Source organism: Ochotona curzoniae, unplaced genomic scaffold, assembly GCF_017591425.1.
Source record: "Ochotona curzoniae isolate NIBS_2020 unplaced genomic scaffold, NIBS_Ocur_1.0 contig_3520, whole genome shotgun sequence".
In the NCBI taxonomy this organism is placed as follows: Eukaryota; Metazoa; Chordata; class Mammalia; order Lagomorpha; family Ochotonidae; genus Ochotona; species Ochotona curzoniae.
Window position 1 is genome coordinate 18,118,803 of NW_024465894.1, and position 121,896 is coordinate 18,240,698.

Here is a 121,896-nt window from a genome sequence, read left to right on the forward strand (position 1 = left end):
AGCCTCAAGTTCGCATGCTCAGCTCCTGCCTTGGTGTACCACTTCTTGTCTCAGAAGCCTTCTTGGCTTATGTGTGTCCCTAGGACCAGCGAGTGGCCTAGAAGATAAGACGCCTCTCGGGGTGCCTGTAGACCGTATTGTAGCACCTGGATTTGAGTGGATTCTGGTTTCCGATTAATGAAGACCTTGGGAGGCACTTAGTGTGGCTCTGCGCATGTGCATGCACACACGTGTACACACACACACACACACCCCAGAGCTCCTGCTGTCTCACAACAATTTATGGGGCCTGTGTTTGAGGTGCCCCATCCCATGTTGGAGTGCTCAGGTCCATGTCCCAGCTCTGGCTTGCTTCCACTTTCTTGCTCATGTGCACCCTGGGAGAGACCTGGATGGGGATCCTCCCAGCTCCCAGCTGTGGCCCAACCTCAGCTCTTGTGGTCATCAGAGGATGAACCAGCAAAGGGTTCATAGTCTCTCTCTCTTTGCCTTTCAGAGACACAGAAATGTTAGAACAATACAAACCTCTTTCCTGTTTTCCTCGGAATCTAGCACAGCTGGCTGGTCCTGCCTGCTGCACTGTCTGGTCCTGTGGCTTTGGCCTTGGCCAGGTCCTGAGCACCCTGAGAGGGGGACAGAGACCCCCTAGTGTGGCACCCAGCACCCTAGTTGATCTGCACACTCGCATGCGGAGCTGGGGAACCCTGGGCAGGAGGGGGCTCTCCTCCCAGTTCATCCTCCACTCCCACTAGGGTCGCTGCAGGCAGATGCCCCTGACTGCTGCCCGCTTCTTCACTCTTCCCTGCAGACATGAAGCAGCCCTCCGGGTGCCTTCCTTGCTTTCCTTGGACCTCTTGAAGCTGCTGGGCAGCTGGCCCTCGATTCACTTGGGGTTTACTAGCCTTAGGGGCTCCTGCTGGCCTGCGATCCCAACCCCTCACCGCTGCAGCTGTGCCACCCCCTTGCTGTTCCTGCGGATAGGGAAGGGGTTGCCCACCCCCAAACCTTCGCAATTGCTCTGTGAGGACTTATCCTGGGTGGATGTGAATTGTGACAGCTCTGTGCCCACTGAACCCACTCCCTGATGGTCTAAGTGGATCGCAACAGCAACACTTGTCTGTCTCCATTTTTTTTTTTCTTCTAATTAAAAAATTGGGGTCTGGCACGGTGGCTCAGTGGCTAATCCTCTCCCTGTAAGTTCTGGGATACCATTTGGGCACTGGTTCCTGTCCTGGATGTTCTGCTTCCCATCCAGCTCTCTGCTTAAGACTTGGAAAAGCAGCAGAAGATGGCTCAAGTTTTTGGACCCTGTAAGGCTGTACATGCTCCCAGGAGACATGTGGCCAGGAGACTCAGCCTTCCTCCCCCACTCTCCTTTAGCCCCTCTGGCGTTGTTGGACCTGTTGACCCCAACAGAGCAGTAGGCCTTTGCTCAGTTGCCCGATCCCCACTGAGATCAGATCTAGGCCCCAGTAACGGCAGGTGGAAGGGTGAGGCTTCTGTGAGTGACAGAGTCAGCCTCAAGGGACCTGCTCCCCTTGGGGACACCACCCTGTGGCCCTCTCTTAGTCTGTACTGACAACTGGGCAAGGTTCCCAGGGCTCTGCCTGGCCAGCAGATTGCTGGGCAAGATCTGGGTTCCAGCAGACAGACGTGGCCTGCAAGTCTAGGAACAAATGCCTCTGTCCTGGCCCCAGAGTGCCCCGCCTGCCCTGTCCCTCAAGCCCCATCACAAATCCTATTATTTGTCACCCTGCTTGCAGTGGCATGCCCTTGCCCCCTGCTCCCTGCCCCATCTGTAGCTCCCGGGCCTTACCACCCAGGTACCTGGGTGTGTGGAGGCCTCTCTCCAGACCACTCAACCCCGAGGGTACAGAGAGGCAGTGGCGGGGAAGGTACCAGGGCCTAGCTAGTTCTCCAGCCCCTTTTGAGTGTCTGATCATGTCTAGTTGTAAGACAAAGAAATTGAAAAGTCTTTTTAGGTAGCAAATTCCATACATTTTTGGTCTCCCTTATCAAATCATCTTTTCCTTTCCTGTTGTCCTTATTTCTGTATTATTTGTGCCTTCATCCAGGCGTGAAATTTCAGAGATGTAAAGTTTCTTAAGAATGTGACAGCAGGTGAGAGGGAGGGTAGAGTGGGAAGTGTCACTAAGCTCCTAGATCTGTGTATGTGAAATACATGAAATTTGTTCACTTCATATACATTTAAAAATTGAATATAAAATTTAAAGTGACACCAGGAGAGGACAAAAACTTAAATGTCTATTAATGCAGAAAGGCAGTGGTAAAACAGGCTAAACTGACACATGTTCACACTTATTCTTGTTTTTTTTTTTTTTTTAAAGATTTATTTATTTTTGGGTCAGTCGCGGTGGCCTAATGGCTAAAGTCCTCGCCTTGAACGTGCTGGGATCTCATATGGGCGCTGGTTCTAATCCCAGCAGCTCCACTTCCCATCCAGCTCCCTGCTTGTGGCCTGGGAAGGCAGTTGAGGACGGCCCTAGCCTTGGGACTGTGCTCCCGTGTGGGAGACTTGAAGGAAGCTCCTGGCTCCTGGCTTTGGATCGGCATAGCACCGGCCATTGTGGTCACTTGGAGAGTGAATCATGGGACGGAAGATATTTGTTTCTCCTCCTCTCTGTATATCTGATTTTGCAATAAAGATAAATAAATTTTAGAGACAATGAGAGGGAGAAAAATGTTCTGTCCACTGGTTCACTTTCCAAGTGGCCACAATGGCCACAGCTGAGCCCATCCGAAGCCAGGAGGCAGGAGCTTCTTCCAGGTCTCCCACGCAGGTGCAGGGTCCCAAGTCTACTTTCTCAGCTTACAGTCAGGGAGCTGGATGGGAAGTGAAGTAGCTGGGACACAAACCAGTGCCCACGTGGAATTCCAGTGCATGCAAGGTGAGGACTTTAGCCACTAGGCTACCACGCTGGGCCCAGTATTTTTTTTAATTGCATCTGCTACTTCGACACCAAATTTATGGACGTGAAGGCAACTTTTCCCACTTTATTATTTGAGCTGCTCAACTCAGCCATGGGAGGCCTGAGAACACAGCAGTAATCTACATAAGTGCATTTATTTTGCTTCTAATATTTGAGGCTGAAAAAAAAGAGTCCTTGGAGTTGTTTCAGAGCATTGGTTTTTTTCCACTTTGGCTTTTTCCACTTTTACTTCAAGGTCATCCCCCTGGTTCCTGTCTAGTTAGTCATGCTGTCTTGTCAATTGTTCTTCAGAACCAGTGCTCCACCTGGCCGCCTCTCCCCTCCCCCACGGTGGTGGGGAGGGACTGGCCTTTATTTGGTTGAAGATCCGAACTTCACACTCCCACGAAAACTGAGGGCGTCTTCCCCGGGGTGCACCAGCTGGATGAGGACAACCTTTTCAATCAGTACTGGAAAGTAGCTAGACCTTTTGATTTTTTCCCTGAAGATGTATTTATTTGAAAGGTAGTTAGGTAGAGGGAGAGACAGATGTCTTGCACTGGCTGGTTCACGTCCCTGCTGGGCCAGGTAGAAGCCTAGCGCCTGGAGATTCATACGGATCTCTCCCAAGTGTGGCAAGTGTTAGACTGGGCACTTGGGCCATCCTCTGTGCTCTTCCTAGACCATCAGCAGGAAGCTGGGTGAGAAGTGGAGCAGCTGGGACACAAACTGGCACTTACTTGGGATGCCAGCATTGCTAGCTTTACCACCATTTCACAATGCTGGCCCCAGTGGCGAGAATGCTCTAAATGTAAGCTTTCTCGTCTCCTGGTTAAAAATCAGCACCACAGCTGGCATGGTGTAGCTAGTTAAGCCACTGCTTAAGACATGGGCATTCCCTTTGAGTCCTGGTTCAAATCCCTGCTGCTCCATTTCTGATCAAGTTTCCTGAAGATGCTTGGTCTTCCATCACGCAGTTGAGACCAGAATGAGGTTCCAGGCTCCTGGTTTCTGTCAGGCCCAGGTCATTGCAGCCATTTAGGGAGTAAACTAGAGAATGTATCTCTTTCTGTAACTCTACCTTTCAAATAAATGAATCTCCTGTCTCTAGACCAGACCAGCAGGAAGCAACACAAAATTCTGAACATCCAGGCACTCGGAGAGGGTCCTCAGGGGCTGTGTGAGCCTGCTCAGAGGGGCATGGGCCTGGAAGCCCGTGGTCAGGCCAAGCACCCCATTCTTCCTGACCACAGGGATTTGGGCAGAGATGGTAATGCAACCAGGAAGAGGTTGGGTCTTGCTTTGGGGATGTTGGCGTCACAGTGGTGGCAGAGAGCAAGCTTACCACCAGGACAGTGGGTAGCCCTAAAGGGCGGCTAGAGAGCCCTCTGGTGGGCTGCACGTGGGCCCCTGAGCTGCTTTGTGGGGACTGTCCCCTCTACTCCCACAGCAATGACTATGCCGTCATTCCTGGTGCTAACCTCAAGAGCCTCTACAGGAAACCTGCTCTGACTCACTTTTCATGTCTGTTCATTCCCAAGCAAAGGGGTCCCAGCTCCTGCTGTCAGCGGCACTCAGGTCTCTGTAGTCCTGTCCTTGCGGTGGGCTTCAGGGTTGAGAGCCCCACTGAGGCCCCCAGAAAAGTTCATCCAACTGGCCCCTCACCCCAGGAGGCACAGCAGCCAGCTCCAGCCAATTCCAGACCCTGGACGTCAGGTTAGATAGGCAGGAGGCTGGGGGGTGGGGACCGGGGAGACAGAGGAGGGAGATGGAGCCCCCACCTGCATTCCCCAGGGTATCAGGTCCCTCTCAGGCAGTTTTGTATTTGCTTTGTGAAACACTAAGTGATCTCCAGAACTTCCAAAGCCAAGATTCCAGCTCCAGGCCAGTCAGCAGAGACTGTACACCCCTCCCCAGGACACTTCCCCTCTGCCTCCTGGTGTCACAGGAAGTAAGGTCATTTTGTGTCCCCTGCAGGGAGGATCAGATCCTCCTCTGCTTTGCTGGGGGAATATGAGCTACCCCGTGCCTGGGTGGAAAGGCCTGGCCAAGGGCAGTTAGGCCCGCACCACCTGCGGTAGAACAGTAAGACAGGGGTGTGGTGTGGTGTGGTATGTGTGTGAAGGCAGGGGCGCCATTTGTCTGCCATCTGATCAGCTTAGAACTGACCATGCCAAGGCTGGGCACTGGGTGTGTTGGCGTGAAGGCTCTTAGAGTACTTGACAGGACTGAGGGCAGCGGCTATGCCACCCGCGCCAGCCTGGAACCCCTGTGCCCACAGCTGGCTTCCTCGTGCCTGAGGCCCCTGGAGTGACCAGTACAGACAGTTACCAGAGCCTTGCTGATTCAGTGATTGTTTATTGGTCCTTAGCATGACATCTCAATTACCAAGGTCAATTTCACATACACAACCGCTGGTAAAAACATGTAAAATAATATAAAAATAAATTGAAGGCTACTTTTATATATTTACTGAATTAAGTAGTGTAATAAATACTATAATAAGCAAAAAAGCTTCATTCACACAATTCAGTTTCACTGAAGTTACAGTAGTGTTTGTAAATATGAGTTTTAAAATTTAAGTTACAAATATTAAAGCACTGAGAAACTAATATAAAAGTGAATTTTGGCACGTAAGTGAGCTCTTCTGTCATTAGTATTTGACAAGTCAGGACCTTGCAGAAACCCGACTATCCAACTAGGCCGGCAGTATGGCCAAACACTGACTTGTTTACAATCTTTGAGTTCAACTTTTCCCTTTTGAGAAGCACAAAGAGCAACCCAGAGCTTATTACTGTGCAAAAATTCCCCAACACCCTAGCAGAATTTTGGAGGTTCCTTTCCCTTGCAACCCAACGGGCCAGTGTCCAGGTGTGAGGGCAGGCGGCCCCTCGGGCTCAGTGGGATCCTGTTTTTCTACAATTTCTGCCTCTTCCTGCCAATCAAAACCAGAAAAATCCTGCATCAAAATAGACACAGTTCGTAACTTCAGCGACTTGGACCTTATCTCATACACTCCGGTGATAGGATACACTGAAGCTGCTAACAGGGAAGCTGGCAGAGGCATGCAAGCCCCTGGAGGATGGCCACCTGTCCCGAGCCCGGCCCCGCGCCCTGGCTGGCTCTCTGGCATCTACTCCACTGTGCCATAGCTCTCCTCTTGCTCCCCTGCTGGGGGAAGGGGGAATCAAGAGGATACCAAAGTCACAGTCAGAACCAAGAGGCCTGGCAGGTTTGTAAAGAGGCAGTGCAAGGAGACACTCCTGCCCCCTCCATCCTCCAAGAGTTCACATGCATAGCTGCTGCACCTCCTCACCAGGGGTGCAGTGGGCACCCCAGGAATGCCCTCTCTCCAATGTGCCCCTTCACGTGCCCAAGAAGGCCAAGGAGCCTTTTTTTTTTTTTTTTGCTTTTGATACTTCATGTTTTGATTTTTTTTTTTTTGAATCACAGTTTCATTTGCAAGTTGAGGTAATCACATCACAGTTTCCCCCTGAGGGGAGAGGGGCAGGATGGTGGGCAAGTGGTGAGAGAGCATTTCCAGGGTTAAAAGGGAGAGACCAGAGCCCCAGGCAGCACGGTATGTGCCGTGGGAGGCCCTGCTCATGGGCAGCTCCAACGGATCCCCCTTTAAAAACTCTTGTGTAGCAGCCCCACTGGCAGGGAAATGGCTCAAGCTCCCAGAGAGCATTTTTACCCTTGAAGGAAATGGCCTGTGCTTCCCACCCCCACCCTCCCCTTCCCATCTCCCTTTTCTAAGGCTGCTCAAGTTTGAGTTTTTAAAAAGAGCTCAGTAGAGCTGAAGGAAGCTACAGTAACACATTGCTTAGTCATCAATTGCACTTGAGACTGCCAGCAGGAGGCAGCCCTCGGGACACGAGGCCTCTGGCCAGCCAGAAGCTGGTTCCGAGGGCTTCTGGAGCTGGGTCTGGAGCACATGGGTTTCACAGAAGCCTTCTGAGATGCAAGGTTTCTTACTTAACAGTGAGTTTTGTTCTTTTGGCTTCAAATACAAATTGTTTTTTCAAATATAACTGTTTTCTCCAATGCAATAGTACCTTACTGACAAACCCTTGCACACAGGCCTGACTCCATGTGCTCTATCCCAGCACTCCTCTGGGTCAGGGGCCTTTCTCAGACCCCCTCTACATTACTGGACATTTTGCTGGTTTCACCTATGTGCTTCTTCCTAAGGCATGCAAAATACTACGTGAAATTGCAAACACGTTTGCAGTGTGGGCGGCTGGTGCTGCAGCCCTTGCACACATCACCTAAGGAGCACTGCCTGTGGCCCCCGGCCCCATGGCCCCACAATCACTGCGAAGGTCAGGCAGCGGCCACAGCTCAGGTCCCCTCTGCTTTACAGCTGAGCTGGAGACAAAGCCACTGGAAGGAATTTTAACTTAGAAGCTAAAATTCTCTGAAGTCCCTGTCCTGAGGAGCCGAATGAGGCCAGGGCTGCCAATGATGCTTTGAGGGCAGGGTGCGAGGTTCCCGGAGTTTGGAGCTGAGAGGCAGGCCCTCTCTGACAAGGTTGGAGCTGGAGACCAACAGTCCACAGGTGACCAGGCCCCAGAACCAAGCCTTGGCAGCTGCAGTGCAGGCCCCCCAACACAAGGCAAGGTGTGTGTGTGTGGGAGGGATGAGGGGGCGGGGACCAGGGCATCAGGCTTGTTCATGTCCCTGAAGTAGGAAATCTGGGTGGTCGTACAGGCGCTTCCAGAGCTGTCAAAAGGGATGCTTATGTCAGCTGGAGAGACATGTGCTTCTGGGAAGCCACATGCTTCTCCCTCAGTTTTGGCTGTTGAGAAATCCCTCATTTGAGAACAAGCTGGTGGTCTGGGCCCAGGCAGCCCGTACTGGGCCAGGCCAGCTGGCTCCTTGAATAGGAGGAGCCTAAGTAGGGAGGATAGCTCTCCCCCTAGTGCTGTGGGCTCTCCAAGGGCAGCACCGGGAGCCTGAGGCCTGGCCCGGCCCCCCAGCTGGAAGGCAGAGGAGGGATCCTTCTAATTTCCAGCAGCTCCTGGGGCAGGCCGGTGCTCCCACAGGGCCTCAGCAGTCAGCAGAAGGTGCCTTCAGCAGGGGGCCAGAGTCTGGCGCTGCCAGCTGCCAGCCATGGAGTGGCCAGGCCCAGTTGCTCTTCTGGAAGAGGCCCCCCTCCCCACTACCAGGGGTGCAGGTGATGCTCTTCAGCGCTGTAGAGAGAAGAAAGCGGACACACACTCAAGGCAGCACACAGAGGCCAAGGAGAACGAGTCCAGCCGCCTGGGGACCTGTTGGGTCCTCTCAGGGCAGACACTGCCGGAGCACTGCCCGGCCTCCCTCTAGGGCTTCTGCTCGAACAGGTCATGGTACTCCTGCTGCTCCAGCTCACGGTTATACTTCTCGATCTCCCGGTTGGCTTCTTCCACATAGTCGTTCATGAACTGGTCCATGACTAGTAGCTCATTAAGAAAGATAGCATTGAGTCTGGATGAGGAAGAAGGGGAGGAGAGGGGGCAGAGAGGTGGGAGCTGCCTCTGGCCCCGAGAGGGCTGTGGATGGGTGAGTCTGGGACCTACCCCCAGGTAGGTGCCTGACAGGTTCCTTTTGCATCCTGGCAACTTTCCAGATGAGAAGAGTGCCAGGGTGCTGACGTGGGGCCCTAAAAGGTGTAGTGGAATATATATACCGTGCAGCTTTCAGCAGCACATGGTGAAGTCCCCGGTCATACATCCCACTCTATCCCTCTGTTCACAGATAAACCTCAGGATCTCAGCATAGAAATCAGGGTGCCATGGCAGCTACAGACAAACCATAGTCCAAAGAATAACATAAGAGAGAAAGTGGTCTTCAACAACCTCTCTCTCTCTCTAATGGACTTCAACAACTTTTCTCTTCTCTTTTCTTCTCTCTTGATTTGCCTTACACCAGACTGAGCACTTGGTTCAAATACTGGCTACTTTGTTTCAGATCCAGCTTCCTTCTAATGCAGACCCTGGGGAGGCAGCAGATGATGGCCCAAGCACTTGGGTACCTGCCACCTGTGTGGGAATGAGGGCTGAGCTTCAGGCCTTTGGCTTCAGTTGTGGTTCCTGTGCGCATTTGGGAAGTGAACAAGTGGATTTAAGTTCTTTCTATCTCTATATGTCAAAATCAAAAGCCCACCTTAATGATTGGTCCTGTGCTCCCAGCCCAGTCTGGTCCACAGCTTATGGCAGCCCAGCAGACACCCAGGGCACACACAGGACTCCATCCCCACACATTCCAGAGGAACCAAGCTTGGCAAGGATACGTGGGTGAAAATCAGTCTTGTCACCAAAGAAGTTAACGAACTGGGTGCCATTATAGAAGTAGCCTGCAGGCAATGGGTCCAGGTGGCGTTTTACCTGTAGGGAGAGTCTTGTCAGAATTATCCAACCACTTTCAATCATTCCCTTAGTCACTGGAAAACAATCAGGCCCAAGAGCCTACTCTGCAAGGTGGATGAGCCAGGGAATCAACAGTTCCCAGCAACCCTCAGGGCATGATTGCTGGGCCAGGAGTAAGGAATTCTGGGAATTCCCAGTAAAGTTTGGATTGCTCCTGACACTCCTTTATTGGCTCTCTCCCCTCGCCTTCCCTCCTTCCTCCTCAGTGTCTCCTAGAATCACTTTTAAAAATAAACTATGCAATAACAAAAAAACAAAGCCAAAAAACAAAAAAAAAAAAAAAAAAAAAACAACCCAAAAACCAACAACTACACAAACCCAAGTCTTCTGTGAAGGTCTGCTTTGAGGGGAACACAAAACAAGGACTGATTCCACACCCCCCTCAATAAAAAGGACTGATTCCCGAGGCCATACCTTGTTCCCAGGGCACCCATGCTGTCCAGGCTGGCTGTGAGGGTGTCCCTGGAGTCTCCTCCTGCTCCCCACCTCCTCATCACTGAGACTTAGGAGTCCTGGGCCGGGACTCTGTTTCTTTTGGCCTTTTGCTCTCAATTCCCCAGGAAAAGGCTCCAGTTGGGTTGGGAAGGCTCACCAAGACCCTCACACCCTGACCTTCAGATTCCACAACCTGCCGCTCCACAACTGCTTCCTTGATGCTGCCTTCCTTCAAGATGTAGCAGGTGAGCATGCCACAGTACTCCTGCTGCCCACTGCAGATTTGTGATGTGCTTCTGGGGTTTGGGGCTTCCCTGGACCTCGGGCAGTTTATCTTGGACCGAGGTCTTCTGTGTGCTGTTTGGACAGGGAGGCCATGCAGGCCTCAGTATCTGTTCCTCCCACAGATGCTGGTCCTCTAGCTTAGGTGCAGGCCACCAGGAGGACTTCTGCTCTCTTCTCCCAGAAGCGTGGGGCTGTGTCTATCCAGATTCCTTCTGTAACCAGCCAGAGGGAATCAAGACTTCCAGCATGCCCTACAGTCATTCCTGGGGTCAGAATCATTTATGCAAGCCTGGAAGGATGGCCTGAAGCTACTGAGGACAGGCCAGGGCTGGACTCACGTGGATGTTCTTGATCTCCTGCTGGGTCAGCATTCCTCTGGTCTTCAAGGCTTTCCTCTGAGGCTTCTGTGTAGAGATGCAGGGAGGGGTTGCGCTGCAGCACAGCCAATAACACTGGGGTGGGCCAGGGCTCAGGGACCCCGCGGAAGGGAAGGTGGATGAGATGTCCTGGTTTAGACAAGATAACCTGCCCCCTTGTCTCTTGAGGAGACAATTTTCTTTTTAAAGTTTTTATTAGAAAGTCAAATATACAGAGAGGAGGACAGACAGACAGGAAGATCTTCTGTCCATTGATTCATTCTCCAAGCGGCCACAACAGCTAAAGCTGAGCTGATCCAAAGCCAGAAGCCTGGAGCCTCTTCTGGTCTTCCACTCGGGTACAGGATCCCAAGGCTTTGGTCTGTCCTGGACTGCTTTCCCAGACCACAAGCAGGGAGCTGGATGGGAAGCAGGGCTGCTGGGATTGGAACTGGTGTCCTTAAGGGATCCCAGCATGTACAAGGCGAGGACTTTAGCTGCGAGGCTTCCACGCAGGGCCCAGACAACTTTCTTGCCCCAGAGCCCTGTGAGACAGCAGGCTGTAAGCAGAAAGGAGTCCCAGTGCTTTTGCAAATGAGCATGGTCGCTTATGACAGGGCCAAGAGAGCCTGTGGTCCCACAGTTAGGTATCCAGGAGCTTCTTCAGTGAGGCAGCCAACATCTCAGCATAAGCAAAGGTCCCCGCTGAGCATCCATGGAAGATCCAGTCCTAGCCAACTCTATTCCCAGAATTTGGGGACAGCCAGTCCCCTGTGCTGAGATTTATGCTAAGCAGCTTAGCTCCCCTAGCAAAAAGAGAACCATGTTGGCCCAGCAGCGGCTCCAAGTGCTTTCCTCTCACATTCAAAGTTCCCTTGGGGAATTGGAAGGGTCCAAGAGGGTGAATTCAGGGGAAAGCATCATGAGGTAGCAGATGGGACTCTCAGAGCCAGTGGGATCCCAGAAGTGTAGTCCTAGCTATGCTAGCTTTGCTTGGGCAACAAAATGCGCCCGCTGGGTCCAACGTGGTAGCCTAGTGGTTAAAGTCCTTGCCTGGGATCCCATATGGGTGCTGGTTCATATTCTGGCTGCTCCACTTCTTATCCAGCTCCCTGCTTGTGGCCTGGGAAAGCAGCAGAGGATGGCTCAAACCCTTGGGACACAGCACCCTCATGGGAGACCTGGAAGAAGCTCCTGGCTTTGGATCGGATCAGCTCTGGCTGTGGCAGCCACTTAGGGAGTGAACCAGTGGATGAAAGATCTTCGTCTCTCTTTTCCACAAATCTTTCCAATAAAAATAAACAAATCTCAAAAACAAAACCCACCTGCTTAGCTGACTGCCGCAACCAGTCCTTGACAGTGTCTTCCTTCAGGGAGCAGCCGATGAACACGAGGTAGCATTCCTGCTGCCCGCTGCCATCTTGGGGTGTGCTTCTGGGGTCGGGCGGTGGTGTGGGGCCCTCCAAAACTGGAACGATGCTCAAGGAATTCGCCAGGGTGTTGTGACAGACCTCCATGACCCTCTCAGAGTCTGCAAGGAGACCACACTCATGGGATCCTGTCCCAGACAGACAAGGCTATGGTGACTGTGACAATGCAGGAGACTGGGCAGGACTCACAAGAAAACTCAGTCACAGGAGCTGGCATGATGGTGGCAAGTAAGAAAGAATGAAAAGAGGAAAGAGCAGTGAAAGCTTCTAGCTTAGCTGTTTGGAGAACTGATTGTGTACTAGTAACCTGAGTGGGGCTGGTGCTGCATAACAGGTTAAGTCTCCATGTGCGATGTCGGCAGCTCCCCACTACTGTGCCGGGGAAAGCAGTGAAGCATAGCCTGAGTACCCAGGCCCTTTGCCTGACATGGGAGACTTGGAGGAAGTTCCTGCTCCTGACTTCAGACCAGCCTGACTATTGCAGCCATTTGGGGAGTGAGCCAGTCAATAGAAAATCTCTCTAACGTTTCCAAATAATTTTTTAAAAGGGAGAATACAAGAGCAAGAAATGATTTATCGGCTGGAGGAGGCATCTCATTTTTGCATCTATCACATCTGAAAGACTATAACACCTAGGAAGGAAGACATCTGTGGAGTAGGGAGTTGAAGCAAAGAAATGTCCCCTTGGGGTGCGTGTGGTGGGGAGGGGCTCTCCAGGGAGAGCAGAGAAGCTAAGGACAGGGTCAGCAGTATCACAGCGCAGTAGGATGGTCACACAGAAGGCCACGAGAAAAGCACCCTAGGTGACTGGAGATACAAAGGGCAAGATGCCCCCAAAAGAGGAGAAAGGCCGAGGACAAAGAGAGGTTAACCCAGAATAAGGAAGAAGTCAACAGCAGCTCTGAAAAGGAAGTGGCCTTGTTTGTGGCCTTGTTGGAACAGAGCTAGCAGCGTGAACTGGGATGGAGTCTTCTGTCCTGACAGCTGATGTTCCACATACCTCTCCCAGCCTCCAGCCTCCAGCCTCCAGACATAGGAGCCCCTCCGGGTTTCCTAAAATGTGCCTTTTGCCTCTTGGCCACTGCAAAAATTGCTGCTTGTCCTGGAATCCTCTTGCCTTCTTCAATGCTGAACTGATGAATTATCCTTGAGTTGGGACCATCCCTGACTCCCAGCCCTGGACAGTCTAACAGGTTATGAAGCTCCAGAGGTCTCTGGCTATTCCCCAGGCCTACCGCCTTGCAGGGAGAAGGTGGAAGGCTTGATGACTTCATTCAAAAATGGACCTGCAGCTGGACACTGGGGTGGCTCCTGGTGACAGGGCCAGGAAAAGGCCATGCATGCTTAAGATGGGTGGGGTGTAAGTCTCTGGTATAAGGATCCCAGGGGACAGGCCACCAGGCAAAGAGGGCAGGCTCTCCCTAAGCAGCAGGACAGGGAGAGGTGTAGGAGCAGCCTGATGTGCCAGGCCCATAGGGCAAGGTTCTGAGTTTGCAAGGTGAGCACTCCAGGATATGCAACTCCCAAATCCAACCTCCTGCTTACCTGAGAACTTCACTTTGCCCAGGATGTGGTAGATGTTTCCAGAAAAGGGACTTGGCTTGATGGAGGACTGAATTGCTGGTGGAGGAAGAGGACAGGGCTGTCACCCAGCTGATGCAAGGCCAAGTTCAGGGCAGCAGAGTGGGAAGCTAGGAGGTTTAGTGACTAGGGAGACCTTGCTCAGGGTCTGGGGTTTACAGGTAGGACCCACCTCCCCACACTTTGCTCCCCAGCAGTCCTGCTGCTGTTGTCAGGGGTGGGGAAATTCTCACAATAGAGTGGTGGAGATCAACTCTGTGGCCACACATCATGGAGGACAGGGGAATCCTTAGCCCTTCAATCAATCTTCTGCCTGTGCAGGGTGCCAGTGGTCAGGAACACTGAGGTGGGGCTGGGGGCTCCTAGGCCAGGGGCTGGGCGCCCTTCTGCCAGGGAGAGGAGGCTCCTCTGCCAGAGGCTGGGGGCTCCTCTGCAGGGGCAGGGGCACACGCTCACTAGGGCTCACCTTTACACTTGGCTATAAAGCGAGTCTTCTCTAGGGGCCGGCCGAACCACACGCAGATCTGAACCATCAGAGGGAAGACTGATCCAGCATCAAATCTACCTTCATACCTTTAAAGTTACAGTGTTATGAGTACACAGGACTGGGGTGTGGGGATTATGATACACTACACTTTGGGATGAAGTATATACCAACTACTCAATAGTATTCCAATCCCCCCTTAACAACTTAGATGGCACTTAAAACATTTGCTTCACTGTGTCTACATCTCCTTCACCTTGAGATGGATGGTCCCTCAGGTCAAAGGCCCCTCTACCTCTTAAGTCCCAAGTTGGCTGTGTCTGTCTTGCCACAGTGTGGGCTCCTGCACAAGACTCTCCTGCTCCAAGCCGCATCCCTCTCCTCCTGCTCACTGTGGGCAGCCGGCAGTCTGGACATCTGGTTCAGACTTCCTCTCCAGAGTGGGCAGGTGGGTGGGCACCTCTGCTCTGGTCTCTTGCTTTGTTTTTAAAATTATTTTTTATTGTTTTCCATGATGCATTTTGGTAGGTATTCCCCTGATCCCCTCCCCATTTCTCCTCCCTGTTATCACAGTAATTTAGTCCTTTAATGACATTTTGAAGATCAACATTTTGTTATTAAGTTCATCGTGGCATGGTAGGTACAGGACTGTTCTGTTTTCTGTGTCCAGTGCCGCTGACTCCATAAGCACACGGTCATATTCAAGCCTCAAACAATAGCAACCTTCTGCCATGGAGAATTTCAAGCACTTGCCGAGGGAGTATAATGAACCCATCCAATGGCTCCCACAGTCATGGGATTATCATTCCCTCTATTGAATGATTTCCTTGAGCTGAATCTCCATACTTGGAACTGCTCTGTGAAAGCGCATAACCATTTTACATGTGGTATTTTACATCATCCCAACTGCAGATGAATATGCCAGTTTCACAATTTCTCTGGCTATGAATATCAGATATTTTTGGCTGAATGTAACACATGTCAATCCAAACAAGAAAGAGGTACCGGGCCTGGTGGTGTGGCCTAGGGGCTAAAGTCCTCGCCTTCTACGTGCTGGGATCCCATATGGGTGCCGGTTATAATCCCGGCAGCTCCACTCCCATCCAGGTCCTGAGGTAGGCTCAGGATGGCTCAGGAAAGACTGCAGGACAGGGCTTGGCTTGTTTGGAGTACCAGGCAGTGATTCGAGGAGCTGCAGGACAGGCACCAGGTTCAGGGTCAAGGTCAGCAGTAGCAGCCACTGTTGAACAGCAGTCTTTCTGGCAGTTACACATATTTTGCTTTAGTTCAGATACAAGTGTCTGGTTCAAGCACAATGATCCACTCACCCATGTCCAAGCAGGTGGACATGAATCAAATTAGTGATTCCTTCTGAGAAAACCCCTACAAACCTTCAATTTCACATACTGAATGTGCTGAACTTTTAATTTTGTTACAGCATAGAACAATTAATGTGCTGTTAATCCAAACAATTGACAGTGTAAATGGCGGTGTGGGGGATGCATGGCTAAGGATAACAAAGATAGTCCTGATAAACATGTGAAGTTAACTCTGGCCGGCTCGAATGAATGTATTCCCTTGAAGTTTCAACAGAATGGAAAACAACTGTCCACTCTATGCAGGCACAAGAAGCGGTTAAGAGAACAGACCCCAGAGCCAGACAGGCTGGGCCTGAAATGCAGCTCTGTCACTTGCTGATTAGGAGCTGCTAGCCAATCCACTCCTCGCTGCCTCAGTTCCCTCATCCATGAGGTGAGGACAATAAGGGGACCTGCTTCACTGCTTGGTGCAGGGATTGAATAGCAGTCTAAACAACTTCCTGTAATAATGGAACTGTTCTAAAAGGGCACTGTCCAATAGAGTAGCTGCTAGCCACAGGCAGCTATGGAGCACTAGAAATATGGCTGTGTGACTGACATTTCAATTTTGATTTTAGTTTTACTCATTTGTATTACATTACATGCAACAGCCACTTGGCTAGGTTTACAGAGCCAATCTGAGGACAATGCTTAGCACATAGAGAGTGTTATAATGGTGCGCATCTAAGTAAAGGGACTTCGCACATTCTCCTTTCTCTGTCACCCTCAGCCCAGAAAAAGAAGAGTATTCATTCCTCAGGACATATCAGGAGGAAACTCACGTTGGATGGGAACCTGAAAGGACTGCCTGACCATGTTCCCAGGAATGACTTCCTCTTGAAGGCTAGGCTCCCTGCTCCACCCAGCCATGTCACCTCACTAGAGGCCAGAAAACAGAGGATCCCAATGTGTTTGGCACATAAGGGCAGCCCCCTCATCCCATATCCATGAAGGCTCTCAATCGTGGGTCCCAGAGTTACAGTTTTGGCTACACCAACAGTCAGGTATTTTACTTTTTTTCTCTCTCTTTCTCCTTCTCCCTGCTCCTTAAATAAAGAAGGTTTATAAGGAATTTTTAGCTACTTTTCAGAGAAGATACTTACCAGCCAGGGTACGTTAAGTATCGAGCACGTAGCATCTGAGGACTTGAAAAACTATTTTCTGAGAGAATCAGCTCAATGTCCTCATTCCTTTGAAAACATACAGAAGAGACCCAGTTTGTTAAAACTGGCAAATATGCACATTCTGTTTCCCCCACATGTTCCCATAGACATACGCAAACACATATGCATACACTTTTCTTCAAGCCACTTGACAGCTCAATCTGTCAAGTTTTACCCCTAAATGCATATCTTTTTGTTTGTTTGTTTTTAAATATTTATTTATTTTTTTATTGGAAAGGCGGATATACAGAGAAGAGAGACAGACAGAGAGGAAGATCTTCCGTCTGATGATTCACTCCCCAAGTGAGCGCAACGGCCGATGCTATGCCTATCTGAAGCCAGGAGCCTCTTCCTGGTCTCCCACACGGGTGCAGGGTCCCAAAGCTTTGGGCCGTCCTTGACTGCTTTCCCGGGCTACAGGCAGGGAGCTGGATGGGAAGTGGGGCTGCCAGGATAGAACCGGCGCCCATATGGGATCCCGGGCGTGCAAGGTGAGGACCTTAACCACTGCGCCACTGTGCCACCGCGCCGAGCCCTAAATGCATATATTTTTTTTAAATAAAAAATTATTTTTTTTTGGAAAGGCAGATATATATAGAGAAGAGACATAAAGATCTGTCTGCTGGTTCACTCTCCAAGTGGCTGCAGCAGTTGGCATTAAGCCAATCCAAAGCCAGCAGCCAGGAGCTGGGAGCTTCTTCCTGGACTCCCACATGGGTGCAGGGTCCCAAGTCTTTGAGCCATTCTCTGCTGCTTTCCTAGGCCACTAGCAGGAAACTGGATGGGAAGTGAAGCATCCAGGATATGAACCGGAGCCCATATAGGATCCTGACACACACAAAGAGAGGATTTAGCCACCAGGCTATTGTGCATGGCTTCTAAATGTGTATCTTACAGAACTACAATTACTAGTATCATATCCAAAGAAATTAGCAGTAACACTGATACCATCTTGGAACTTGTTAGAAACACAGAATTTTGGGATTGGCAATGTAGTTCAGTGACTTAAACTGCCATTTGCAAAGCTGATATCCCATACTGGAGCATCAGTTAGAGTCCTGGGGCTTCTGTTTCTGACCCAGCTCTCTGCTAATGCACCTGGGAGCAACAGAGGATATGCTCAAGTACTGGACCCCTGCTACTACTGTGGGACAGCCAGATGGCATGCCAGGCTCTTGGTTTTGGCCTGACCTTGGCCATTTGAGGAGGGAACCAGCAGATGGACCATCTCTTATCCTTTCCCTCTCTCTGTCACTAGGCTTTTTGAACAATCTCTTTTTTCCCTCCAAAGATTCATTTCTTTTCTTTGGAAAGGCAAATTTACAGAGAGAAGGAGAGACAGAAAACTTTCCCATCTGCTGTTTTGCTTTAAAAAAAAAAAATGGCTTCAATGGCCAGAGCTGAGCTGATCTGAAGCCAGGAGCCAGGAACTTTTTCCAGGTATCCTACATGGGTGCAGGGTTTCAATCTTTGGGCCATCCTTTACTGATTTTCCAGGCCACAACCAGGGAGCTAGATGGAAACTGGAGCAACAGGGACACCAGTTGGGTCCTGGTACTTGGAGGTCGAAGATTAGCCAACTGAGCCATTGCACCAGGCCCTAAAGCTGGTTCTCTTTAAAAAGAGAGAAAAAAGTCTTTGGCTCCACTTCACTTCCACTAAATTAGAAACTGATCTTCAGAAGATCCAAGAGATGTATGTGCACAGTTAAGGGGTGGGCCGGAGTTTACTCAGCATTTCAGATGCCCACATGCCCTATCAGAGTGCACTGCCAATTCCAGCTTCCTGCTGGTGTGTGCTCCAGCAGAACTCAGGATGCTGACTTGTGGGTTCTTCTCGGTGACTTTTACAGCATAGTCAAAGCATTTCAACAGCTGATTTCCAGAACCACGCACTCAGGCCCTGGAGCTGAAAACACCCTGGGGACCACAGCTTGACCAGTGGTCCCACGTGGTGGAGTGTGCATCAGTTTACCTGGTGACAATCCCATTTTCAGCGAGAATGAAGGCTGCCGTAGGGTTGGCAGCCCGGATGAGGCTCTGCAGCTGGACAAAGAGAGGGTGCCTCTGCTCCATGGTGAGACTCGTGAACACCACGTTGTTCACCAGGCCTGGGGAAGGAAGCCAAAGACAGCTCAGCCCTCAGAGGTCTGCCTGGCTCTGCAGAGCCCCACAAGTATGGGCTCCTTCCCACTGTCCCATTCAGCAGCCTCCTGCCCACCACCAGCACACATGGTCACCCTTCCTGTCCCTGTTACTGCTCCCACTGCCACTTGGAGTGAATGGCTCCAGCTCTGCACACCTCCTTTCCTAACCTCTTTTGTGTTCCTAAGTCCTCTTTCTGGCTGATACATGGAGTTCCCAATGCAAGGGCCTTTTTGTAGCCTCTGTGTTTAACCATATCAGAACTGGTGCCATTTATCTTCACCAGTTTAGATCACATACATTAACCTGCACTAACTGCATGGTTAGTTAGGCACCAACCACTACAGCTCCAAAGAATGCACAGTTAGCCAAGGATTAACACAATCCAAGGACAATTGCTAACACAGATATTCAAATGGTACAGGGATAGGGAACCTTTTTTTCTGCCCAAGGCCATTTGATTATTTACAATATCTTATAAGGGTCATGAGAAACTATCGACTTACATTCACCATATATGCATATGCCATACAACTGCTATTGATATTCTGAATTTTGAGTACTACTTGCAGGTGCTGTGGCAGGGATAGATAAGATGATTTCACAGGCCAGTTCTCCACACCTGACAGTGATGTGGTAAGAAAGCATAGCCCATGCAAAGAAAAGTTGTCGAGTGTGCTGTGACTACTCCAAATCATTTGGTGAAAACAACGACGTAATATTCACAAGACTGTACAGTATCTGGAAATGAGGAGACGTACTGTGTCTCATCACCCTGGGATAACGCCTTTTTCATTCTTATACCAGTTTTTATGTTACAACATACACACATAAACACAATATTTTTGCTGGAAGATCATTTGCAGTTTTGGTAGTCATTACTGTTATTCTTAATACTGTGGATATTTTCAAATACACATAGTAATATAAAAACAGAATATTCTGGCTTCAAATCTTATTCATGGGCCTGGCTTGGTAGCCTAGTGGTTAAAGTCCTCTTCTTGCACATGCTGGGATCCCATATGGGTGCCAGTTCGTGTCCCGGCAGCCCCACTTCCCCTCCAGCTCCTCGTGGCCTGGGAGGACAGACGAGGATGGCCCAAAGTCTTCAGAGCCTGCACCTGCATGGGAGACTGGGAAGAGGCTCCAGGCTCCTGGCTTTGGATCGGCTCAGTTCTGGCCATTGTGGCCACTTGGGAAGTGAACCATTGGAAGAAAGAGCTCTGTCTTTCCTCCTCTCTGTACATCTTGCCTTATCAACTAAAAAAAAAAATTACTTAGTTTTATTGGAAAGGCAGATGTACAGAGAGAAGAAGAGAAAGAGACAGCTCTTCCATTCATTGGTTCACTCCCCAATGGCCACAATACCTGGAGTCAGGCTGATCCAAAGCCAGGAGCCAGGAACTTCTTCCTGGTCTTGCACATGGGTGCAAGGTCCCAAGGCTTTGAACCATCCTCTACTGCCATACCAGGGCACAAACAGGGAGCTGGATGAGAAGTAAAGCAGCCAGGACATGAACTGGTACCCACATGGGATTCCAGTGCTTGCAGGTGGAGGATTAGTTAATTGGGTCAGTGTGCTGGGATCACCTTATTTATTTTTTTAAAAGATTTATTATTTATTTTTATTGGAAAGGCAGATATACAGAGAGGAAGAGAGACAGAGAGGAAGATCCTCCATCCGATGGTTCACTCCCTGAATACTGCAACGGCTGGAGCTGCACTGATCCAAAGCCAGGAGCCAGGAGTTTTTCTGGGTCTCCCACGCGGGTGCAGGGCTCCAAAGATCTGGGCCATTCTTGACTGATTTCCCAGGTCACAAGCAGGGAGCTGGATGGGAAGCAGGGCCGCCAGGATTAAAACCAGTGACCATATGGGATCCTGGCATGTACAAGGTGAGGACTTTAACCACTATGCTATTGCGCCGGGCCCAGGGTCTCTGACTTCTGTGCCAAAGCGGTGAGAAAGGCTGACAAGTGTCCCTGTGCCTGGCTGAGGGGTGTGTCCTAGGGTCCTACCACAGGACTGGCCTGCTCAGGAGAAGGCTGTGATTGGGGTCTGAGAAACACACTGTGTCCAAAGTCCTGCCTCCTGCATAAGCACCACATAAGCAGATCCTAGATTCTAGGTCAGGAGCTGAGTGCAGGAAGGGGGCTTTGCTTCATAAGGAAATGAGCAAGAGGATTAGCCCGGCATTCCTTAGGCCAGCTATGTAAACTGGCACCTGCCAAGAGGAAATGCCATCTGAGACAGGTACGGCAGTCATGTTGAGCCCTGGGTGAACAGGCCACTCTGGGCGGTTTCACCTGGTTGGGTCAGGAGTAGCTTTCTGTCCCGGAGCACGGAGTGGGCACTCAGCTTCGGCTGAGTTCTCACTGATAGGGGCTGTGAGAGAGCAGGGAGCCTGGCCTGGTCTACCACCCTGAGTGAGAAGCATCTGGCGTGGGCTCACACATTTTACAAGTCCAGGAGAAAATGAGGTTTATTTATTAATTTTAAACAGTAGATACTTCCTGAAGCATGGCACAGTGGCGCATCATCCCTACCATACTTTCAGACCCTATGATAATAAACCTTGCTTGAGCCCTGAGACGGATTCCTAGTTCCTGTATCTCTCTAAGACCCATCATCTGGGAGCTATAACACAGCCTTTCTCATTGGAAAAAAGGAGTGGCTAGGCAAGCCACTCCTGTGGCCATAAAGAGTGTGTCAGCTTGTGGCAGTGCCCTCCTCTGGGCAAGCCACTGGATCTCTGAGTACAAGAACTGCCTCTTCTCTTCTCCCTCTCTGGAAAGCCAGGCACTGGCAAGAAAGGTGGAGCCAGCCCTTTGAGATGTGGGCTCATCTGGGAGCAAAGGGAAGCTACCTGCCAAAGGACGGTCATCCCATGAGTCCTTGCACAGGTGCAGAGATAATACCCCTGGCCTCATGGTCATCTGAGCACACTTGAGCCTGTTCCTAGTTTAATCTGGGATTCGCTAACCTGTCCAACCTCAAGCCTTGTCTTAGCACAGAAGTGGCCACAACAGCCTGTCTTTGAACAATGGACTGGCAGGCAGTGTTCAAAAAAGTGCCCACTGTGAACCAAAGAAAACTGTGTGGGTTGGCCTTCAGGCTAGCAAGGGGTTTTCCTCTTAGTGCAGGCCAATATTCACCCAGGTTCATGGACAGTAAACACAAGGTGTTTTTCCAAGGCTTTTTGCAAGAGATGCCTACTGCTACTCTAGGGTGGCAATGATCATGTGATACATAAGGTGCTGTGAAGGGAAAAGAAGGCACCAACATTTACGTGACTAAGACAGGGCTTGGGGCTGAACAAGACAGCAAATCCCGCACAACTATTTGTCATTACAGTCAAATACCTTCTCAACCTGCCCCCTGAGGCCACCCCCAGCTCTCAAGGAGATGCTAGTTTTGAGTCATTAAGGCTCTTGAGATAAGCCCCCAGGAATCACCTCTATCAGGCCCAGGATCTCCCTCTAGCCCACAGACTTTCTCTTCAGCAAATAATGCAAATAACGATCATTTGGAAACAATTCTCTAAGGTATTCCCCTCAGGGATAGCGCTGTGGCTTAGTCAATAAAACCACCACCCTCAGTGCTGGCATCCCATTTCTCTCTGTAATCCTAGCTTTTCAAGTAAATAAATAAATCTTTCAAAAAGAAAGTTTACCCCCTCCAGGTATGTCATTCCCATTTGCTAGTTCCCAGTCCTCTTGGACTTGGTTTTAGTCCTCTGTACTCAGCTGCTTCTCCTGAAGGCACTTGCAGCCCTCATACTGGCAAAGCCAACAGGCTGTTCTCTTCCTTTCTTTTTAAGATGCTTATTTATCTATTTGAAAGGTAGAGTTTCAGAGAAGAAAGAGAGAGAGAATCTTCCATTTGATGTTCAGTCCCCACATGGCCTCAGTAGCTGAAGCTGGGACTGTCTGCAGCCAGGAGCTAGGAGCTCCTTCTAGGTCTCCCACATGGGTACAATAGCCCATGCACTTGAGACATCCTCTACTGATTTCCCAGGCTCATCATCAGGGAGCTGGATGGGAAGTGGAGCAGCTGAAACTCAAATTGGCAACCATATGGGATGCTGATGCAGCAGGCAGGGGCTTTACCTGCTGTGCTCCTGTACCTGCCCCTCTGTTCTTCCTCTAAGCTTCCTGCAACAGTAAGTATCTCTGATCTTATTCTCCTTTCCCTGGTGTCTGAGGAAAAGCTCTGGCCTTCTGACCTTTCCAACTCTACATCTGGATGATTACAGTCCATGTCCTTGGCTTTGACCATGACTTCCAAGCACATACCTGAGAATCACAGTCCTCTTTTGTTACTTCTGTAAGTTTTCTCTTATGCAGTTTACTTCAAGAATAGGTACCACTAATTATGCCAATCTTCTTTTTCTTTTTTTTTTTTAATGTCAAGGCTGCAAGCCTAGGCATCATCCTTTGTCCAACTCACAGCTCCACATCCAGTCTGTCACCAAGTCCTTGTGACTCAATCCCTATCTCCCTTGTCAACCTGGACACTGCAGACGGACTCGGGCAACTTCCATCCTATTCTGCTGCTGGGGGTACAGTGTCTGGAAAGCAACCGGTGTTTCTAAAGGCTGAACCCAAGGCTCCCTCCAGGGACCAGCTTCCTGCCCAGGGCAGCACCCAGCTCAGCTGTTTCTCCAGACAGCAGCTTTAAGCACCCTCTGCTGCTTCCACTCTCTATGGACCCGCATTGGACACCAAGAGGTTCTTTTCAGTTTGATTTCAGCTTGCTGGGTGGGCTCAGGAAACCCAAGCCCCTAGGCGTTTCTCCCAACAACAATGAACATTTCACCACTGCTGGAGGGAACTAAGAATGCATTCTCGACCGCTGGGCCTTGCAGATAGTGTGATGGAAAGTGCAGCTTTCAGGGATGCCAGGTGGGAGCACAATGCAACCTATAGGCTGGCTGGATTCTTCTAAGCATTTGCAAGGAGGGATGGAAAATTCCACTGTGTGTAAGTGGTTATTGAGGAAAACAGTTCTTGCTGGGCCAACCTCTGAGCTCTTGAAACAGGAGAAATGCACCAAGGTTTCCCTGCTCAGAGGCTGGGGACAGCTCCTCAGTCCACAGACCTAGCTGTGCAAGGCCAGAGTATGACTTAAGCTCAGGAGAGGTATTGCCATGGCAACTACTGCCAATGGCAGAAATCTGCCTATCAAACAAGATAAAAGATGGCAAAATTTTCCCTGGATTAATTTTGCTAGCTTTAGATTTTGGAATGGTAGGTAGGAAGATGACAAAGTTGGCGGTGCTTAGAACTGGAAAGACATGCAAGCCGGAAGTAAGGCATATTGCTTACCTTGTGAACACTGGTCAAGACATTTAGGGAAGAGAAATCTAGGGGAAACAAGAAAGAAACATTTTAAAACCATTCATCTCAATGTTGTTACAGATTAGTTCCCCAAAAAACACGATGATCACCGATATCACAGCAATAAAACACTACAGATTGTCTTGGTCATGCCAACCACCAAAGCTTCCAAACCATGCTGACCCCTGGATGCTGGCAGAAGGCCTAGCTCTTTAGACTGCAGAGGGAGAGGCAGAGATGGCAAGGGAGAGTTGGTCTTCTTTGGAAAGATATACTGTTTTGAGTAAAGGGGAAACTTCAAGGGAAAAATAAGGATTTCACTTACCTAACTCTACCAGAGAGCTTCAGGATCAAAACTGCTGTGTTCCCCTTCATGTGAAAACTAGAATCCCAGTTCCTCTTTGATACCATTTTTAATTCCAAAGGCAAGTGAAAAGCAGGAATTGAATGAGCCGGCTCACAAGTGAAGCAGGAGGTGGGGTGACTTAGCTGAAGTGTGAGTTAGCTAACTCCCTCAGTTCTACAGTTAAGCTCCAGAGAAAAACTCAGATTCTCACAGCGCTCCTTTCAGGCTAGAAAGCTAACAGTAATAAGGAGAGCTGCCTCTTCCCCGGTTCCCACCATGGGCTCGACACACTGGGAGCAGTCCACATTCCCAATCTTGCTCTGTCATCTTGGGAATGTCCCAGAGGAATAGAACAGGACTAGGAGGAATAAGCAGGTACCTTGCTCCAGGTCCCCTGTGGAGCTGGGGAGTACTGGGACTTAGTACCCAGGTCTGACTCCACAGAACTCACATACTTCCTTCCCTGGCATGTGGGACACCTGTGGAAGGCACGCTTCCAAATTGCTGTTGGTCTAGTTGGTAGGTATTAATGCTGTTCAAAACACTAGTGAATCTCTTGGAATTTTCTTTGCAGTGGCAAGTCTTGACTCTCATTTACTTGATTTCCAACAATAGCCAGACACACCCCATTTGGAATCAAGTTCAGTGGATTAGTGAGCTGAGTGGGAACACCACTTGGGTGGTAGATCCAGTTCTCTTTCCTGATTCCCTCACAGTTTCTGAAGAATTCCAAAGAAGAACCTTCACATGCTGTAAGCAAGGTCAAGAGGCCTGGGACAAAGGAAGAGGTTTCTCCACCATAGCCCACCAAGAACAGGACTCACTGTCACTGCACTCACAGGTCACTGACTATGTAGCCACACAGGACGGGCGTTTGCGGCAGCAATTAGACCACTGCCTACATTCCATATCAGAGTGCTTGGTTAGCTTCCTCCTAATATGTACCTGGGAGGCATAACTGATGGCATAAATACTTAGGTCTACTTGGGTCTCTGCCACCCACATAGGAGATCTGATTTCTGACTCAGCACTGATCTAACCTTGGCTGTTGTAGGCATTTGGTGAATGAACTGGCAGATGGAAAGTTTCCTGTTTCTCTTTCTCTTTCCTTTTCAAGTAAAATACTGGGCCTGGCACAAGGGCTCACTGCATAAATCCTCACCTTGTACACGTTAGGATCCCATATGGACACTGACTCATGCTCCAGCTGATCCATTCCCATCCAGCTCTCTGCTTGTAGCCTAGGAAAGCAACAGAGGATGGCCCAAAGTCTTGGGATCCTGAACCCATGCTAGAGACCTGGAAGAAGCTCCTGGCTCCTGATCGGCTCAGCTCTAGCTGCTGTGGCTACTTGAGGAGTGAACCAGTGAATGGTTCTTCTTAGGACAGCCCATGGCTCCAGTATCAGAGCTGAATACAGGTGTCTCTTAAGGTATCATATCCAATCATAGAATGGAAACTCATATTGGGGTTTGGGTCATTAAGCTGTTGACTTAAAGCAGCTGAAGATAAATTTAGAACACATGGACTTCTATACATATTGATGAAACTGGAATGTAATGTCTATTTTGGTGTCCTTGGCCTTCAAACTGATACGCTGGCTCATTCTTCCTAATCAAACTAGAAACTATTGTTGCTTCCTTAGGATTCTTAAAAAATTGCATTCACCTTTTTATTATGGAACTATTGTTTCTGTAGAGTTATTTTTATTTGAAAAGTAGGCTTTACAGAGGCAGGAGAAACAAAGGGAGAAGGTCTTTCATCTGCTGGCTCACTCCCCAAATGGCTATGACAGAGACAGCTGAGCTGATCTGAAGCTGAGAGCTGGGAGTTTCTTCCAGGTCTCCTGCGTGGGTGCAGGACCCCAAGTCTTTGGGCCATCCTCCACTGCTTTCCCAGGCCGATATATGGCACTAACTTATACCATGATGGTGTACATGTCATCAGTGTAATACCTGGAAAATTATTAAACTTTTTGGAGTCCCAGCTCCCTCATGGTAATGTCACAGTAATGATAACTTTTAAGGATCAGAAGGAGCAAGGCATCAACATAATGCCTGACAAGTAGCACAAAATAAGATGATGTTCACTTTTGTCCTGCTTACTAATCCTTTCTACTAAACTGTATTGATGGGTGCCTGGGATATATAAGTTAAATTCTACACTAATAAATGCTGAAATGTTGCCATAATAGTCAGGTCAGGATCAAGCTGAATCTAGAAGTCATTCCATCCAGGTCTCATTTGGGTGGCAGGGCTCCGAGTACCTGAGTCATCTTCTGATGTGATATCTTACCAGGCACATTGGTAGAAAGCTGGATCAGAGGTGCAGCAGCTAGGATTTGCAGTTATCAACAGAAATGGCTCCTGCCGTTATAGAAGCTATCCCTCCTTCTCTTTGACTATCAAACTAAGAGAGTCTTTTTAAGACCTGGCATTAATCCAAGACTATCTCAGCATTTACAACACACATGGTAGGCTTCCAGAAGTAAAGCACACATGAAGTGTGTCTCCTGCTAAAGCATGGGAACCAATCACTTTCATCACATTTAAGTCATCCTGTGGGCTGGAACTTGTTCTCAGGACCTACCTGTGCTCCATGTAGCAGCTCTGGGGCTCCACACACACTGTGACTGCACCGATGGTGAAGGAGGCCCTGACGTTTGCATCTGGGTGGGTCTGCAGTGCCTGGACAACATCAATGACATCCGTGTAGCTATGGGGAAGGGAAAAGACTGCTTAGTTTAATGACTGGGGCTGCTGAGCTGGGTAAATGGGGAGGCCTAAATGAGTAAGGGTACAAGAAAAACCAAGAGGAGGAGCCTGTGACTAGATTTCTTGGTGTCATTCCACTTGGTGATCCACAGAAACCAAAGTATTTGGAATCCAAAGTATTTCTGCACTCTTGAGTTCTCTTCAAATGGAAGGGCCATTCTGTTGGGCTGTAAGGGGAAACCTGTGGGCAGCCCTGGGGCAGGGTGGTTTGGAACTGGTAGAATTATTTTAATAGGCCTGTTTGCTAATCACAAACTAGCAGCATTTGTCCTGGTCTCTACTTACTAACAGCTCTTTCCTATCCTTCCTATCTCAAAGAAGTGGCTATGACAAACAGGGGATCCCATCAGACTTGTCCATTTCACGACAACATGTTAAGCACTGCTTGCAATTTTTATATCACCTATGTGGAAATGTCTCCTAACTTCAGACTTTGAGAGTCAGTTTGTTATTGTCACTGAGAGCCCTATGTGACTGCACTTGTCCTGTCCCCTCCTGGTCTTGTTGACTCCAGGGGAGGGGGCTCCTCTTTCAGGTGCTGGGACTGAAACATTTCTTTGGTGTTGTCTGAATATATTCTTCTTTGGTCTTTAAACAGAAATACAAGATTCCCAACCCTGCCGCTAAGTTCACAACCATTTCTTGCCCATATGCCCCAACAGCCTCCCAGATGGGCCCCTTCTTCCATCCTTGCTCTACACCAATCAGCTGATGTTCTCTTCTGTTCAAACCCTCTAGAGGCTTCCATCTCACTCAGCATGAAAGCCCTCTGTGATCTGAAGAATTTCATTTCCTACCATTCCATCCCTTTCCCTAATCCAGCCACTTTGGCCCCCTGGCTCTTCTCTGAACATGCCAAACATACTTTAACTTTGCTCACTCTGTCCCCTCTGCCCAGAATGCTCTTTTCCCCAGATACACCTGCATGGCTCCCTCCCTTCCTCTTTCCCTTCAGGTCTCTGCTCAAGTGGTATCTCCTGGGGGAGGGGATCTCCTCTGACCTCACACATTTAATATGTTATGGCACCCTCCTGCAAGGTACTCCATGGCCCTTCTCAAATTTTTTAGCAAAGTGCTGACTAAATCAGCCAACCAGGTCCTTTCTCATTTACCTGCTTATTGTCAGTCTCCACAATAACAATATAAAGCAAGGGCTGTAATCTCTGGGGCCTAACAAGTCAAGTCACAAGTGGACCTGCCCTTTGCCCGGCTGTGGAGAACACTTTTCCCTTTTGGCCCAGGGTATCGTAAGACCGTTTCTTACAGAGGGAGGTCAAACCTGATGGGCTGTCTTGTAGATCAGATGGGCCGAGATTTGCCTGGGATCTTGGAGGCCAGTGCCAGGGCCAGGGAACAGATACAGCCTCCATGGGCCATTTCCTGAGTTCCTACAAACAACTCATCTGTAAAAAGGCCCTTGGCTTGTTTCCAGGCTACAATATCCCTTCCTTCCCCTAAGTCTGGCCCCTGTCCTGACCAATCAATGGAAATGGAGTGGGGAAGAGGGTTTGCCAGGTTTGATCCCTACAAAAGCCTGGGAGCTGGAGTGCCTTCAGCACAAGCCCTTGGCTTGCTGGAGTCCCTTCTTCAAGGCTTCTCCCCATATGTGCCATGTGGGTACATGGCCATGTTGGGTTCTTCGCATTGCAGTGCCTGGGTGGGCCTAGATGCCACAGGCACTGGCGGGCTTTCAGAGCAGCCTGTCTGGTCAGTGAGGCTGTCACTTGCACACTGCCCGTGTATGATGGCTCTCACCCTCCTGGCTCAGTGTCCCAAGGTTGGCTCCAAGGCATTAGCTTCCCTTCTTCTAAAAACAAGGGTGTGGAAGACTTTTATATTCCAAGTTCAGTCTAAACCAGAAACTTAACTCCTAGCATAGAAAAGAAGACTGATGGATCTACATACAGGCTAATCTTAAACACTTCAGCCCCTTTATTTTGGTGAGACTTTCTTGGGGGAGGGGGCGGGGGCAGGGAGGTTCCAAGTTTTAGAGTGGTTCATTAGTCTCTGCTGATCTCAAGGGGAAAAAATTCAAGCCAAACAACAGACCCAGGCGTCCTCATTGTGAGGCCTGTGCATCAGGGCACTGCCTAAGGCTCTTGGCCCTTCCTGCTTGAACCTCCTCCCCACCCAGCCCCTGGCCTGTCCCGGCCCTGGTGCACCTTCACTAGAGCAGGCAGCGTGCCCTGCAGACACAGAGAAGGAAGCCCCTTGCGCCAGTTACCACAGCATGGGCCAGACCACTGTGGCTAAACTGACTCCCTGTGCAATAAGGAAGAGACAGACTGGCTCTTCTTGGTGGCTTCTTTCTTGCCAGTATTTGCTGCATCAGAAATAAAAACAAATCTAGACAACAACCCAGTGGGATCTTCCTTTCCTTCCTCTGAAACAACAGATGCTCTATTCAGGTCCTCTAGACTGTTACATGGTTGCAATCTAAGCCTATTATTACACTGGGCACATGATTTGTATTAATTCCATTTGGTCTTGGGAGATACATTATTTTTAAGGTATATAACTTCAAATAACGACTTTCTAACATTCCAGAGTATAAACACAGCTCCTCAATTCCTTAAAAGTAACTTTCTGTACAACCTTCTGCTGGTTCCTTTATTTACCACTGGAGTCAGGATGCTGACCAGGTTCAACACCACACAATCCCTGGTGTTGATTATAATCACATTCCCTTAGGGCTCTAACTTCTGGGAACTGCCAGTCTCCCTCATTTATGACACCTATTATTTTAAGAGTAATTCCATTTTTGAAATGAGTACCTGCAGTACTCCCTATTGTTACACAAAGTCAAACAGAATCAAGTGACTCCCATAGCTAAATGAAACTGCTTAATATCACAGGTTTGTTAGAAATGCAAATAAAAGGGCCCGGCGCTGTGGCGCAAGTGGTTAAGGTCCTCGCCTTGCACGCCCGGGATCCCATATGGGCGCCGGTTCTAATCCCGGTAGCCCTGCTTCCCTTCCAGCTCCCTGCCTGTGGCCTGGGAAAGCAGTCGGGGACGGCCCAAAGCTTTGGGACCCTGCACCCGCGCGGGAGACCCAGAAGAGGCTCCTGGCTTTGGATTGGCATAGCATCGGCAGTTGCGCTCACTTGGGGAGTGAATCATCGGATGGAAGATCTTCCTCTCTGTCTCTCCTCTCTGTATATCCGCCTTTCCAATAAAAAAATAATAAAAATAAATCTTTTAAAAAAAAAAAAAAAGAAATGCAAATAAAAGCCATATTCAAGGGGGAAAAAATCACAATTTGAGAAGCCTCTGGGCACTCCCTTTACCAGCATCCTTGACAGAGGACAGGAAGGTCTAGCCCCAGGGAGCTGGCTGTGCTACAAAGAGCTTCCTACAGAATCTCAGGCCATGGGCCTGTTCTGAAAGAACAGGGCCCTAGTGTAGAGTCACGACATCTAGTTGGCACTCTGAACTGGAGGACACCTGACTCCTGCGGCTGTGACTGGGCAAAGGCTGGGTCTGCACGGCTTCAGGGGGCTGGCTACACATGGTCTCTGCAGTACAGAAGCAGCCAGGCCAGCTGACGCTGCTGTAGGCTTGTCATATCTGAGATAAGGAGCCAGGGATGTTCTCCCAGGCACTGGAGGGCAGACATGCGCCCTCAGCTGCATGCTGTCAGGCTGCCAAATTCACCTTATAGGGCCATACCATCAGACTCTTGTGGGGGTGGAGGGTGACAGCTGGGCCAGTCTTTTCCTTTGACCAGTAAAATTGATGGGAACCCAGATCAAAAAGTGGTTGGGCCTGGTGCGGTGCCCTAGTGGCTAAGTCCTCACCTTGCAGACATCAGGATCCCATATGGGTATAGATTCGTGTTCTGGCTACTCTGCTTCCCATCCAGCTCCCTGCTTGTGGCCTGGGAGGGCAGCCAAGGATGGTCCAAGGCCTGCACCCTCATGGGAGACCTGGAAGAAGCTCTTGGCTCCTGGCTTCAGATTAGCTCAGCTGCAGCCATTGCAGTCATTTGGGGAGTGAACTAGTAGATGGAAGATTTTCCTCTCTGTATATTTGCCTTTCCAAGCAATCAATCAGTCAATCAAACAATATCTTCAAAACAAGTGGTTTCAAGTGTAGACTCTTCTTCTGTAGTTTGCATGACTCGACCGCACAAGAGGACAAAATGGCTGACTGAAGGGAAGCTGGAGGCAGGTGTGGGCACCAGCTTGCTGTTGCATCATGGCTTGCAGTGGGCAGAGCCTATTCCCTCCCTCTTCAGGATCCCAATCCTAGTCTTCCTACAGCATCCAGCTCATAGCCAGGGGCCCAGAAGAGCTAAAGAACAAAAAATATTACATGGTACCAATGTACTTGGTGAAAACCACCAGAAATTTCTTGATTTCCACCAGCTATGGCTACACAAGCAAAAAGCACAGCCCATGTTTTCCTGACCAAGTGCATTCCCCTCTGGACCCAGGTGGCAATGGGCCAGGGACACCTCTGTGAAAGGCTTTAGAACAGATGAGGGAAGCTCCTTTCAGTCATGGACCCCTGGAACAGATGAACATGCTCTGTCAGTCCTGCCATTCTGTGAGCACCACCATGATAACCCTGCTTACCCAACGACACCCCAAGGCAGTCAGCTTGCAATCACTGTCCTGCTCACAGCCACCAAGAGGGTGCTCTTTGTCCAACAGACTGCTCACATTCCTGAGCCAGCCCAGGACCATGGGAGGGCTGAAGGGTACAGATGTGGGGCCATCCTCAGGTTCCACAGGAGATGGAACTGAAACTAATGCAGCTCATCTGGATGGTAAAGGAGGAGGTAGAGCCCACTACTGTTAGAGGAATTATCAAAGAACCTGCTCCAGTTTCCCTACTCCACCCCTTCTTGGACACATGAAAATGTTGAAGCCAAACTGAAAGCCTGTGTGCAAGCTACTTCATCTGTCACCATAGACTGTGCAATACCAAGATGGTCCTTGCTAGGGTAGCATGGACACTGTTTATATACATGTGGAGTGTGTTCCAAATTTGCTGCACAGGAACTAAGGTAAGGGTGGGATAAGCAGCTCGACTTGACACCCCAGTGCCCAGGCTCACCCTTGTAACACCACCAGCAGCCTGGTCTTCTTGCAGATGTAAGCTGCCTGGCGGGCAGAGCGGTTCTGCTGGGCATCCAGGGCACTGGACAAGTATCTCTGGAAGTGGGCAGCATGGAAGCACTCGGAGCTGTCCATGACCTGGCGGTACACCATCCACCTGCAGCAGGCAAAGGCACTCTCAGCACAACAGCATCCTGTAGGCCTGGTCCCACAGACTCACCATGGATTCTAATGGGACCAGGCCCTTCTGCTCAGTCTGTGCAGTAATTCAGAAGCAAAAGAGAAGGCAGAGAGTAGTGAAAGGGTGCCTGGTACCCTGGAAGTGCCACCTTGGGAGCTTCTGACAGGAAAGCCTTCAGTACAGTGAGAAAAGCACCTTTGTCCAGGCTGCCGCCCCGCCCCGCCCCTCTCCACCCCGGCCCTGAAATAAAATGGCTTCAATCTGTGGTCACCACAGTTCTTGTAAGGAGTAAGCAAGGATGACTATGACAGCAAATATCTGGGTGAACAGAGACTCCAAGGTTGATTATGTCAACCAATGGACATTGGAAGGGGTTCCTTGCCCTTGGACTGGTGAGACTGATAACATTTCAGAACTATTGAAACCACCTGGGCAGAACCCTTGGAGCATGCGCCACACTGGGGATCCTGGTTGATATGGGGTGGCTATTCTCCATCCCTGCATACTGGGGTGGTTGGGAGCTCAGTATGGTTTCTCCCCTTATCTCTTTCCCCTTCCCTGAGATACAGAAAGAAGAAACAAAAAATTTGGAAACAATGATCACACCCACTTTTTCCCTAATCCTTGATCCTTTCTGCCCTAATCAGCTACATAAACATCAGAGAAGATAAAAAAAGAGGAAAGGATCAGCTTTCACCTAAAAAAAAAAAAAAAAGCAAGGATAAAGAATTCACAATCTTTACAGAACAAAAGCACTGGACTTGAAGAACTGGTCTCATATTTTGCTAGTGTCAATCTACATTTTGCTCAATGTCCCCTACAAGCTCCCATGTAGACTCCTAGCCCTCTCAAACCTCTAGGCCACTTCTGTCTTCTTAGATTCCTGGTGGGCTTCTGCAGAATGCCTTCCCCTGTGGCACACCGAGGAACTTGCAGTTAAATGCCTGGTTCCATCAGGAAAAGCTGTCCCAGTCAGGTGGAAGTGATGGACAGCTGGTCTTCCCAATATCACCTGAGCCAAAAAGGTCCCAGCTATTCCTAATCTCACACAGTCCCCTTGCAGTCATGCAAGGACTTCTCTATTGTCCAAGCGCTGAGCTCTTACAGCCTCATGGCCCTAACGTGTCCTGCTGACCAGGCATGCTCTTGGGTGTCTATACTTGTTGGCTCTACTGCTACAATGCTCTCCCCCAGGTATTCATGGGGCTCACTCCTGCTCAAATGTCACCTTTTCAGTGAGGTATCCCCTAACCATCCAAGTCAAAATGAAAACCCCACTCCTATGTATGTACTTTATGTATCCTCTTCTGCTTTATTTTCTCCATTGCATTTTTCACTAATACACTGTTTTCTGTTAGTTTGCCTTCCCTAATTAGAACTGAACTCTGTAACAGATGCTCCTGTCTATTCTACTCCTCAGACTCAGTGCAGTGCTTTGCAGACAAGAAGCTGGACACAGCATGCTGTTAAATGGATGGAGGGGTGATTACTGTGCTGACACTAAGCACACAAAAGGTCAATCTAAATCCAAGGCTTCTCAGGGGCCAAGGCAACACAGGCATAGGATCCCTTGCCCAAAGCCAAGCCAGCAGCCATACTAACCTGCCATATTCTTTATGCAGAGTGACCAGAAAAGCACAGAGCTCATTAGCATGACAACCTGGGAGGCCAGTTACAATGCTGATCACAACCTACATGAAAGAAAAGTCAAATAGTTTTGCAATTCAACTGAGAGGCAGCATTGTATAAGACTGAAAGGAACTTATTTCTGAAGCCAAGTTTTGTGTGTCTGAACTACCAGCAATGACCATGGGGGCAGTGACAAAGCCTAATTTATTTTTTATTTTTATATGTTTAAGATTTTTAAAAAAAGACTTATTTTTTTTTCATTGGAAAGTCAGATTTTATAGAGTGAAGGAGAGACAGAGAGAAAAGATCTTCCATTCTCTGAATCACTCCCCAAGTGTCTGCAATGGCCAGGGCTGAGCCACTCTGAAGCCAGGAGCCAGGAGCTTCTTCCGAGTCTCCCACATGGGTCCAGGGTCTCAAGGCTTTGGACAGTGCTTGACTGCTTTCCCAGACCACAAGTAGGGAGCTGGAAGGAAAGCTGGGCTGCTGGGATATGAACAGGTGCCCATATGGAATCCCAGGTGTGCAAGGAGAGGACTTTAGCTACTAGACTACAGTGCTGAGCCCTATTTCTAAGATTTATTTTATTTATTTGAAAGGCAGAGTTGGGGGGGGGGTGGTGAAAGTACAGAGATCTTCTATCTGCTGGTATACTCCACAAATGGCCACAATTGCCTGGGTTCAGCCAGGCCAGAGCAATCAGCCATGAACTTTATCTGAATCTCCTACATGGGTGCAATGGTCCAAGGACTTGGGCCATCTTCTGTAGCTTTACAAGACTCATGAACAGAAATCTAGATCAAAATGGAAAATCTGGGTCTCAGGCTGGTGTCCCTACGGGACGCCAGTGTTGCAGACAGCTGCTTAACCCATTTTGACACAACGTCAGCCCCTAGAGCCTACTTTATAAGACAGGGATGAGGATTAACTGAATTAAAACAGCTACGGTGCTCAGGACAGTACCTGACTCTTAGGAAATACCATACAGAATGAAGGATTACCATGTGGAGCATGTTGTGAATATGCCAGTTAAGATGCAATGCATTAAGCAGCTTAATGCTTGTGACCATATACCTCTTCTGTAAAGCAGACATACAGGGATTCTGATATTTCCAACAATAACATTTCCTAGGATAATACTGGGATGAAAGGAGGTCTGGGATAAAAATGCCTGGGCTACGCAGCACTGGGGCTGCTCTTGCTTGGCTGCTGGAGCTGTCCAAGATACATGGCCTGAGCTGAGTCGCAGCCCACTGGGCTTCACAGCACTTCAGGTATACTCCAGAAGAGGAGCCAGCTAGCCTTCTGGACTGGCCCAGGATTATTATATGACTACACAAAAATAGGTTCCTCTCTAGAAGACATTTCCAAGCAGTGTAACAAACTTACTGAAAAAGAAGGGGTTCAGTAGAGGAGGTAGGCATCACACAGCTGCTGCGGGACATCATGGAAACAACACAAGCATGGTGAAATTACTATGCATTACATCCCAACACAGACCCATGGGAGAGGCCTGGCCTTGGACAGCTCATGCTCAGGCTGAGAAGGGTATCATTGGTGGCCTGGGTGCCAATCACATCAGCATAGATAGCTCTGGATCCCTCTTCTGTGGCAGTCACAAATTCTCCCTGCTTCCCTCAGCTCCATATCCCTTCCAGCCTCACTTGGGCCTCACTGCATAATCAATACTTTCCTCCTTCCATCCAGCTTTCCCCATCCTGGTTCCTGGTTCTCAAGGTCCAGGTCTCAGCCCTTCAAGTCACAGCACATATACATACAGGAGGCACCTTCTTATTTTAGGACAGTCCTATATTGTCTTTCCAATAACATATAACAGGAGGGCCTCATGTCTAACTCCCTACCTTGCATCTGCCAGGATCTCATATGGGCATCGGTTCACATCATGGCTGCTCTACTTTTCATCCAGCTCCCTACTTGTGGCCTGGGAAAGCAGTAAAGGATGACCCAAATTCTTGGGACCCTGCACCTGTGTAGGAGACCTAGAAGAAGCTCCTGGCTCCTGATTAGCTCAGCTCACTGTTGTGGCCACTTGGCGAGTGAACTAGCGGATGGAAGAGCTTTCTCTCAGTTTTTTTTGGCCTTTCCAGTAAACAAACACATAACAGGGGCCAGCATGATGGCTCAATTGGCTAATTCTCAGCCTACAAGCATTGACATCCTATATGGAAATAGGTTTGAGTTTCGGTTGTTCCACTTCCCATCCTGATTCCTGCTTATGGCCTGGGAAAGGAGTACAGGATGGTGCATATCTTTGGGATCCTACCCCCACTCTATCCCTACCCTACTCTGGTATATCCAGAGGAGGATCCTGGCTCCTGCCCTCGGAGCCATTGTGGCTGCTTGCAGAGTGAATTAGCAGATGGAAGATCTTTCTCCCTGTGGATGTTTCTTCGCAATAAAAACAAATCTTTAAAAAAGAATTTACTCAGCTGCAGCACTCATTGCTTTGCAAAGGAAGAAGGGCAGACAAATTGATCAACTATCCTAGTAAAGGCTGACAGCAAACTTGAGGATGAACGGAGTCTTTGAGGTAGACTATGTCAGACAATTGACCTTGGAAGGATTTCCTCATCCTTGGAGCAGCGATATCAACAGCATGTCGGAACTATTGAAATTACTTGAGTGAAACCTTCAGGACATGCTCCAAAATGAGGACCCTGGGATGACATCGGGTACTGGGGAGCTGGGCGTGGTCTCTCCCACTGTATCCTCCTCTGTCCCACATACAGGAAGAAGAAAATGTGTAAACAATGGTCTTGCTTACTTTCCCCTGATCCTTGACCCTTCTAACCCTGATCAACTATGTAAACATCATCAAAAATAAAATTAAAAAAAATTTTACTCTGTGGGAGAGGCGGGCGGGCACGTGGTACAGCACGGTAAGCCATTGCCTAGGACCCCTACAGGCTGTACAGGAGTGCTGGTTTGAGTCCTGGCTATTACTCTGCTTATGATGCAGCTTTCTGCAAATGAGCCTGGGAAGTGGCAGATGACAGCCCACACAGTGGGCTCCTGCCACTGCCTCGGGCAGTTTGTAAAAAATAACAATGGGACTTCATAAGAAAAAGGACAGACTGTTTCTGGAATCCTGAGTTCCCAGAGACCAAGGTAAAGTTCTGTGGCAATGGTCCATAAGGGAGTAAAAGTCTGAGACCAAGGTCGAGGCCTGCAGGTGAGGGTCTGCAGCTGGGCAACAGCCCAAGGCTAAAGGACTGTGTGTTTTAGAATATCCTTGTGACAGTCACGTATTGACTTCTATACATGGGTCACACTATTGCTACCTGATCAAGCATTGGATGAAATGACACCAATATGGGATGTAGCTTTCAATATTTATGTCATATCAATTTCTGTAATTTCACTCTCCAAGAAGCTCAATAAAAGATTGAGGCAGTAGGCCTTCTAAGTGGATCTCCTTCCTTAGAGAATGGGGTTCCTTTGGTCTCCCACTTTCACCGTCTTTATCTTGTGTCTGTCTCCTTTCTTATTTCTCTATTGCACATTGTCCCATGTCCAACCCTGCTCATGTTGCACTGACTGTGATAGCCGCTCCCATGGGAGACTGCCTGGCTTTTGGCCTAGCCCAGCTCTGACTGCTGTGGACTTTTAAGGAGTGAACCAGTGGATGAGAAATCTCCCTCCACTCTTCCCCTTCACTGTTGCTCAGCCTCTTAAATTAACTAATCAATTGATCAATCATCCCTTTAAAAAAATTCCTCAGCAAGTGTTCATTAAGATCACCTTACCCCAGTGGTCCCAGCAAGGGCTGAGTAACAAGGGTACCCTTGCCCTTGTTAAGTACAATGTGTCAGCCTCTGCCAGGACTGTCCCTGTGGCTGCCAGAAAGAGCTGGTGGCATAAGAACACTGAGAAAGAGTTTAACATACTTGGAAAATCAAGGGAAGGGCATGGCAAGACACTATGGATTTTACTTCTGTCAGCAGGCTTGGCCTGACAGTCAAATGTATAGAGTGGGTTTTATGTTCTACGGCATATATCCAAGGAGGTGGATGGAACATTATAAAAATGACCTCCCCCTGAGTTCTTTTGTTAGCTGAAACAAAAGACCCAAGGGGATGCTTCCAGGATTATCCCCCTGTGAGTGCCAGTGCATCTGCTGGGCTCCTTTACCTTGTCAATGTCTGTTCTGTGCTCAGGGCTGACTTCAGCTTGCTGCAGCACAACTGGGAGATGGCCCCGCAACACAGGTTCTCTGCTAATGCTGCTGATGGCAAAATGCTGGAGAAACCTGGAAAAACAAAACAAAGTGACCGGGTCCTCATTGCCAACCTTGCTGGAATGTGCCCATTCACAAGATAAACCCTCTTCACTGCTGAGAAATATATTTTAGAGAGATTGGAGAGAATATTGCACAAGGTGTGTCACCACCATCTTTTACAATGGTCTCTAAGAAATACGAACAGGGAGGTTTCTGGGATTTCAAAAGGTGGACCCTGAGATGTATAGAAGCAGCCCCCCAGCACGCACCAGTCCAGCTCTGGGAGTCTGGTTGAGAGCAGCTTCAGAGAGCTCCACTTCTCCCCGGCAGGATGGCTCAGGACCCCAAAGAGCTTCTGTGCACTGCAGTGGCTGCAACGAGAAAGCTCATAGATTATAACTAAGCTCCCTGCAGTGGGCACATTCACAGGGCTAGTTCTGATGCCTTTAGGCCATAGGCGTGTGACAGGGCCTACTGTTCCAGAACAAGCACCTCACTGATTATACAGAATGCAGCATTAGTATGTGACAGTTGTTGAGCTCACATTGGAAGACTGGCCTGAAAACACCTGACAGTCCTGTGAGTTTCTGCTTATTGGAGAAATTTATCTAGGATTCTATTTCTCCCCAGGGCCCTAGCTACCTGTGGGCTGGCAGCACTATGACGACTGTTGGCTCTTTGAGAAGCCAAGACCCCTGTGTTACATAACACAAGTCCTCCTGCGGAGAGCACACCCACAGAGCTCCGGGAAGCAGGCGCAAACACTCTAGGCAGTCACTTACATTCTCTTTTGTTCCACAGATAATCCATCTTCCTGAATCACTTTTAAAGAGAGCCCCGAGTTATCCTGCTGTTGCCAGGGGGAGAAGACCTAAACAAAACAATTTGAGCAAAGAACACTTTAAACTCAACAACAGGATATGGAACCCACATGGGGATTTGATGGCGGTTGGAAATCTAGACTGTCAGTGCAGAGAAAAGCTACTGCAACAAACAAGTTGGCTTCAAAAGCAGAAGCCTGAAGCAATTCTGCTGTGTATTTTTTTTCATAATGAGAATGCCTTTCTGGGTTCCTCTCCCCAAGGACTCTGCTCCTCCAAAGGTCAGCAGTGCAGAGGACAGTGTTGCTGCTGGGCAGCATGGCCCAGGCAACAGGGCGGACCAGCCAGCAGTGTCTCAAGCAAATCCTGCCTGGGGCAAAGGGCTGGTCATCTAAGGCACTATCTCTAGGTTTCCAGATTCTGCCGATAAGCACTAGCAAGCAGGAAGTGGGAGACAAAGAACAAGCTGAGAAGGCGGTCTGCAGTCAAGGTCATTTCAATGTTCAGTGAGTGTGTCCTAAGGAAGAGACATTGTCCCCTCATGCTGCAGCAATCCTACCTGTCCACAATACCTCCTGGGCATGAGGCTGGCCATCAGCTTGGCTCTGGTTGCTGTTTGCTCTATGAATGCTAGGCTTCCTCGCTCACGCAAGCAAGCATGCATTGGGCAGGCAGACTGGCAGGAACGGGGATCATCATGAGCCGAGGTAGAGCATGGGCTGGGGCAAACAATCCAGGAGACAGGGCCCAACACTCAGTAAAGGAGCTAAAGTGAAAGTATGTCTAATTGCAAGTGGACAACAAGATCTTTTTTTCTCCAGGAGGTTTTAGGCTTTTGCTGAGCTGCTTTAGTGTGTCACCCTCATTGGCAACAGCACCAATCTAAAACCCAAAGAGGCCAAGAGCAGCCACTTGGCACCAGCGCCCACCCTTCCTTGACTTTATGAGCTGAACTGCCGGGGGCAGATGAGACAGTAGATGTTTTGCTGAGTAATAATTGATATTACCTGTGAGTAAAATGCTTGGTATATCTTTGATTTTGGAGAAAGAGTAATCATCAGAAAATTTTGTGATCCATGAAAATAAACGGGGAGATGAGGAAGCAAAGAGCTTTTGAAGTCTATAAGAAGAGCAGCAACAACACTGGTGGAATCCTAAAGAGAAAAAGAGAGAGCATGAGCAGGAAAATCCACTTGCATGACCCCCATCCCTCATAAGCACACAGGGTCAGTGTGCTTACTCAGTGTAGCCAGTTTCAGATTTCAGGTTTCTTACTAGATGTACTTTATCATACCCAGCTCTAAGAGATGTGAGGGGCCCGGCGCAATAGCATAGTGGTTAAAATCCTCGCCTTGAATGCGACGGGATTCCATATGGGTGCTGGTTCTAGTCCTGGTGTTTCGCTTCCCATCCAGCTCCCTGCCTGTGGCCTGGGAAAGCAATTGAGGATGGCCCAAAGCCTGGAAGAAGCTCCTGGCTCCTGGCTTTGGACTGATTCAGCTCCAGTCATTGTGGCCGCTTGGGGAGTGAACCATTAGACAAAAGTTCTTTCTGTCTGTCTCTTCTCTCTGTATATCTACCTTTCCAATAATAAATAAATAAATCTGGGCCTGGCGCGGTGGCGCAAGTGGTTAAAGGTCCTCGCCTTGCACGCCCGGGATCCCATATGGGCGCCAGTTCTAATCCCGGCAGCCCCGCTTCCCTTCCAGCTCCCTGCCTGTGGCCTGGGAAAGCAGTCGGGGACGGCCCAAAGCTTTGGGAACCTGCACCCGCGTGGGAGACCTGGAAGAGGCTCCTGGCTTCGGATCGGCATAGTATCGGCCCGTTGCGCTCACTTGGGGAGTGAATCATCGGATGGAGGATCTTCCTCTCTGTCTCTCCTCTCTGTATATCCGCCTTTCCAATAAAAAAATAAATCTTTAAAAAAAAATAATAAATAAATAAATAAATCTTAAAAAAAAAAAAAAAAAGAAAGTGTTACAGAGAAGAGGGAGGGACAGAGTGACAGCGATCTTTCCATCTGCTGGTTCACTCCTCAGATGGCCACAACAGCAGGGACTGGGTCAGGCTGAAGCCAGGAATTTCTTCTGAGTCTCCCATGTGAGTGGCAGTGGCTTAAGTACTTGGGCCATCCTTCACTGATTTTTGCAGGCCACTAACAGGGAAGTTGGAAGTGGAGCAGCTGGGAATTGAACCAATGTCAATTTGAGATACTAATGTTGTAACTGGCGACTTTACCTGCCATATCACAATCTGGCCGCAAACATGTAATTTTGACTAAAAATTTATTTTGATTTTTGGTAGGGCTAAGAATCTATCTTCCCCTCAAATTGACTAACTGATCATTTGACATATTGGGAGACTTTTTCTTTCCTTTCTTTCTTTTTAAGATTAACTTTCATTTATTTGAAAGGCAGAGTTACAGACTAAGAGGTTGAAAGAGAGAGAAAGAGAGAAAGAAAGGCCTTCCATTCTGCTGGAGCCCATTCTGCTATACTGTCCTCCGCTGCCTTCCCAGGTACATTAGCAAGGAGCTGAATACAACGTGGAGCAGCTAGGACTCAATGGCATCCATATGGGATGCTGGCACTGTGAGTGGCTTTACCTGCAAAATCACAGCATTGGCCCTGAGAGACTCCTTAATCTAATACCAAAGCTGCCTGGTTGGTCTGTTAAGGCAGCATGCTTCATGTAGAATAAAGACTTGCTCAGAAAATTCATTTTCTGAGCTATCCGACCAAACCATCTCACCCAGTTTCTGTCCTGGTTCCCAGCAACCAGTATGGCTTTAAGCCTGATATTAGGTCAAATAGAGAGGCCAAGTACCACACTAATGGCTGTGCCCTAGTCAATGGGTACAGGCTATGGAAAAGCCACAGGTGACCTTTCTCCTCTATGGTTCCCCTTAGAAGTACTTGTGAGGAGTGATTGGAACATCCCATCTTGGACCCAGGGCTACTTCCTGTTTCCCCTTTCCCACGGCTTGCAAAATTCACACCATTCTGGTTATCCACCAATGAGATGTAACCTCAGGGCCTCTTACCTGAGAATCCCATCCTCAAATCTTTTGCGGCCCCTGCCCCTGGTCCCCACCTACCTGAGGCTCAGATAATCTGTCACCAACCCCTGGGGCCTGCCCACAGCCCTTCTAAACCAATTACCCACACCTATACCCATTCCAGGCTCACCTGGGTTATATGAGCCTCCACGTATGCCCCTTTCTCTCTTTCCCTTCTTCCCTTTTTTCATGGCTCCCCTCTGTCCTCCATCTTGCCCCCTTCCCCTGCCTGGGCACCACCCCACCCCCTGCATCCTGCCACCATGGCAGGAGATGTTTTCCTCCCCCTTCACCCCGCCTCCTGTTCCTACCCTGCTGGAATAAAGGCCTCCTAAGCACCTCTCTGTGTCTGACATTTCAGCTTGTCGCAAACTTATAGGGAAAAGAGGACTTGGCTGCGGGAATTAGCTGCTTGTAAGAACCTTTTAAGAGCATTTAAAACTTAACAGTACTGGCACAGACTGGTGAACCCAAACAATGGCTGTGGGGCCACTTCTGTGGAACAGATGGTAAGTCAGAGTGTATAAGGGAGGCAGAGCTAAGATCCCCTAAGAAAGGCCTGTCTCTTCCTTTGGCCCATGCTAATAGATAGGCAGAGCCTTGTCCATGCCACAGGATGTAACTTCTTTCCAGTTCTTAAGTGGGTGAACTTTAGTGTCCCTGGGCTGGAAGCCATTTACACAGTGCCATGGGACACCTTTTACTTTCTCGTGATGAGTTATCTGGGCATGGAGAGCTGCTGAACCTTTCTAGCCACGCCCTTTAGGGGTCAGTGAGATGGATAAGGCTCACAAGAGCTCTGCAAGGGGCCGGGCCTGTCCAAAACCTTGCAGCCGTGCCGTCGCAATGGCCATGCTGGTTCCTGACATTCTGTCCCACAAGAGCAGAGGGGTGATGCGGAGTTATTTTTCTCCCCCCTCATAACTGACAATATCATTTTTACCATCAAATACTTGGGCTGGTCAAACACCTACCCCATCGTAGAAGGAAATGGAATTCATATGATCCTTGGAAATGACGATATTTCCATGATGACGATGAAAAAACAAAAGGCCACCAGAGAAGAAATGCACTTTCCCTGGAAGGAAAAGAGAGCTGGTCAGGGGTGGAGGGCTGGATGTCCTAACTGTGGGTACACAGTACCAGCAGCACTTCCATTCAAGAACTTTATGTTGCACTATGTGCCCTAAGGAGGCCAAAGAAACTTCCCAGAGTCTTTGAGAGAGATGAAGCATCAGACACAGCAAATAAAATTATCAGCTGACGGAGAAAGGAAAAATTTACATTTCCTTACACTGTGTAATAGGAAACATGCTTAAAAGACTTGGTTATATTTGCTTTGTGACTAAGCTTATACTCTCCACTCTATTTTGCCAGAGCTGGATCAGCCCTATAGAGATCACATCCTTCACTTAAGAGTCCAAAAGGGGCACGGCACCACTGAAGGGAGCCCAAGGGTCGTGGTGCCAGGAAAAGGATGGCCCAGGCCATATGCTGATCTCACTCCTCCTCAACGAAGTTACCCTGCATACTTCACCTCCTAAAATCTTCAGTCCCAGAACTCACTTTGTGACTCCAGGATCTCATCCTTTAAGTTCTCTGATTCCCAATCTTTCATCCTCTGATATTACTGAGCCTTTGGCATCCCCATTTCTACCTGATGCTCAGAAATTTGTGTTTATTTATTTGAAAAAATAGAGCAAGAGACAGAGACAGAGACACACACTGAGATCTTCCATCTGCCAGTTCATCTCCCAAATGTCTGCGAACAGCTGGGGCTGAGCCAGGCCAGATTCAGAAGCCTGGCACTCAGTCCAGGTCTATTGTGCAGGTGGTAAATACAAATGTTTGGCCATCTCTTGTTGCCTTCCAGGCATGGCAAGGAAAGAGTGGAAATGCAGCAGAGACTCCAATCCAGGTACTCCTATACGGGATGCAGGTGTCAAGTGGTATCTTCACTGCAGCATCAAACTCCAGACCAAACTCAGAAATTTGTGATTTTTCATCCACAACGAGGGAAGATCCTCTGGGACAGAACATGCCTTTTATCTCTGTTTTGTCAAGGGAAAAGGACTAAAATAGATTTTATTAAGTATTCACTAAGTACCAAATATGTCACATATTTTATAGTCGTCTCTCTTCACCATCACTCTAAGAAGTGATACTATTTTTCTTACAGGATTGATGAAGACAAATTTAGAAAGACTTTTCCGTAGGACAGAACTGCTTGGTGGCTGGAGCCAGGTAAAGAATGCAGCTTTGTGTGATGTCGATGGTGCTGTACTAGCTGAGTCCCTTCAGCTCTCTCACTCTTTTTCCTATCCCTTTCCTCTGCCCAGCCTCAAGAGACCCACTGTGCTGCCCAGTAGCCCTGGTGCTGCTGTCTCCCACTTCCTCCCATGAACCCCCCTCAGAATTCTTTACTCATCTTCAACTCACGTAAAACCACATCCTCACAAACCTCTGACACAAGGCAAAAATAACCACTGTCCCTAGAGAAAAGAGCCGTCTCTAGGTGTCAGGAGGTAGACACTGCTCCTCTATTTCCTGCTCAGTGTCTGTACCCTTTCATGTCCTAGGTCCCCTGACCCATTCACCGCAGAGCTGAAGTGGCTCAGAAACTAGCTTAATACCACTCAAGGGTATCTTGGACAAAAGAGCAGATGGGGGCCTGGTGTGGTGGTCTGGCAGTTAAAGTCCTCGCCTTGAAAGCACCAAGATCCCATATTGGCGCCGGTTCTAGTCCCGGCTGCTCCACTTCCCATCCAGCTCCTTGCTTGTGGCCTAGGAAAGCAGTGGAGGACAGCCGAAAGCCTTGGGACCCTGCTCCCACGTGGGAGACTTGGAGGAGGTTCCTGGCTCCTGGCTTCGGATCGGTGCAGCACCGGACATTGCAGTCACTTGGGGAGTGAATCATTGGATGGAAGATCTTCCTCTTTGTCTCTCCTCCTCTCTCTATATATATTACTTTGCAATAAAAAGTAAATAAATTTTTTTTTTTTTTAAAAAGGAGCAGAAGGGAGAAGTTGGTGTATTCCACCTCCTCATCATGAGGAAGAAGGTAAGTGGCTGGGGAAGGTCACCTCTAGCATAGCCTCTCCCTCTAAATTCAGGAGCCTTAAACAAATGGAAAGAGGAAGAGAAACATTAACCAGACTGGGTGGGAATAGCACTCATTTGGGGGCCAAGGCCTGGAAGAGGGTCTTGGTAAACAGGATTTGATTTTAGTACTGTCCTTTGATGACAGCTGGCTCCAGCAGCATTAACACTGTCACTTTTCTCTGAGCACGCACAGGACAAATACAGTGAGTCATTGGTGGCCCAGTGCCAGGTCCCTGGCCTCTGAGATACTAATCCAATAACACCTTTGGGATCATCTGTGGACTCTGTCAACAGATTGTGGCCTGAAAGGACAACCCTTTGCTGGTGTGTCCCAGTGACTGGGACAGCAGCTCTGAAGGACATTACCCTGATCCATCCTTAGGGCTCTTGGTGGATGAATTCCATCTGTCCTTGTCCTTCTGTGAGTCCAAAAACTCAGAGTTGGGTGAATTTCCCACCACTCTCCAAAAACCAGTGGGGAACACAGCCTGGTTCTCTCTGATTGACCTGCACATCACCCGAGTCTAACAAGAGCAGGAGCTGGCAAGGCAAAGCGAGACACCTAGTGCTCATGACGCATCTGACTTATCTTCCTTCAAAGTCCAGGTATACAAGCGAACATGTTCTAACAACCCAGCCCAGCTGAAGTGGGAACATTTATGCTGCGGACATGCTATGACAGAATGGTGAAAGAGATGATTTTCACTGTGACAGTGACAATGTGTGAAATGTACACAAGTGATTTAAAGAAACAACACAACAGTATCCCAATGCATCTGTTGTGCCTACTCCAAGAAATCATGCATTACTAGAGCTCTTGCAGCCTTAGGATATGCTTCTCCAACGGCAGCCTTCCCTCCCACCCAAGGTGAAATGATACCCTGATTTCTACACAGTTTGCACACTTGAATGCATCAATAAGCTAGTTATTAAATAGGCTTTGTTTTGAGTTAACAGAAACAGAATCCTAACCTATTTTTTTTTTAAAGATTTATTTATTTATTGGAAAGTCAGATCTACAGAGAGGAGGAGAGACAGAGAGGAAGATCTTCTGTCCAATGATTCACTCCCCAAGTGAGCGCAACGGCCGATGCTATGCCAATCCGAAGCCAGGATCCAGGAACTTCTTCCAGGTCTCCCACACAGGTGCAGGGTCCCAAGGCTTTGGGCCGTCCTCGACTGCTTGCCCAGGCCACAAGCAGGGAGCTGGATGGGAAGTGGAGCTGCCGGGATTAGAATCGGTGCCCATATGAGATCCTGACACATTTGAGGCAAGGACTTTAGCTGCTAGGCCATTTTGCTGGGCCCAGCATGCTGTTTTAAGTCCTGGATACTCCAGACTTGCAATCCCACTCCCTGCTAATATAGTTAGAAAGGCAGCAAATGATGGTCCCAGTACTTGGAGCCCTGGCACCCATGTGGGAGACCTAGATGGAGTTCTGCTTCCTCGTTTCTGCCTGGCTCAGCTTTGGCTGAAGCGGACTTTTGGAGAGCAAACCATCTCTCTATCTGCCTATTGCTCTGCCTTTAAAAAATAGAAAACTCTGGAACTGGTTAATAACAGGGACAATGAAGGAGTTGCCAGTCACGCACTGAGGCCTGTAGGAAACAGTAGAACACATATATTCATGCTCTGCTGATCTTCAACAAAGTGCAGACAATTCAAAGAAGAAAGGAAAGTCTTTTCAACAATTGGCGCTGCAAAACCTGGATAGTCATAGGTAAAACAATGCACATCAATGCACAACTACCCTGGAAACTACTCCACTACCCGCAGCAAGAAAAACCTCCCACCTCACAGAACACAGAGTACAGGACTCAGACAATTCTGCCTCAGTGATGGGGCAAAATTAGCTCTAAATTTAACACTGCTTAGCTCCTGCCCAATCAAGTTTAAAAGGCAGATGATAGAATTACAAGAGTAAGACACTGAAGTCACTAACTTTCTACACACTTGCCATATGTTCAAAAGGCCAACTCAAAGGTCAAACCATATTAACTTGAAACATGAAAAGACACACACAAAAAAATTAAACCAAATTTCTAGAGTTAAAACACATTATGTCCAAAAAGAAAAATTCACAGGATGAGAGGAATGGTATGGGACAGTGTGAATGAAAAGATCTGCAAATAAGAATGTACCCAAATAGAAGCTGCTGGGCTGGCCCTGTGGAACAGTAAGTTCAACTGCTATTCGGGACAACTACCTGCCAGATTGGAAGCCCTGGCCAGTTCACCTCTGCCCCAGCTCTCTGGTAATGTGCCTATGTAGGCAGCAGAAGAGGCTCAGGCATCTGAGTCACGTGACCCAGGCAGGAGAAGTGGAATTCCTGGCTCTTGGCTTTGCCCTGGGTCAGCCACGGCTATTGTGACCATTTGAAGAGAGAATCAGAACATGAAAACCCTTGTTCTTTATTTCTCTCTTTCTGTCATGCTGCTGTTCAAATAAGTAAACATGAATGACTGTATCTTAGAAGCAACATAATGAAATATAAAAAGAACTGATAACAACTGTACAGGTAGTTGGGTCATCTTTGAGCAGTTTAATGTTCATGTGATTAGAGTCACACAAAAGGGAGGGAGTCACTGTGAAATAACACTTTAGGCCCTACGCGATAGCCTAAAGTCCTCACCTTGCATGTGCAGAATGCCATGTGGGTGCCGGTTCATGTCCCAGCTGCCCCACTTCCCATCCAGCTCCCTGATTGTGGCCTGGGAAAGCAGTCGAGGATGGCCCAGGGCCTTGGGACCCTATACTGCATGGGAGGCCCAGAACATGACAGTGTCAGTTTCAGCCATTGTGGCCATGTGGGGAGTGAACCAATGAATGGATCTTTCTCTCTGTATCACTTTCTCTCTGCAAATGTGCCTTTTCAATAAAAAATAAATCTTTAAAAGAAAAAAAAATGTCTGGGGGCCCAGCAGATGATTCAACTAGCTAATCCTTCACCTCTTACAGCAGGCATCCTATGTGGGCACTGATTTTTATCTTGGCTGCTCCACTTTCCATCCAGCTCCTGGCTTGTGGGCTAGAAAATTAGCAGAGGATGGCTGAAGCCCTTGGGACCCTGCACCCACATGGGAGACCTGGAAGAAGCTCCTAGCTCCTGGCTTCAGATTAGCTCAGTTTTTGCTGTTGCATTAATTTGAGAGTGACCCTGCAAATGGAAGATCTTTCTCTTTGTCTCTCCTTCTCTTCATAAATCTGTCTTTCCAATAAATATATATATTTCTGGGATCCTGATGTTTGCAAGGTGAGGATTTAACCATTGAGCCTTTGTGCCAGGCCTTAACTTTGACTTTCAAATAAATAAATTAAAAAAAAATTGCAGGGTTATTGGCCTAGAAAGAATGTTGGGTTTCTGTTGCACATACTTAAAACTGCAGAGAATGGGCGCCAGCATTGTAACACAGTGCGTTGAGCTGATGCCTGAGACACAAACATCCCATACTGGCATTGATTAGAGTCCTGGCTGCTCTACTTCTGATCTAGTTCCTAGAAATGTGTCTGGGAAAGCAGCAGAAAATGGCCTAAGCACTTGGGTCCTTGCACCCGTGTGACACACCTAGATTAAGCGCCTGGATTCTGTGTTTACCCTGGCGCAGCCTTGAATATTATGGCCATCTGGGGAGTAAACCAGAGGAGAGAAGCTAATGTGCATGTGTGTGTAACTATACCTTTCAAATAAAATAAAGCAAAAAAATTTTTTCTTAAATGTGGAGAATAATCATGAATTAAAAAAAAAGTTAAAAAGTTTTTATTGGAAAGTCAGATATACAGAGAGGAGGAGAGAGAGAGAGAGAGAGAGAGAGGAAGATCTTCCACCTGATGATTTACTCCCCATGTGGCTGCAATGGCCAGTGCTGCGCTGATCCAAAGCCAGGAGACTGGAGCTTCATCTGGGTCTCCTATACAGGCACAGGGTCCCAAAACTTTGGGCAGTTCTTGACTGCTTTCCCAGGTCACAAGCAAGGGGCTGGATGGGAAGTAGGGCTGCTGGGATTAGACCAGTACCCATATGGGATCCCGGGACGTTCAAGGTGAGGACTTTAGCCACTAGGCTATAGCACTAGGCCCAAGAATAATTATCAATTTAAGGGGCTGGATGCAGATTATCTGGAAGAAGAATAAACACCAGGAGAATAACGCACCCAACATGTGCTGCTCTGCTTGCAGAGGCCACAATGAAATGACCCTCACTGGAAAAGGAATAAATTGTTCCAGAAGTCTGGCACTCATAGGCTAAGTTTCTATCTGTAGCACCAGCAGTCCATATGAATAGTCTTTCGAGTCTTGATGGCTTCATTTCTGATCCAGCTCCCTGTTAAAGTTCTAGAAGAGCAGTGAAGGATGGCCCAAATCTTTGGGCTCCTGCACCCACATGAGAAACCTGGAGGAAGTTCCTGGCTTTTGGCCTCAGACTGGCCTAGCTCTGGCTGTTTGAAGCCATTTGGGGAGATCTGAACCAGCAGACAGAAGATCTCTATTGTCTCTTTCTCTGTAACTGCCCTTCAAATAAAAATAAATAAATGCCAAAAAAAAAAAAGATACCCTAAAGAAACTGAATAAACAAAAAATTAAGGATCAGTAATAAATTCAGCTTAGGGTAGAGTGTGGTAGCCTAACGGCTAAAGTCCTCACCTTGCATGCCCGGGATCCCATATGGTCGCCTGTTGTAATCCTGGCAGCCCTACTTCCCATCCAGCTCCCTGCTTGTGGCCTGGGAAGGCAGTCGAGGACGGCCCAAAGCCTTAGGACCCTGCTCCCATGTGGGAGACTTGGAGGAAGCTCCTGGCTCTGGATTGGCTCAGCTTCAGCCTTTGTGGTCACTTGGGGAGTGAATCATTGGATGGAGGATCTTCCCCTCTATCTCTCCTCCTCTCTGCATATCCGTCTTTCAATAAAAGTAAATAAATCTTTAAGAAAAAAAAAACCAGTCTGGCTTTTCATCAGTGAAAGTTTTGGGTAGGCACACTCGAAAATCCAAACATTCTATTCCTTTTTATTTCAATCCTATGGGCAAACATTTGTCCTTCTGTATCCTGAGACAAATGCTTCTAATGTTTACATTCCAAACGGTTACCAAAAATCAAAGGGTAAATGGCATCATTTTCATACAAAGAAATACCATAGAGTCATGAAAAGGAACTATATACAACAATCTGGAGGAATCCTAACAACCTAATACTGAGCAGAGAACAAGTCTGAGAACACACAGAATGATTCTATTTATATTAACTTAAAAAAACAAGACATTGTTTAGGAATACAGGCATTTGTAGTAAAACTACATTAGCTTCCTTAGATTTAGGTAGGTCCTGGGCACTGGTCTGGTCTTGGTCACAGGTAGGGAAGAGAAGGACACATGAACAACAGGAAGGACAGGGAAGCTGAACAAGTCTCCAGAGAGCAACTGTCACCAGCTAGGGAAGGTGACAAAGTCAGGAGTTGGAACTAAATGCTAGTCTTCTTATCTGTAGGTAATCCAATGGGTAAATCCAGAACACCTGTACCATTTTTCATACGTGGACTGCTTTTCCGGTACTGCCATTAACTTGTACTGCTACTGCAGGCAAGTGTTCACAAACAGTCCCAAGATATGCAGATCAATGCAGATAATGCAGGGGAGTGGAGGGTCCAGCTAAGGGGCCACAGAGATCGTTGGGTCTGACCCTACCAAGGGGACTGCAAGACAGCAGAAATGCAGTACAATTACATAGCAGGCTAACTTTAATGTGATACTTTCATACGGCCCGTGAGTGTTATAAATATTCAAATGGCCCTTGGCAGAGAAAAGGTTCCTCACCACTGCTTTAGGTGATAGGAACAGATGAAACTGCAGGTTTACCAAGACACTAACTGGTACTTGACCTTAAGGACCCTTTACTTAGCCTCTTTGCTAGGCCTTGAGGACAGCCCTAATCACTTTGTATTACTTTCCTTTAAGAGAGTTCTTAAGTGGGCTAGCGTTGTGCTTCAGTGGTAACACCAGAGCCCATTTTTGTAATGGTTGGTTCTCTTCCATCTATTTGGGTGGTCCAAATGAAGTTCCTGGCTCCTGACTTGGGCCTGGCCCAGCTCTTACCATTAAGGTCATTTGCAAAATGAAGGAACAACTGGAAGATCTGTTTCTCTGTGTCTATCCCTTTTTCTTTGTGTCACTTTGCCTTTCAAATAAATAAAACAATCTTTGGAAAAACAAAGAGTCCCTAAATGGTATGAACTTCAAGTCTAACAAAGCCTAGATCAGTCCTGGACTTGGACATCACAGTAGTAAAACACTTTAACACAAAGCCAGGAAGATTTCCATTTACATTCTCTGCTTCAGGGTGGGGGGTCAGCACAGTAAGTTCCTCTTGTGACTCCCATATCTGAAATCCAGGTGCCTGATTTCAGTCTCTGTTCTTCTGCTTCTATTCTAGTTCCTTGCTAATGAATACTGTGGGAGGCAGTGGATGATGTTCAATTACTTGCGTCCCTGCCACCCAAATGGGAGTTCTGGATGGAATCCAGGGCTTCTGGCTTTAGCACCGGCTAAGCCCTATTTGCCTATTTGTTGTGACAATTTGGGGTGTGAACCAGCAGATGGAAGTTCTTTTTTTCCTTCTCATTACCTTTCAAATAAAATAAAACTAATCACAATTTAAAAAAATTTCTCTGCTCATACTTAACTCTTGTTTCAGAAAACCACCTCCAGATTTAAGTTAGATTTTCCTCAGGATCTTTTACTTTTCCCCCTCAGGATCTTTAAAGTTTGAAATCTAAGCTCCTGAGAGACTGTAACTGATGAGGTCCCAGAAATCTCTGGTTATATCCTTTGCTTTTGCACCAAAACCTAGGATGCTATGCCTCTTGCCAGATAACTTGGTGTAATACAAGATTCTTTCTGTACAAGGTTCTCTGCTATGAAGGGGCAAATTAATTTTGACAAATATCCTTGGCTAAATATTATAACTGGCTCAAGAACAACAGCACAATCACCTTTGTATTGTGCCCACAATCTGCTTTCAAAACCCTGTGCAATCTTGCCCAAGGCTGGGAGGACTGTCACAGCCACACCCTCGGCACCAGAACCTGGTGAGGCAGTGCAGGCACATAACAATACAGAGCTCCCGCAGGCTCCGTCTTTTGTGTGAATGGAGGGGAAGCTGAACCAGTGATCTAAGAACCAACAGGGAGAGGAATTTGCCACTGGATAGAATATTTTCAACAGGAAGAACAAATCATCCAGAAAGGGGATTTGCTTAGAAGAGGCTGAGGAATTTGTGAAGTAAGGCAGAACTCTTCCTCCACACACATAAAAAAATGCCATATTCAACAAGGAAAGAATAGAACTCAAAGCAAAATGTTATTCCGAGGAAACCAGAAAAGAACATAGAGTGAATCCCAGTGAAGTATTTGCAAGACCAACAAGGTCCCTGGGAATTTTATATCAGCAGAAACACAGCCAGCTTGGATGGAAAGCAACAGAGAATACAAAATAAGACCACTGGAGCCCCAAAATTCTACTGGCAAGTCGCAGCTAGTAAAATTACTCAGATACAGCAAGCTGTACCTTCCATGGAAAAGAGAGGAAATCAGAGAACAGCCCCAAGCTGTGCAGAAAACCAGGACCTCAGAGGGTGGGCTCAAGAGCCAAGGGCACAGAGCAGAGAGCCTGGAGACTTAGCCTCAGGCTAAGATATCTAATCAAAAACTACTGCCTCTCATGAAAAAGGAAAGTGACTCAGAAGGTAAAAGTGACAGGCCAGGAGGCAAAAATTTAGAGCTCAGGGAGTAGAACCCACAGCCCAGAGGGCAGGTGGAGAGTCACAGGGGATAACTTCCAGGCCTCATTCCTAAGCAAGGGACTGGAGTCTGCCCTGTTGGATTTCAAAAATGCCTTAGGCTGGTGATTCTCTTTTACCTCTGTCCCCACTTCCCTCTTCCTGAAAATTAAATGGATAACTGTGACCCTAAGTTAGTCCTACCTTGAATGTTGTTGAGAGGTGTGGGGGCAGAGAATTTATAGCGCTACAGGTCTATAGTCATTGACAAGAGTCATACTAATAGATGACACTCCTGAGCCTCATTCACATAGCATTTAATTATCAAGAGGATGAGATTTGGAATATATGAGCCCTTCAGATTCAGGACTTTGAACTATCATGGAAATGGAATAAGATCCCCTAGGATGTATGGTGATGGCATAAACACACACAACAGCAAAACAGTGTATGCAGCCCTACAAGTAGAAGGAAGGGGCAGACCACCAACTTGGATGACCTGTTAGCAATTTTGTGACAATCTGTTACACAGCAATTGAGAATTAACACAGGTTTTGCTTAGATCCGCACATTCTATCTCTGGAGATGGTGCTTTAGCCCATTCTGAGAGCAAACTTCAGATGGCAACAAGAGGGGCAGGTGCAGTTCTGGGAATAGCCCTTCTGCTGGCAACACCAGCACAGATTTCTCATCTTCAGAGTGGGTGGATCAAAGCAGAAAACCAGTCTTTTCAAATATTAGATGTATTATTAATCACAACATCCATGCTGATAATCTACAAATGAAGGATCTAGACACAACCAAGACAGAAAAGTCAGCTGCTTACCCTCCTCAGGCCGGAACTGTAAATTGCTAGAATAAAGATACGCTCCTTCTCCTTCTGCCAGAAAAGTCCCCAGGAAAAACTCATCTTCCTTTAAAAAGAGCAAAAAAGAAACCAAAGAAGCAAATGAGCTATAGCATAAATACTGCAGAATCAAAAGTCTTGCTCCATTTTGTCTGTCTATAAAGTTGAGTCAGAATCAGAAATGCTGAGCCTATTTCATGGCCCTTCTTGTTGCTCCATGTTGACAAAGGTCTCCCCAAGAGTCCAGGTACCAAAACCTGTCGCTCTGTTTTTGTGCCAGTGGATTCATTTCCTCTTTTGAACCAGATCTTTGACCTCATATTTCCACATATCTAAGCCAATCCGGGATCTGCTTTCAGTAACACTGAGAAATTTTTAAAGATTTATTTGAAAGAGTGAAATTGAGAAGGTGCGAAATCTTGTATCTACTGGTTTACTCCTCCAGTGGCTGCACTGGCCAAAGCTGGACTGTGCTGAAGCCAAGAGCCAGGAACTCCATCCGGATCTCACACTGCAGCAGGCACCAAGTAAACACTTTAGTTCTCTTCCGTTGCCTTCCCAGGTGCACTAGCAGGAAGCTGGCTCTGAAGCAAGCTTGAATCAGCATTCCTATATGGATGCAAGTGTTGCAAACATCAGCTTAATTCTACCTCACCATAATACCAGCTCCAGAGCTGAGGAAAAAAAATTTTTTTAAACAAAACACAAAAAGGTCTAAATGTCAGGAAGAATCCCTCTAATTTTGTCCGCCACAAATGGTTATCCTCAGAGCTCTGCTGAGAATGAAAGCAGGTAGATAGGAATTCAAGACAGAGACACACAGGCCCCTGAGGTCACTGCCAGAAGAAATATTTTAAATTATCTTTGTAGACTGCTTATACTTTACTTTTGATACTGAAAATATGAAAGTGCTTACCTTCATTGCTTGCTGAGTCTTCTCAGACAACTTCACTTCCTTATCTTCTACCTGGTGCAAAAGAAACACAGGTTTTTCAGTTTATCACTTCAAAGGTGATGAGTGTCCACACTGTAATGAAATATTTCCAGAACACTAACTGGACAGCTCTTTTGCCACGTCCAGTGCCCCTGGGCCCTGGCGCAGCTGGCAGAATTGGCTGGCTCCTGATCATCAGGGCTCTGAGCACAGGGCCACGACAGGATCTCTCATTGGGACAACAGGCCCAGCTCACCAGGCCATGGCACGGGGAGAGCATGTGTTGTCTCCGCCCACATGGCACTTTAAGAGAAAAAACAACTATTTTTAGGGATGCAGGAATGAAAGCATACTGAAATATTTCTGGAGTTTGTTCCTGGTTAAATACATTTCATGTTAGAGAATGATTCTCAATCTTCCCTAGCTATGTCAGAACTGCAGAGTCAGAATATAAACACATTCTAAAACAGAAATTTAAACTACTGCTGGGGTCACTGCATCTACACCCCAGGCACCATTCTAAGGCACCACTGAGGAGGATGGAACTTCTCCATGCATAGATACATTGGAAAAACTCAGCAGCAGCAACCATTCTGACAGACAGGGACCCAGGCTCCACTTGTCTGTGTGACCTTGGACAAGGTGTTCACCTCTAACCCTTGGCCTCCTCATCTGCAAACGAGGGTATTCACTTGTTCCTTTCACGATTTAACAGGTATCCAGACAACTCTTGCTCCTTTCTCTTGAGATGCTTCCAAGATTATGAAGGAGTTAAAGAAACTAGATGTAAAGAGAAAGGACCAAGATAAGTACTTCCATTTCTGAATAACAGCTAATTCAGGATCTGACACCTTGCCAGGAGGCCAACGAAGAGGCTCTCCTCAAACACTCTCCTGTGTAGGTGCACTTGTACCCGACAGCAGACGACACTAACCAGCCAGGAGCAGAATCTGGGTATGGTGGCTGTCAGGACTACGGAGCTGGTCTCTGCAGTAACAGTGCCATCTGTAGGAAAACCACAGACATGCCAGTTACTCCCCAGCACTTCTGCCCACCCTGCACCCTGCAGGCCCCAGACTGAAAATCCTTCCAGCTCTCAGCAGCAAAAGCTCCTCTTCCGAGTACTAAGGGCCTGACACTCTCAGAACAAGAAAACATCTTCTGTGCACAGGAAGACTTAACAAGGAGATGCAGAAAGGTTTCCTGTGCAATAAACTTTCACATTTTTCAGAGCCAACACACACATTTAAATGACAAGTCATGGAAGTACAACCGTAGCAGGCACACATGGTAAAGGTCAGGATATCATCAGGCTCTCCCTAGTAGTCCTAGATATTATCATCCTTTAATAAGGGGAAGGTCAAAAAATGGTATCAATTGTTTTAGATTCCTTAACTACTACTGGGGCTACACATCTCTCTCTCTGTTTTTTTTTTAGATTTATTTTGATTTTTATTGGAAAGTCAAATTTACAGAGAAGGAGAAACAAGAAGATCTTCCATTCACTGGTTTACTTCCCAAGTGGCTGCAATGACCTGAACTGAACCAATTCTAAGCCATGAGCCTGGAGCCTCTTCCAGGTCTCCTGTTTGAATGCAGAGTCCCTAATGCCCTGGGCCATCCTCTGCTGCTTTCCAGGCCACAGGTAGGGAGCTAGAAGGGAAGTGGAGCAGTTGGGACTTGAACCAGTGTCCATATGGGATGCTGGAACGTGCAAGGTGAGGATTTAGCCACTAGGCTATCATACTGAGCCCAGGGTTGTAAATCTTTATACATAAAACCACCCCTACATTTCTTTAATTTTTAAAATTATTATTATTTTCCATGATATAGTTCTGTACATACAGAGATTCCCTCCTCCCTCTCCCCGTCCCTATTTTTTTTTAATCACATACTTCTGCCAAGTGCCCAGTTACATGTTTTGTCCATTTTACCATCAGGCAACATTATCTTTTTCTTATGCATTTGGAATGGGTCTTTATAAATTAGGATATAAAGTCTTTGTTTATCAAAATATTATTTTTATAAATATATTAATAGTTTTTTGTTTTTATGGTTTACTTCCACAAAAGAAAAAGAAAAAAGCTTGCAGGCTTTCTTTGCAAGGCTACATGCACTTACCATCCTCTTTAACCAAAATCTGAGATGTCAAGAAAGATTCTGAGAAGACCACAGATCCTAAGCAGCCTCTTCCTCCCAGCAAGTCAGGAATGTCATAGATGGCCATGCAAGCCTGGGTCAATAAGAAACCGAGTCAGAGTGACAACCCAAAGCTACAAAGAGAGTCCCCAATACTGATTTTTGGCACAGAGCAAAAGAATACTGAAGAATTTCTAAGACAATCTGGGGTTAACCTGAAATACGTCTCTGAACTTGCAGATGACTTCAAGCTGACCCAGGATTTGCTGCGACTGCTCCCTGACCAAGTGAAGGGCTGGGGATACACAAGCGCTAGGAGTTCAGAACATCATTTTGCCTGTAAATTGCCCTAGTTTCCTCATCCTTTCCCAAGAGGCAACTGTGACTATGTAGGTGCCTGGCCTATGAGAATGAGTGATCCTCCACGCTACTGTGCACTTACACACTCCTCCCAGCTTACTGCCAATACGCTTCTCCAGCTTTTCTTTGCTTCAGTCTGGAAAAATGACCCTTCCTGAGGTATACAGCTCTGCAGGGATACTTCTGGGTACACAACAACACTGAAAGTACAGCAGTCAACTAAAGTCCAAAAATATTACATGGAAAATTCCAAAATAAATAAATTTATCAGGTCTGATTTACACGCCATTTTGAGCCACACTGAGCAACATCTGATTTTGAAATCCATACCTGCCTTGGCTGTGATCCACCCCTTTTCTAGTATATTCATACTTTATATGCTATTCACTGATTAGTCACTTAAAAGCCTTGTAGGTTATCAGATCAATTGTCACAGTGACTGTGTCCACTGCAACCCCTATTTTACTTAGTAATGGTCTCAAAATGCAGGAGTACTGACACTAGCAATTTTATTATAGTGATTATAATTCTAATTTATTATCGCTGCTAATCTCTTACTGTGCCTAATTTGTAAACTAGGCTTCATTTATATATTTACTGAAAGGCAGATTTACAGACAGGAGAGAAGAGAAAGATCTTCCATCTACTAGTTCACTTCCCAAATGGCCACAACAGCTGGAGCCAAGAACCAGGAGTTTCTTCCAGGTCCCCCATATGGTTGTAGAGATCCAAGGAACTGAGCTACAATACACCAGGCTTTATTACACGTATGTAGTTACAGAAAAAAAAAATACAGAGTATACAAAGTTTGCTACTATTCAGAGTGTTGGACATTCATTGGTGTCTTGGAGTGAATGTTACATAGATACAAGAGGACTACTGGGCCAAAAAAGCTATTCAAACATTTATTACCAAGAAAAATGAACAGATGTCAGTAACCTAAAAATAAAATCAGAATGGGCCCAGCACGGTGGTTTAGTGGCTAAAATCCTTGCCTTGAACACACTAGGATCCCATATGGGCGCTGGTTCTAATCCCAGCAGCTCCGCTTCCCATTCAGTTCCCTGCTTGTAGCCTGGGAAAGCAGTCGAGGACTCCCCAAAGCCTTGGGACCCTGCACCCATGTGGGAGATCTGGAGGAAGTCCTGGCTTCTGGCTTTGGATCAGTGTAGCTCCAGCCATTGAAGTCATTTGGGGAGTGAATCATCAGATGGAAGATCTTCCTCTCTGTCTCTCCTCCTCTTTGTATATCTGACTTTGCAATAAAAATAAATAAACCTTTAAATAAATAAATAAAATCAGAAGAACTCATAGAACTCCTAATGATTTGGAAAAACCCTAATTTTTTACTTAAAAATGAGTGAAAATTCTTCTGGAGCAAATTGGGAAGTGACATGAAAATGGTCTGACCAGGGCCAGAATGTGGGAAGACGATGAAGGATCTAGTGAGGGACATGGGCTAATCAGCAGAACAAGCTCTTAGACTGAACAGCACTGAATGAAGTCAGCCTGGACTCACATATACCTTACTAGATAGGACACAAAGATTAGTTACTCCTCACTAAGGTATTGAAGATTTCTCTGCACATCCCTCCTAAAACTGTTCTGTGCCTCAAGTGTTAACATACACCTTGTTAGAGTTATAAGCCTGTATGGACTATCCAAAAATTTGCCAAGTTCAGTAAAAATCACGCTTCCATACTATAAGCTGCTAGATACAAAAAATGAAAATAGACATGAGACATCTGAATAGTACCCTATAACCATTTTAAGGAGTATAGCAGTTGGTTGTGTATAAAGTAAAATTGAAATGTCAATGAAGTAGTCACAGGATGTGGTTAAGAACTGGCATTTTTGAACATATTGGTTACTCGATACCATGTCAATTAACTCTACGATATTATAAATTGTTACTGATGTTGTGTTGTGGCTTTACATTAGAGGGGATGACATTCTGCCAGCTATAATTAAAGACCAGGGATGGTCTCCCAATGAAACTGTTGAATTTATCTGGACAACAGCACACTGGACTCTATGCATGGTACATGCCCGCAACGAAGGAATTATGACTGGTTATGAACTGTTCCACTGCAACAATGTGGAGGAGTCCAACATGGGGGGAGGGCTTGGGGAGATGCTGGGGGAATCCCGGAGCCTATGAAACTGTTATAAAATGAAAACAAACAAAAAAAAAGAACAACACAGCTGGATTGAAGGCTCAGGAAGTGTGTGCCCACACATACTACAACCAGAATCCTGCCTGGATCAGTCACTATTTTCTCATCCATTCCTTGTCAACACTCTTCACATTACCATGCACTAGGGGCAAAAAGCGGACTTAGTTTTGATGGAGAGCAATTGGAGTTTCTGGCTTTCCTAAGCCATGCCCTGCCACTGCAGGGAGCAATGTCAGGCAACCAAAATCATACCCTGGTTCACTAGTACATGGCTGGAAAGCTCTGCTCTGACCATTTCATTTCCCTGGAAAAATAGGACTCTGCTGATTGCTGTTCATTTAATGAAGCAGTCAATTTTCTGAGGGCATCAACACAGGCCCAGAATGCAAAGAAAACACACTGGACTGTTGGTAAGAGCAGGCTTCCCTTCAGTTCAAATTCCCACATGAGGTCAGAGCAGTCTTGCCTCCTTGGTAAGGCCTCAAGTACGAAGGCTCCCTGGGTTAGCCCAGACACCAAAGTACAGATGTGGGCAGCTCTGGGCACCTTCAGAGAGAACAGTGTCACTGCTGCTGCAGCTGGGTCAGTCCTCAGAGCACAGGGGTTTCCAAAGATCAGGACCTCCACCCATTCCCACTTCACTGCTCATAGACATCTTTCTATGCTCCAGTCCCAGCGGGCTGACCCATAACAACTCTGCTTACCGTCTTCACCATGGACAAGCTGTCTTCATTGTCCAGAGATATAATTCTAGAAAAGGAAGGAAATGGGAAAGACATGTAATACACAATTTTTACAGTGTTCTCTGTTTTCAACTTGGTAATAACAAATTAATAGATTCCTCTGAGGTTTCCAAAACACAAGGTTGCGTGTATAAGGAATCAATGTTGAATCACTGGAATGACCACATCCACACCCACTCATGCCTCCCAGTTTTTCAGTGGGAATCATTCAGAAAACAAAAGCTCCACTGAGCAGTCAGTCCTGAGACCGATTCTGGAGCAACATCACTGCCAGGTGTGGACCTGTGGAAAGGCCATCCACACCTGTAGCTACCAGTGGCTTTTTATCCCTTTATGCTCCTAAGATCTGACCCAAGTGGTCGATGGCCCACAATTGTGCACTTACCTTCCCTGATTATTTACAGCTTGTATATGAAAAGCTGTCTTGGAGCTGTAGGTCAGAAACAAAACAAAAGTTAGCTCGTGGTATACCTGCACTAGACGCTCAAGACCTTCCAGCAAAGTGCATGCCATCCTTGCTATGCTCAGCTCTACTTGAGTTACGGTGACTACCTTCCCTGGGGCCTGTGCTACCAGCAGGTATGGGGACAGTGTCTGATTTGTCATGGAGGTGCTGCCTCTATGCTAATTCTCATGGCTGCCTTCAGTCTTGCATCAGAACAGGAGAGAAAGCCCCCTCCCCCTGCACCTGCAGTTGGGAGAGACCCTCTGCCAGTTCTCCTACCTGACCAGCTCAATCTGCTGTCCTATACCTCCTGCCCCTAGGTGACCTTGGCTCAGCCAATCTACCAGCCCTGTTCTGGGTTCAAACAGAGGCCATGTCTGTGTTACACAGCATCAACTGCTCTGGAGCCCTGGGTATGGTCAGACCTCCGGGGCAGACAAATAATCAGAAACCCATTCAAGTTTACTTTTTATAAACATTTCTAAATTCCGTAAGTTTAATTTCTTCACAAGTACTGGACATATGGAAGACCTTTGCCTATCTCCAACTTTGTGTGTCAAATAAACCTTTTTTTTAAAAAATTATTTATTTAAAAAAAATAAAAATAAATCTTTAACAAAATTATTTATTTATTATTGGAAAGGCAGCATTGTAGAGAAAAGTCAGTCACAGCGAGAAAGAACTTCTATCCACTGGTTCAACTGCCAAATGAATGCAACGGCAGAGTTAAGCCAGAACGAAACCAGAAACCTACTCCAGCTCCTCCCATGCATATATGGACCCAAGACTTGGGCAATCTTCTGCTGCTCTTCTAGGCCATTAGCAAAGAGCTAGATCAAAAATGAAGCAGCTGGGACTGGAACCAGCAAACACATGCAATGGCAGTGCTGTAGCTGGAGGTCTTAAACATTTCTTTTAAAGCCTGATTATATGTGATCCAATGGGAGACAGAACATAAATTACAATAGACAAAAGGCTATCTGAAAACAAACATCAGGCCAGTGTAATGGCTCAGCTGGCTAATTCTCCACCTCTATGTGTTACATCCTATGTAGGTGTTGGTTTGGGTCAGTTGCTCCACTTCCCATCCAGCTCCATGCTTGTGGCCTGGGAAAGCAGCAGAGGATGGCACAAGTCCCTGGGACCCTGCATCTGTATGGGAGTGAGGAAGAAGTTCCTAGCTCCTGAATCAGCTCAGCTCTGGACGCTGCAGTCATCTGGGGAGTGATCCAGAGGACGGTCTCTCCTTCTTTCTGTAAAATTTGTCTTTCCAATAAAAATAAATAAATCTTTTTTTTTTTTTTATCGGAAAGGCAGATGTACAGAGAGGAGAGACAGGGAGGAAGATTTTCCATCCGATGGTTCACTCCGAAAGTGGCCACAACGGCTGGAGCTGAGCTAATCCGAAGCCATGAGCCTCCTCCGGGTCTCCCACGTGGGCGCAGCGTTCCAAAGTACTGGGCCGTCCTCGACTGCTTTCCCAGGCCACAGGCAGAGAGCTGGTGGGAAGCAGGGCCACTGGGACTAGAACTGGTGTTCATATGGGATACCGGAGTGTTCAAGGCGAGGACCTTAACCACTACACTATCGCGCCAGGCCCCAAAATAAATAAATCTTAACAAAACACATACATAAACAGAAAACAATGGGGGTTTTTTGAGGCAAAAGTTAAGCATGTTAGCTGGGATATCTGAATTCCATATCACAGTGCCTAGGTTTGAATTCCAGCTCTAATTTCAATTCCAGTTTCCTGCTAAGATGCACTCTGAAAGGCAGCAAGTGATGGCTTAAGTAGCTGGGTTCCTGCTACCCACAGGGAGACCCAGCTCTGGATTCCCAGCTTTGGCCTTCCTTGCCCAGCCTCAGCTGTGACAGGCATCTGGAAAGGGAATCAGAAGACAGAAGATCTCTCTGTCTCTGTCTTCCTCTCTCTCTCTGCATTTCAAATCAAAAGCAAATGCTTTTTTAAAAATGTTCAAAATTCCTAAGTATTTGTCATTGCTTACCGTAGGGCTGCCTTAAATGGAGTCAAGTCAAAGGAATCTAACCCAGATCCCAGGATCTGCTCTGCTTCCTCCTTGGCCTGTAATGTCAAATAGCAAAACAGAGATTTAGCCTTCACAGCAGCAAACAGTACACACATCGCTGACCAGAAGGTCCCTTCTAACGTCTGGCCAGCCCTTGCCCTCTTTATGGCCACTTTATGCTCTCCAGATTAAAAGGGAAGCATCAGAATAAAGGAAATGGGTTCCTACTTTCTTCAGGCTGGATTCACAGTCACACTTGCCTTCAGACAGGTGGACCCTGGTATCTGCTCTGCCAGTGAGACATGAGCAGCTGGGCTAATGAAAGTGTAGTGCGAAGTCTAACAAAGTGATTCCACTTCCCTCTCTCCTGGCTCAAAGGGAAGCACCACTGCCTTCAGAGTTTCCACCAGATGCCAAAATCAATCACTGCCAGGGTCATGAAAGATCAGGCAGAACAACCAAAGTGTGACAACTGATGTGGAAGGACATCCCATTGCTCATGAGCCTTCTGCCATGAAGCAGCTGGAGGGCTGAGAAACCCCATGCCAGTACCCAGGATTCAAGTTCAGTGAGGAAGGGAGGCGGCAAGGAGCTGGTGACTACAGCTACGGTCTCTCTGATATCTACATTATACACAACCTTTCCAATGTCAAATGGCTTCCTGCAGGAAAGGTCCTATTGGCATTGGGAGGCATCAAGCCGACTCTTCGCATCTCCTTACTGGGTCAGATATAGGAATCCAACTCAGCAGGGCAGGTTAACCGCAAAACAGCAAGGAAGACAATGGTCAGAGAGTAAGAACACAGGGGCGTGTCTAGGAAAGGCAAGTCAGGTTTTCTACTCTGTATTTTTTTTAATATACAAATAACAGGAAATCAAGCTATGTAGCACAAGGTTACTTTATTAAAATTCACAGAATAATATTTTAAAGTCTTCTGTTTAACCCATAAAGTAAACCAATGTACAACCTAATGATTTTATCTCCAAAAAAATACGGCTAAGTTGTTGTACCTAAAACCACAGCAGCAGGTCACAGGCAGCAGATGCTCCAACGTCATCTCTGCCTTGTGCCAGGCGGTGCAAGCCCACACACAAGTGAGTGTTACAGGTGTCCAAGAACACATGATGGACAGGACATTTTGTATTAAAATAATGATGACAGAAAGGGAAACATGGTATTTAAATTACCTTTGTTAGACTGGAAGTTTTAGAATAACATGCAATGCCAGCCAAAACAGCCTCAATAACAGCAGTGTATATCTGGGACAAGAGCCTACTTCAAAAACAAAATAGAACGGTTAACTACAGCACCAGGCGGCTTTATCAAAAGCAACATGCACCTAAATAACAGTCCTGAAGAACCTATTTCTAAACAGATGAAAAAAGTGCAAAAATGAAACTGATTTCTAAACCCTCTGGAAGCTTTAGTTTGACCAAACCTTTGCTTTCACTAAATCACCCCTAGAAAAGTTGCCTCCTCTGAACTCGGCTCATAAGACCAACATGTCTGATTGGTGACCAGACACGAGGTAGGCTTCCTGAGTGCCCTATGTGTAGGAACAGCTCTTCCTAGAGCAGGGATTCTCAGCATGGAGCCACATGCCAAGGCCCCAACCACATAGCTTCTCAGTCTCCACAGCCCTACAGCCCTGCTGATAGAAGCTCAGGAGTCACCCTGAGAGACTGCCCAGCCACGTCGAGACTGGCTTCCATGTCCATGCTCTCCACGCAGATGGAGAGCAGATAATGCTTCTGAGAACTCTCACCTATTCTGCTTTCTCTCTGACTTCTCACTTCCCAAATTCATCACAAGAAGGACTTTTTTTCTCCCTGCCAGATGGGGACTGCTGTGAAGGAGGTGGGCATTGTGGCATAGTAAGTTAACCCTCTTTCTGTTTCACTTCCAACTCAGCCCCGCCAAAAATGCACCTGGGAAAACAGTGAAAGATGCCCCAAGTGCTTGGGCCTTTGCACTCATGCAGAAGGCCCAGATGAAGTGTCTGGCTTCTTGTTTTGGCCTGGCAAGCCCTGGCCATTATATCAAATGGGGGAGTGAATAAGCAGATAGAAGATCTTTCTCAGTCTCTTGTCTCTCTACTTTTCAAATAAATAAAATAAATACAAAATATTTACTTATTTTTATTTGAAAGACAGATTTAAGTAGAAGAGACACAGAGAAAAGGATCTTCCATTTGCTGATTCACTCTCCAAATGGCCATAACAGCTGGAGTTGAGCCAATTTAAAGATAGCAGCTTCTTCCAGTCTCCCAAGTGAGTGCATCCTCCGCTGCTTTCCCAGTCCACAATTAGGGAACCGAATGGGAAGTGGAGTAGCCAGGGCACGAAGAAGTACCTATATGGAATGCCAGTGTTGCAAGGCAGAGGATTAGCCTGTTAAGCTAATCCTGGCACCAAATAATTCTTAAAAACAAAACACTACATACCTACACTGGCTAGCTTCTTCCTTACTTGTTCTCAGACAAGAACCCAACACACAGGTACTATTAAGGCACTGAATAACCTGGATGTGCTGCTATAATCTTCTCTAGGATTCTACAAGGTCCAAGCCCCACCAATTCAGTGGTCCAGCAAATCTGATATTGGCCCAGACACTCTCAACATGGGTCCCTCACCCATGGCACCAATGAATTTGGTTTAGGGAAAATGTCTATGTTTCTAGAATGAGGATCCTAGCGAGTGGTTCAGCATGGTTGATATGGAAGCACAACAAGGTACAAAGCAAGACCATGTGCACTAACACAAACAAAGAGGGGCCCCTGGCCACCAAAGTGAAGGTAGCCTACAAAGGAACTATACCCACATTATGCTTTCAGCTATGTAAAACCTAAATGCACAATGAATGACATGAACAGGTAGTACCAGAGAGGAGTAATCATGGTTTTCGCCTATTTCCAGATTTTTCTGTAGTATGATTATACCATACAGCTCTGTGGGCATAGTATAGTCAATAAATTCTGATTCTGCAGTTCTGGGATTGGCATGGGGACCTGCACTTAAATAAATAAATCCTTTGATGATCTTCTGTGGCTTATCACCACTGCCCTCTGTGAAATACAGGCTAGAGCCTTGTCTTTCCCACTGGGCTGTGGAAGTAACATCCCAACTGTACTACATCCCTGTTTCCGAAGGAAGATACTTTCCAGAATTGAGCAGTTTCAGCATTTATGTGAAGGGAGAGGCTGGCGTTGGGTGAGGCCTTCTAAGGAGGCATGGCTAGGGTGCAGACCCTAACTCTGATCCACAAGGCTACATGGAAAAGTCCAGGTCAGCTGGAAACCAACATGGTTTCATTCTCTCAGTGGATTTCAGGATGTTTTCATTTTCAGAAAGGCCCTCAATAAAAACACACCATGTAAAAAACATACGACAGGGAGCCACATGACATGGAAGCATACACGTGAGGTGCAAGGTGGCCAAGGTGGTGGGATCTTCTGGCCTGGATTCCAAGCTGAGAGCATGGGGTAGGGGAATCCTGGGAAACTACACAGCAATGTCCACCTTATATACTGAAACCCCTCATCACGGCTGCTCTCAAAACAGAAGGGAGAGGACAGCCACACATAAGTAACTCAACTTGGGGAAAGAAACAATGAAATAAGCATAAAGTCTTACATTTGCTCTATTTTCTGGGGTGGCTTGTCATCAGCACCTGTGAAACAGTACATAGATTGAGTTCAAGACAGACAACAAAGGCTACAGCAACACTTTATAGGGAAGCTGGCAGCACTCAGTTTAATCAGAAGGCATTGCCAAGAAGGAGGCTTCTTTTTTCCCTTTAAGTTAAACACAGCGTAAGCATACATCCCACTGGAGCTTGGCTTCTTCCAGGATCTTCAACAATCTAGCTGTGCTCAGGGAGCGAGGTGAAGACCCCCAAATTGGGGGTGAATTACAGTTCACTGGAGAAATAACCCACGAGGTGCAGTGAGGAGATGCTCATTTACAGAGACTTACCTAAGTAAGGAACATGAGTAGCTCCAAAAAAGTATGTTCTGGAACAAGCAAGAGGTCCTTTTGGTGAGACACACTGTGCTACCTGGATGTTAAAAAAGAGAAAAATGAAAAGGACTTAACAGGACTTATGTGTGAATTGCCAGAGAAACAGCAGCTAGTTAATGGGAGTTTTCAATGACCAAAACTGACTATATTCAGTTCAGAGCTTTCACACACAGCACCCTGGTCCACAAAACAAGCAGAGTTGTGCAGCAGCTGCAAAGCTGGAAACCCTGGGCCCCATCATCATTTGTGTTTCATTTCTATGTACATCTCTTGAGAACAGAAAATTAGTTCCTATGGGATTTTTCTTCCTTTTAAGATTTATTCATTATTTGAAAGGCAGAGTGAGAGAGGGAAGCGATCATCCATCTGCTGGTTCATTTCTCAAATGGCTGCAGTAGCCAAGGCTTTTCAGGACAGGCAGAAGCCAAGAACCCAAAACTCACTCTTATCTACCACATCAACGGCAGGGCTCAGTGATGCAGGCTGCTCTTTGCTTTCTTTCCTGGTGCATCAGCAGGAAGCTAGGCCTCCAACTGCACTCTGATATGGGTTGCTCTTGTCTAAAAGTGGCAGCTTACCAAGCTATACCACAACACTGCCCTCTGGGTTTTCCAATTCTCACCCAGCTGCCGGCTAATGCCCTAGGAAGACAGTGCGTGCTGGCGCAAGTATTTTGGCTCCTATCACCAATATGGGAGACCGCAAGGGAGTTTTGAGTTCTGATTTTGTACCCATCCAGCCTTTGTTGTGCTAGCCTTTTGGGAAGTGAAACAGCAGACAAAAGATCTTTTTCATTCACCCCACTATTCAAACAAAAATTTTTTAAATTCTTAAAAAAAAAAAAACACACAACAAAAACCACCTCCCACCAAGAGAGGAAAAGTGCTAATCTAGGGGGCCCCAAACCTCAGGGAAGTGCCTTTGGCTTCTCTTGGTTTCCTTGTTTATAAAGGAAGAATGTGACTACCATACTCCTCCACCATGAGCTGGGTAAAGCTCTAGCTAACCTGTCTTACCCACTGTGCTAGTGTCACGGCTGGCTAGCATGACGAACATGGGCACTCTAACTGAGCTCCACAATTTACACTTAGGGTTTACTCTGTTGCACATAATGACAGGTATTATCATGACAGAATCACACAGAACAGCTCCGTGACCTAAAGAGCCTTCTGTGCTTCACCGGCTTTTCCTCCCTTTCTCTCCAAACCCTGTAAACTGTTCCTGGCTCTAAATGCTGTGCCTTCCCTGAATGTCACAGGGCTGTCCTCTCACAGCCTTCTTTGTCTCCCCCATCCCCAGTCGGTACTTTACTACATTAACCTTCCAAGACAGATATAAAGACGTGATCCCCAGTTAAGGCAATATGGCAAAGTAAATACACAAAAGCCTTCAAGGGCAAACATTTTTCTTACTGGTTAATTTAATACAGGGCTATATCTTACTTCTCTCTTCTCCTCTTGAGCAAAAATGAATTTCTTTATTCAGATAGTGAAAGTGGTATGGTTTAAAGTCCAGATTTAAGTACAAAATTCTTTTCAGGCTATGTACATGTGAGGCTTTTATCTCAGTGGAAACACAGGAGCTGAGGTGTTAGTCAATACAGTGGTACTTACACAAAGCCCACATTTTTCTCAGGAAAAAAGCTCCAGTTTTCTTAAGCAGTATATTTAGGGCCCAGCACAGTGGCCTAGCAGCTAAAATTCTTGCCTTGAACGCGCTGGGATCCCATATGGCCACTGGTTCTAATCCTGGCTGCTCCATTTCCCATCCAGCTCCCTAATTGTGGCCTGGGAAAGCAGTCAAGGACGGCCTAAAGCCTTGGGACCCTGAACCCGTGTGGGAGACCTGGAAGAGCTCCTGGATCCTGGCTTTGGATCAGCACAGCTCTGGCTTTTGCGGTCACTTGGGTAGTGAATCATCAGATGGAAGATCTTCCTCTCTGTCTCTCCTCCTCTTTCTATATATATTTGACTTTCCAATAAAAATAAATAAATCTTTGAAAAAAACCCCAACTGAAATATATGCTTATTTGAAAGGCAGAGCAATAGAAGAGAGAGGAAAAGACAGAGAAAGAGCAAGAGTGTGTGTGAGAGAGACCTTCCATCACTGATTCACTCCCCTCAAATGGGTGCAATAGTCAGGTCTGGACCAAGGGAGTCAGAAACTGCATCCTGGTTTCCCACATAAGTGGCAGAAGCACAGATACCTAGCCATCATTTGCTGATTTCCTAAGGCATTAGAAGAAACCTGGATTGGAAGTGGAGTGGTCAGGACTCTAATTGGTACTCTGATATGGAAAGCTGGCGCTGTAAGCAACAGTTTAACCTGTGGTACCACAATACCAGCCTAACTGGAATTTAGTATTCCATTCACATTACTCTGACAATGTAAGAGTGATTTGTGAAACTGTTCTATTTTTTTTTTTTTGAAGGGCAGATATATACAGAGCAGACACAGAAAGAGCCTCCATCCACTGGCCCACCCCCAAGTGGCTGCAACGGCTAGAGCTGAGCTTATCCAAAACCAGGAGACAGGAGCTTCCCATGGGTCTCCCATATGAGTACAGGGTTCCAAGGACTTGGGCCATCCTCTACTGCCCTCCCCACTCCCAGTCCACAAGCAGGGAGCCAGACAGGAAGAGGGACAGCTGGAACACAATCTGGCACCACATGGGATACCGGCAGATGGAAGGCAAGGATTTAACCACTAGGCCATGGTGCCAGGCCCATGAAAATGTTCTTAACATTTTGCCTTCAAGTACTTCAAAATTAAATGTTTTAAAATCATACATCACTTTCCAACCCCCTTTTTCACTCCCGAAGAATTTCCAGTTGAGGTTAAAGGACTATATTAAAATGGAAACGGCTCTTCTCCCAGCCTCGGATAATGTATCTAATCAAGCATGAGGCAGTATAGCCACTTACCATGTGTTTGGCAAAGCTCCCACCAGGACCAGTGCTGCGTACCAGGTGCCCTTCGGAAGGGAAGTTAAAGTTGCCGGCATTCAGGTTTTCCCGTGTGGCATGATTGCCAAAGAGAACAAATGGTTGCCTATTAGGGCTGTGTTGGAAAGTCAAACATATGTAATTAGAAAAGAGATTTCTGGCTGGCCTGAGAGTTCTCAGACTGCTAAGAGGTAGTCTGAGCAAAATACAGCCTACCTAAAGTTTCCCTGCTGAGTAAGAGATTCCAGATATCCAACTCCTCGTATTGACCACTGGGCACTGGACATTTGGGGATATAACTAAGCCCAAGTCAGACATAGATTTTTAGCTTGCTCTACTCTTTGAGATTTAAGTTTTCTAAGTTTGCTGTCCATGATGCAGTAATGGGGCAAAAGCTAGGTTTTGTTATAACAGCATTTTAACACAAATACAAGTTTTACAGGATGACAGTAGTAGTGCTGCTCAATAGAGCGCTTCACAATTCCTTAGTAAGCTTTGGAAGGAAAGGAGGAGAGGAGGAAGGCCAACGACCTCATGACATCCCTCTGTTCATGTTTCCTCTCCCCTGACGTTGTGATCACTCTTCAGCCCGCTCTACTCAGCCCCTGCTAGTCCTCGTGAGACTTCACGGAGACAGTTCTTATGAAAGGTCAGCCTTCAGGCTTCCTTCCTTGGCCTCTCAGAAGCACCTAACAGCCTCCCAGGCTCCTTCTCCCTGGCCCTGGAATGTGTCCAGGGTTTTGTCTTCAGTTATCTGCTCTCTCTCCAATGATCATCAACCCCTGGCCTTCACCTTCTAAATCCAACCAACTTTTCAGGAATCATTCCGAGTAATTCATTTCCCTCCATTTACACAGCTATAACCCTTCCGTTAGAGAGAATACAGCTGCAACATTTCCTCACTGTCCCCCTCCTTTCACCCTTGCCTCCTATGATTGATGTTCTCCGCATTGTCGCTGTAACGATCTTCTAAATACACAAAACACTTACTGACTTCATTGTCAGGAGAAGGGCCAAAACTTGCACATGCCCAGACTTGTGAGGTTCCGTCAAATCCCTGAGCTCTGTGGTTTCCTCCCCCAGTGCCCACATTCCAACCCAGCTCATTCTTGGTCCTCTGGTTCTCATCTCAGAGTCTTTGCTCTAATTTCTTCTCCCAACTATCGGTTCATTCTTCACTTCTCTTCCAGAAGCATCCTGGTTCTCAAGCCATGGGCCTCACAGTGCCGTATGTCCAATCAGGGTAAACAAATCAACCTTCTCAAGCATTTAACATTTCTTTGTGATGAAACATCTCAAATTCTGAATTCTTTTCTCTTTCCTTGGCTTCAATCTGAGCTTCTAAGGATACATTTTCTTGTGAAGCTGTTTGGTAAATTCTTACTTATCATACTATAAGCTCCATGAGGATGAGACAATATTTAGCTAAATTTACTTTTACATGTATCTCTCCTGCTTAGTGTGCTATATTTTCAGTAAATATTTGGTAGCTGAGGGGATATATCTTTTAAAAGAATTATTATATTATGTTGGGGTATTCTTAAACAAGAGACTGGCAGAATTATGATTCCTCATAAAGGACTACACTATTGTAGTAAAATGTGGAAAATCTGTCGGGGGTGGGAGTTTGGCAGGGGGGAATCCCTGTCTATACGAAATTGTACCATATAATTCAAAATTGAAAATAAAAATATATTTAAAAAGAATTATTATATTTATTTAAAAGAATAAAGGGAGAGACAAAGAATGAAGTCTTCCACCTGTTGGTTCACTCCCCAAATGGTCATAATAGCTGGGGCTGGGCCAGGCTGAAGCCAGCAGCCAGGAGCTTCTTCCTATGTAGGTACAGAATGTAGGTGCAGAGACCGAGGAACTTTGGCTACCCTTTGGTGGGAGTTGAGTCTGAAGTGGAGCAGTGGGACACCAGCTACTGACCATGCGGGATGCCGGAGCTACAAATAGTAGCTGAGCCTGATATGCCACCATGCCAGCTGGAAAGGATATTTTAAAAGATACCAGTTTCCTTTACCCTACATACCACCCTGCCCCCCAAATTGCCCTTAAGTGTGTCATTTGGGATATTATTTGCATTTTCTTTCTTTTTACAGATAAAAACATTACCTTAAGCTTCAAGGAAATAAGAGCTCTTAAAAAATATATGCATTGGGGCCCGGTGGCGTGGCCTAGTGGCTAAAGTCCTCGCCTCGAACGCACCGGGATCCCATATGGGTGCCATTTCTAATCCCAGCAGCTCCACTTCCCATCCAGCTCCCTGCTTGTGGCCTGGGAAAGCAGTCGAGGACGACCCAAAGCTTTGGGACCCTGCACCCGTGTGGGATACCCGAAAGAAGTTCCTGGATCCTGGCTTCGGATCGGCATAGCATCAGCCATTGTGGCTCACTTGGGGAGTGAATCATCAGACGGAAGATCTTCCTCTGTGTCTCTCCTCCTCTCTGTATATCTGACTTGCCAATAAATAAATAAATAAATCTTTAAAATATACATATATGTATTAGGCCCGGCATGATAGCGTAGAGGCTAAAGTCCTCCCCTTGAATACGACGGGATCCCATATGGGTGCTGGTTCTAATCCCTGCAGCCCTGCTTCCCGCTTCCCATCCGGCTCCCTGCTTGTGGCCTGGGAAAGCAGTCGAGGATGGCCCAAAGCTTTGGGACCCTGCACCTGCGTGGGAGACCTGGAAGAGGCTCCTGGCTTCGGATCGGCATAGCATCGGCCATTGCGCTCACTTGGGGAGTGAATCATGGGACGGAAGATCTTCCTCTCTGTCTCTCCTCCTCTGTATATCTGCCATTCCAATAAAAATAACTAAATAATTAAAAAGTATATGTAGTGCTGAAGCAAGCACAAGAATTCTTAAGCATAAACATAACTGACTTTTCTTCTGAAATTTAATTCAAGGTAAGTGATAGTTTGACAGAAAAAGATCATTCTGAGACTCAAATAGAATACTCAGTACTTTGCCTCACTCTAGATTTGACTGGGACTGGGAGAACAAAAGAGAAGATATACTCTCTCATATCTATTACAGAAGGCATCTGTTGACCAAGAGAAGATGTGGGAGAAACACTTCAGAACTTTCTTAAGTGGGACTGAACCAAACCACCTAAGCCCCTGACTCCCAGCCGCTGTGGCTCTATGCCCAGCCCTCACACACCCTGCCTCTTCTGGATTTCCTGGTGAAGTATAGAATTTTAAATTCCCTGTTTTAGATTTCAGCAGGCTACAATGTTTTTAAAGCTATAACATTTAAAAATTGCAGAAAAATAAGTTTAAAAAATGCAAACAGTTGGGCCTGGAGTAATGGTTCAATGGCTAAATTCTCAACTTGCAAGCTCCAGGATCCCATATAGGCACTGGTTGGTGTTCTGATGCTCTATTTCCCATCCAGTTCCCTGCTTCTGGCCTGGGAAAGCAGTAGAGGATAGCCTAAAGCCTTGGGACCCTGCAACTGCATGGGAGACCTGGAGGAGGCTCTAGACTCTTGGTTTTGGATTGGTTCAACTCTGCCACTGCAGCCATTTAGGGAATGAACTAGTGATGGAGGATCTTTCTTTCCTTCTCCATAAATCTGATCTGTCTTTCCAATAAAAATGAATCTTATAAAAAATTCAAACACTGACAACAGACAAGTTTCTACCACGTGAATTTCTTGTTCTGTGATGACTGAAGTTAGCTCCTGTATTTCTGATTATAACCTCTGGACTTGAATGCCCCCACACAGCTATGTCCCTGTCCATCCCTTCTTCTCTATCACTGTCCACCCCAGAGCCTTACCTGTTTTCAGTTATGTGGCTTGAGAGCATTCCATGACTGAAGTAACTTCTGAAAGGCTACAAAGAAGTCCATATTAATTTATTAAGACCACAATTTCTGGCAAACAAACCAAAACTCTTTCTAAGTGTATGTTACAAAATTACACACACACACTCACACACGCTTCAGGAGAGTGGCCAGAATCTACATGTAAATCTGAGTGTGACTTTTTTTTTTTTGCATTATATAAGAACATGGAAGCTACATGCGAGGAATGGCAATATGAACTTTGGCAACAATGGCAAACAAATACCTACCCCCCTCCAAAAATGCAAAGAAAAAAGACAAATGGCTACCAAGTGAAAAACTAGTTTCTGTACAAATTCACTGTAAGAAAATTATACCGCTGAAAGAAAATTACACCAATCATCATCTATGTCTAAGGTTGCTAATCATTTGGAGATGTCTTTTTGTTTATCTAAAAACAATTTTTTTCTGGGGCTAGCACCATGGCATAGCAGACTTAGTGGTGCGGGCAGCCCAAACAGGACTGCTTTGAGTGCTAGCTGCTCAACTCTCCAGCTAACATGCTTGCAAAAGCAGAAGATGGCCCAAGTGTTTAGATGCCTGAACCTGTGTGGGAGACCTGGAAGGATCTCTTGGCTTCGGATCAGTCCAGCTCCAGCCATGTGGCCAATTTAAGAATGAACCAACAGATAGGAGATCTCTCTCTGTATCTAATTTCATCTAGAAATCTATCTTTAATAAAAATAAATCTTTTAAAAGAAAAAGTTTTATTTAAAAACAAAATGAGGGACTGGCATTCATGCAGCATTAAGATCCCTGTGTGCCACACTGGACTACAACTTCCAGTTTTAGCTCTTTTACTTATCTACTTATTTTTAAAAAGCCTTATTTATTTTGACTAGAAAAGCAAATCTACAGAGAGAAGGAAAGACAGGAAAAAGGACTTCCATTCACTGAAGTAATCGCAATGGCCAGAGCTAAGCCAGCCTGAAGGCAGAAGCCAAGAGCTTCCTCCATGTCTCCTATGCGGGTGCAGGGTCCCAAGTCTGGACCATCCATGGATGACCGCTTTCCCAGGCCACAAGCAGGGAGTTGGGTGGGAAATGAAGCAGCTGGGACACAAACTAGTGCCCATATGGGATCCCGACACATACAAGGTAAGGATTCAGCCACTAGGCTATCAAGCCGGGCCCAATCTTTCACTTGTGCTTCAGTTTCCTGGTAATGTGCCTAGGAGACGGTAGTTGATGGTCCAAGTACTTGGGGCCCTGCTACCTACAGAGCAGATCTGAATAGACTTTCTTTTACCTCCTTTTATTTTTTCTTGTTCTATTTCATGATTTATTTATTTTTAATTGAAAGAAAGATTTACAGAGAGGAGAGACAGAGAGAAAGATTTTCCATCTGCTGGTAAACTCTCAAAATGACTGCAGTGGTTGGAGCTGGGCCAATCTGAAGCCAGGAGCCATGAGCTTATTCCAGATCTCCCACTTGGATGCAGAGTCCCAAACCCTGGGCCATTCTCTACTGTTTTCTCAGGGTGTAATCAGGGAGCTGGATGGAAAGTGAGGTAACCAGTACATGAACTGGAGTATATATGGAATATTGGTACCACAGGCAGATGATTAGCATAAGCCACTGCACCAGCCCCGGGATGAAATTCCTGCCCTGGCTGAAGCCTGGCCCAAGCTCTAGTTGTACACGGCATTTAGTGAGTTAAGTTGGGAATGAAAGATCTGTCTTTGCCTTTGCTCCATCCAAATAAAATTTTAAAAATAAGTAAAAATTTAAAGGAGAAAATTTTGAAAATCCAATCCTTAAAAGGACAACAAAATAGATTGTTTTTTTCCAGATACACAAAAGCTGAAGGAACTAATCACCAGAAAAATCTCACTATTAAAAAATATTAAGGGCCCGGTGCCATGGCCTAGTGGCTAAAGTCCTCACCTTAAATGTGCCAGGATTCCATATGGGCGCTGGTTCTAATCCTGGTAGCCCCACTTCCCATCCAGCTCCCCGCTTGTGGCCTGATAAGCATTAGAGGATGGCTCAAAGCCTTGGGACCCTGCATACACGTGTGGGAGACCTGGAAGAGCTCCTGGCTCCTGGCTCCTGGCTTTGGATTGGCTCAGCTCCAGCCGTTGCGCTCACTTGGGAAGTAAACCATTAGACAGAAGATTTTCCTCTCTGTCTCTCCTCCTCTCTGTATATCTAACTTTGCAATAAAAATAAATGTTAAGGGCCTAGTGCGATAGTGTAGCAGTTAAAGTCCTCGCTTGAATGTGCTAGGACCCCATATGGGCGCTGGTTTTAATCCCGGCAGTCCCGCCTCCCATCCAGCTCCCTGCTTGAGGCCTGGGAAAGCAGTCGAGGATGGCCCAAAGCCTTGGGACCCTGCACCCGTGTGGTGAGTGAATCACTGGACGGAAGGTCTTCCTCTCTGTCTTTCATCTCTGTTTATCTGCCTTTCTAATAAAATAAATAAATAAATCTTTGAAAAAAAATAAATGTTAAAAAAACTTTTAAACATTTTATAAATATATTAAGAAACATCCTTTGGGGAGACCACTACCAAGTGGAAGGCTGTGTCTACACAAGGGATTGAAGAACACTGAGAGAGAAGCTACATTGGCCAACATGAGTATGTAAGATTTTTTCATTGTTTAAATCTTCCAAAAGTTGCGTGTAAAAAAAAAATAGCAATATATGGGGATGTGTATAACATCTACATGCTCATACGCAGCTTCCAAGGGTTAGGCAGAGGGGCTAACACCGGGACACGGTGGTCGAGAGGACAACCGGGGACTAAACAGTGCAAATTCGTCTCATTCCTCCCATGAGCAGCTGGGGACTCATCTGTGCCACAGTTCTCCACCTGTTACTAAGACGGCGTGTCCGCCTGCACTGCTAATGCTGACTGTTGTTTGCTTGCACAACAGTCTGGCATTCATATCCCGGGCTCCAACAGACAAATATTATTATTTACCTTTGGAGAGCCAGTCCCGGGCTTATAAACTAGTACCCTGCAGAATCCCTGGCTCACAGAGGCACTGCTACACTGCAGGGAATACCCAGCTGAGAAAAACATGGGGAGTGAGAAGGCCAGGGGATCTCTTGTAGTGCAGCTTAAGCAAATGCTAACTTACGATAGATAGGGTTGTGCTTTGAAAGACTTTTAAGTAAATATATAACTAATGGATCAACTTTTTTCTCTTCCCTTTCATAACATTACATACCTCGCCAGCCTGAGATTCTGAAAGCTCTAACAGGAAAGGAATTTCTGTGTCGAAGTTAGCGAAGAAGCTAGTCCATTGATGTTCAAAAGCTACCAGGTCCTAGGAACAAACAAGAAAAACAGTGAGTCTGGTCGCACAAAAAAAAATCAGAATCACAAAACTATGATGAACAAAGACACCAGATCATGAATCTATTTTGCCTTTAAAGGTAACAACAGGAGTCCAGGTAAGTCTGCTCAGAGGTGTGGGTATCTGAATCTTTCCTGGGCTTGTGAGTGGCCAGAGCAACAAGAAGCCCGGCTTCACCTGCTGGCTGCTTGGCGGCGAGCTTTGTGGTCTTAGGTGTATTGAATTACTGCCTAGGAACATCTATGGATAACGCCACAGTATGTGTAGGTGAGGAATGAATCCTGAGAGACACTCAACAAGGCCACTGCACTTGCAGGTAACCTACCTCTCCCCAGCAGTTTTTCAGTCTCTTCTCTGAACTGCTTCCCATTCCCAGCTCATATGTCACTTTCTGTTGTTGGCTTTTAAGGTACTGGTAGCTTTAAAAACACCAGCTATGACTTAATTGCTCTTAAGATACTTCTCATGTGGGCCCGGTGGCGTGGCCTACTGGCTAAAGTCCTCACCTTGAACGCCCGGGATCCCACATGGGCACCCGTTCTAATCCCGGCAGCTCCACTTCCCTTCCAGCTCCCTGCTTGTGGCCTGGGAAGGCAGTCGAGCACGGCCCAAAGCCTTTGGGACCCTGCACCCGCGTGGGAGACCCGGAAGAAGTTCCTGGCTCCTGGCTTTGGATTGGCATAGCACTGGCTGTTGCAGTTACTTGGGGAGTGAATCATCGGATGGAAGATCTTTCTGTCTTTCCTCCTCTCTGTATATTCACCTTTCCAATAAAAATAAAACAAATCTTAAAAAAAAAAGGATACTTCTCAAGTAATCTTTCTGTCCTTATTGTGAAGATACCAATAATCTGTACTCAAATTTGAAAGCTATCTTCACTGTCCAACTCCTCAGTGTCTGTGATGTGTCCCCAGCCTAAGGCCCTACTCAGAGCAGGCATTGTGGTTGCAGCACCAAACCCATATCTCTATCCTTCTTTGTCATTCAGGAATGTGCAAGTACTCAGGTCTGTAAGCACTATTCTTTACTTCTGGCTCTAGGCTGATGTGACTTCTGCATATAGGTATAAAGTACAGCAGGCCACTTCGGGAATATTTGGTATAAACAACATCCCCACCAATGCTTTCTCTGCTTGCTGCTCAGATTATCTACCTACCAAGCTACAGATAGGTGTGTGCACATGTATCTATATACACATGCTTATCATTTATGCATATGTATATATGCATATTAATATATACAAAACATAAATTTTTCAGTAGTTATGTCACACACAGAATTAATATTGCTTCCTGAATATGTTTACATATAATGGGGGATAAAACAAATCATATATATATGTGTGTGTTCTTAAACACACACACACACACAGTTCCTCAAAAGTTCATGGAAGATGGAATTTCAAGTTTATATTGGGGTGAGCATTTGGCACAGCAGTTTAGCAACCACCATTCCATATCAGAGTGCCCGCCTGAAGTTCCATCTGCTCTGCTTCTGCTCCAGCTTCCTGCTATTATACACTCTTGGAGGTGGCATCTTGTGTCTCTGCCACCCATGCAGGAGATTGAGATTAAGTCTGAGGCTTTGGTCTTGCTGAGCCTTTTCTGTTGTAGGCATTTGATGAGTGAACCAGACACAGAAGATCTCCATCTTTCTGCTTTTCAAATAATATTGAAATAAGTAAAATGTTTTAACAAAGAGAGACTGGCATTGTGGTACAAAGGTTAAGCTGTGACCTACGATGTCAGCTTCCATATGAATCCTGGCTCCTACATTTCTGATTCTGTTAATGCACCTGGGAAAGCAGCAGAAGATGGCACAGTGGCTGGGCCCTACCACTAGTGTGGGAGCCCTGGTGGAGGTTTAGGCTTCAGCCTAGCCTAGCTCTGGCTAGTAAGGCATTTGGGAAGTTAAGCAGTAAGAGGAAGATATTTCTAACTCTGATTTTCAAATAAAAAAAAAATCTTGAAAAGAAAAAAAGAAGGGCCCAGCATGACGGTTCAGTGGCTAAAGCCTCACCTTGCACATGCCGGGATCCCATATGCACACTGGTTTATGTCCCTGTCTATTTCCATCCATCTCCCTACTTGTGGCCTGGGAGAGCAGTCAAGGATGGCACAAAGCCTTAGGACCCTACACCTGCGTGGGAGACCTGGAAGAAGTTCCTGGCTCCTGATCAGCTCAGCTTTGGCTGTTGCAGCCACTTGGGGAGCGAACCAGTGGAGAGATGTGTCTTTTCTGTCTGTAAATCTGCTTTTTCAATAAAAATAAAATTTAAAAAGAAAAGAAAGTTTTTGTGGGTGTTGTTATACTACCACCTGGGATGCTGTATCCTGTATCTGAGTACCTCGGACTCGGTCCTGCTACTGTGCATGGAAAACAGTAGACAATGGCCCAAGAACATGGGCCCCTGACACTCACGTGGAATAAACAGATGGAGATCCCAGCTATGTGGCCCTTTACAGAGTGAATAAAGGATAGAAAATCATTTTCTTGGTCTCTCCCTTTTTCCATTATTCTGCTTTACAAAAAAACTTTTAAAGAAAATGTTGATTTTGTTACAATTTTGAAAATCCTTACCCATGAACAGTTTTCAAAAATTTCATGAAAATGTATAAAATTTTAAAATTACATAATTTCAAATGTTTTTTTATAACAAAATAGACTTCTCTCTTTTTTTAAAACTGTGAAAAGCAGAAGGCAAAAGCAGAGATCTTCCATCCTCTGATCCATTCCAGAAATACCTACAATAGCCAGGACTGTGCCAGGCCAAAGGCAGGAATCTGGAACTTCATCTGCGTCTCCGATGTGGGCAGCAGGAACTCAATAACCTGAACCGCTGCTGTGTCTCCCAGGGTGTTTTAGCAGGAAGGAGAATCAGAAGTGGAGCCTGGACTTGAGCTGCTTGGGATGCAGGTATCCCAAGAAGTATTTTATGTATTATCATTATTTTATTTTTTAGACTTACTTATTTTTATTGGAAAGGCAGATTTACAGAGACGAGGAGATACAGGAAGAGAAAGATATTCCATCACTGTTTCACTTCCCAAATGGCTCAAACCCCAAATGGCAGTTGGTTCACTCTCTAAATGGCCATAATTGGCACAGCTGAGCCAATCTGAAGCCAGGAGTTTCTACCAGGGCTCCCATGTGGATGGAGGATTCTAAGATTTTGGGCCATTTTGTATTGCTCTCCCAAGCCATAAATAGGGAGCTGGATCAGAAGTGGAGCAGCAGGGACACAAACCAAAACCAATATGGGATGCTGGAGTCTGCAGGTGGAGAATTAGCCATTTGAGCCACTGCACTAGCCCTCCCAAGCAGTATTTTAACTGCTGCATCAAATACCTTCCCCCCAAATTTATCTTCTAATTCCATTTTCCACAAACTCTTTGAAGCTTCCTTATATACCTATATACAATTAAGTGCTGCATTACAACACTTCAGCCAGTCATGGATAGTATGTACAATTACATATACTATATAGTCTAGGTATATAGTATGCTTACTATACAGGTTTGTATAGGTATATTCTATGATATTCACACAAACACAAAAATGCCCAACAATGCATTTTTCAGAACATATCCCTGTTGTTAAGTAACAGATAACTTTGTATACATATACACACACTCACCTGTGGTATGGGAAGAATTTCCTAACTCTGTCTGCTAAAGGATCAAGAACAGATGACCAAACAAGTCTAGCAAGGGACATGCATAGATAAACTTAGAATATCTTATCATAGTAGTTGCCAAGGAAATGATCTTATCAAAATACCTGATAGGGACTATTAGCATTGTGTTAAAAGTATGTGTGAGAGACCATGGAGGCTAATCATCTGCCTGTGGCAACAGCATCCCACTTCCTATCCTGTTCCCTGCTTGTAGCCTAAGAATGCAGCAGAGGATGGCCCAAGGCCTTGGGCCCCTGCACCCATGTGGGAGATTGGGAAGAAGCTCCTGGCTCCCAGCTTTGAACTGCCCAGCTCTATCATTGCAGCCATTTAGGGAGTGAACAACTGGATGGAAGGTCTCTTTCCTCCCCCTCTAACTTTTAACTTGCAAGTAAAATAAATAAAGCTTAAAAAGTATCATGTCTGGACAGTGACCAGTGCCAGCTTTGGAAGCAGGAGGGAGAGTGAAGCTACAGAGCTGCCCATTCCAGTCCCAGGTTGCCTAGTGGCTGGTGACCGGAAGATGCTCTGCAACAGTGCGTGCACCCCAAACGGCAGCACCTTACTTCAGGGAGTATGGGTTAAACCTGTGGCTCTGCTGCTTCCTGAAAGGGGGGAAAAATTATATATATATAAATAAAATTTTGTGAATTAAAGGTTGCTTACTCCCCAGACATGAGATAATTTGAACATTAGTAAGATAACTGCAATGGATTAAACATATAAAACTTGTTTAAATCTAGAAGCTCACATATTTATGTAAATGTGCATATTAAACTAGTTACTTCTAGAAAATGGTTAGAAACTAATCTTATTTTTAAAACTAGTAAGTAAAAACAGAAAGTCAAATGTTTTTCATGCATGAACTTTACCGTTATATGACCAACCTAAAATAGTCACCCATACATACAGGCAGGCAAAGCTAAACGATGTGGTTATGGAAGCATAACTAGCTGATAAAACTTCAAAGTCAGGAGGTAATTAGTACAGAATTCAGGCTATTCCAGTGGGAGGGAAGGCGGGTGATGATGGGTTTGGCAGAAAACACTTAGATTGCTTCTAGGGTAGCTAGTGAGATTCTGTTGCTTTGCTTTAAAAATTATTCCTTAGGTTTTACCTAGTCTGATGTGGTTTCTGATTTTTTTTTTTTAATAATAACACATCTTTGAAAGTTCATGCAGGGAGTAGTAGAGCAGGTGAAGCTGCTAGTTATGACACTGGCATCCCATATCAGAGTTCAAGTCAAAGTCCCAGTTACTCGACTTTCAGTGCAGCTTCTTGCTAACACACTTGGGAAAGCAGGCCATGGCCCAAATACTTGGACTCCTGACATCCACAAGAAGAACTGGATGGAATACTGGTTCCTGGCTTTAACCAGGACCAGACTTGGCTATTGTGGCCATCTGGGGAGTGAAACAGGGGATGGCATTTCTTTCTTTCAAATAACCATATTTTTAAAATAAAAAATGCATAATGCATAAGTACATTTATTCATTAGCGAAAACTCAAAAAATATGAATAAAATCTTTGTTAACATGTTGGGAAATGTTCTCTGATTCTGCTTTTACCCATGCATTTCATGTGTACAAATATGCACCCACTTGTAACTCCTAATTTGCAGTGGCCTGAGTCAGGCAGCCTTGCCATATCACCTCTGGATCTTGACAAAGAAAACAGGTCCTTCAGGTTTGGGTCCTGACCCACAGCTACCAGACCTAATCAGTGCCTCTGATCCTGGGTCCCAGTCTTTCCACTTGGGCAAGGATGACTCCCACATGTCCTTCTGGGCTCTGGAGAGAAGTTATAATTCTTACTTCTCAATCCTCTGACCACAGACCCACAGGCAGTCTCCATCTCAAGCTAGCAGCCATCATATCCCAGCATCGAAGGTGTGTCTCAATTTCGAAAGATCTGTGTTGGAATCTCTGTTCTGCCTCTTACTGGTTATGTTACCTTTGCAAGAACTTCACATCTTGGGGGCTAGCAAGATGGCTCAATTGGCTAATTCTCCACCTGAAAGTGCTGGGATTCCATATGGGCAGCAGTACATGTTCTGGCTGCTTCACTTCTCATCCAGCTTTCAGCTTGTGGTCTAGGAAAGCAGTGAAGAATGGCTCAAAGCCTTGGGATTCTGCACCCACATGGGAGATCTGAAGAGGTCTGGGACTTCACATCCCTGAGCCTCAAGTGTCCAAAATGGACAACTGAGGTGACTATGGTCTACCACAGAGCTATTATAGGAATTCAATGAAATGATGATGGAGTGAAGTTACCGGGCTTTGCACACAGGTATCTCTCAAGTTTGCCCATTTCTCTGCCTGTCCTGTAGGCCAGCTGGAGGTTGGCTGTCAAAGCACCTAAGCCTTCCCCTCTTGTCCTGATATTTATCTACTACCTCTCAGACATCCATCACTGGCCTCAGGGAAGCCATGCCTGAGGTTGCCTACTCATGTGCATCCTGGCCTGGCCTACTTGGCCTTGTTCTATCCTTTTAGCTACACCAGAATGCTCCACTAAACACAGCAGGAACCAATACAGTTATCAGTGCAGAGTACCCTTTGTAGTTTATTTAGAAACAGACTCAGAAGGTGTGTCTACATTTTAATTAATGGCAGGCCTAGAGATACCCATCCTAATTTGGGTCTAGGACAAGAAGCACAGTTTGCACTTGAGTACAGCCATTCTTTACCTATCTTCTAGTTTAGTAACAACAACACTGTATGCTTTGGAATTGCACATAAAATAGAGGTATTTTGCTCCTAAAAATATTCTTGAAGGAGGTAGATATGCTAGTACCAACTGGAGAAAAAGGTAGTATTGTTAGATATTTCTTTTAGCTCCAGGATAAGAAAATGTAATGAATTATTAAACTAAAAATAACTAGCACTACATTTGAAATGTTCTTTTATATATTAAAATGTTTTTTTGTTTGAAAGGCAAGGCAAGACACAGATCTTCCTTCTGCTGACTCACTCCCCAAATGCCCTAATCAGCCAGGGCTGGTTGGGGCCAAGCCAGGACCCAGAAACTTCATGTAGGTATCTTTTTTTTTTTTTTTTTAAAGATTTATTTATTTATTGGAAAGTCAGATATACAGAGAGGAGGAGAGACAGAGAGAAAGATCTTCCATCCGATGTGATTCACTCCCCAATTGAGAGCAAAGGCCGATGCTATGCCAATCTGAAGCCAGGATCCAGGAACTTCTTCCAGGCCTCCCACATGGGTGCAGGGTCCCAAAGCTTTGGGTCGTCCTCGACCGCTTTCCCAGGCCACAAGCAGGGAGCTGGATGGCAAGTGAAGCTGCCGGGATTAGAACCAGCGCCCATGTGGGATCCCGGTGCGTTCAAGGCGAGGACTTTAGCCACTAGGCCACGCCGCTGGGCCAGTGTAGGTATCCTATATGTGTAACAGGAATCTAAGTATTTGAGCCATTGTCTGCTATCCCGCAATGTGGCCTTTGCAGGAAGCTGAGCTAAAAGTGGAAGTAGAACTGAAACTCAAGTATTTCCATATGGGATGCTGCATCCCAAATGGTCATTCAAACTGCTGCATTTCAACGCCCTCCCCTACTGGTCTTTTTTTTTTTAATTATTATTTTTAGGGCATCACATGGTAGCCTAGTGGCTAAAATTCTCACATTGCATGTGCTGGGTTCCCATATGGGAGCTGGTTCATGTCACAGCTGCTCCATTTCCCATCTAGTCCTTTGCTTGCAGCCTGTGAAAGCAGTAGAGGATGGCCCAAAGCCATCCTGGGACTGTATACCCATGTAGAAGACCCAAAAGATGCTCCTGGCTCTTGGCTTCAGCTCAGTTCAGCTACAACCATTTCAGCCACTTGGGGAGTGAAAGAGCAGATGGAAGCTTTTTCTTCTTCTTCTTTTTTTTTATTGTAAATCTGACTTTCCAATAAAAACAAATAAATATTTTTAAAAATCATGTTTTTATTTATTTGAAAATTAAAGTTGGAAATAGAGATTGTCGACCTGCTGGTTCACTCCTCAAACGGCCACAATAGTCAGAGACAGATTAGTCCAAACCCAAGAACCAGGAGCTTCTTTCAATGTCTCCCATGTGGATGCAGGGGCCCAAGGGTCATCCTTTGCTGCTTTCCCAGACACATTATCAGCGAACTGGATCAGGAGTGGAACAGCTAGGACTCAACCAGCACCCTCCAGCACCCATACTGTTGATGTTGGCACTGTAGGCAGTAGCTTTATCTGCTATGGCACAGTGCCAGTCCCATGAATGTTCTTTATAATCTAATGCTCTGGTATACTTCTTAGGCCTACATTACAGCCAAGGAAACTAAAACACCAAGCAATGATGGACCTGAGGATATAATGCTAAAAAGCAGTAAAAGTGGAGATACCTCAATAAGAGATCCCGAAGAGCCTGCTTTCTATCACACGTCAGCCTAGACCAGACCAATGCAGGCTACTGCAGGACTCCAGAGGGTAAAGCAGCAGATATAAGCTTTTTGCTTCTCTTTTACTCACATTGCCTCTCAAACAAATTAATAAAAATTTAAAACATCTTTTTGTAGATAGTTTCCTTGGCACAAAGACACACAGCAACTTGATTAAGTATCTGTAAATGAATGTCCTTTGGACCATAGACACTCGCTTCGCCTCAGGACCATTCGAGCAGCTGGAGTTCTACAGTACCAAGCTCCAACAGGGTCCACCAGACAGCCAAGACCCACTTGTTTCCAAGCCTTCTACTGAGTAGGCTTGCCTCCTTGCTTCAGTCCTTGATTCTTTTAAACCATGCTCCATCTTCTTACCTTTGCATGTTCAAGAGCAATATCGACACAGACAACCTCTGCCCTGTTATACTGAAATCCAGCACTCACCATCATGCAGGAGGTTGTGGGTCTGCCTCATGTGTGGTTCCTCAGGGTGGAGGAGATAGTCTCACCTCTCAGGACTCTCCCCACCTCCACACTAGCTACAGGTACATGACAACAGAAACTACTCTGAAGCAAGCTAAAATACACTGTGCATGCCATCAGAGTAAATATTCCATCTCGGGGATGGAGTTGGTTAGACCGCTCCGAAGCTGAATGATATTTGGCTCCTTACTTCTGAAAGCAAAGTTTCCAGAGACACAGGATCCATCTTGCTGTAGACATTCCAGAGATTTAAACTCACATCTTGTAACTGCAGAAGGGCAAATCAGGACAATCACAATTATTTTCTGATGTTCAGAAATAATTTTGTATAAAGATAGCATAGTCAGACTAAATTAATTTTTCATCAATTATACTGGAACCTATACATACTCTTATATGCTTTCCCATCCAAGGAAACTATTATTTCAGAACCCTCTGGTACACCCTTTATCTTTGTTTGCACACACATATTTTTATACATACAAACATACATATGCACACACATATTCTATATTTTGGCTTTGTTTAAAAAAATTCTAGTCATGTTAATGTTAATGTTTATTAACATTATCCATGTTAATAAAAAATGCTCATAATAACACATTTTAATCCCCTATTCCAACCTTTTATAAACTCCAATTAGTCTTATTTTGATGCAAACACTTAGAATGCTTTAGATATATTGTTTTCGGTATTTGCCTCTATGTTTTGATGTAACAAGTTTCTACCACTATTCCTTAATCACAAATTTAGGAATTATGACATTTGACAAGGAAACTTGTCTGCACTCATCAATATCCCAAGGTTTTTCTCTCCACACACATACATCATTTAAAATTTGCAACTTGACTTTTTGACCTACAATAACAACTACTGCTTAAAATACTGAAACCATGTACATATCACTTACTATAGATTAACTATACACTACATTTCAATTTGCAGCTTTATTTTTGTTTTCTTTAGAATTACCAGCAGTTTTACTTTTTATACTTGAATCATCATAATAAATCACGAATGTTTTCTACCTGTTCAACTTCATCTGCTAGATATGCATACATGCCAGCCAGGTCTGGGTGGTGGGCCAGGCTAGGCCAGTTTATAACAATCACTGGCAGATCTGGGAAACAGGACGGGGTGCAGCACAGGTCGGGCTGGGTGGCATCACCAGCCAGTTCACATTAGGGTTGGGACTGGGAGCAGTCCAGGCTGGGCTAATCTGTAGCACCTAACAGCATGAGCTGGAACTGCATGTGAGCTGGGTTAGGGGTAGAGTCAGGCTGGGATAAGTGATCATATTTACTGATGCATGCATGAGCCAGGGGCTTGTCAAGCTTTGCCACACCATCAGCTAGCAGATGCTGGGACTGGAGGGCTGGGGACAACTCGTCACGCTAGACCACAGAACCACCTGGAAAGTGAGAGATCCAGGGCTGGAAGTAGGCTTAGTATGGAAATTGTGGGTACCTCTCTGATGGGCTACAGCTCCCACAGGTGACCAGAGGAGTTAGGGATATGGGTGAGCCTGACTGGACAGGCAGTGACACCCATCACATGAGTATGGGCTGGAAAGTAGGGCTTGTCAGGTTGAGGCAGACTGCAGCACTCATCAATGTATATAAGAGTTGAATAGGATGCGGATGGAATGAACTAGTCTGCAGCTCACACTGGCATGCACAGGAACCAGGGCTGGTGGCGGCCCGGTGGGGGTGACTGGGAGTTACTCCAAGTAGGCTACAGCTCCTACTGCTGTGCGTGAGGGCTGACTGTGTGGTAGGAAGGGTTAGGTTGGGCTACAGCATCCATAGGTTTGCATATGAGATGGGGCAGGGGACAGAAGTCACCAGGTGACTGCAACCACATGTGCATATATAGGCTAATGTCAGTGACAAACTGAGCTGGACCCTGCACTGGCTGGCACACACAGGAGTCAAGTCTGAGGTCACTTCCTGTGAGGTTTCTATGGGGACCATCCAACTGGACCACTGGACTCAGAACTCCATCCATGGGAAAAATCAGAATCGGTGGTCTGACTGTGTGATATGCATGAGTCAGCACTGGGTTTCCTTATTGTTGAAGCCTGTGCAGTGGACAGCATGCCCATATGCACATGGGGCCAGTTGGCTGAAGCTTACAGAGGATGTCTAGTACCACAGAGAGCAGAACACTCTGCTCTTAGACGGCTCTCCCAGCCAGGCTTTGACAGAGAGTATCTAGGCAAGTGGAGACTCTTAAGTGGACTATGTCAGTCAAAGGACCTTGAAAGGATTTCCTCAATCTTGGAGCAATGAAATCAACAAAATGTCATAACTATCAAAAGTTAATCCAATCCCGATCCCCAAATACTGATGTGGTTGGACTGCTAGGAACTGTCTTCTTCCTTTCTCTCCCCACTTTCCCCTGATACAGGAAGAGAAAAGGAGATTGGAAATAATTGTCTCATCTACTTTTTCCCATTACTCAACCCTCCCCACCCTAATCAGTGGTCCACATGGGCATGCAACCTTCTCAACACAAAAATAAAACTTATTTTTTTAAAAAAAGAGAAAACACTTAAAAAAAAGAGATTTATTTATTTTTATTGGAAAGGCAGATATACAGAGAGGAGAGAGAGGGGAAGATCCTCCGTCCAACAGTCCACTCTCCAAGCAGCCGTAAAGGCCAGAACTGAGCCAATCCAAAGACAGGTGCCTCCCCTGGGTCTCCCATGCGGGTGCAGGTCCCAAGACCGAGGCCATCCTCAACTCCTTTCCCAGGCCACAAGCAGGGAGCTGGATGGGAAGCAGAGCCACTGGGATTAGAACCGGCACCCATATGGGATCCCAGCATGTTCAAGGCGAGGACTTTAACTGCTATGCTATCGCACAGGGCCCACCAGATACTTCTTATCACAAAAGTTAACCTTATTGTTCCCTTAGTGTATGGTACCTACATAAAATTCTGTACTCTTTCATCTCTCCTGGCAGTTCTCAAGTTACATGACCATCTGAGGTTATAAAACAACAATGAGGCTGTTTATTTATACTTTTTTTAAAAGATTTATTTTTTTTTTATTGGAAAGGCGGATATACAGAGAGGAGGAGAGACAGAGAGGAAGATCTTCCATCTAATGCTTCACTCCCCAAGCAGCCGCAATGGCTGGAGCTGAGCGAATCCAAAGCCAGGAGCCAGGAGCTTGCTCCATTTGGATGCAGGGGCCCAAAGCTTTGGGCTGTCCACAACTGCTTTCCCAGGCCACAGGCAGGGAGCAGGATGGGAAGTGGGGCTGCCGGGATTAAAACCAGCACCCATATGGGATCCTGGTACGTTTAAGGCAAGGACTTTAGCTGCTGCACTATTACACTGGGACCAATGAGGCTGTTTTTGTATATAAGGATCTTATAGATCTAGGCCATGGGTCGAAGGGAGGGTGAAGAGGCACAGAAATGATGGATCTATAATAACTGAATGGTATAAACTGTATGAGGAAGTCAGCCTAGGGTACAGTAGAAAGGATAGCTAACTCAGAATGGAGAAAGGAGAGTGAGAGGATAGAAAAGAACTAAATAACCAAGTGGACCAGCTCCTAACAGCAATTTTTTTTTAATGATGTTTACATAGTTGGGAACCAACCCTAAACAGCAATTACTTTTTTAAAAAAATTACTTTTTCATGATGTTTACATAGTTGATTAGGGTGGGAAAGATTGAGGATTACGGGAAAGTGGGTGACAAGACTGTTTCCTAATTTTCTTTTTCTTCTTCCAGTATCTGCACCTGACTCTTAAGGACATTGGAACCTAGTTCAACCTAACTGACCCCACATCCAGTCTACACTCATGCCAGTGGGTGGCACCACCTGTCTAGCCAAGCTGACCCCAGCCCTGGTTCTCATGTTCACCAGTAGGAATTGCAACCCATCAGAAAGGTGCCTAGTTTCCCTACTTGGCCCACTCCCACTCCTGGATCTTGCACTTTCCAGCTGGTTCTGCAGTCTAGCTTCACAGGATTTGTCCCCCAAGTTCCAGCACTTGCCAGCTAATGCTTGTGGCAAAAACTCAACCAGCTTTGTCTTACTCTGGTCCATGTATGTACCAGTGCATAGGTCTGTTAGCACAGCCTGGATCTCCCCCTAACTCAGTTCACATACAGGCCAACAGGTGTTATAGCTCTGACCATCCTGGTTCTCAGATCTGCCTGTGGGAGTTATGAACTGGCCCAGCCTGGGCCGCCCCCACACCTGACTCAAATATATGCCAGCAGTTCCCATAATCTGGCCTGGGCTGCTCCCAGTCTTGGTTTTGCTCATCTGCAGAAACTGTGTCCTGACAGGAGTTCCCCAAGCTTTTCTATCAGGTCTCATCTGAGTAGCAGATCTCACACACACCGTGGGTCTTTGGCCCAGCTTGATTTAGTCCACCTCCTATCCTGGTAGGAACAGTGGCCTTGCCTAACTGGCCCACAGCCACTCTGGTTCTTATTGGTAGGTGTTATAGCTCCACTACACCTGGTCCACACCGAAACACAGCTCTCATGTGGTTCAGTGGAAACTGAGACCTAGCCCATCCTTTCCTACACCTTCTCTGGTTCTTGCAAGCACCAATGGGTGCTGGAGTCCAGTCCAGTCTGGCACACTCTAGATCCAGTCCACACCCATGCTGAGGCACACTGTAGTCATGTCTAGCCCAGATGGCTGCCACCTTTCAGCTTTCACACTCACCAGTGGGAACCACAACCTAGCCAGGCATCCTCTTAGCTCCCCAACCAGGTCTGTTCCCAGCCACAGATCTTGCACGTGCTGATGGTTGGTGTGACCAAGCTTGGCATAGCCCATCCCTCGCCTGGGCCTTTGCCATTGGATGATGCAGCCTGACCTGTCCCAGACTGCCCCCAGTTCCAACTCTCACTGGTGGGTGCAGCAGCCTAGCCCTGACTGGTCCACCCTATCCAGAACCAACCCACATACTTGCTGACAGGTGGAGCTACTTTATCCAGTTTAACCAACATCCGGGCCTGAAACACATGTTCACCAGCGGGAGATACAGCCCACCAGGGAAGTTTCTCAAGTACCCCCACCAGGCCAACTCCCAGACCCAGATTTCACATGTGCCGGTGGGTGGTAGGTCCTTACTTGGCATAGTCTGCTCCCTCCATCCTGGTCTTTGTATGGGCTGGTGGATGTTGTGGCCCACAACCTATTCTTGGGTACACCTGCAGGTGCTACAGCCTGGATCAGCCTGTTTCAAGGGTTGGTGAGTCCCATTGTCATGCCTAGCTCAGCCCATCACCACCCACATCTCTTAAGCGAACCAGCAAAAATGACAGTTCCATAGGGAGGCCCATATGTCCCCCCACCACTGGGGTCTGCCCCCAGACCTGGTCCTCTTGTGCTTTGGTTAGTGTCATGGCCCCACCTAACATTATCCATCCCCTTTCTCAACACTCACTGCTGGGTACTGTGATTTAGCCCTGCCAGGTAGGCCCCCAGACCTAGCTTTTGTGTGTACCGGTGCGAGGCGGTCAGTGGCGGTCGATCCTAACTAGCCTAACGCAGGTCTCCCATGTGGTAATAAGCAGTGGTTGATGTTAACTAGTGGAACTCAGGTTGTCCACATGGGTGAATATATCAGTCCGGCCCAGAAAGGTCCCCTGGCTTACCTTCTCTGAACTGCTCAGTCTCAGCCCCCTTCCAGTGGCCTTGCTAGTGAAAATCCCCCAGAAGTCATTCCTATCTGCAACATACCCTCTCAGCAGTCCTCCCTCACATCCCCATACCCTCTTCCATGAGCAATCCATAGTCCCTGTGCCCGGGAGGACATGGGTTCCCCAGCCTTGTCTTCCCAAGTCCAGTATTCTGGTGGGGTTGTATGCTGACCTGGAGCTCTGCCTGTCTACCAGAGGACTCAGGATTGTAGACAGGTTTCCAGACCTGGTCCTCTGGCATGCGTACAGCTCTGGGACCTCACTTCTCCATTCATCTGGGACACAAGGGCATGTGTGAGACCCCAGGCATGGCCCACAGTCACACTGCACTAGCCTGAGGTCTTACCTTGCCTTCCCCCTCCACCTTGGGACTGCAATACGTGGTGATCTCAGGCCCATTCTGACAGGCCCCAGCATGAATCTCCAGACCCCAGAGCTCATGCAAGACAGCAAAGCTGCTGATGGCTCCAGCTCCACAAAGGCAGAAAAAAGTCACCAGGGGCTCTGGTTATGCAAAGGTGGAAGGAAACTGCCTGCAGCACTGGCTCCAGCAATTGCTTTCAAATTTTCTAACTGGCTCTAGGAGTAACATTCAGCTTTTCATAGTTATAGTAATGTGTACCATTTTTGCTCATCCTTTATTAAGACTTCTTAACAGCAGATAATAACAAAAAGGATATTGCTATCAGTTCTCCAACTGAAAGAGTTGTCAACTCTTTCAATGTGCATTCTACTGGTGTCAGAAAAAATCACTGGAAATAGGCTCTATCAAAGAAAAAAAAAAAGCATACTGCTTTTCATACATACCTCGTATTTCATGGTAAAAAATCCATCCCCACCAATACCCTCCAGTGCAAAGGCCTGTACAATTGGCCATTTCTCCACCACAAACATATCAAATATTTGCAAATGACCTACAGGAAGGAAACACAACAATATGTATCAGATGCCACCCTGACCTAATGTGGTTAATAATCAATCATTTCTTATAAGCGTACCAGGAAAATTTAAACCATAAGGTAGTTATACAATTTCAGATTACTCTACGATACTAATTTCACATTTATTTTCCCAAATAAATAAGCAAAAAATATGTAAACACTAGCAGACTTCTGTATCTGATTTGCATCATTTAGTGGGCATAATTATTAACATACCCAAATCAAGCTCCTTTTCTTTAAAAAAAAATACCGACTGGCTTGTTCAAGAGAAAACTACCAAATTGTTCCATTCTTGGGCATTAGTGTTTATGCACAAGGGTTTTGTTTTTGTTATAATATAAGCACTGCTAAACTTGCCAAATTTTTTCCTTATTTTACTATCATTTTTTAGTCTATCAGCATTATTTTTAAAATTAAATTTATTTTAAAAAAGATTTATTAGGCCCAGTGCTGTGGCCTAGCGGCTAAAGTCCTCACCTTGAACACACCAGGATCACATATAGGCGCCAGTTCTAATCCCAGCAGCTCCACTTCCCATCCAGCTCCCTGCTTGTGGCCTGGGAAAGCAGTCAAGGACGACCCAGAGCCTTGGGACCCTGCGCTTACATGGGAGACCTGGAGGAAGTTCCTGGCTCCTGGCTTTGGATCGATGCAGCACCAGCCGTTGGGGTTACTTGGGGAGTGAATGGACAAAAGATCTTACTCTCTGTCTCTCCTCCTCTATGTATAACCAGAAAGAGGAGGAGATTAATAGAGGAGGAGAGACAGAAAAAAAGATCTTTTTTCCACTTGTTCACTCCCTAAATGGCTGCATTGACTAAAGCAGAGCCAATGTGAAACCAGGAGCCTAGAGCCTCTTCCGGGTCTCCCATGTGGATGCAGTGTCCCAAGACTTTGGGCCATCCTCGACTGCTTTCTCAGGCCACAAGCAGGGAGCTGGATGGGAAAAAGGGCCACTGGGACACCAACCAGGGCTTACATGGGATCCTGGTGCATGCAAGGCAAGGACTCCAGCCGCTAGGCTACTGTGCTAGGTCTGTCTTTTCTTTCTTTCTTTTTTAAAGTTTTATTTATTTTATTGGAAAGGCAGATCTACAGACAGGACAGAGAGGAAGAGCTTCCGTCCAATGATTCACTCTCCAAGTGGCCACAACAGCCAGAGCTGAGCCGATCTAGAGCCAGGGGCCAGGAGCTTCCTTTGGGTCTTCCACGTTGGATGAAGGGTCCCAAGGCTTTGGGCCATCCTCAACTGCTTTCCCAGGCCAGAAGCAGGGAGCTGGATGGGAAGTGAGGCTGCCCGGATAGGAATCAGTGCTCAAGGGATCCTGGCGTGTGCAAGGCAAGGACTTTAGCCACTAGGCTACTGTGCCGGCTCAACAAAGCCAGCTTCTTAAATGGCTTGCTGTCAGATACTCACCTTGGGAACTGTAAGGAATCCCAATTTTACTGCAGTCTCTAACCATGTCCACAAAGCTGGCAATTTTAAATTCTTCTGCAGCTTCCTCATCTTCATACTAAGGTAAGAAATCAAAAGAAAGACAAGTTCTAGTGAGACATCACACAAACTCTTCTATTTTCTCTGCATTTTACCAGTTATACCTAAATGGCATTTATAGAGGAGAGTAGCCAAGAGATGCTGCCAAAGTCTGCTGGTCAGAACTACTCAAATCTAACATTCCGTCATTTCATATCACACACACAAGTCAACGCAAACTCCATCAAGTGTTGGAAATACAAGAGTTTGAAGTTGCCTCAGAGCCCACACAAATGCTAACATGAAGAGGTCTCTGATTCATATTGGGTTACCACTTCTATAAAATGCAAAACATCAAATCCCAACTTGATTCTTTTTTTTCCCCCCAACTTAATTCTTAGCCAAATCCTTGAGGAGGGCCCAAAGGAAAACAGACGTGTTACCATGAAACCCAAACAGGAATGTCACAAAGCTTACATACTGTCCTAGGACAGTCCCCAAGGACAAGTCCACTGGGACACTAGGCTCAGAGCAGGGGGGCAACCTCACCACCCTGCTACCATACCAGGTCCTTACTGGAGTAAGTCCCTTTATGTCTCCTTCAGATATATGATTTAACTGCAATAAAACAGGAAACTTTTCACGTAGTTTCTCTGAGTAATGTCACTGGTGATGATACTGTTAAATGCTAAACACCTGCCTATGTCACCTTTCCTCCTTACCTCATTTTCAGTCATGCAGTGGAAATGCAGATTTCTCCAATGTGCAACAAAGGGTAAGAGATAGCGATAGTTCACAGGATTACAGTACAGATGGACGCTGTCTGATTTAATCAGTATAATCACATCTGTAAGGTAAACAAAGTTGACACAGATAGTCAGAGGCTTTTGCTTTAGAGATTTCCTGCTCATATAACTATATCAGACACAATGGAACAAAACTTTGAGGTGAGAATTCACATGTTCAAAGGAACCGTAGAACACCCAGCGCTGCTGGCAAGGATTTCCAGCCCACCACTGTGGTCCTCTGCTTTTGGCAAAGCAGGCACAGAATGGAGAATAGAAATGAAACAAAACAGAAACCCCAGAGCTCATAGCCACTGAGGCAGGACCACAGCCATGAACCCACCCAGTGGCTCTACAGACACCAGCATCTAAAGCTCCTAGCTCATCAGTTCAAGGCAGCTGTGGGCCTGGCCACACCCGTCAGTCCTGGGAAGGGTCACTGTGTATGGTAGGTCACTGTTCACAGGAAGGCCTGGGAGGAAGGAAGTTGGGGCAAGTGGAAAGAGCTTCCATAAATAGACTGCAGTTCCAGATTTAAGGAACAGCCATCGGTGTTAGGAGGCCAAGTAAATAAAGCAATCCCAAGGGTACAAATAAACCCAGGTGAGCAGAAGGTCTGCAGAATGCAGCCCAAACAGTAAAATGGTTTGAACACTGAGAATGAAAGCAGTCACAGTTTTGGCAGAGAAGTAGAGGCTCTGTGCCATGACTCCTCTCAGACCAGAGCCACGAGGCCTCCCTCTAATAAGACCATGCTAGAAGTAGCTGGAGGTGAGAAAGGCTCATGAAGGGACACAATCTAATGTAGCAGGTTTAAGGCAATGCCAACACAGTAAAACAGTGCAACAAACACATTTTATAAAAACAGATCACAGAGGTCAGTGCTGTGATATAGAGGCTTTAGCCAGGGACTGCGACACCAGTACCCTGTAAGAGCATCATTGCCAATTCAGCAATCTGCTAATGGCCCAGGAAAAGCCGCTGAAGATGGCCCAAGTACTTGGGTCTCCACCACCCACATAGAAAACGGAATGAAGCTCCTAATATCTGGCTTTGGCCTGGTCCAGTGCTGGTCACTGCAGCCATCTGCGGAGGTAACCAGTGGATGAAAGATCTCCTTGTCTTTCTCTCTCTGTAACTTTGACTTTCAAATAAGCAAATAAATAAATCTTAAAAAAGAAAAAAACTTTTATGCACTAAGCCCTGACCACAGCTGAGCACTCTGCTCTGCACTCCCTGAAAGAAGGCCCTATGTTCTTGCTTTTTTACGGCACTCTGAGATTCCCAGCGGGTCAGGTCCACGATGTTCCACCTCTTCACTGTTGACTCTCAAGTAAGCTCTAGCACCACACAGTAGCAAAGGGCAGGAGGGGCCTCCACATCTCATCTCTCGGCCTACTGGATTCTTCACATAGCCCTTCTAAAAAGCCGTGACTTTAATCAGTCGCAGACCACCTGTTAAGGAGTGCGACTCAGATGCCATCTGGCCCACCTGAGGGCTTTCAGTATATGTTATATTCCACACCCAAGTGTAGCATAACTGGAAGAACTAGCATCTCACAGAAGAAATAACACTATAGCTACTAACCCTCGGCAAGCATTCTTAGGATCTCAAATAGACTCTAATGTCATTACTGTGAAGAAAAGCTGAACAAAGTCTGGTAAAAGAAGAAAGTGTAAGAGAATAAAATGAGCATACAGAATTTTTTTTTCATTTTATCATTTGTTTAAAGATCTATTTATTTGAAGGGTAGAGTTGCAGAGAGGGAATTCTTCCACATGCTGATTCATTCCACAAATGGCTGCAATGCACACTGCTGTGCCAGGCTAAAGCTAGGAGCCAGGAGCTTCATGTGGGTCTCCCATATGGGTGCAGGAGCCCCATCACTTTGGCCATCCTTCACTACTTTCCCAAATGCATTAGTAAAAAGACGATTGGAAATGAAGCAGGTGGGACTTAAACTGGCACCCACAGAGGATATCAGCGCCTACGAAACATTTTTAAAGTTTCTAAAACAAATCCCCTTGGATCTGGCACAACGGCTCAATTGATTTTCCCTTTGGCAAGTGTCAGGATCCATTACAGGCACTGGCTCATGCCCCAGCTGCTCCACTTCCCATCTAGCTCCCTGCTTGTGGCCTAGAGAAAAAGTAGAAGACAGCCTAAAGCCTTGGGATCCTGCACCAAGGTGGGAGACCCATAAGAAGCTCCAGCTTCTGGCTTCAGATTGGCTCAGCTCCGGATGCTGCGGCCATCTGGGCATTGAGCCAGTGGACAGGAGAGCTTTCTCTTTGTTTCTCCTTCTGTCTATAAATTTGCCTTTCCAATAAAAACAAAATAAAGAGCCTGGTGCAGTAGCCTAGTAGCCTAAAGTCCTCGCCTTGAACATACTGGGATCCCATGTGGGAGCCGGTTCTAATCCTGGCGACCCCACTTCCCATACAGCTCCCTGCTTGTGGCCTGGGAAAGCAGATGAGGATGGCCCAAAGTCTTGGGACCCTGCACCCACATGGGAGGCCCAGAGGCGGCTCCGGTCTACTGGTTTCGGATCAGCTCAGCTCCATTGCTGTCACTTGGGGAGTAAGCCAGTGGATGGAAAATCTTCCTCTCTGTTTTCCTCCTCTCTGTATATCTGACTTTCCAATGAAAAAAATAAATGTTAAAAAATTAAAAATAAAAAAATTTTAAAAATCCCTTATGTTGGCCTTTTTTCTCTATTACATAACTACAGACTAAAACAGAAGCATAAATTTGGTGATCTTAGCTTCTAACCACACGAATTTTAAAATAAATTTATTAATTTGGAAGAAAATGCTCATTTTACAAGGATCCAGTATGTCAGATAATAAAGATTAACACACAAACCACTCCTTTCAATACTTAAACAAATCCCATAATTTTAGTACTGTCAGATCCCTGATAGCCTTGGCTGCAGCAAAATATGTGACTGGTATGAGCTGCCAAATTAATTCTTTTCAAACCAGCAGATGCTGTACAGTGTAAGGAAAAACATTTCAAAGCAAAATCTGAAACCAAATGAATTGAAAAAGAAAGCAGAAGCAGTTCTTTCTACAGTTGCTAGCAAAAAGGAGCGCTTTTGTTGATCTCTAACGGCTAAGGACTTTCCCAAGGACTAGAAGGCCTCTCAGCCTCAGCGTGATGTCGGTTGAAATCAGGTAATTCTCTGTTGCGAGCAGAGCTGGGGTCTGCTGTGGGCTCCGTGCGATCCTCAGCAGCACTTCTGGCCTCTACAGCACCACCCCCGTCTAGCAGCAACAAGCAAAAGGTCTTCACGTATTGCCCAGTGATCCCTGAGGGACTAAAATGACCACTATATTCAGGCAAGATTATTCCACATCAGATGTTTGCTTTCAGGCCTCTCCCAGCGGCCTTACAAGAGCTGTCTGCTTTTTGTCTACTCTTATTTGTCTATCCCTGTGTCTCCTGACCCATCTGGCAGACAAGTCATGATGCTAAGTATGTGATATCAGAGATAGCTCCTGGGCAACAGCCCACAGTAGCATCAACACAGGCAGAGTGTCTCTAGGCTGAGCAAAGGGGAATGTAAACAGAAAGCCTGCATTGTACTCACAGACATCGTCATGAATTAAAGTCACAGTACAAACAATTCCCAAAGACAGTGCGATAAAGAGTCTTTGTTTTTTAGCTGCAGACCCACATGAAATGTTCCTTGTAGGAGCAGCCTGCAGGCTCATCCTTGCCTCAAAAGGTGCTTTCACAGGCAAATGCACATAACCCAAACCTCAGCACACACAAGCAGCGGGCAAGCAAGACAGAAACCGAGTAGATGTTTAGCTCGGTGGTGGTTGTGCTCGTTAGGAGGCTCTCGTCTCATATCAGAATACTTGGCTTCAATACTCAGCTCTGGTTCCTGATTCATTCCCTGCTAATGCAAACCCTGGGAGGAAGATGATGGCTCAAGTAGATGGGTCCCTATCACTACATGGGAGATCCGGAATCAGTTCCAGGCTCAAAGCTTTGCCCCAGCCTAGCCAGGACCACTGCAGCCATCTGAGGAAGAAAGAGGAAGAAACCAGAATACGGGAGTTATCTCTTAAAGTCTTTTTTTTTTTTGAAAGATTTACTTATTTTTATTGGAAACATGGATCAAACTTACAGAGAGAAGGAGACACAGAGAAAGATTTTCCATCACTAGTTCACTCCTCAAATGGCTGCAACGGCTGGAGCTGAGTCAATCTGAAGCCAGGAGCCAGGAACGAGAAGCTTCTCTCAGGCCTGTACAAGAATGCAGGATCCCAAGGCTTTGAGCTGTCCTCTGCTGCTTTCCCAGGCCACAAGCAGGGAGCTGTGTGGTGAGTGGAGCAGCTGGGGCATGAACTGGCGCCTATATGGCATCCTAGCGCTTGAAGGGGGAGGATTAGCTAACTCAGCTATTATGCCAGGCCTTGTTTTTTCACTTTTTCTTTTTTTAAACAGAACACTTCACAATAAAGCTTTTCTTTTTTAATTGGAAAGTCAGATTTGCAGAGAGAGAAAGAGAGACAGAAAGATCTTCCATCTGCTGGTTTACACCCTAAGCGGCAGCAATGGCCAGAGTCAAGCCGAGCTGAAGCCAGGAGCTTCTTCCGAGTCTCCCACATGGATAGAGTCCCAAGGTTTGCACCATCCTCAACTGCTTTTCCAGGCCACAAATAGGGAGCAGGAAAGGAAGTAGAACAGATACAAAGTGGCACCCATATGGGATCCCGGTGCAGGCAAGGTAAGGACTTTAGCCACTAGGTGACCGTGCCATGCCCTTTAAAAAAAAATATTTATTTAAAAGGCAGAGTAACAGAGAGAAAGAGAAACTGAAAAAGAAAGACAAAGCTCTTCCATACTCTTGTTCATCACCAAATAGCAACAGCAGCCAGGTACTAAAGCCAGAAGCCCGAAATTTCACCTTCGTCTCCACAATGGTGCCAGAGCCCCAGGTACTTGGCTCATCTTCCTCCACCATTCTAGGTACATTAGCAGCAGGCTGGAGAGAAGACAGTGTAGTCAGGACAAGAACTGAAAATCCAATATGTGAGGCCAGAGTCCCTTATATTTTTTGAAAATTTACTGATTTATTTCCAAAAGTAACAGACGGGTCTGGTGCAGTGGCATAGCGGCTAAAGTCCTCGCCTTGTATGCACAGGGATTCCATATAGGCATTGGTTCTAATCCTGGCAGCCCCACTTCCCATCCAGCTCCCTGCTTGTGGCCTGGGAAAGCAGTTGAGGACAGCCCAAAGCCTTGGGACCCTGCACCTGCGTGGGAGACCTGGAGGGAGTTCCTGGCTCCTGGCTCTGGGCTCTGGATCAGCACAGCACCGGTCACTGCGGTCACTTGGGAGAGTGAATCATTGGACGAAATATCTTCCTCTTGCATATATGACTTTGCAATACAAATTATATATTTTTAAAAAAAGTGATAGAGTGAAAGAAGAAAAGATGAGGTAGGAGAGGAGGAGGGAAGAAAGCAGAAGAGAGAAAAAAAGAGAGAGATCTTCCATATACTAGTTTATTCCCCAAATGCCCAGGCTGGAGCTAGGAATTCCATCTGATTCCACCATGCAGCTGACAGGAACTCAAGCACTTGGGCATCACCCAAGTCTCCCAGGCACAGTGGCAGAAAGCTGAACTGGAATCATGGAGCACCCCCCCACTTATGAGATGTGGACACCCCAACTAGTGGCCATCTCTGCTTTCCATGTATTAAAAAGGCGAGGGAAAAAAAAAAAAAACCTTACTGGGGCTTTGGACTATTTTAACTTTGAGCACATTTTTCCATTTTAAAAACTGCATGAAATAAAGATCTGAAGAAATAAGTAGAATTTACCATTATAAACTTACCATCTAAAACTTCTTCAGAAAATCCTGTTTTCTCAAAATCACAGATATTCTGATTGTACAAACCAAACAGAAGATAATTTGCCAACTCTCTGCAGCCTTCATTATATCTGCTATCAATTCCTGCAAGGCAAAGAAAGCTCTGCTCAGCAACATTCTGAGGGCCATGTTAAGGTAGCAGCTCAGACCAGATTTGCACCAGAAACCAAACTAAGCAACTCTGAAAGAAACAGGCCTCGGCCAGTGATCTCGGATCCCACGGTCTGCATGTATTCCTCACACACTCTAACAGTGCAGATGACTGACATCATGAACTTACTTCTGCCTTAATAAATCCTCTTTCCTTTAAAAAAAAATGTTTATTTGAGAGGCAGAGACACAGAGAATGGGAGAGAAAAAAAGAGTCAGAGGGAGTTCCCAATTGCTGGCTCAATTCCTAGATGCCTGCCACAGCCAGGGATTGGCCAGAAGAAAGTCAGGAACCAAATGCAGGGTTGCCAAATGGGTAGCAGTGACCCACCTAACTGAGCCATCACTTGCTGTCTCCTAGGGCATGCACTGCAGTTAGCAGAACTGGGAGCAGAGCCAGGGCAACTCAGATGCTCCCACCTGAAACACGACTAGTGAATGTTTTAACTGCCAGGCCAAACTGCTAAGGATAGAAGGAACCAGAAAATACCACACAAATCCTGTCATGGTTTGTTCAAAATTCTGGACTATAGAGTGTTTGGCTAAGCAGCTACAACGTCGACTAGGATACCTGTATACCATATGAAAGTACTTAGTTTCTATTCCTGTACCTACTTTCAATCCTGGCTTCCTGCTGGTGTGAACCCTGGAAGCTGCAGCTCATGGTTTGAGTGGTCAGTTCTTGGCTATCAGCAAGCGGGGCCTGGATTCAGTTTCCAGATTCCAGTTATGGCCTGACCCAGCATCAGAGACATTGTAGGCGTTTTGGGAGTGGACCATCAGATAAGAATGTTCTCTCTCTTTCATTCTTTCTCCATTTTTATAATAACCTTAATACTTTTTTTAAGGTCTTGAAATAATTTTAATTGACCTAAAAGTAAAAGTCAGGGTCAGTATCTTTTGTTTGAGATCTTGCTGCTCCATTTCCATTCCAGCTCCCTGCTATTGCCCCTGGGAAAGCAGCAGTAGATGGTCCATGTACTCATGTGGGAGACCTACAAGAATCTTTGGGTTCTTGGCTTTGGCTTGGCACAGTGCCGCCACTGTGGCCATTCGGGGAATTAATCAGTAAGTGGGAGATATCTCTCTCCCTCTCTCTCCTCTACCTGTCTCCATTCCTTCACCCCTCCACCACCTTCTTCTTTGTAATTCTTTTCAATAAAAAAAACTTTTTTAAAAAAATTGAGGTCAGAAAAACATTCCCTTCCTAAAATTCCTAAAATTCCCTTCCAGAACATGTGGCATCAAATAAATTCAGGTTAAGGTCGTATGAAAAGAACCCCAAATGTGAACAGAGTGTCCAAAACCACAAATATTCACCGTTTACAGTCATCACTACAACTCTATGCTGAGGTGCAGTAGTTCATGTGTCTGCGGGAGGCCCTCAGGAAGCTTACAGTCTAGCAGGGCTGGGTAAGAGAAAAACAAACAGGAAACCAAATGCCAGCCTCAGCACCGCCTTTCAGTGCCTTGGGGATATACACTGCCAGGTTCCTGGGTGCCTACAAAGTTCCAGAGCTATAGTTCTGGGCAAGAGGGAAGTATTAAGGGCAGGTGGTAAAGCTGTCTGTATGAGGGAAGAGAAAGGAGTAGGGATAAAAGGAGTCCCAAGAATGCTGTCAAATAACTTCATTATCAACAGCCATGTTTTCAGAGGAACATGAGCTAGGAGAAGGACAGAAGCTGATGGTTTATGTCACCATGCCGTTGTTAATTACTTCCTGAGACAAGAGGCCATGTTGTCCCAAGCGTTGTTAAAAGCACTGACCTAGGATGCAGAGGATCCCGTCAGGCTGAGACTTGCTGCTCTGGGTCAGGATGCTCTGAACGCGGCGGAGGCGGCTGCAACTGCAATGAGAACAGAAGACATCTTGAGTTTCAGCATGTTCCCAGGGGAAGAGCAACACCCTGGGTGAGAATTCCACCAGGAAGGACTTCACGTAGTCCCAGCATTACCAACTAGGATGAACCGGGCAGGGTTCTCTTCTCCTCTACTTTCTGGAACAACCTGTACAAAATTGGTTTGAGGACTAAGCCTGCTGAATGCAAACTGGATGACAGGGGCTCTCTGGTTTCTTACAGGCCAACGAGGAAAGGGACTGAGCCTCAGCAGTTGCCTCCAAGAATTTCCAATGCCTTTTCATATTTGGAAGATTTGCAAACAAGAGCTTTCACATCAATTTTGCCCTTGGTATGGTCCTATGGGTCAGTTTCAAAACCCAAAGCAAATAAAAAGCAAATGGACAAAAACCAAAAATGTGTCTACAAACCTAAACAAAGCTCCACAGCTATGCCTCTGAACTGTCAGCAGCAGCAAGACACTGTTTCTATTGGTGTGTAGAACTAGTATTCCTTCAGCCCTAGGGCTATCCTCTTTATCCCAAGCAAGATGTGAGAAAAGGCGTTCCTGCTTGTTCCCATTTCTAATTGTCCCTCTGCCCAGTCCTTTCCCTTCCCAGTGTGTCCAATTCCTGCCCCAGATGGATTCTACCCTCTGGTCACCCTATCATGTCAAGATCTGCTTCTTTTAGACATTCTAATACTCCGCATACTGAATATTTATCATACATCCAACAGAATTCCAGCCTTCCACATCATTAACTAATTAAGATCTTTTACAAGCCAACCATGCTAATTGTTTACATCCATGACAGTCAAACCATGGCCACCCTGGATTGAATTGGCTCCAGTACACTGTCCTATACCCATACAAACAAAGTACTACTTCCTGGGCGCAGCGCAGTGGCCTAGCAGCTAAAATCCTCTCCTTGAACACACTGGGATCCCATATGGGCGCTGGTTCTAATCCCAGCAACTCCACTTCCCATCCAGCTTCCTGATTGTGGCCTGGGAAGGCAGTCAAGGACTGCCCAAAGCCTTGGGACCCTGCACTTGCATGGGACAACTCGGGGAGGTTCCAGGTTCCTGGCTCCTGGCTTTGGATTTTCACAGCTCCGGTCGTTGCGCTCACTTGGGGTGTGAATCATCAGATGGAAGAGTTTCCTCTCTGTCTCTCCTCCTCTCTATGTATCTGACTTTGCAATACAAATAAATAAATCTTAAAAAAAAAAAAAGCACTACTTCCCACACCCCAACTCATTCACATTTGAGGTTTTGGAAGAAGTAAGACAAAAAACATCAAGAAAATGGAAAAAACTTCTTTTTTGGAAAAGATGAATGTCTGCCTTTCCCCACTTCTTCATGTTTAACAGAGACTGATCTTGGGATCACTTGTGCACAGGAATATTTCATTGAGTTGGCCCATTTCCCAATCCATCTGGACAGTTGGTTCATTGTCAAGGTTGCCAAGTGTTCTTTGGTTTTCACACTTAAAACCAGCCAGCAACAAAAGCATCCACAGACCATGTGACCAAGAAACAAATAACTCCCCGCTACTGCTACAGAAAGCCAAGATAATATGGAAAACGGTTTCTTTTTTCATAAGCATCTTGACAAATAAAAATGGAAGAACATAAAATGAAAACAGATCCTCCTCTTCTCGAAGTAAAACATTGTCCTGATTAATGTTTCTTATTTTTTTTATCAAACGAGTAAAATTAAATTCCATTGTCTTTTATTTGTACATGTCCTTGCATTCCAAATTCAGTTTTTAAAATTAATGTTTTTAGAGTGGCAACAGGGCTATCTTCCACCTGCTAGTTCACTCCCCAATTGCTTGCAACAGACAAGGCTGGGCCAGGACAAAGCCAGGAGCCCCACACCCTACCCAGATCTCTGCTGTAACTGAGCCTTCAGCTCTGTCTCCCAGGATGCACACCGGCAGGAAGCTAACTAGGAAGTGGAGGAGCTGGCAAACCCAGGCAGTTGGATAGGGAATGCAGGTATCCCACATGGCAGTTGAACAACTGCTACTGCAACTATTTTTAACCTAAATGTAGGTTGTCATGCTGCTAAACCATGAAATCAGTCACTTATTCAATAATTTCCTTTTAATTAAAGAGAAAAAGAATCCCCAATAAGTATAAAGAAAATTGCAATCACCTACAATATTTTCATCACCCAGAATTAAATACTGTGAATATTTTGGGCAGCAGGCTGCCTCCAGTAGCTAGCGATGGCGAGCCTGGGGACTGAGGCTGAGCGGGAGCCGCTCCTAGGCTCCCCATGTCCCCAGAAGCAGGTGAGCAGGTGCTGGTGGAAGGTCCCCCTCATCTCAGGTGCTAGGTCCTTCCCAAAGGCCTGCTTGCCACAGGTGGAGCCCGGCTCAGCAGCCTCACCAGCCCAGGGAGGGTTGCTCCAGACCTTGGGGATGGGCTTAGAATTGGGGTTGGGCTGTCCACAGCTGTCCATCTCAAATGTACTCACCTTTGTCCTATGCAAATAAAAATTAACTTTTTAAGCACTAATATATATGAATATTTATTTTTATCTACATTAGTGCTTTTTTGAATTCATATATAAAATATTTATTATCTTTGAGTCAAGAATGGAATATTATATGCAAACCTGAAGTCCTGATTATTAACCTGAGATTACCACTCTGAATTAGTTGTGTACCCACCAGTCTATTTAATGGAAACTTTCAACATCCACCAAACCTTAGCAATGACACTGCCCTTCTGGGCTACCGGATGAATGACCCGTTATTTCCACAACTTCACAAAGTTCTACATTTAGAAGGCATGCAGACACAGCAGATTGAACAATATGACATATATAAAATATGTGACTTTCATATTGTTTCTCTGACATTCCTTGGACTCAGATTAAGAATTTAGCCATGATAGATGACCAAATGAGGGAACCAGTTCTAAGCAGGCGCAGTCTTCCCAAGATCACGAGAACCTAAGCCATCAAGTACCTTGACCGAACTACTTTTTTTTCTTTCAACTATATCTGAGTGTTTTCCTGACAATAAAGTTAGCCACAGCTTCACACTGCTAGGTTTTCACCATTTGTATTTATAGAAGTTAATTTTTAAACTTTCATGCAATATGGAGTGCTTTCGGTCTCTAAGTTATTGTTTACTAAAGCAAATAAATCCAAGTCAGGAACCTCAAAAAAAAAAAAAGTTAGCCAGAGGAGGTATAATACTTCTGAACTCTAAATAATAATCCCTCTTCCATTTATATGTAATAATTAACCCACTGCTTTGATAACAATTGTTACATAAACATCCACATATGCTTTCTTGTCTATACCTCATTATCCTAGGTCCATGAGGAGTGAAAAAAAAAATTTCTATTTCTTCCTCTAAAATGTGCATTTTGTGTCAAAAATTGAACAAAATGTTCATGCAAAAATGGAATCTATTTGGGGGTTCCAGTATCAAAGCCTAGAGGCTAAAGTCCTTGCCTTGAATGCGCCGGGAGCCCATATAGGTGCCGATTCTAATCCCAGCAGCTCCATTTCTGACTTTGCAATAAAAATAAATAAATCTTTTTAAAAAATATGCATTTGGGGCCAGCATGGTGGTACAGCAGGTTTATACTCTGCCCTGTGGTGCTGACATCTCATTTGGGTGCCAGTTTGTGTCCTGGCCACTCCACCTTTAATCCAGCTCTCTGCTTATGACCTGGAAAAGCAGCAGAGGATGCTACGAGTCCTTGGGAAAGCCCACATAGGAGACCCAGAGGTGGCCCCTGGCTTCCAGCTTCAGACCAGTTCAGCTCTGCAAGTTATGGCCATTTGGAATTTTTGGAATTAAGCAGTGCATGGAAGACCTACTCTCTCTGTAAATGTGCCTTTCAAATAGAAATGAATAAATCTTTTTTTTAAAGCATATACTTATATATATATATATATTTTTAAGATTTATTTTTATTATTTTTTCATTGGAAAGGCGGATATACAGAGGAGAGACAGAGAGGAAGATCTTCCGTCCGATGATTCACTCCCCAAGTGAGCGCAACGGGTCGATACTAGGCTGATCCGAAGTCAGGAGCCTCTTCCGGGTCTCCCACGCGGGTGCAGGTTCCCAAAGCTTTGGGCCGTCCTCGACTGATTTTTGCACCCAAAATACTCAGAAAGACTCAAATCAAGTAGCAGATTAAGCCGCCATTTATAAAATCCGAATCCTGTGTCCTAACTGCTCCATTTCTTTTTTTCTTTCTTTCTTTTTTTTTTTTTTTTAAGATTTTTGCAAAGGCAGATCTATAGAGGAAGAGAGACAGAGTGGAAGATCTTCCTTCTGTTGATCCACTCCCCAAGTGGCCGCAATGGCTAGAACTGAGCTGAGCCGAAGCCAGGAACCTGGAGCCTCTTCCAGGTCTCCCATGTGGGTACAGGGTCCCAAAGCTTTGGGCCGTCCTCGACTGCTTTCCCAGGCCACAAGCAGGGAACTGAATGGGAAGCGGGGCCATTGGGATTAGAACTGGCACCCATATGGGATCCTGGAGCGTGTAAGGCAAGGACTCTAGCCACTAGGCTAATGCGTGTTGCTTCATTTCTGATCCAGCTCTCTGCCAATGATCTTGAGAAGGCAGTGGAAGGCAGCTCAGCGCCTGGGCCCCTACCATCCATGTGGGACCCAGATGGAGCTCCACACTCCTGACAGCCGGGCCAGCTCAGTCTTGCAGCCATCTGAGAAATAAACCAGCAAATGGGTTTCCTTCCTTTCTCTCCTGCTTTTCTGACTACCCCTCTCACCTTCTTCTCTCTGTAACTTTCAATTAAATAAATAAACATTAAAAAAATTTCTAAGCTCAAATGGCCTGAGATAAATCCCAAGTCTACACAGAGATTTAACAGATGGCTGCTTCTAGTTCTAAAGTATCCAGTGCAACCTCTATACAAAGTTCAAACACTTTGTAACAGTGAAACAACTTGGCAGAAATGTTGGGTCGGGTTAGAGACCGTTACCACAGCAGCTCAGCACTTGTGTAACTGTCCGACCCACCAGGAATTTCATTGGAGGGCACAGAGTTCAAACAATGCCACCTGCTCACTTACAACCAAATTAGGAGCCCTAAACGCAGTGTTTCATTTGTCTGCAGCCCTATCACTCCCATGCTTTATTCATTCAACAAACGTATACTGTGCTGCCAGGGTACGAGAAGGAATACCAAGAAGTAAAAGAAAGACAGGATTTTAAGAATTAGCTCTTGTTTTGCATGAATTTGTTCTAAGTTAAAACTAGCTCCCTTAAAACAGATTGGGGAACAAGCATTAAACATAAACGTTTTATGTTTCAAAACAAATGGAAACAAGAAAAGCCATAAAGCCATTCTCATACTGAGCTGACAATCTCCTTTCCAGGGAACAATAGCACGTTTGCTCTGCTAAGGGGGTAGTTTTTCTTTCTTTCTTTCTTCTGTATTGCAAACAAAAAACCTTCTGCTTTCATGACACCTTAGCAGTACTGAAGCTCACTGCTAGTCCGTCCCCCTCAGAGGTGTCTATCACAAATCCTCCATCAGCTAGCAGGGTCACTATCAAGGTCAGTCTCAAAAACACAGAGGACAGAAATCGGAAACGGATCATCCTAAATGGAAAAGGTGTGAAATCCATCCCTACATACCCACCTCAAACCAAGGCACGAACAAGGCTGCTGCCTCTGGGCTTAGGAGTCTGACGTCACCACTTTGGGGAGGGGGCTGATCCCCGAAACAGGAGCTCCCCAAGGTAGAAGCAAGGAGGGAAAGAGGGGTGCACTTCGCACTGGGGCAGTCGGGTGTGCGCACGCTGGAGGGGTGGGTGTGTTAGGGGAGCCGCGGTCAAGGGCGAAGCCTCGGAGACCTCCAGGAGAGGGGCTTCGTCCACTTGGGGTGTTACACAGAGAAGACAACTGTGCGTGGGGGTCACTAGAGGCAGCCGTTTCCGAGGGATCGCATTCCAAGGCGAAGGCAAGGGAGCGACCCACGGGGATACCGCGGCGATCTCTCCGGGGAAGGCTTTCCAGGGAGAAGCGTACCAGGGGGGCGGGGACGTCACAATAGGGGTCTCGCCGCGGGGCTGTCCCGTGGAGAAACCATGGGGTGCGGATGGGGGACTCTCCAGAGGGCGCAGTTCGCAGGGAAACGTTCCTCCCGGAGCCGTTTCGGAAACCACGGTCCGTGAGGAAGCCATGTCGGGCCACGCCCTACAGCGGGAGGCGTCGCCGGCCCCCCGACAGCCCGCATCCCCAACCCCGGCAGCCCGTCCGCGGCCTCGGCCCCGCGCCTACCTGACGGAGGGCGACCCGCGGCCGGAGCCGCCGGAGGACCGCGCGCGGGGCAGCTCCAGCCGGCGCGGGGGGTACGCGTCCATGGCGGCGGCGGAGAACGGCGCGGCGCCGATCGAGGGTCGCTGAGAGGCCCGTTCCCGCCGGGCGGGGCGGAGGGGCGTGCCGGTGGGAGGGGGCCGGGCGCGCGGGGCGGCGGGGAGCGTGTCGGGGGGCCTAGGGAGTCCGGTTGACCGCTACGCCTTCCTTAAACGGCCATCCTCTCGGGGCCTGAGTCGCGGGCACGCGGGCCCGGGGCGGGGGTCACCGCCGCGTCGCTTGGCTTTCTCTGCAGAACCCGCATTCTAGAATAGCAGGCGGTGAGCGGCGCCCCCCCCCCGCCCCGGCCACGCACACGGACGCGCCCGGGGGCGGGGCCTCGAGGAAGCCCCGCCCGCCCGCGTCCTTGTCCTCGAGGCCCGGGCTGCCGGCGATCTAGTCAGGGCGTTCGCGTCCCGGGTATCCCGACGCGGGGCTGGGATCCCGCGGATCCCCTGGTCCTCACGGGGAGCATCCCGGCCCGGATGCGGGTCCTGGAACGGGAAAGCAAATTCCATCGACCCTCGGGTTTCAGTGTGTAGAATGAAGAAAAATGCGTGGTCAGGCATCCCGTGTGTAAGAACGGCATTTAATTATTTCGTCCGGCGTCACGGACGACATTGTCAGGATCCTGTCAGTGGCCTCCGGGTGCTTTTTTTTTTTTTTTAAACAAATCGCCAGGATTCGTTGGAGCTGTTTGGTTGCCGCAGTATAACAAGCTAAAATCGTTACTCTCATCAATAACGATGTTCAGGCCAACTGTGATGTTTCCTATGTTTAGCTGGGGGAGACGGAGGAGGAAAGGGGAATAAAATTCAGAAGGGAGTAGGAATTCAAAGTTCTAGCCTTTCATATTCAAGAAAGGAGAAGACAGTTGGCTCAGGACCCGAGTCCGGAATAGAAAACAAAACAAAACAAAAACAAAAGGCATTATTTGTGGAGAGAGCTTGGCCACACGCTCTGCGGATCAGCCAATCAGCGGCAGCCTCACTCCGGTGGGGTTTTTTTGCCTCTGAAAATCAACCAGTCGGGAACAGCCTCACTCTGAGAGTCAGTCAATGACAGCCCCGCGCTTCAGAAAGTCAGCCAATCCTTGCCGGCTCCGGGCCAGTCTGCAAAGCCTGTGCAAGCCCGCGGGCCACAGCGGCAAGGCGGAGAGCGCCCGCGGCTCCCCAGCACTCCCTCTTCCCAAAGACCACCCACGCCCGCGTTCCAAAGCCTTTAAATAAGTGCAGCTCTGGCGTTCCCCGCCCCTTCTGCCTTACAAGGGCTCTGTTGCAAGCAGAGGAAAAAATTAACCTTTGAGTTGAATCGGATATTGAGTCCAATCATGTGGATTTTGCTTTTTTTCTGGTTTTAGTTTTTTTTTTTGAGAACTTGGATTTTCGAACCCCAGATTCAACAACCATTTATATATGAAGTTGGACTTTTTTGGAAACAATGATGCAGCCACATATTTTTGTTAATATAACCCTTTTTTAAAGAAAGGTTTTTTTTAAAGAGATTTATTTGTTTTTGTTGGAAAAACATTTACAGAGAGGAGAGACAAAGACCTTCCGTCTGCTGGTTCACTCCCTAAATGGTCACAAGGACCAAAACTGAGGTGATCTAAAGCCAAGAGTGGCTCCCCCCACGCAGGTGCAGATTCCCAAGGCTTTTTACCATCCACTGCTTTCCCAGACTACAAACAGTGAGCTGGAAGGGAACTGGAGCAGCCAGGACACAAACCAGCATCCGTATGGGATCCTAGTGCTTGCAAGGCAAGGATCTAACCACTGGGCCATGGTACCAAGCCATTAATATAATCTTGTCAATTCTTGTTAGAGCTGTATTTTTTTAAAGACATATTTTTATTGGAAAGGCAGATTTACAGAAGGAACACACAGAATCTTTCATCCACTTGTTCACTCCCTAAGTGGCCACAACCGCTGGAGCTGAACCATTCTGAAATCAGGAGACTGGAGCCTCTTCCTAGTCTCCCATGCAGGTGCAGGGTCCCAAGGCTTTGGGCCATCCTCAACTGCCTTCCCAGGCCACAAGTAGGGAGGCAGGGAGCTGCATGGGAATGTGGTGAAGTAGGCAGCTAGTTCAAGGGTCACAGGTCACAGGCTTGGAAGTCATTCTCCCATCACCTAGGTGTTCCCTCCTGCCCTCCTGTGACTCTCACCTATCACCCGAGAGGGGGCGGTATTGCATTCTTGTGCAACCACTCCCTTTACAAGCCCCTACCAAGGCTCTTGGTAAGGAGGGGCTGGCTCTTTTGGTCATGTGCTTCCCTTTCTCTGGCACTCTTGGCCTCCTTGACACCTCTGAGGACAGGTGTCCCCTGAGCATGGCCTCTGTGTGTCTGTATTCCTCACCCTCGGTTTTACTGCTTGGGTGGGACAATGAAGATAGCAATGTTAATATACTTTGCATTTCTAATTTTGTGTGCTATTGGGAGTTCCAGGAGGGGTGAGGCCTAGCAGTAGTGAAATGTGGGCAGAGAAGCCAGGAAAAGGTGAATGTCTGCAGCTTTGTAAGTGTGTTCAGGCTATTCATGCATGTCTCTTAGGATAAGTTATATTGCTGGGGAAGCTGGGACATAGGTCTAGTTTAATGGATGGACTTCAGGGTAATGAACATTTGTTCCTCTCTGGATTACCATTGATTGGATTGAGATGTGGACTTGTGATTTACTATTTCTAGTGGGTCCTGTTATCACCAAGCTTGATTAATAAAGACACCTTAATAAACCTTGAACATATCTGGTGTGATATCGCTCGCACCCCACAACAGGAAGCGGGGCTGAGCTGCTGGAATTAAAATAGCGCCCATGTGGGATCCCAGCACATGCCAGGCAAGGATTTTAGCTGCTAGACTGCCGTGCCAGGTCCTGGAAACTCATATTTACAGAGAGAAGGAGAGTGCAGGGTCTCCCATGGAGGTGCAGGGTCCCAAAGCTTTGGGCTGTCCTCGACTGCTTTCCCAGGCCACTAACAAGTAGCTGGAAGTGGAGCAGCCAGGACATGAATTGGTGCCCATATGGGATCCTGGTGCATGCAAGGTTAGGACTTAACCACTAGGCTACTGCACCAGGCTGTTTGCTTTGTTTTGAAAGGCAGAGAGACAGAGGCAGATTATCCATCCTCTGGTTTAGTCTTCAAATGCCTACAACCAGGCAGGTCTTCTGGATGTGGCAGGGATACAAGTCCATGAGCCATCACTGGCTGCCCCCCAGAGTGCACAGGAAGATGGCCATGAGTCAGAGCTTAACATGAGCTCATATGCAATGTGGGCATAACCACTTAATCACTCTCAATTTCTGTGTCAAACCACAGACCCTATTATGGTTTTTTTTTTCCTTCAAAATAATCAACTGTGCAATCACAATCATTTTTAGAATATTTGTCATCCCATGGGGCAGGGCTGCAGCATAGCAGTTGAAGCTGCAGCCTGTGGTGCTGACTGGAGTCCCACATGCTCCACTTCTGATCCGGATTCCTGCTGATGCATCTGGGAAAGCAATGGAGGATGGCTCAAGTGCTTGGGTCCCTGTTCCTACTTGGGACACCTGGATGAAGCTCCTGGCTCCTGATTTAGGACTGACCAAGTTCTGGCTGTTGTAGTCTTTGCAGATTGAAATCACTGATGGAAGATCCCTGTGTGTTTCCGTTCTGTAACTGTCTTTTTAGTAAATAAATATCTCTAGAAATACTTTATAACCTACACAAAAAACTGCAAATGTTATATCATTTCTTTCCCATCTCCTCAGCCATAGGCAACCATTATCCTACACATTTGCTTCTTTTGAACATTTCACATGTCCAGAATCATGTAGTATGGAGTCTTTTTGACTAACTCATTCTATTTAGTATGTTTATAAGATTCATGCATGTTGCAATATATATTATAGTTGTGTTCTTTTTAGTTGTTGAATAATATTCCACTTACCATGTCTTATCCATTTATCAGTTAATGGATATTTGAGCTGTTTCAAGTTTTGCCAATGTTTTATTAATGTTGTTACAAACATTTGTGTATAAGTTGCATGGACATAACTGTTCTCATATCTTGAGTATGGATACCAACATGTGGACTGCTAAATTTTTGTGGTAATTCTATGTTGAACATTTTGAGCAATTACCAAGCAATTTTCCAGAGTGGCTGTCCCGTTTACATTCCTCCCCAACATTTTTTATTATAACTATCCCATTGTGAATGAAGTGATATTCATTCTAGTTTTGGTTTACACTTTCCTGATCATGAATAAGTTGAGCATATTTTCCTGAGCCTCTTGGTTGCATATCATTTGGAAAAGTCTATTCAAATTTTTTGGAAAAAGGTTTATTTATTTAAAAGATCGAGTTATAGATTTTGAGAGAGAGAGAGGGGGGTTTTCCATCCACTGCTTCACTCCCTGAATGACTATAATGGCTAGAGCTGGGCTGGTTTGAAGCTAGGAGCCAGGAATTTTAAATAGGTATCCCATGTAGGTGCAAGAACCCAAGTGTTTGGGCCACCTTTTGTTGCTTTCCAAGACACATCAGCAGAGAGCCAGGACTCAAACTGGTGTCTACAGGGGATGCTAGTGCCATTGGCAGTGGCTTTACTCACTATGCCACAGTTCTGATCTTTGTTCGGATTTTAAAAAAAGATTTATTTATTTTTATTGGAAAGGTAGAGTTACAGAGAAGAGAGAGAAAAAAATTTTCCATCTGCTACTTTACTCCCCAAGTGGCCACAATGGCCGGAGCTGAGTCGATCTGAAGGTAGAAGCCAGGAGCTTCTTCTGGTTCTTCCATGTGGGTGCAGGAGCCCAAGGCTTTGGGCTGTCCTCAGCTGCTTTCCCAGGCCACAAGCAGGGAGCTGGATGGGAAGTGGAGCAGCCAGGAATATGAAGCAGCACCCATGTGGGATCCTAACATATACAAGGCAAGAACTTTAGCCACTAGCCCACTGCGCTGGGCCTTTTGTTCAGATCTCTTTTGCCCATTTTTTTTTTTTAATTGGAAAGGCAGATTTACAGAGAGGAGGAGAGACAAAAAGAGACAGAAAGGAAGATATTTCTTCTGATGATTCACTCCCCAAGTGGCCACAACAGCTGGAGCTGTGCCGACCCGAAGCCAGGAGTCAGGATCCCTTTCCGGGTCTCCCACATGGGTGCAGGGTCCCAAGGCTTTGGGCCAGTCTCAGCTGCTTTCCCAGGTCACAATCAGGAAACTATATGGGAAGTGGAACAGCCAGGACAGGAACCAGTGCCCATATAGGATCCAGGTGTATGCAAGGTGAGGATTCAGTCACTGAGCCATGGCCCTGGGCCCCTTTTGTCCTTTTTTTTTTTTTTTTTTAACCAGATTATTCATCTTATGTTTTCAGATTTATTTACTTATTTGAAAGTCCACAGAGAGAAGGGAAAGACAGAGATTTTTCATCTGCTGGTTCACTCCTCAGGTTGTCACAATGGCCAGGGCTAGGCCAGGCCACAGCCAGGAGCTTCTTTCAGGTCTCCTATGTAGCAGGTACCCAAGCACTTGGTCCGTCTTCCATTGTTTTGCCCAGGGCATTAACAGGGAGCCAAGTCAGAAATGAACCAGCTAGGAGTCAAGCTGGCACTCCAACAAGCATCATAAGCTTGGATTAACATACTGTGCCACAATGCTGACCCACATTTACCCATTTCTAATTTGTGCATGTTTTTACTTCCATATGCCAAATGCAAGTGTAAATTTCATGATGAATCTTCTGAACTGTGCACATTTACATATTAATGAGGAAAATATTCATTTGCAACAGTGTGCAAGTATTCATTCAGTACCAAAAATGGTGAAAAGCCAGATATAAACTATACACTTGTCTAAGCAAAAAAAAAAAAAAAAAGTGTAATTTCTCCCATGTGTACTAGGGAAGTGATAAAATAAGTTTTCCATTAAGCAAAGTTGAGATGAAGATATAAATAAATGCAGAAGTTATAATAATTTCCCACACTTTGTATCATCATCATCAGTCATTCAGAATATTTTCCAGTCCAAAATTGAAAGCAAATTTTTGAAATGCCAGGACAAAATCTTCCACTGTTTTAAGAATGTGATAACTCCATTTGTTTATTTATTTATTTTACATTTGTTTTCATCTTACTTGAGAGACAAAGCGACAGAGAGACACAGAGGTATTTTCCATCTGCTGGCTCATTCTCCACAAACACCCGCCAAAGCCAGGTCTGTACCATGCCAAAGCGAGGAGCCAGGAGCTCCATCTAGGTCTCACACATGGGTGGCAAGGGCATGGTTACTTAGCCATCATCTGCTGCTTTCTCTGAGTGTCTTCCAAGGAAGTTGGATGGGAAGTAGAGTAGCCAAGACTTAAACTAGCACTCCAAAACAGGATGGGAACATCTTAAGACTTCATTTACTGAACAGTGATTATTAAAAGGCCTGAAATGCCTCACTTTTAAATATCAGTGCCTTAGATGCAAATAGTCACAATGCAGAAAAATTACCCCTTTGTTGTGAAAATGTTTTGCTTACACATTATTTTGAGTAAAATTCCTTGCAGATGAGATTTCAGAAACAAAAGCACATTTTTTTTGCAGAGATTTTTCCAATTGAGTTGGGAGTTACTAGAAAAATTTTGCTGCTTTTGTTGGAGTGAAAACACATAAAATGTTGGTAGCTGTTTGCATAATGTTTAAGGTTAGAATAAAGCTTGGGTGATTGTATAAAAAACGTTGGCTGTCCAGTGCACATTCTGCCGTGCAAGCAGCATCTGCTGTCCTTTCTGGTGACATTGAAGCAATTGTCATGAAATTGTTTTCTCCCATCAGCATTTATTCCATTCACACTGAACAATTAAGAGATTTTGGTCATTTTGTTGGCATTCAGTGTACTTCCATTCTTTTTTTTTTTAAGATTTACTTATTTTTATTGCATAGGCAGATACACACAGAGGAGGAGAGACAGAGAGGAAGATCTTCTGTCCAATGATTCACTCCCTAAGTGACCACAATGGCCGATGCTGCACCAATCCGAAGCCAGCAACCAGGAACTTCTTCCGGGTCTCCCACACGGGTGCAAGGTCCCAAGGCTTTGGGCTGTCCTTGATGGCTTTCCCAGGCAACAAGCAGGGAGCTGGATGGGAAGCAGGGCTGCCGGGATTAGAACTGGCGCCCATGCCTCCTAAGAGGCTCAGATGGAGCAGTGGAGAGCATAACCAGGTGCACATGGAGGATATGGCACCCTATCAGAACCTGGCACCACAACAGAGGACAGAACAAATCAATGAACTACCCCAGCCATATGTTGGTAGTGAAGAACTGTGCAAATGGAGACTCTAAGGTGGACTATGTCAATTAGTGGATTCTGCAGCGACCTCATCGTGCTTGGAATGGCAAGACTGGCAGCAATTTATAACTGTTGAACTATCAGAACCACTTGAGCAAGATCCTCGGAGCATGCACCACATCAGGGACCGAAGATGGGTGGAAGACTGGGTGGGGCTTCTCCCTTTATCTTCCCCTTTACCCCAGATATAGAGAAAACAATGTGGAAATAATAGTCTTACCCACTTTCCTGTAGCCTTTGAACCTTTGTGCCCTAATTAACTATGTAAAGATTGTCAAAAAAAAAAAAGGAAAAAAAAGAAAACTGGTGCCCATATAGGATCCTGGTGCATTCAAGAAGAGGACTTCAGCCGCTAGGCCACCGTGCGGGCCCTCTTCCATTCTTTAGTGCTGAAAACCTGGGCCCAGCACGGTGGCCTAGTGGCTAAAGTCCTCACCTTGCATGCACCAGGATCCCATATGGACACTGGTTCTAATCCCAGCAGCTCCACTTCCCATCCAGCTCCCTGCTTGTGGCCTGGGAAAGCAGTCAAGGACGGCCCAAAGCCTTGGGACCCTGCACTTGCATGGGAGACCTGGAGGAAATTCCTGGCTCCTGGCTTTGGATCTGCACAGCACTGGCTGTTGCATTCACTTGGGGAGAGAATCATTGGACGGAAGATCTTCCTCTCTGTATCTCCTCCTCTGTATCTGACTTTGCAATAAAAAGATAAAAATAAAGAAAGAAAGAAAACCTCTTAGCTCTCCTTAACCTAGGGAGCTGAGTGCATCTTTGGCTGATTTGAAGCACAAACATCATACTTTCCATCTTAAGAAAAGGCCCCTTATTTATTATTATTATTTTTAAAGAGATTTATTTATTTTTTTTATTGCAAAGTCAGATATACAACTGCAAAGAAGTGAGGGTTTGCTTCTGAAGGAGCAGATGGCCAGTGGTTCTGCAGGGCTACAGATAGAAACTCTGAAAAGACCAGAGAGCCGCCGTGTGTGGAAACTGCTGTCCATGTCCATGACTTGTTTTCCTAAAATGCATTTTTAAAATGCATTTTTAAAAAAGAAGCATCTTTCTATAAAATATAGATGTATTTATTTTCATTGGAAGGTCAGATATACAGAGAGGAGGAGAGACAGAAGAAACTCATTCTGTCGAATGACTCACTCCCCAAGTGGCCATAACAGCCAGAGCTGAGCTGATCTGAAGCTAAGAGCCAGGAGCTTCTTCTGGGTCTCCCACGCGGGTGCAGGCTTCCAAGGCTTTGGGCCGTCCTTGACTGTTTTCCCAGGCCACAAGCAGGGAGTTTGATGAGAAGCAGGGCTGTTGAGACACGAACTGGCGCCCATATGAGATCCTGGTGCATGCAAGGTGAGGACTTTATCTGCTAGGCTACTGCACCAGGCCCAATAACTGACTTTAAAATATGAAAATAAAAACTGTGAGGTGAGCATTAAGTCTAATGACTAAAGGCATCCATGTCCTGGGGCTTGCATTGTGGAAGTGCAGGTTAAGTTGCTACTTACAGGGCTGGTCTCTCATAACAGAGTGTTGGTTCATGGCCCAGCTGCTCTGCTTTGGAGCCTGATGGCCTCGAATGCCCCTGGAGGGCAGCATTCAATGGCCCCAGTGCTTGGGCCTCCACCCATCCAAATGAGAGATCCAGATGGAGTTTCTGGCTCTCAGTGTTTGTCTGGCCCAAGCATTTGAGGAGTGAACCAGCATATGGAAGATATTGTTTCTCTCTCTGATTTCAAATCAATGCATCTTGAGAGAAAAACAAAATAAGATACTCATGTCCCACAAAGAGGACTTGGGTGAGTTACCCAGCTCCTGCTCCAACTTTCTGCTAACACAGATCCAGGGATGTTCAAGTGATCAGGGCCTTGCAGGTCCTTGGGAGGTCTCGATGTGTCCCCAGCTCTGCTAACAGAGAGTGAGCCAGCTCACGCGGCTCTCTGCCTCTGTTTCTCTGTCCCACTTTTCTGTCAAGTTTTTTTTTTTAAAGAATGAAAAGAAAAAAAAAAACCTTGAAATTACAGGATATCTTAAGGGAAAAATCGTAAGTCTAAAGAAAAAACTGATACATTTTATTAAATCAAAATACAAAACAGATGCAGTAACAGCTAGTACCATCAAGTTAACCATCCAGGCAGTAGCATAGATAAAACTGGAATGCATTATCCTAAGTGAAAAAAAGCCAGTTGAAAAGATTGCACAGTATGTGACTGCATTTATAAGAAAGGTCCATAATCAACAAATCTGTGGAGACAGAACATAGATAAAGGAGAGAGAACAGGGCGTGACTACTCTTAAGTTGGGGTTTGGTTGGGTGTTGATAAACATGCTCTAAAATTAGATCGCAGTGATGCTTGGACAACTCTATGAACATATCTAAAACCCGCTGATGTGCACGCTTTTAATGAGTAAATTTTATGATATGTGAATCACACTGCAATAAAACTTTTTATTTTTTTAGAAAGCAAACCTCACACTGGGAGATGATACATACAGTGAATACTATGAATAGAATATATAAAAGAATTGCTATAGAACAGTAAATGTGACGAATGCCTCAATATTAACATGTGGAAAAAATATAAGGGGCAATTCATACATGAAAAAAATGCAACACGTTCCAACTTGTCAGCAATGTGGGAAAAGAAAAGACAGACAAGAAGTTACCATTGGGCCCAGCACAGTTGTCTAGTGGCTGAAAGTCCTCACCTTGCAAACACTGGGATCCCATGTGAGTACCAGTTTGTGTCCCGGCCATTCCACTTCCCATCCAGCTCTCTGCTGTGGCCTGGGAAGGCGGTAGAGGATGGCCCAGAGCTCTGGGTCCCTGCACTCACATGGGAGGCCTGGAAGAGGCTTCTGCCTCCTGGCTTTGGATCAGCTCAGCTCTGGCCGCTGTAGCCACTGGGGGATGAACCAGTGGATGGAGCATCTTTTCTGTCTCCTCTCTGTGAATCTGTCTTTCCAGTAAAAATAAATATATCTTTCAAAAACAAACAAAAGTTATCATTACATCCATTAATCTGGGGAAAAAAGTTTTTCCTTACCTAGTGTTGCCAGCATATGGAAAAACGAGAACTCATACTTTTGGTGGGAATATCAATTGATGGAACCATTTTAGACATAAACTTAGCAGTACTTGCTGAAATAGAAGATACACATATATTCCAATAACCAGAAATTCCATTTCTTTTTTTAAAAAGATTTATTTTATTTTCATTATAAAGTCAGATATACAGAGAGGAGGAGAGATAGAGAGAAAGATCTTTCGCCAATGATTCACTCCTGAAGTGACCGCAACGGTTGGTGCAGTGCCGATCTGAAGCCAGGAACCAGGGACCCCTTTCAGGTCACCATGCAGGTGCAGGGTCCCGAGGCTTTGGGCTGTCCTCAACTGTTTTCCCAGGCCACAAGCAGGGAGCTGGATGGGAAGCGGGGCTCCTGGGATTAGAACCAGCTTCCACATGGGATCCCTGTGCTTCCAAGACAAGGACTTTAGCCACTAGGCTAGTGCAACCAGGCCAGAAGGGAATTTAAGAAATGTAGTTTTTTATGCCAGACAGTTAAATATTGAACAAATTTTGTTTGCGTTTCTTTTGGTAAAACAAAACAAATGGGAGAGAGTGAATATTAGGAGACAAATAACAGTATTTACTATGAGTATATAAAAAAAAATACAGTAATTGTACTTTGGCCTGGTCTTTCACGAGTCATGCAACAGGGGCTGCTACTGCAGTCAGTACAGCTCCAGCTGTCGTGAGATTTGGTGAATACCAGCTCACAGTTCGCTCCTACTACTGAACTGCCATTGGCCTATAGTTACCACTTCACAAAGGAATGCCTGGCAGCTATGGCCAGCCTGGAGAAGAGGAAGGAGCCAAGGACTTCCTGACAAAGGCAGGAAAGCTCAGCTCCTGTACCGGGGACAACTCTGCAGACCAGCTCTCACACCAGCCTCCTACAAGATCAGATTGAATTCCGGTTATCACCACGTTCTCTGCTTGTTCCTTCACAAACCATAATCACTCCTGCTGTGTTTTCTTCTCCTTTTCTATTCCTGTCTCACTTCCTGTCATGCTATTCCTGGGAGTACAAGCTCAATAAACCAGGTATACCAAGATCCCTACCTTAGATTCAGTGTCTAGGGAACTTGACCCAAGATAAGTCCTTGTCTACAGGGTAGCAGAGGCAAAAATTAAGTTTTTGCCCTGTCCAGCAACCTTAGTCTAACGTAATAATTTGGTCAATGTCCTTATTTTTGAGCGTGTGTGTGTGTTTTTAAGGATTGATTTATTTTTATTAGGAAGATTTACAGAGAGAAGGAGAGACAGAGAAAGATCTCTATCTGTTGGCTCACTCCCCAGTGGCCATGAAAGCTAGAGCTGAGACAATCAGAAGCCAGGAGCCAGGAGCTTCTTCTGGGTCTCCCATGTGGGTGTGCAGGGTCCCAACGCTTTGGGCCATCCTCCACTGCTTTCCCAGGCCACAGGCAGGGAGCTAAAGGGGAAATGGAACAGCAGGGACATGAACCAACATCCATATGGGAAGCTGGTGCTTGAAGGTGAGGATCAGCTTGTTGAGCCACAGCACTGATACCCCCTGCTCAATCTCTTTACTTATTTTTTGATATTTTTTTTAAAGATTTATTTATTTATTGCAAAGTCAGATATACAGAGAGGAGGAGAGACAGAGAGCATCTGATGATTCACTCCCCAAGGGAGAGCAACGGCCAATGCTATGCTGATCCAAAGCCAGGATCCACAAGCGTCTTCCAGGTATCCCACATGGGTGCAGGGTCCCAAAGCTTTGGGCCGTCCTCCACTGCTTTCCCAGGCCACGAGCAGGGAGCTGGATGGGAAGTGGAGCTGCCGGGATTAGAACTGGCGCTGATATGGGATCCTGGCATGTTCAAGGCAAGGTTTTAGCCACTAAGCCACGCTGCTGGGCCCTGTTTTTTGGTATTTTAAAAAAATATATTTATTCTTATTGGAAAGGTAGATTTTTTAAAAAAGATTTATTTTATTTTTATTGGAAAGGCGGATATACAGAGAGGAGAGGAGAGACAGAGAGGAAGATCTTCTGTCTGATGATTCACTCCCCAAGTGAGCACAACGGCCGATGCTATGCCGATCCGAAGCCAGGAGCCTCTTCTGGGTCTCCCGCGCAGGTGCAGGGTCCTTGACTGCTTTCCCAGGCCACAGGCAGGGAGCTGGATGGGAAGCGGGGCTGTGGGATTAGAACCAGCGCCCATATGGGATCCCGGGCGTGCAAGGTGAGGACCTTAACCACTTGTGCCACCATGCCGGGCCCGGAAAGGTAGATTTTTAAAATCACTCCCCAGGTGGCCACAAATTCCAGAGCTGAGCCGATCTGAAGCCAGGAGCCTCCTCTGGGTCTCCTACTAGGGGGTAGACACCCAAGGCTTTGTGCTATTTTTGACTGCTTTCCCAGGCCACAAGCAGGGAGCTGAATGGGAAGCAGGGTGTCAGGGACAAGAACCAACGCCCATATGGGATCCTGGCACCCATATGGGATGTCTGTGTGTGCAAGGCGAGTACTTCAGCCACTAGGCTACTGTGCCAGCCCCTTTTGTTTTCTAAGATTTTATTTATTTTTTATTGAAAATTCAGATTTGCAAAGAGAAGGAGATACAGAGAGAAAGAGCTTCTGTCCATTAGTTCACTCCCCAAGTGGCCACAATAACAGGAGCTGAGCCAATCTGAAGCTAGGCGCCATCGCACCAGGCCCAGTCAATCAGACAATACCTAATTTCTGTGGTAGATAGGCTCCCTATTGACCTACACGATTCATTCCTATGCTCGATGACTGTGAGCTTTGCTAATGGAGTGTTAGTGAATTTATCATGAGCAGAAGCTTTAAATGTACCTGTGTTTTTGGCTTCCCTCTTGTAATCCCATCCTCTATCATGAGAAAGACATGTTATAGTAGCTGCTGGTTCTAGGAACGTTGTGTTTTGGAGTTCTCTGTTAAGATAGAAATATGACTAAAGAATCTTTGAGAAATAAACCTTCATATTCTTAGGGTTTTGCCTTTGCCAGATGCTCTCAGAGAGCATCTGGTTGACCAAGTGGAAGTGAAGGTATGTCTGCCTCCTGCTTATACCTACAGCTGATAACATCCATTCTTTCTTGATTTTAGCTCTGATGACTTAGCCT

The 121,896-nt window shown here is 46.3% G+C and overlaps 1 protein-coding gene across 1 annotated transcript; it reads right to left on the minus strand.

Moving 5' to 3' along the window:
• Window positions 1–6,631: 6,631 nt before the first annotated feature.
• On the minus strand, window positions 6,632–108,469 carry DNAAF9 (dynein axonemal assembly factor 9). The gene is made up of 37 exons (XM_040981758.1): window positions 108,318–108,469; window positions 101,961–102,040; window positions 100,007–100,126; window positions 94,088–94,212; window positions 93,309–93,405; window positions 91,758–91,864; window positions 85,460–85,537; window positions 76,572–76,670; window positions 73,330–73,385; window positions 69,513–69,648; window positions 66,544–66,625; window positions 66,202–66,238; window positions 63,757–63,844; window positions 62,548–62,624; window positions 60,482–60,526; window positions 60,058–60,103; window positions 56,799–56,910; window positions 55,612–55,682; window positions 54,660–54,710; window positions 53,723–53,810; window positions 43,003–43,106; window positions 39,978–40,124; window positions 38,932–39,020; window positions 38,419–38,520; window positions 38,062–38,179; window positions 33,883–33,971; window positions 32,098–32,256; window positions 26,851–26,976; window positions 23,904–23,941; window positions 18,407–18,542; window positions 16,373–16,459; window positions 13,894–14,000; window positions 13,392–13,466; window positions 11,742–11,947; window positions 10,399–10,464; window positions 9,205–9,298; window positions 6,632–8,367 (listed from the first exon to the last, which is right to left on the minus strand). Exons 1-37 carry the CDS (start codon window positions 108,398–108,400, stop codon window positions 8,255–8,257), a joined length of 3,534 nt encoding a protein of 1,177 aa, XP_040837692.1. The 5' UTR covers window positions 108,401–108,469; the 3' UTR covers window positions 6,632–8,254.
• Between the last annotated feature and the right edge of the window lie 13,427 nt (window positions 108,470–121,896).

Coding starts and splice junctions, on each gene's coding strand:
- DNAAF9 (XM_040981758.1), bottom strand. CDS start 108,400: ATGGACGCGTACCCCCCGCGCCGGCTGGAGCTGCCCCGCGCGCGGTCC. Junction 93,406..94,087: donor ACTGCATGACTGAAAATGAG/GTAAGGAGGAAA, acceptor TTCTTACCTTAG/TATGAAGATGAGGAAGCTGC. Junction 32,257..33,882: donor CTGCATAAAGAATATGGCAG/GTTAGTATGGCT, acceptor TGCCTGCTGCAG/GTGGATGGTGTACCGCCAGG.